Below are 117,672 nucleotides of genomic sequence, written 5' to 3' on the forward strand. Positions count from 1 at the left end.
GGCTGTGATCCTAGAATGATGCAAAAGTGCTAATGGAAGTGAGCAGGGGATGGTTTATGGGGGAATGAGGAGACGGGTGTGGGGTCAGATGTGGTAAGGAGGGTGCAGCCTGAAGAGGAGGCTGTCCATTGTGAGTCATAGGAGGAGGAGGCCCGGGACCTAGAGCAGTGACAAAAAGAGGACCTGGAAGGACCTGCGCCCTGAAGACACATAGAGACTGGGGTTTTGGTTTGTCTGTGAAGGTCCCTGAGGAGAACCACATAAAAAATCCATAGTCAGTGTCCTCTGTCCAGGGCTCACTGTCCCAGCTGTTGTTGCTCCCGGATCCTCTGGGTGTCCAGATCCTGTAGTTTTGGACCTGTTCTTCTCTCTGCCCTCAACCTAAGAGCTGATGGGGCATCCGCCTGGAAGCGCATCCATGGGCAGAGAGGGGGCCATGAGTAGCCTTGTCCTGTATGTGAGACACTGCTCAGCCTCGGTGACCGCCTGTTCATTAACGTGGGAGGAAAGGAAAACAAAATTCACTGTGAACATCTATGCATCATCAAAGAAAAAGCAATGAGAAAAAACGGGAAGTGAAGCCCAGCTCTAATAGTTTATTCCTACTTGGAAACAAATAAAACTTAATATGCCTGATGTGTTAAGTAAATACAACAAACATATTTTAAAAAGTATAAAAATTATGTAAAGGCACTTGGCTTACACTAAAAGGAACATTTAAAATAACAACACCCTTAAAATGTGATCCCAAAACACAGCATACATTTTATTTCAGTTCCATATATGGACTAGTTTTGTTTAAATGTCTGTATTAAATTTCACTATTGCATTGTTTAAATGGAGCATTTAAAATCTTATTGTATTGCAACTTATATCAACATAACCATCTTGCTGTTTTTCTGTATCCCCTTAAAATTCCCTAAACAAATATTTATTAAGAGCCCAGGGTGTATCATGCCAGGACACATGCAGTCATAGACATAACCTGTTTCATTTTTCATTTTGATCAACAGAATTGTGTTTTCTGTTAAGCTTGTTGTTTTTAGTTATTAGATTCTAGATGTCATTATAGATCAAAGACGAAAAATTTCTATCATCTTTAAGCCACCCCCACAACACTCACTACTGAATTTGAACCAGAATTTTCCCCTAGAAATCCTCGTTGGGGGCTCGATAGTAAGAGCTGCCACGTATCAGGCTCACCTGAGGACAGACGCTGGTTAAACCAAGTTGAAGTTTTAATTCTTCCCATCTTCAAAGACTGAGCATCTTTGCTCTTTTTGCTCATAAGTGAAACCCTCCAAAGTCATTTGCCAGGATCCCCTGCAGATGGGCATTCAGTGTACAGACTCCTAAGCAAGATCCCTGGTCACAGTATCCAAATGACTTTGACTGCAAATCTGGGGAAGTAGAGAGAGAGCAAAGATTTACCAGAAAATCCATCTGGGAATGTCTCCCCAGGGGACCCTAGAGGGAAGAGCTCCCTTTCTCCTCAGCGCCACAGGATCCACAGAGGAAGGAGAGCTCTGGCCACCAGGAAGGAGCCATATGAGAGGAGAGGACCAGGTGTCCCACACAGGTGGGAAGTGAGTCCATGGGGCCGGTCCCCGCTCTGGGCTTGACCCTGACATAAGAGGACTCTCTGTAGACACCACCTGAGTCCTCTACAATGTACAGCCACAGAGCCATGGACAGATTCACTCCTGAGGAGTCCAGTAGAGCGTGAAGGCTGCCGTGAGGTCACAGCTAGGAGACACAGGTGTCACCTGAGCTGGCCTGGACCTGAGAGAGGGGGCAGTGGACAGAACAGACGGGAGGCAGCGGTGTAAATGAGAGGCTCTGGTCACCTTATCGCAGAATGGTTTACCTTCGCTGGACACCAGAGGGCGCTGGGGGACCATTTCTGAGAAGACGCGAGGCGGGGCGGGGGTGGGCGGTGATGGAAGTAGAACCGGCCACCTGTTTTGCCTGGTGTCCTCTGCTCAGGGCTCACAGCTGTGTTCTCCCCACCCTCTGGGATCACAGAGCTCCACCCCTGCCACCCCCTGACATCCTCAAGCCCAGGAGCCTGACCCAGGGCTCAGGGTGGGGTCACAAACCCGGGGGGGGTGTCTGATTTGCATGGATGGACTCTCCCCCTCTCAGAGTATAAAGACAAGGAGAGATCTGGGGGCAGCTCAGCTTTAGCTGTGGGTAGAGAAGACAGGATTCAGGACAATCTCCAGCATGGCTTGGTTCCCTCTCCTCTTCACCCTCCTCACTCACTGTGCAGGTGACAGGATAGGGGAGCAAGAGAGGGGCCCTGGTTTCTCCTCTTGTCTCCTTTTGTCTCTTGTCAATCACCATGTCTGTGTCTCTCTCACTTCCAGGGTCCTGGGCCCAGTCTGTTTTGACTCAGCCACCCTCAGTGTCTGGGACCCCCGGGCAGAGGGTCACCATCTCTTGTTCTGGAAGCAGCTCCAACATCGGAAGTAATAGTGTATACTGGTACCAGCAGCTCCCAGGAACGGCCCCCAAACTCCTCATCTATGATAATAATTAGCAGCCCTCAGGGGTCCCTGACCGATTCTCTGGCTCCAAGTCTGGCACCTCAGCCTCCCTGGCCATCACTGGTCTCCGGTCGGAGGATGAGGCTGATTATTACTGCGAGGCATGGGATAACAGCCTGAGCAGTCCCACAGTGCTGCAGGCCCAGGGGGAAGTGAGACAAGAACCCCCTTCCTCCTCTGCCAGGAGGGTGAGCCCTGGCAACTGCTGCTCAGGTCTGGCCTGTGGCTTCTGCTGCTGCAGCTTCCCTCACGGGTCCAGGGGCATCCAGGGCCCTGCCTGAGAGTGGAGGCTCCTCCTCCCCTTTAGTCCTCAGAATCAGGCACAGGTAGCAGCACAGCACTGCTTTTGCTGTATCCCAGAGGTTTTGATAGGTTTTATCAAGATTTAGTACAACTGCAACCTTACTATTGGCCAACGGCTTTTGAATTCCTAAGAGTGTAACCTCATTTAATCCTGACAACAGCTTTATGATTGCTTTTCATTCAGTAGGTCGTGACTAGAGAGGGAGTGCTTGTGGCCTGGATGTAAGGTTCTCTAATCTATCAAATAAAAACACCGAAGGTCAGTTAAATTTGAATTCAGTAAAACAATGACAAAGAATTAGTATGTGTAACTCCCACACAATATTGTTCATTTGAGATACAAACTTACCTTGTAGTTCATCTGCCAACTGAACACAGAGTTCGAAGCCTGGAAGAGGCAGAGTTAGAGCTGCTCTCCTCTTCCTGATGCCAGGTCTATGAGCTGAACCTCAAAGACAGGGCTTCTCTAACACAGCTACCTTCAAGTGAGCACATCGGTTAGCACTAAATACACAGTATACGATGCCCAATCAATAATGCCTCTTCACTTTTCTAATTCTTCTTTCTATTATTCTTCAAATCTGCAGACTCAAGACCTCCCCAAACATTGCAGCAGCCAGGATTTTGAATGAGGGTCCTCATATGTCTTTCAAAACAAGATGCAAGGGTGCTCCTCGGTCCCCACACAGAGGGGCTTAAGCCAGGAGTGCATAAGTAACATGTAAGAGACAGAAGAACTCAACCTGGCTCTCCCTCTGTGCAGTGAAACACCTAATTCCCGGGTTCTTTGATTCTGAAGGTGGGTGGGCTGAGAGCAAGAGGAGCCCCACCTTGAGAGCTCCGAGTATTCAGGACAAGACTTGGCAGCCTGAATAGGGGCTATGCTCTTGAGTGTGGAAGAAGCAAGCATCTCTCGGCACAGGCCTGCTCTTCTGGTGGCTTCTCCTTCACCAAACTGGGCTCCCCGCTGTGATGTCTATCAGAGAATCTCCTTCAGTAAGACCAAGATTCCAGGATTTAACTAAAAATAGCAGCACAGACCAGAAAGATATGTCATGGTACTTGAATTCTGTGCAGAGTAATAAGTACAAATGCAGCTTAACAGGGGCCTTTGCAGTTGTATCTTTGGTGAAGGAGAAAATAGACAATGGCAGGGAGAAACTGAAGGACTCAGTAGATCTGGAACTGGGGCAGCACTGGGTGTTATAAGGTTGTCCTTGAGGGGTCTACAGATGCTGACAGCTGGGAAGTCATCCTGCATCATCTGCTGACTGATCACTGGGCTCAGCAGCTATGTCCTCACAGATAACCAGATTCAATCAACCTGGCCTTCTCCACCCAACCTGGGGAATGTATTCTGGTGACTGTTTCAGCTGAGGTTCTATGAAGGGGTTGGGAGATAAGAAGAGGGGACTGATTTGCTTGAAGAAACCATTGCACACCCTTTCCTTTCATCTAAAACCTATTAATGGAAACTCTGAGGCCACCCATAGAAGTCTAGCTGGTCTCCTAAATTTGGGAATTATGAAGGAGTCATTCCTAATCAATCTACAGGATGAGGGGCCATCAGCAGCCGGTGGTCAGAGTGAGGGAGAAACTGGCTTCCTTGAGAGACTCATCAGCACAGCCACCAACTCTGGGGAAAATGGGGCACTTACTATTACAGTCACCCCAAACTACTCACAGGAGCCTGAGCCTAGTCTCCTCACCTTATTGTTTCTGATTCTGGTCCATGCCTCTGTTTTCCCTGGACCCCTTGCCCATGTCTGAGTCCAGGGTAGCAGGGGTAGTTCCAACCCAGTCAACAGCTATACAGAAGTAACAGCTGCTATGGCTTGAAGCCGAGTCTACAATTCTACCCATGAGGGCCTCTTTTTCTCTCCGATCCCCTCACACAGGTGACCACTGCTGTGGGTCTGGTGGAGTGGCCACTGGCCACTGGCCCCAGGAGAACACAAAGTATTTATTCTTCTCTAACACCAGGCATATATTGGTGGGGGTTTGGTGGGTGTAGAGCAGAGTGGCTCTTCCAGATGCAAAGCGGTAAGACCCTGGCTACAGAAAATCATTTCACAAACCTCCACACCCTTTCATGATAAAAACACTCAATGAACTATGAATACAAAGAAACTACCATAACATAGTAAAGGCTATCTATGAAAATCCCACAGCCAACATCATACACAATCTTAAAGACCAAAGATACGCTTTTGTAATATCAGGAACATAGCAACAATGCACACTTTCACTGCTCCTATTCAAAACAGTATTGAAAGACCTAGCCACAGCAATAAGGCAAGAGAAACAAATAAACAGGGTAACAATTAGAAATAAAAAGTAAAATTATCTCTGTTTTCAATGGATTTAATGTCATATGTAGAATAACCTTAAAAGTTCCACAAAACAGCTTTTGTCAGAATGACTAAATGTATTCTGTAGTATTCAGAATACAAAATCACCATGTAAAAACATCTCATGGCTGGGCACGGTGACTCACACCTGTAATCCTGGCACTTTGAGAGGCTGAGGTGGTAGGATTACTTGGGATCAAGAGTTCAAGGACAGCCTGGGCTGCAAAGCAAGACCCTGTCTCAAGAATAAAAAAGAAAGAAAGAGAGAACGAAGGAAAGAGAGAAGGAAGGAAAGAAAGAAAGAAGAAAGAAAATCTCTTATATTTCAATACTTAGAAAATCTCTTATATTTCAATACTTAAACAAGGACAGAGAAAACAACCCGAAACAAAATTAATAAAACAAATCAAATTACAACATCATTGGAGAGAGTAAAATATGGCTGGGCACGGTAGCTCATGCCTGTAATCTCAGCACTTTGGGAGGCCGATTTGGAGGGATCATCTGTTCAAGTTCAAGACCAGCCTCGCCAATATTGTAAACCTCGTTCCTACAAGAAAAAATAAAATAAAATTGCTAGCTGTGGTGGCACATGCCTGTAATCCCAGCTACTCAGGGGTCCGAGTCACAAGAATCGCTTCAGCCTAGAAGGGAGAGTTTGCAGTGAGCCAAGATCTTGCCGCTGTGCTCCAGCCTGGGTGACAGTGAGACATTGTCCCAAAGAAACAAATAAATAAAAATGAAACGCTAAAATACTTAAGAATAAAGTTATTCAAAGAGGTGAAAGATTTGTAGATTTAAAAGTATGAAACATTGCTAAAAGAAATTAAAGAACACACAAATAAATGGAAAAAAATCCCTTGTTCATGTACTGGAAAACTCAATATTGTTATGCTAGCAAAACAAACCAGGAGGAATCGACAGATTCATTGCAATCTCTGAAAACATTCCAATAATATTTTATGCAAGAATAGAAAAAAATTAAACCTAAAATTTATATAGAGTATGAAGGGAACCTAAACAGTCAAAGTCATCTTGTAAAAGAAGAACAGTGTTGGAGGTCTCACACTTTCTGATTTCAAAACATACTACAAAGCTACACTAATCAAAACAGAGTGGTATATATGTAACATACATACTGACAAATAAAACAGAACTGAGTGCCTAGAAAAAAAACTCTTAGTTATACAGTCAAATAATTTTAAACAAGGTTGTCAAGACTTTTCAGTGGAAACAGGACAGTCTTTCACAAATATAGACGTTCTGGGAAATAATACTGAATGGCTTTTGTTGTTGTTGTTTTCCAGTGGTCTCAAATGTTCTCTCAAAGATGCTACAGAACATAGCCTATTCATTTAGCAAGTTAAAAGGCTGAGTAAGACTGTGAGAGACTCCCTGCTCATCATCATTCTTCTTCCACTTCCAGTGACTACCCTTATATTCTGTGCCATAAGCCAACAGCTACTGATCCCAGGATCTTGTAATCCTTCTGTAAAACTGGTGCCGTGCTGCATACTTTGCACCTTAGACTTTTTATCTTACTGTATTTTCTAAGGAGTGAATAATCTTGTCCCACAAACTAACATATTTAAAGACATTTCCTTCTGTGGGCACTGATTTCATGCTTTCTGTTTTCCAAGGAAGTGGTGAGCCCGTTTCTGAGAACACCTGGAATCGATGGCTGTACCTTCCAAAGCAATCTAAAAGTGATTTCCTTTTGGCATGTGTTTGGTTTTGTTATTGATTTGAAAACATACTTTTGAACACTGAGATCTCTGAAACTACTAGATCTCTACAAGCGTTAACTGTGAAAGAAGCCTCCCTGCAGCTTTAACGAAATGAGAACCTCTTTCCAAATAAAACTTGTTTTGAAGTTAAAAAAAGAATAATGTGAGACTGGCACCTGGGAGGTCCAAGGCTTCCCAAGAGCACTCTCAGTTCTGAAGCTAATTGTAAGCTCAGGGCTCCCCAACAGCCCTTTACTTCTTGTGATTCCCTGGAAGGACTCACATAACTTACTGAAAACTGTGACATTCATTAATATAATTTTTCTACAGTGGAATAATACACATTAAGATAATTCAAGGGAAGAGGCACATGAGCAGACTTTAGGAGAATTCCAAGCACAAGCATCCAGTTGTCCTCTCCCAGTGGAGTAATAGACAATGCTGCATTCTGCTGGCAGCAATGTGTGATTCTGTGTAGGAAGCATTGCCAACCAGCAAAGCTCACCCAGGCTTGGTGTCCAGAGGATTTTGAGTGGTGGGGTGGGTGAGAGTGGGATCGTTATGCAGACCCTGTTGATCATCCTCGTGGCTCACTTGAGTTTCTACTCGATTGGAATTGACAATAAAACTTCAACCTTCAACCTTTGTCATTAAAAAAAAAATTGTCTAAAGTAAATTATTTAAAAAATTCTCACTTAAACCAGCTGTTTATCCAATATAAGGCTCAACAGAAATAGTTACATAAAGTTAGTAGGTCATTAAAACAATTTAGCCATTCAAATCATTCAAATAAAAATGAACATCATGTAACACTAAAATCAAATTATAGTCAGGGGCAGGATTTCAGCAACAGCAAGAGAAAGTAGTACAAATAGGAATGAGCAAAGAATAGACAAGTAATGGGTATGAATTGGCCTGGGAAATATTGTGGCAATGTCCAAAGATAAATCAATAGTTATTTGTGAAACAAGTGAAAAACAACACATTCTCAGTCCAGGAAAGCCACCAGGGGGCGGTCTGGGTCTCTTGGATTGTAAGAAGCTCAAGAGGTTCAAACTTAATGAACCCTGCACAGTTGCTCACTGACTCATGTAAATGTTAAAGCAGCTGCTTCCTCCCACGGGGCAAATCCACAGCACCCAACCTCCCTGGGCTGGCCCCTCACAGTGTAGCTGCTCTCAGGGCTGTGGACCCGGGTGGTGATAAAGGCAGTAAGGATTTGCATAAAGCAGCACACAACACACCCCCTCCATGCGGAGAGCTCAATAGGAGATAAAGAGCCATCAGAATCCAGCCCCAGCTCTGGCGCCAGGGGTCCCTTCCAGTATCAGCACCATGGCCTGGACTCTGCTCCTCCTCCAGTTCCTGCTCACTTGCTGCCCAGGTTAAGAGAGATTTCAAATACCAGCCTTTGAAGGGATCCTTGTGTCTCCCCTTCTAATTTCTAACCTGTGTCAGTTTTTTGTCTCAGGGTCCAATTCCCAGACTGTGGTGACTCAGGAGCCCTCACTGACTGTGTCCCCAGGAGGGACAGTCACTCTCACCTGTGCTTCCAGCACTGGAGCACTCACCAGTGGTCACTATCCAAACTGGTTCCACAGAAACCTGGGCAAGCCCCCAGGGCACTGATTTATGATACGAGCAACAAACACTCCTGGACCCCTGCCCGGTTCTCAGGCTCCCTCCTTGGGGGCAAAGCTGCCCTGACACTGTCAGGTGCACAACCCGAGGACGAGGCTGAGTGTTTCTGCTCGCTCTACTATAGCGGTGCTCAGCACAGTGACAGACTCATAAGAGGTACCAAGACATAAACCTCCCTTGGCCCTCATGATGTGGAGATTGTGTGATCAGACACGCCAGCCCTCAAGGCAGCCTACATGTGGACCAGCCATAGAAAGGGGAAGGAAAGGGTCTGAATTGATTCCTGTCCCTCCTTGTGCCCTGAAGTGGAGGAAATGTGAGAGTGATTTGCAGTAATTGAATCAGACAAAGCAAAAGTTATTTGTTTTATATTAAAAAAAAAAAAACAGAAACAGCAGGATCAGACCTAAAGGCTGAGTCTAAATGCATTTCCTCCAGAAAGAAGCTTCTTCAGACAAAGGGCTTTCTGAGCTAAGAGCGAAGAGAATAAACTCTCCATTTGTGTGTTATTAAAGTTTATTTTATTGAGTTACTTTCAAAGCAATACATGCCTATTACATAAAATCAAAAAGTATTAAAAGTCACCAAGTTCTCTGCTAAGCTACCTTATCCCAAGCAATCAGAATAAGTACTTTTCTTCATTTGGATGCATTTTTTAATTTCTGTTTTTAATATTTCTACAATGGTGATTAAACCTTGTGCTCATTCCTCCGGTTTGATCCACCTTTATGCTCTTGTCATTTAAAGTTAATGTAAGTAGTGTTCCATTTATTTAAAAGGATAAAATATTTTAATAGTTGATCATTGTATTTTGAACTGAGTACCAGTGAAGCATTCTAGCTTTTAGGTAATTCCAACTGTTTGCTAGTCAATGATGTTATATAATGTTATTATTATGACACTCCTCGTCATTTCTGTGGATTTTGTGAGGTCAGAGAAAATTTCTGCGCTTTTCAATGGAAAGCCTTGAGTACATTATTCCTGACTTCCCAATGCACAAAATAGAGAAACAAAAATTTCCTGCTCATATTAGTTGGAGCATAATAGATTCAGGTATGAGGAACAATTTATACCCCAAACTACATACAATGCCTTCAGGCATGTATTAGAAGAGTACTTCTCAAACTCTCTGATACCCTTAGTTCTGAAGAAGCTCAAAGTTGGCTAACTCTTTTACATTTATCTCTCTATTTTTTAACCTCAACCAGCACCTTCTCCTGATTCCTGGGGTTTTCTGCATTTCCAGTGAATCCAGTGAACCACACAAATAGACTAACTGATTATTCCCAAGCTCCAGCACTCTCCCTTATGTGCTGATCTAGTGAGGAATCAAATAGGAAGAGAGGCCCATAGATTTCTGGCAGCCTAGGAAGTGAGTTCATGGCTGATCTCAGCTTGCAAACCAGACATTTGTCTCCTTGTTTCCCTTTACTGTTCGTTGGGCCCAGCAGCTGTATCCTTCCAGGTTTCCTGGACAGTGATGGGCCACACTCTCCCAACTTCCAACCACCCGCTCCTCACAAAGAATAACCAGACTCAGCATCTTATGTGAGGGGCACAGCCAGGGGTCAGGATAGATTCGCATTAAGTCCCCTCCTCTAAGAGAGGCCAGGGAAGAGGGGCTGTTCCCCCTAATCCATGTGGCTCAGGAAGCAGAGCTCTAGAGACATCTCTACCATGGCCTGCACCCCCTCCTCCTCACCCTCCTCAGTCGCGGCACACGTGGCTGGAGACAAGGAGTCAGGGACTGGCACTGGCAGGACCAGGGCTCTGCCTTGCTCCCCTGGCTCACTGAGCTGCCTCCCTCAGCCTGTGTCTGTCTCCTGACTCTCAGTGCCCTGGGCAATCAGGGCTCATTTGGTAGACTGAGCCATCTGTCTGTGGCTAAACCAGCCACCATCTCCTGCACTGGAATCAGCAGCAGTAAGGTTCTTGGAATTGTGTACTGGTACCAACAATGAACAGGAAGTGCCTCCAAATTGCTGATTCATAGAAGTAAATATCTGCCCGCAGGGATCCAGGATGGACGCTCCGGCTATCAATCTTTCAAAGAGGCCTTCCTAAGCATCTCTGGGCTTTAGGCCGAGGACAAGGCTGATCACTCCTGTTGGCTTCAGACAGCCCCCTGGAGGTCCAAACAGTGCTGCAGTATGGGAAAGTGAGATGGGAACACACCAGGTCTTCTAGGAGCATGACCTTCCAACAGCACCCCCCAGAACCAGGACAGCTGGTCTGTTTACCATTTGTGTGGATGTTTCTTGGTGATACCCCTAACCAGAGCCCAAGACTCAGTTCGGGGACAGTGATCTAGGGAATACAGCTTTGTTCTCTCACAGCCAGCCCTCAGAGGAAGCCCTTAGCAACAGCATTGTCAGACTGCCTCAAAAAAAAAAAAATCAGAAAGTCTCTGATTCCAGGAACAGGCTGCCCTGGGGACAGACTCAAGATGAGTCAGGGGGAGCAGGGACAGAATCCAGCTGGGTCTGCCTCAGGCAGGTGCACTAACCCAAAGGTCTGTTCATCCTTATTGTCTACTAAACACCTACTATGTGCCAGTCTCAGGAGAGTGCTCAGGATACAGAGTTTACAAGACAGACAGGGTTCCTGTTTTTGCAGGGATAATGCTTCACAGAAGAGTGAGCACCAACAAGTAAATGAGAATGAGGCATATTGTGAGGTATACAAGGGTTGACATGGCCCAGAAGACAGTGAGCAATAAGAAGCCATTAGGAGGTTGTAAGCAAGGAAGACAGAGACTCTGCTTTGAGATTCAGGAGGCAAAGTCCAGCTTCTCTAAGGAAGATGAAAAGGGAGGGGACAGAGTGAAGGCAGATGGTCCAGTTAGGACATAGTGGCTTTGTACACATGAGAGACGAGGTTTCTGGCAAGTAATGTGGCAGCTGAGCTGGGAAGACTGTGTGTGACTCACGCCATGGAGAGAAGCACTAGAGGAAAGAGGACACTAGGTTGAGGCCCTGAGCTTGTCCGTGTGATGGAAACGTGACAACAGCCGGCAGCTGTGATCGAGTGTGTCACACTCTTCTTCTCTCTGGAAAGCTCACAGGACTCAGGACTCATTGCTGTCCTTCCCTCCTATTCAATAAGATTAATGTGAACCATCACTTTTCACACCTGAAAAGAGACCTGGTTACTTTCTTTTATATATATGTGTATATATATATCTATATATATAAAATATATATGCTGTTTTTAATATTATTCTGAATTATTTTATTATACTTTACGTTCTAGGGTACATATGCACAACATGCAGGTTGGTTACATGTGTGTATACATGTGCCATGTTGATGTGCTGCATTTAGCTCAGCGGTTACTTCACATGCGATCAAATCAACTCTCTGGTTACTTTCTATTGAGCAAAAGCCCCAAGGGTCAGGGCAGAGCATTGTAGAGCTCATGGGATGATGCCCTACACATTCAAGGGGCTGCTGTTAAAGCTCACAATCAAACCTCCCAGAGCTCTGTCAGAAACCATGAGAGGGGAGGTGTCAGTGCTGAAGTAGCTGATTTGGGAGCGCACTGATTTGTGGTATGTGCAGGTGCAGGAGACTGAGGACTGAGGCCCAGCACAGGAAAACGGCTCCCAAGGTGTCATTATGGGGCAGGGCGCTTGTAGCCTCCTCAGTGATAGGTGGGGGAAAGGTCAATTAAAAAGCTGGAGAGCAGTGGAAAGGCAGGATTCTGTGTCTGGGCAAGGAAAGGAGGTCCAGCCCCCGCCCAGGCATCCTTATTCACCCTTCTTTTTACCTTCCTTCTTCCTTGCCACCTGCCCAGGGCAGGCTTCCAGGGCTGTGGTGTCTCTGCTGCTCTTCCTCTGTCACAAAGAGAGCTGTAGGGAGGTTATCTGGTGGCAAAGCTATCTCCTCACACTCAGTTGTCTAGTTACCCTGAGGAATTCCTCTGGAGGATGGGAATGTTCTGTTTTACCTCTGACCTACAGTAAGATCTCAGCCATTAATGAGGCCAAGAAGAATGACCACATTCTGTTTACACAGGATTATTTATAACACACATAGTCAAATAACACCATCAAGTTCTGAGCATGTGAATCCATTCTTCAGAATTATAGAAATGCATGTCTCTCAGCTGTCAGCAATGGGCTTCAAATCCCCAGGGTGACTAATTGGTCAGGGTGGGATCAGCCACATGAAGAGGTTTCTTTACTGTTAGTGACTCTGTTCACTGTGTTTCCCCTGCTGAGATCCAACCTCCATGAGATTCTTCACTGTAGTTGTTGCTGTTTTCTGTCTTGTCATTGCTGTACCTACAGAGCCGAAAACACTGCCTAGCACTAAGGACAGGCTCAATACATGTTTGTTAAATATGGGAGTTCGCCTACATTGGGATTCCAAAAAGAGATACAGATCTGAGGTCAAGATAATAATTTTTTTAAAAATTCTGGATATTTTGTGTTTGAGATTCCAAGTTCATTCAATAGAAGATATTAAGTAAGAACTTTTGCCTTTGGATTTGGTTAGCAGGAGAAGGATATGGATATAAAAATACATATATATCACATATACCTCCCCATGGCCCAGAGACTTGAGAGCCCAGCTGGTCTCTGCAGCTGCCAGTCGCAGCCTCTGTTCACTCATTTATGGTCTGATTCCCATGGATCCATATATGCTGGATCCCACGGGTTCATGTGGAGAAAGTGGAGAGGATGTGATGGGCTTTCCCAGTCCTGCTTAAAGAAATCACAGGAAGCGAGTAGATCATAAAGCAAATTATTGGGACAGAAGTCCCTTGGGAGCAAATAAACTGCAGAATATGGGTGAATTGGGAAAATTTCTGGTAATATTTATACAACTAAGAAACTTTACATTAGATATCCTTCAACACAATATTCATTACAGAGCTTTAAATCAGCCATATGATCAATGCAATTCAAACATTAAACTCATCCACCAGAAGTCCCATAATAGACTTTGTTGAGGAAATTCTTGAACGAAGAATGATGGGTTTGTGAGCTCTGTGTCCACAGAAGAGATATTTCTGCACTAGGAGGACTGGGTAAAGACGATAAATAATTAGAAATGTAGGTGCCCATCTGGACTATATTCTAATCCAATATGAAATGCTGTGAGTCCTGCATCTGCAAATCTTAGCATTCATTGTACTTACTTCAATTTCCCAATTATTACAATAAATTAACTTTAGACATGGATGATCAAAAAAGTCAATTAGTGTGAGAATCCTTGAAATCTGTTGCTTTAATGCGCAAAAATTAGGGAACACTTCAAATGCATATATTGGTTAATTTATATACCAATGATATGATACCTCTTCATTGGTCTATTGTAAAAATCACCTAGCCAGGGGCTAAGTTGATTGGTAAAAGGTGTTGAAAAGTTAAACAACATGAACCACATTGATGATGGTCAAAGTTGGCTGAGGGGAACAAACAATTCATTAGAAAATTATCAGTATGTTTGTGTGACTCAAAAGTTTCCATGATAACCAGTGTTGAAAGTATCCTTGTTTATGATGAGATGGTTGTGTTCTGCTTTTAACAGGTGTACAATGTGGACAAAATGCAAGCTTACACTTTGATTTCAAGTAGAAGCCCATCTTCTCCCAATGGGCAGAGGAGAAGCTGGTGTGGAGGTCATGGAAAAGACAGGAGCTCAGGGTTTCCCAGGACAGAGGCGAGTGAGTCTGGAGCCCTCAAATTAAGAGGAGAGGCTGTGAGCTGGGCTGTGGGGGTGTGCAGGGGCCACAGTGTGAAGGGCATGCTGTGGAGGCCTCAGGGCTCAGGTTTTATAAAAATGAGGAGTTACTGAAGGGGTTTAAGCCAGGGAGTGCCTTCCCTGCCTCATCTGAATGAGACAGATCTCTCCAAATGCCCTGAGGAGAGAGTGCCTGAGGAAAGTGAGTGATCCTGATTCTGGATTACTCACTAAAGCACCTTGTGAGTCTAGAAATTCAGGGGCCATTTGCACAGTTAGCACAAGAGTAGACGTGGTACTTTGAGAAGTGATGGTCTCTGCCTTTGCCTCCTCAGACATTCAACTCACTTGCAAGAGAACTTTGAGGGCAAAATACATACTGATCTTTCTAATAAACTGAAAACATCCAACCAAAAAATACATGTGGCAATATCACATTACAAAGAAATAGTATAACATCTAGGACAAATTCTTGACCAAAAAATATGACACAACTGTGCAGACAATGACAAGTTTTACTTAGGGAGATAATGGCTAACTTCATTAAATAGAGAAATACATCATTCTTCACTGATAAAGGTATGTCTACCAAATCTATTAATTATATTACTAAATTGAGTCATGTCCCTATAAAACGTATGAAACCATTGCATATATAACTTTTCCTAAATTGCTGCCTTTAACATGTCAAGAATTTTTTTATTTTTCCTGGAAAAGTCTCATTATTCACCGTCCTTTTGAATAGCCCCAAGCTGCCCTTCAACCCAGCTCCTTAGCTGATCTCTTTTCCATAATGCCCACCCTAATGGCACATGTGGGCAATTAGATTTTTCTAGAACACTCTGTGGTGGTGCTGACACCTGTAAAAGTTATATATGTACATGTCTGCACATCCCACAGACCAAGACTACTACTGGGAGTGAGAAATCACAGTAGTAATTCATAGCATAATAGAAGTGTCTAGGAATCAGATCAAGGATATGCGAATCCAGACAGTGACAGTGACTGGGGAATGGCAGAGACCAGCTGGGTTTTGAAGTCTCTGAGCCATGGGAAAGTGTGTGTCCTGGGACCAGCGTCGGATGTTGTGGGGCTGCCCTGTGGTTGCTACACAGCTGTTCAGTAAGGACCATTCACTCAAAGAAATCCAGGCCTTGGGTCTGGGCCCCGTGCTCACTGATGGGGACTCGGCAGCTGTGTCCCCTCTGGCCTGGCAGAGTTCCCTGAGCAGGGACCTGTATATGGTCTCAACAGGTGCTTCCTCCCAGGGCCTTGCAAGAAGAAAAGCAAACCTTCCTCCCGCTCAGTCTGCAGAGAGAGCTGAGCTGCATCCCCAGGTCTCAAGGAGGGGCTGGGCAGTCCCTGGGTGGAAACACATTTGCACGAGCAGCCCCTCCTCTGCAGAGGGTGGGAAGAAAAGGAGGCCTGGGGCAGCCCAGTCCCACTGCGGGGTAAGAGGCTGTGTCCACCATGGCCTGGACTCCTCTCCTCTTCCTGCTCCTCTCTCACTGCACAGGTAGGAAAAGGCCTCAGAGACCAGGGTCAGCCACACAGCCTGATTCTGACTCTTCTGGCATAGATCCCTGAAAAACTTTACCCTCCATTCTGCCTTATCACTCATAAATGCCTGTGTTTCTAGGTTCCCTCTCGCAGCCTGTGCTGACTCAGCCAAGCTCCCTCTCAGCATCTCCTGGAGCATCAGCCAGACTCACCTGCACCTTTAGCGGTGGCATCATTGTTGGTGGCTACCACATATTCTGGTACCAGCAGAAGCCAGGGAGTCCTCCCCGGTATCTCCTGAGGTACAAATCGGACTCAGATAAGCACCAGGGCTCTGGAGTCCCCAGCCGCTTCTCTGGATCCAAAGATGCTTCGGCCAATGCAGGGATTTTACTCATCTCCGGGCTCCAGTCTGAGGATGAGGCTGACTATTACTGTGTGATTTGGCACAGCAGTGGTGCTTCTCACAGTGACACACACAGATGGGGAACTGGGACGAAAACCTCGCCCTGCTCTCACTCTTGTTCTGTGACAATTTTCAAATTGTGAAAATAACTTGCCTATTTACAAAGTGTATTTGGAAGTACTCTCTTGTGGTAACAGGCTTTTCTCTCAATTTCCCATTCATAGTTTTTGAAGTCTGAGTAAAACAAAACCAAACCAAACCACCAGATGACATCACAATGTTGGCCGCTTGTCCGTATGTGCTAAAACCAGTGCCTGTGGAGCTGGGCCTTTTTCTCCTGAAAGAAGCAAAATGCGCCTTTTCTAGCTCACATTGTAGTCAGAGCCTGGGCACACTCTAGCAGGTAAACAGTCTCCTGCCTCATGGATTTGGCTTTCCCAGGGTTCAAACCAGAGACCTCCCATTTCATTTCCAGTAGTCTGTGCTCAGGGCTGTCCAAGGCTCACTGTGTCCCAGGAACAAAGCACTAAAATGTAAAATGCTTCAAGAGGACACAGGTCAGGGAGGAATTCCAGACATAAAGCTGGCCTGGCCCAGTCCCGGGTACCTGCATTTCAGTTTCAATGTCAGGAGAGCAGATGAGGTGTGGGGGTAACTGGATCTGAGGCCAGCAAATCACTCTGTAGGACATGGGAGAATAAATGGGTGGCGGAGGGGCTCCATAATGGCTTAGACAAAGCTGAGGCTGCTCCTGGGCCACTGGTATTAGGTTCCATGGATGAAACTTTCCTCCAGCTCATCCCACTCAGAATCACGGGAACTTCTGAGGGTGGTTTTCCTGAACTCTTGGGGCCTGACTGTGTTGTTTTCTCTTCTCTTACACCACTAGTGCTTTCACTGAGTCAGGGTCTAGTCAGTGCAATATCTGGGTACAGAAACTGCCCAATATTTGCTTCAAGTGACTTCTCCCCATGAAACTCTAGAGGAGGCCTACATATTGATGTCACCTTTTCCTGCATGGGGAGCAGCAGAAGCATTGGGCAGTCCCATGGAAATGGCTACTGAGGGCTCCCAGGGAGTATCCCTATATTTGTGACCCAGGACAACAGTGATGGACTTTCAGGGGTCCCAGCCTGATTCCCCTGCTCTGGCTTTGTCCACATCGCCTCCTTGACCAGCTCTGGACTGCAGGCTGAGGACAAGGCTGATTATAAGTGTCACACAGTGGCATCCAGACTCCATCTCACCAAAAGCTCCTGATCCATGGAGAAGTGAAAGAAAGATTTGTCCCCAACTCCTCCTGTCTTCCCCATCCCTCCTTTATCCTTGCCTGTGACCAACACCATTTCATGCCAAGGCTTCTGCTGTCACTTTTACTGAAAGTAGAGCATGGCTTCAGTGAAAAGAACTCCTTTGCTTACTGGCTCCCCAATGCAAACAGAATCAATTTGTTTCTAGAAGCAAAAGGAGCAGGCCACACACGGGGTGGATGAGGTGGGGATGACAAGAAAGAAGAATCCAGCCTGTGTGACCGTGTGACCGAGAGACCCAGGTACCCTCTGCCTGGCCCTATAGGTGTCATCTCCTTTTGGTGCAGGTATGCTGGCCATTTACTGAGCTCTGAGACTGCTGGGGAGACGACGAGAAAGGAGAATCCAGCCTGTGTGACCCAGAGACCCATATGTGAGAGTGGAAGTCTGACACTTAAGGAAACATGGAATCAGCATTCGGAAAGCTCTGGCTCTGTCTTGGCCTATGGCTGGTATAGAAGGGAAGGAAGAGAGACGCTCAGCCTTGGGTGGCCCAGGCACCTCTGTCCTGTCAAGAGGCAGAGCTCTCTGCAACGTGGGCTTTCTGCCTCTGTAGAAAGCCTTCTTAGGGAGGCTGCAATCTGAGGATGATGTAAAAAAAGTTATTTATAGTGAGCAGGGGATGGTTTATGGGGGAATGAGGCAAGAGGTGTGGGGTCAGATGTGGTAAGGAGGGTGCAGCCTGAAGAAGAGACCGCTTTTGGGATCCTTATGAGGAGGAGTCCCAGGGCCCAGAATGGTAACAAATAGAAGACCTGGAAGGACCTGGGCCCTGGAAACGCAGAGGCTCAGGGGCTTGGGTCTGTTCTTGAGGGTTCCTGGAGAGGATGATAAAAAAATCTATGGTCAGTGACCTCTGTTCAGTGCTCCCAGTCCCAGCTGCTGCCGCTTACAGAGCCTCTCGGTGTCCAGGTTTCTCTCCTGAAGTCGCTTTCTCAGCACCGCCCCCAGGAGCAGGTTCACCTTCTGTGCCCAGAGTGGGGCTTACACAGCTGAGTGGAAAAGACAAGATTTACAGGAATGTCCTATGTCTGCCCATTGTGTAGGGGGTGGGTGAACAGTTGTGGGCATTTGAGCTCCTCTAGGGACCTGAAAGAGCAGAGGTGCTCCCCAAGACCTGGACTCCTTACTTCACCCTCCTCCCATCACTCTCCTCACTGCAGCTATGGCCAGGTGAGGGCTCAGGGCTACTTGAGGACCTTGCACAGCCCAGGGCCTCCATCCCAGGCATTGTCTCCAAACTCTGTAAGGGCTGCCTCTGAAACTTTAGAAACGTTTATTTCTATGTCCCCAGGACAGGGTTAGAGAGCACTGACCCCATTTCTTGCAAGCTGCTCATCAGCTGTCAGGGCCCCAGTGAGGAGAAGAAAGAGTTAGAAATCAGGAATGTACCCAGGGCTCCCCTCTCTCCTCTCTCCCAGCCACCACCTGGCTTCTTCTAGCCACAGAAATAAAGAGGAGGTGGCCACAGAGGGCAAGAGAAGGGCCAGGCAATATCCAAGGCAGCAGAGCCAGACAGTCCCCCCGGATGGTGTGGGGAGGTGCTGGAGGTGTCTGGGACCAGGGAATAGTGAGGACACTCTTACTAAAATGAGGAGGGGTGGCAGAAACTTGAGGCCTAGATGGTGAACCAGATCTCCTGAACCATCTACTCATTTTTTCTTCTATTGCAGCCTGGGTAAGAATAGGACAAAAAAGTCTTTGAGGGGGTTTTTTTCCTCAGCTAAGAATCCTTAGAGGATTAACTCAGGAGTTCAGGGGAGACTGAGCCTCGCTCAGAGTTTGGGGCTTTCAAGGGAATTGGATAGAAGTGAAGTTCCCAGACTCTGGCATCTAAGACATAGGCCCCCTTAGCAAGCCCAGCACTGACGCCAAAATGGAAGATGGCTGATAGATAAGTCTAGAAAGGCCTAGATGAGATAATCCTGGGGATTAGTCCTAAATCTAGAAAGAGAAATGGGTTGTATGATATAAAGCAGAATGAGTATTAGATCTTGAATCTGAAGACTTGGGCTTGAAGTCAGACATGGTGGTGCACATCTGTAGTCCCAAGTTTTTGGAAGGCTCAGACAGAAGGATCACTTACACCCAGGAGTTTGAAGTTACAGTGAGCTGTGATGACGCCACTGCACTCCAGCCTGGGTGACAGAGTGACACTTTGTCTCTAAACAAATAAACAAACAATCATCCGGGTTTACGTCCTGGCATTTACTGGCCATGTGGCCTTGGGCAACCCAAGTTTTCTTTCTTTATTTCCTCACTTGAAAAGTGGAGATAGTGATGGAAATACCCACTTAGTAAAGGTGTTGGGAAGATAAAATGGGATTAATACAAAGTCACTCCATTGCTATTAGGAGACTGAAGCTTACAGATTGGAGGCCAGAGTGCTTGAGGGGCTTGAGGAACTGAGAACACCCAATCTGGAGGCCAGACTGGTAGAGAGATGCTTGGGACAGCCCGAAGCCATAAAGGGCCTGAATCTGGGAGAGCGCCAGGGCCAGGAGGCACCAGGGCTGCTGGGGAGGGGCAGGGGCTACAAAACAATTAATTAATTAATTGTACCTGGTGTTTACATTGTTCTAGAATTTATTCCTCAGATGGGCAAATATTTTCACTTACCTTCCTACCTATCTGTCTGTCTGCAATCTGTCAGTGAGGGCCTGAGAGGAAGGGGAAGGCACAGAGGCAGAGGCTGGGCCTGAGGGCAGGTCCCAGTCATCTGGAAGCAGGCTCTGGTTAGCCAGAGAGGGAAAAGAGGGAGTAGCTCCTGGTGTCTTAGAGGCAAGCACTGCGCTGTCCCTGCTGGTCTTCTGCTCTGCAGTCCCTAGGGGAGGCTCCTCAGGGAGGCTGAGTTCCAGGACTGTCTTGTAAACCACACAGTGAGCCGGGCAGGTGAGTCCAGGGCATGAGGGCTGTGTGGAGACCTGAGACTCAGATGCTTAGTGATATGGACACTGCCCAACTCCATCCTATATGGAGAGGATAAAGTGGATAGTGAAGAAAGCCAGATACTCAGGCCTGTGTGGGCTTCAGACAGCAGAGGGTGCTGTGGGCTGACTCTGAGGCCTGTGCTGTGGATCCCAGATGGGAACCACCTGCTAGGCCTAGGCTGGAGCCCTCTGCCTCTGCTCACGGGGACCAGCAGCTGTGTCCTTACAGGTCCTTAGGGAGCCACAGAACAGCTCCACTCAGGTCCACCCCATCCCAGGCTCAGCTTTCTAGGCAAGGGTCAGAGTCAGGGCCTAGGGTGGGGCTTGGCCAGCCCAGGAGAGGAGGCTGGTGTGCATGAAGAGACCTTCCTTCATCCTGGGTTGTGGGAGAAAATAACAGGGACTGGGGCAGCTCAAGCCCAGCCGAGCGTCATCGGGATGCAGAGCTGTGTGTGGGTCCCCACCATGGCCTGAGCTCCTCCCTTTCTCCCCCTTCTCATTCACTGCACAGGTGACTAGGGCTAGGGATCAGAGCTGCGGGTGAATGGAACGAGGACCCTGCATGCTGCCCTCTCCACTGACCCACCTCTCTCATCCTGTGTTATTCCAAGTGTCAAGGTTCTGGGCCCGGTCTGTGCTGACTCAGTGGTGTGAAGTGTTCGTGTGGGTGGGGCAAACGGCCACCATCTATCGCACTGGAAACAGAAGCAAGGCTGGGGGTGGGCCTGTGTCCTGGTACCAGCAGTGCCCCCAGACTCCTCATCTATGACAGCAGTCATCGGTCTGCACAGGTCTGAGCCCAGTTCTCGGGTCCCAGGTTGGGGATCATGGCCTCCCTGGGCGTCTCTTGGCTCCAGGCAGAGAACGAGGCTGATTCTTATGCTCATCTTGAGCCACAAGCTTCCACGATTATGCAGTGCTGCGGGCCAGTGGGGAGCTGGGAGGAAAACCTTCTGTCTCCCCAGTAATGTGTCTGCCCTGTTCAGCCTCCACCCCTTCAGCACAAGTTTCTGGGGAGGAAGGATCGAAGCCTGGGTGAGAAAAAGGGTCAAGACTGGCTTTAGGACCTGGAGCCCCCTGCTGAGGGGGCCTTTATGGGCAAGAAGGCTGGGGGAGTTCCTGTTTATTTTCACAATGGAAACAGACACCAGCTCCCCAGCCTTGTTCAAAGGCATCACAGGACCTTTTCCTCTCCAGATGGCAAGGGGGAGAATCTCCCTCTGAGATACATGAGAAGTCTCTTCCCATGACCTGTCCCGTCACCTGGATGAATTTGTATTTGGAAACCAAATGACTCCCCAGTGCCAGGCATTACATCCTCACAGAAAACCTTCCAGAATGAGCAAGATCTTCCCTCCCTGACCCACTGGCCAGGAATCCCTGACATCAGGATGGCTGGACTAGATCACTCATGCCATCTCCCCTGACACCATCATGGTTACTGGGAGGACTCTCTGATTAATTTGGGCCACAGAGTGCCTGTCCCTGGCATTGCAGTTGGGGGTGCTTACAGGCTAAGTTTATGGCTGGGTGATCTAGGGTCTAGAAAGGAGAGGAACAGAACAGAAGATCTGCCTACATGGCCCCCTGTGTGCATCACTCTGCCCTCCACCTTTATCCTAAGTTCATGATGGGTGATGTCTCGTCGAGACTGCCCAGGTGGAACCTGGCAGTTCCAGGTGTGTCCTCATCTCACAATGCTTCATCTTGGGCTCCCTGACCTTTCTGATATTCCTTTCACTGATTAATTTCAGGCCAGGACACAGCCATGCCCATACAGGAGGCAGCGATCTCAGAATCAGGCAGTCTCCGGAGAGACAGAAAACAGATAAACACCCTCCTCTTGGCCTCCTAAGCCCAGAGGAGTTAAAGAAATGAAAGGAATTCAAGAAGAAACATAAGTGGTCACTGCCCACCATCACCTGGGCACCTGTTCTCCACCTGCCCCTCTCTCAGTGAGGACCAGACTCAGAGGCCTAGAGAAACATGTCTTCATCTGTTCATACCGTGGGATGCCTCCTTCTGCGCTCATCCCAAGACTGCTGTTCCCCCAGGTTACCTGTGTTGCAGCTGAGAGTCTTCTCAGCTCTAACTGAACTCTCCCGGTTTACTTAAATCTTAGATTCTCCTTCTCAGTATCCTTCTAGGAAGTTCTGTCTCTACCCAATAATATCATGCCATTTCCTCAGGTCTAGAGCCATTTGATTTCCAAACTTCTATACTCACACTTACGTTCTCATTCTCTGTCATGGCTCATTTACTACTCAGTAGCTAATGAGGCCAACCATGTTATCTACAGCCCATTGACATGAAAAATGGGGAGGAGAGGGTTCCTTAGATAAATACAGGGTTAGCAAAGAAAAGGTTCAGTAACTCTTAGGAATCACTTCAGGATACAAGAAAATTCATTCCAGAGCTTCAAGAGTTTACAACTCAAAAACAAGAGCAGCAATGCATTAGGTGGTGAATCTTCTTGGCCTTCTCAATGAATAACCTCAGAAATGGTCAGAGCATACATTTCAAAAAGGTAAGCGTATGACTTTCACAAACATGTAGTATTCACATATGTCAACAATTTTAATTGGCTTATATATTTTGGAGAAAAACAGTATGATGGTAAATAAAAGAAATGTTAAAAAGCTTTTAAATCTCAGTGCTTATAGTCCACCAGGATAGCACCTGTGAAGGAAATTTTCGTGTTGAAGATACACCATCTTTTAGAATAATAGCAACATAGCTATGAATTTGTCTTCTCATCTCACAATCTAGAAATTGAAATCACCACATTTATATGAAATATCTAGAAAAAAACCTGTACATTTGGACATTCCCACCTACCACCACCCATCCATTCTCTCCTAAAGTGGAATCCCTCTGCCCCCATTCTGCTCCTCTCCACACATCTGCCTGCTGACATGTGGCTCCTCCCTGCCTTCCTTTCCAGATCCCCAGCAGATTGGGCCCACCAGGAGAACAAGCTCTTGGACTTGGGAAACAAAAGTGCATCTTTTTGGACCTCTGAGGACTTGCCCTGCCAGGGTCTCTTTCTGGATCACAATCCCTCTGTTCCTGGGCATCCCCTTTTTGCTGGACCCTGTTATTCATCTCTCTGTTACTCCATCTAGGTCTACTCTGTGGACTTCCCTCCATCTTCACCTGAACCCCAGGAATCTTCAAGTCATGCCAATATTCCCTCAGTTCTCCTGAAATGCCTCGTTTTCGCTTCTCCTGAGATCCCACCAAGTCATCCCTTCTCAGACCCCTGAGTGTAGCAGGGGCCTCTCTGGTCTCTTTGCTTCAATTATAAATGAGGAGAATGGGAGGTCCTCTTTACCGCTCCTACCCCAGTGTTGCCATCAGGGTCAGCTTCACGAGGCAGGGATGAGGCTGTCTAGATCAACACGGCATTGCCAACCTTGAGCTCTGTGCTCAGCGCAAGGTAGGCACTCAGTAACTATTTGAGAAAAACCTACATTTCATCACACTGGCCTCATTATACTGAACCCAGGATGGGGCTGAACTGGGAGAGCCAGCGGTAGAAATGTTCCTCTCTCTGCTTTCAGGCTAAGAACTGATGGGACGTCCATCAGAGAGAGCATCCCTTGGCAGAAAGGGGGCCATGGGCAGCCTTGTCCTCTATGAGAGACACTGCTCAGCCTGGGGGAACCTCTGTTCATGAAGGTGGGAGAAAAAGATGAACAAAATTCACTGCGAATGTCTATGCGTCATCACAGAGGAGGCAATGACAAGAAAATAGGAAGTGCAAGCCCAGTTACAATTCGTTTCTACTTCAAAGAAATAAAATTTAATATGCCTGGTGTGTTATGTAAACACAACAAACATTTTTTAAAAACTATAAAAATATTTAAAGTAACATGGCTTACAATAAATAGGAACATTTCAAATAATGACACTCTTGAAATGCAGTCCTAAAATACAGCATACATTTTATTCCAGTTACATATCTTGACTGGTTTTATTTAAATGTCTATATTAGATATCACTACTTCATTGTGGATTTTTGTTTGTTTGTTCGTTTGCTGTTTTCAAGATGGAGTCTTGCTCTGTCACCCAGGCTGGAGTGCAGTGGCACAATCTCGACTCGTTGCAACCTCCAACTCCCAGGTTCAAGCGATTCTCCTGCCTCAGCCTCCCATGCAGCTGGGACCACAGGCACACACCACCATGCCTGGCTAAATTTTGTGTTTTTAGTAGAGATGGGGTTTCTTTCTTTCTTTCTTTCTTTCTTTCTTTCTTTCTTTCTTTCTTTCTTTCTTTCTTTCTTCTTTCTTTCTTTTTTGAGACGGAGTCTCCCTCTGTGGCCAGGCTGAAGTGCAGTGGTGCAATCTCGGCTCACTGCAACCTCCGCCTCCAGGGTTCAAGTGATTGTCCTGCCTTAGCCTCCCAAGTAGCTGGGACTACAGGTGCACTCCACCATGCTCAGCTTATTTTTGTATTTTTAATTGAGACAGGGTTTCGGTTTCACCATGTTGGCCAGGATGGTCTTGATCTCTTGACCTCGTGATTCGCCCTCCCTTGGCCTCCCGAAGTGCTGGGATTACAGGCATGAGCCACTACGCCCGGCCCAAGATGGGATTTCATCATGTTGACCAGGCTGGTCTCAAACTCCTGATCTCAACCTCGGCCTCCCAAAGTGCTGGGATTACAGGCGTGAGCCACTGTGCCCGGCCTAGTCCATTGTTTAAATGGTGCATTTAAAACCTCATGGTACTACAACTGCCTGGTGACAAGTTCACCAGAGTAAAGAACATAACTATCCTGCTGTTCTTCAACCACATGGGATTCTCCAAACAAAGATTTGTGGAGTCCAAGGTGTATCATACCAGAACTCTTGCAGTCATGTATACAATCTGTTTCATTTTTCTTTTTAATAAATGGGGTTATGTTTTTTCTTCAGCTTATTGTTTTTAATGTATCATATTCTAGATGTCATTACACGTCAAAGACGAATAATTTCTGTTATCTTTAAGACATGCCCAAAACACTCATCACTGAATTTGAACCATATTACTTCCTAAACATTCTAGTTGAAATGGTTGATCCTAAAAGCTACCACATGTGAGGCTCACCTGAGTACAGACTATGGTCAAAACAAGCTAAAGTTTTAATTCTTCTCATCTTCAAATACTGAGCACATTTTGTTTTCTCTTAAGCAAAACACTGCAAAGTCATTTGCCGGGATCCCCTGCAGACTGGCATTCAGTGATGGAGAACGGACTCCTAGGTGAGATCCCTGGTCACAGGATCCCGGTGACTATGACTGCAAGTCTGGAAAGGAAGAGAGAAGACAAAGATTTACCAGAATAACCATCTGAGAATGTGCCCCGGGCGTCCTGGAGGGAAGAGCTCCCTATCAACCCAGCACTGCAGAATCCACAGAAGAAGGAGAGCTCCGGCCACCAGCGAGGAGCCACAGGAGAGGAGAGGACCCAGTGTCCCCACAGGTGAGGAAATGAGTCCACGGGGCTGGTCAGTGCTCTCGATTTTATTCTGACATAACAGGACTTTGTGTAGTCACCACCTGACTCCTATATTGTGAACAGCCAGGGAGCCACGGACAGATTCATCCCTGAGGAACCCAGTAGAACGTGAAGTCTTCCCTGGGCTCAGGAAAAAAAGACCCAGGGAGCTGCCTGGCCTTGCTCTGATGGAGAGGGCAGTGGACAGAACAACGGGGAGTGAGGGGTGCCTCTGAGATGCTCTGGTCACCTTGTCACACAAAGGTGTTGTACAATGTCGCACCATGGACACTACGGGGCGCCTGCGTACCATTCCTGAGAAGATTGGGTGTGATGAGAGCAGGAGCAGCGCCACCTGTCCTGCTTGGTGCCCTATGCTTAGGACTCACCGATGTGAAGTCTCCGCCCCCTGGGACCACACGGCCCCACCCCTGACATCCTTAGGCAGAGAAGCTTTACCCAGGGCCCAGGGTGGGATCAGGAAGCTGGAGGGTCTGATTTGCATGGATGGACCCTCCTTCTCTCAGAGTATAAAGAGGGGCAGGGAGAGACTTGGGGAAGCTCTGCTTCAGCTGTGAGCACAGAAGGCAGGACTCGGGACAATCTTCATCATGACCTGCTCCCCTCTCCTCCTCGCCCTTCTCATTCACTGCACAGGTGCCCAGACCCAGGGTCAGGGGAGGGGTCCTGGAAGCTCATGAGGCCCTGCTTTCTCCTTCTCTCTCTAGAGCAAGAATCACCATGTCTGTGTTTCTCCCACTTCCAGGGTCCTGGGCCCAGTCTGCGCTGACGCAGCCGCCCTCAGTGTCTGCGGCCCCAGGACAGAAGGTCACCATCTCCTGCTCTGGAAGCAGCTCCGATATCGGGAATTATGCAGTATCATGGTACCAGCAGCTCCCAGGAACAGCCCCCAAACTCCTCATCTATGAAAATAATAAGCGACCCTCAGGGATTTTTGACCGATTCTCTGGCTCCAAGTCTGGCACGTCAGCCTCCCTGGGCATCACTGGACTCCAGACTGGGGATGAGGCCAATTATTACTGCTTAGCCTGGGATAGCAGCCTGAGTGCTTGCACAGTGCTCCAGGCCGATGGGGAACTGAGACAAGAACCCTCTTCCTCCTCCGCCAGGAGGGTGAGCGCCGGCAGCTGCTGCTCATGCCTGACCTGTAGCTTCTGCTGCTGCAGCTTCCCCCCATGGGCCTCGGGGCAGCCAGGCCCCTGCCTAGGAGTAGAGGCTCCACCACTTTTGTCCTCAGAGTCAGGAACAGGGACCCCAGGAAACAGAATATCCTGCTCCTGCAGCTTGGGACACAAGGGTCTCTGCACTGAAATCGTGGGTTGAGGGGGCAGGTCCAACTGTGTCTTCACAGACCTTCCTGTGTCTGCCCATGGTGTGGGGAGGGCAGAGGGGGTGTGGGCTTTTGAGCATCACTAGAGGCCTGAGGGAGCAGAGGTGCTCCCCAAGACCTGGACTCCTTCCCTCGCCCTCCTCCCATCACTCTCCTCACCGCAGCTACGGCCAGGTGAGGGCTCAGGGCTACTTGAGGACCTTGCTCAGCCTGGGGCCTCCATCCCAGGCATTGTCTCCAAACTCTGTAAGGGCTGCCTCTGAATCTGTGGAAACACTTATTTCTATATGCCCAGGACTGGGTTAGAGGGCACCAACCCCACCCCTTGCAAACTGCTCCTCACCTCTCAGTTCCCCAATGAGGAGAAGAAAGAGTCAGACATCAGAAGCCTACCCAAGGCTCCCCTCTCTCCTCTCTCCTCTCTCCCAGTCTCCCCCTGGCTTCCTCCTTCCACAGAAATAAAGAGGAGGCAGCCACAGAGGGCAAGGGGAGGCCCAGGCATTATACCAGGCAGCAGAGCCAGCCAGTCCCCCTAGATGATGGAGGGAGGTGGTGAAGGTGTCTGGAACCAGAAAATAGTGAGGACCCTCTCACTAAATTGAGGAGGGGTGGCAGAAACTGAGGGTCAGATGGTGGACCAGATCTCCTAAGCCATCTTCTCATTTCTTCTTGTGTTCCAGTTTGGGTAAGAATAGGATTAAAAAAAGTCTGAAGAGGTTCCTTTCCTCAGATAAGAATTCATTGAGGATTATTGCCCACTCAGGCATTGAGGGGAGGCTGAGCCTCATTCTCGGGCCAAAAGAATTGGGGGCTTTCAAGGGAATTTGATTGTACTGAAGCTCCCAGACTCCGACATCTAAGACTTATGCCCTCGTACCAGAGCCCAGCACTGATACCAAAATAGATGAAGGCTGATAGATAATCCTAGAATATTCTAGCTGACACTGACTTGTGGAAAAGAGAATCAAGTTAAAATATTGATGTGATAAGGTGGCATCGCAGAGTGAGGAGAGGAGAGCTTGGGTGGGGGAGGGTAGAGGAGCCATTAGAGGATTGGACAAGGAGGACACAGAATCTGAGGTACGTTTGTGAGGAAAACTCCAGATGCTTCAGAGAAGATGGAAAAGGAGGTAGGCAGTGTGAAGGCCGTGGGACCAGCTCTGGTCACCGGGTGAGAGTGGTCAGATTTAGCACCAGTGTCTGGGGAGGAGGGACTGAAGCCCGGGGAAGGGGAGAGGCTCAAGGCTGGCCTTAGGACCTGAGTGGGGCACAGTGATCACAGTGTTGGGGGGTCCTTCAAGTGCAAGGAGGATGCAGGAAGGCTTGAGCTCATTGTCACAATGAAAACTTAGAGAACAGGTCCCCAGCCTTGTTCAAAAGCATCACAGGACTTTTTCCTCTCCACATGGCAATGGGGAGAGGAAAACTTATCTCTGAGATATATAAGATGTTAGTTCTCCATAACCTCTCCTGTCCCCGGCTGAATTCCTATTTGGAAACAAAATGACTCTCCAGTTTTACATATGACATCCTCACTAAAAAAAGTTCCAGAATGCGAAAGATCTGCCCTCCCTGACCCACTGGTGAGGAATCTCAGCCTTCAGGACAACCGGACTAAATCATTCATGCCGTCTCCCATGACAGCATCATGGGGAACAGGGGGCCTACCTTGTGGGTTTGGACCACACACTGCCTGTCCCTAACATTGCAGCTGGGGACACTTACATGCTGAACTCATGGCTGGGAGATCCGGGGTCCAGACATGACAGGAAAAGGAAAAAGACCAGGAGCTCTACCTCAGTAGCCCCACTGTGTGACTCACTCTACCCTCCACCCTCATCTTCAGTTCGTGATGGGTGTTGTCTTGTGAAAACTGAGAGCTGGGCTGGAACACAAGCAAGAGAGTCTCTGACTCACAAATCTCCATCGTGGGCTCTTTGGCCTTTCTGATATTCTTTTTGCAGATCTATTCTGGGCCAGGACACATCCACGCTCATCAAGGAGGCATTGATAGGAGAATGAGGTAGCCTCAAGAGAGACAAGAAGCAGATAAACACCCTCATATTGGCCTCCTAAGCTCAGAGGAGGAAAAAAAAAGGAAAAGAAGTTCAAGAAGCCACACTAGAAGCCACTGATCACCATCACCTCCACACCTGTCCTCCATCTGCCCCTCTTTCAAGTGAGGACCAGACTCAGGGGACAGCACCTGCACCTCCCCCTCTGTCCACACACTGCATAGGGAGCCTCCTTCTGCTCTCATCTCAAGGCGACTGCTCTGTCAGGTCAGCCATGTCACTGCTGAGAGTCTTCCCTTGGTCCTGGTCAGAGGGTCTGGGATCAGCAGCAACCTGGCTTTGATTCAGCTGTGACCCCGCCCCTTCAGGTCACAAAGCCAACGATTAAATCCTAACTGAACTCTCCTAGATTTCTCAAACCTTAGATTCTCCTTCTCAGTGTCCTTCTAGAAAGTGCCACCACTACCAAATAATTTCATATTATTTCCTCAGGTCTAGAGCTATTTGATTTCCAAAATTCTTTACTCACTCTTCTGTTCTCATTCCCAGTCATGGCCCATTTTCCACTCAGCAGCTAATGATGCCAACCATGTATCACAAAAAAAAAAAAAAAGAGAGAGATGGGAGGGTTCCTTAGATAAATACAGGGTTAGTAAAGAAAAGTTTCATTACCTCTTAAGAAATACTCCAAGATCTAAGAAAATTAATTCCAGAGCTTCAAGAGTTTACGCCTCAGAAACAACAGCATGAATACATTAGGTAGTGAATGTTCTTGGTCTTCTCAATGAAGAAGGTCTGAAAGGTTCGGAGTATATGTTTCAAAAAGATAAGTGTATAACTTTCACAAAAATGTAGTATTATGTCATCAATTTTAATTGATATATATATTTCTGGAAAAAAAAAGCAGTATGATGGTAAAAGAAATGTAAAAAAGCGTTTGTAAAACACAGTGCTTACCGTCCACCAGGATAGCACCTGTGAAGCAGATTTTCTTTGCTGAAGATACACTGTCTTTTAGAATAACAGCAAGATAGTTTGAATTTGTCTTCTCTCACAGCAATCTAAAAATTAACATGATCTCATTTTTATGAAATATCTAGAAATATTCCCGTACATGTGGACTTTCCCATCGCACACCCCCCATCCAGGCTTTCCTAAACTGGCATCTCCTCTTCTTCTGCCCATGTTCTCCCCTCTCCACGCCTCTCCTGCTGACACGTGACTCCTCCCTGCCTTCCTCTCCAGTAGCCCCAGCACATCAGGCCCAACCAGTGAACAAGCTCCTGGACTTGGGGAACAAAAGTGCCTCTTCTTGGATTTCTGAGGACTTGCCCTGCCAGGGTGTCTTTCCCAATCACAATCGCTCCTTCCCGGGAGTCCGCTTCTCCTAGATCCTGTTATTTATCTAATGTTACTCATCTGTATCTACTTGGTGGACTTCCCTACATCTTCCCCTGAACCCCAGGAATCTTCAGCTCATGCCCACATTCCCTTGGTTATCCTATAGTCCCTTCTTCCTTCTTCCCCTGTGATCCCACCTAGTCGAGGTCTGTTCCCAGACCCTGGAGTGCAGCAGGGACTTCTCTGGTCTCTGCCCCAGGGATTAAGGGGGTGGAAGAGAGGACTCCTGTGCCCCTCCTATGCCTGTGTTTTCATCAGGGTCAGCTGCACAAGGTAGGGATTAGGCTGTCTAGATCAACATGCCATTTCCAACACTGAGCTCTATGCCCAGCCAAAGATATGTGCTCAGTAACTATTTGACAGAGACCTAACTCTTATCACATGGGCCACATTATACTGGGCCCAGGATGGGGCTGACCTGGGAGAGGTAGCTGTGGACCTGCTCCTGTCTCTGTTCTCACTCTAAGAGCTGATGGGGCATCCACCAGGAAGAGCATTCCTGGGCAGGGAGGGGGTCATGGGCAGCCTTGTCCTGTATGTGAGACACAGCTTAGCCCAGTCACAAGATCCCGATGACTATGACTGCAATTCTGGGGAAGTAGAGAGTGAAGATTGACCAGAATGACCCTCTGGGAATGTGTCCTCGGCATCCTAGAAGGAAGAACTCTCTTTCTGCTCAGCGCTGCAGGATCCACAGAGGAAGGAGAGCTCTGGCCACCAGGGAGGAGCCACATGAGAGGACCAGGTGCCCCCACATGTGAGAAAGTGTGTCCATGAAAGTCAGTCCCTGCTCTGGGTTTGATTCTGGCCTATGAGGACATTGTGTAGTCACCACCTGAGTCCTCTGCAATAAACAGTGAGAGCGCCACGGATAGATTCACTCTTGAGGAGCCCAGTAAATTGGGAGGACTGCCCTGAGGTCACAGGGAGGAAACACAGGCACCACCTGGCCTGGCCCTGAGAGGGGGCAGTGGACAGAACAGCATGGAGGCAGCAGTGTCTCTGAGAGGCTCTGGTCACTTTGTCATACCATGGTTTGTCTTGGTCTGGACACCAGGGGGCGCTCGGGGGCCATTCTTGAGAAGACAGGTTGATCAGAGCAGAACCAGCCACCTGTCCTGCCTAGTGTCCTCTGCTCAGGACTCACAGCTGTGTCCTCCCCACCCCCTGGGACCACACAGCCCCACCACTGCCACTCTCTGACATCCTCAGGCATAGGGGCCTGACCTAGGGCCCAGGGTGGGGTTAGAAAGCTGGGGCTCTGATTTGCATGGATGGACCCTCCCACTCTCCGAGTATGAAGAGGGGCAGGGAGAGATTTGGGGAAGCTCTGCTTCAGCTGTGGGCACAGGAGGCAGCACTCAGGACAATCTCCAGCATGGCCTGCTCTCCTCTCCTCCTCGCTCTCCTCGCTCACTGCACAGGTGACTGGATACAGGGCCAGGGGAGGGGCCCTGGGAAGCCTATGGATTCTTGCTTTCTCCTGTTGTCTCTAGAAGCCGAATAATGATGCCTGTGTCTCTCCCACTTCCAGGGTCCTGGGCCCAGTCTGTGCTGACACAGCCGCCCTCAGTGTCTGGGTCCCCAGGGCAGAGGGTCACCATCTCCTGCACTGGGAGCAGCTCCAACATCGGAGAGGGTTATTATGTACACTGGTACCAGCAGCTCCCAGGAACGGCCCCCAAACTCCTCATCTATGAAAATAATAAGCGACCCTCAGGGATTTCTGACCGATTCTCTGGCTCCAAGTCTGGCACCTCAGCCTCCCTGGCCATCACTGGACTCCAGACTGGGGATGAGGCTGATTATTACTGCCAGTCCTATGACAGCAGCCTGAGTGCTGACAGTGCTCCAGGCCCAGGGGGAACTGAGACAAGAACCCACTTCCTCCGCTACCAGGAGGGTGAGTGCCGGCAGCTGCTGCTCAGGCCTGGCCTGTGGCTTCTGCGGCTGCAGCTTCCCTCATGGTCCCAGGGGCATCCAGGGCCCTGCCTGGGAGTGGAGGCTCCTCCTCCCCTTCTGTCCTCAGAATCAGGAACAGGGAATCCAGGAAGCAGAATATCCCTCTCCCTTAACTTGGGACACAGGGTCTCTACACTGAAGTCCTGGGCTCAGGTGGCAGGTCCAGTTGTGTCATCTCAGACCCACCTCTGATGGGGAACCCATGTGTTCATTATTCTCCTTTCCCCAATTCCAGGAGTTTCCAGAGTGGTGTCTTCCTCTCTCTGCTCCTCAGTGTGAGTCCCTGTGTTTCTTTTCTCCTGAGCCTATTCTTTTTTTTTAAGAAAACTCCTTTCATGAAGGAAAAATGCACACCTAATAAAACAGCTGGATTTATAGCATTAAATTAGGCCCATTTTTGCATTTTTCTGGATCTTTGAAAATATCACCACCACTGAGCTATGCAACCTCTGACTAACCCCAGCAGCCATTCATGATGCTTTGTCATCTCCTTCACTCCCCGAACACCCTTCTGGGCAGCCAGGAGTCTGCCTTTGCCACTACTGTATGGTTTCCATTTTCTGAAACTTACTCGTGTTATCAAACACTATCTTCCCATTTGTTCGAGCTTCTTTCACTCTGCACACTTCTTTTGAGATTCTCCCTGCTGTTGCTGGATTGCATCCCATTCTCCAGTGGGCTCATTACAACCTTTGAGAGTCCTAGGACATTTTTTCCTTATTCTATTTATTCACTTATTTATTTTAAAGATTGAATTCATTGTCCATCAAATCAAACTCTACAGGTGATGTTCATCTAAGGTGACAGGAGTCAGTGAGGTTTTGTCAGGATTCTTGCTTCTTCATCTCTTGCCTCTAATCCTTTCTATAATGGGAGAGTTTCTTATCTTTTTTAAGTTTTTCTATTTATTATTTTATTTTGGATTTTAAGGCTTTTAGTGTTTTTTTAAATTTTTTTATTTCAATAGGTTTTTGGGGGAACAGATGTTGTTTTGTTACATAAATAAGTTTGTTAGTGGTGATTTCTGGGATTTTGGTGCACTCATCACCCAAGCAGGGAACACTGCACCCAATGTGTAGTCTTTTATCCCTCACCCCATCCCACCCTTTCTCCTGAGTCCCCAAAGTCCGTTGTGTCATTCTTATGCCTTTGCGTCCTCATAGCTTAGCTCCCATTTACGAGTGAAAACATATGATGTTTGCTTTTTTATTCCTGAGTGAATTCACTTATAATGATAGTCTCCATTCCATCCAGGTTTCTGTTAATGCCATTATTTCATTCCTTTTTAAGGCTGAGTAGTGGTATATATATATATATATATATATATATATATATATATATATATATATATCTCACATTTGCTTCATCCACTCATTGATTGATGAGCATTTGGGTTGGTTCTATGTTTTTGCGATTGCAAATTGTGCTGCTATAAACACGAGTGTTCAAGTATCTTTTTCATATAATGACTTCTTTTCCTCTTGGTAGATACCTAGTAGTGAGATTGCTGGATCAAACGGTAGATCTACTTTTAGTTCTTTAATGAATCTCCACACTCTTTTCCATAGTGGTTGTACTAGTTTACATTCTCACAAACAGTGTAAAGGGGTTCCCTTTTCACCACATCCATGCCAGCATCAATTACTTTAATTTTTTTTTTTTATGCCATTCTTGAGGGAGTAAGGTGGTATTGCATTGTGGCTTTGATTTTTATTTCCCTAATTGTTAGTGATCTTGAGCATTTTGCCATAGGCTTGTTAGCCATCTGTATCTTCTTTTGAGAATTGTCTATTCATGTCTTTAGCCCACTTTTTGATGGGATTGTTTGTTTTTTTCTTGCTGATTAGTTTGAGTTCTTTGTAGGTTCTGGATATTAATACTTTATTAGATGTATAGATTGGGAAGATTTTCTTTCACTCTGTGGGTTGTCAGTTAACTCTGCTGATTGTTTATTTTGCTGTGCAGAGGCTATTTCATTTAATTCAGTCCCATCTATTTATCTTTGTTTTTAATGCATTTGATTTTGGATTCTTGGTTATAAAGTCTTTGCTTAAGCCAATGTCTAGAGGGGTTTTGTCAATGTTATCTTCTAGAATTTCTAAGGTTTCATGTCTTAGATTTAAGTCTTTGACCAATCTTGTGTTAGTTTTGTATAAGATGAGAGGTGAGGATCCATTTTCATTCTTCTATGTGTGACTTGCCTATTATCTCAGCACCATTTGTTGAATATTGTCTCCTTTTCCCACTTTATGTTTTTGTTTGCTTTGTCAAAGATCAGTTAGCTCTAAGTATTTGGCTTCATTTCTGCATTCTCTATTCTGTTACTTCGGTCTATGTGCCTATTTTTATGCCAGTACCATGCTGTTTTGGTCATTATGGCTTTATAGCATAGTTTGAAGTCAGGTAATGTGATGCTTCCAGATTTGTTATTTTTGTGTAAACTTGTTTTGGCTACGTGGGCTCTTTCTTGGTTCCATATGAATTTTAGTTCTATGAAGTTCTGTGAAGAATGATGGTGGTATTTTGATGGAAATTGTATTAAACTTGTAGATTGTTTTGGCAGTATGGTCATTTTCACAATATTCATTCTATACATCCGTGAGCATAAAATGCATTTCCATTTGTGTCATCTGTGATTTCTTTCAGCAGTGTTTTGCAGCTTTCCTTGTAGAGGTCTTTCACTTTCTTGGTTAGGTATATTTCTAAGTATTTTATTTTTTTGGCAGCTATTGTAAAAGGGGTTGAGTTCTTGCTTTGATTCTCACCTTGGTTCCTGTTGTTGTTGTATAGCACTGCTACTGATTTGTGTCCATTAATTTTGTATCCTAAAACTTGCTGAATTCTTTCACTAGTTCTAGAAGCATTTGGGGTGAGTCTTCAGAGTTTTCTAGGTATACAACCATATTATCAGCAAACAGTGACAGTTTGACTTCCTCCTTATCAATTTGGATATCCCTGATTTCTTTCTCTTGTCTGATTGCTCTGGCTAAGACTTCCAGTACTATGTTGAATAGAAGTGGTGAAAGTTGGCATCCTTTTGTTGTTCCATTTCTCAGGGGAAATGCTTTTAACTTTTCCCCATTGAATATAATGTTGGCTGTGGGTTTGCCACAGATGGCTTTTGTTGCCATAAGGTATGGTCCCTTCTATGCTGATTTTGCTGAGAGTTTGAATCATAAAAGATGCTGGATTTCATCAGATGCCTTTCCTGCATCTATTAAGATAATCATGTGATTTTGTGTTTTAATTCTGTTTATATGGTGTATCACATTTATCAACTTGTGGATGTTAAACCATCTCTGCATTCCTGGTATAAAAGAAATTTGATCATGGTAGATTATCTTTAAGACAGCTGTTGGATTTGGGAAGCTAGTATTTTGTTGAGGATTTTTGATCTAGGTTCATCAGAAATATTGGTCTGTAGTTTATTTTTCTGTTATGTCCTCCTTGGTTTTGTATCAGAATGATACTGGCTTCACAGAATGATTTAGAAAGGATTCCCATTTTCTCTATCCTGTTAACAGCGTCAGAAGGATTGGTACCAGCTCTTCTTTGAATATCTAATAGAATTCAGCTGTGAATCCATCTGGTCCTGGATTTTTTGTTGTTTGCAATTTTTTTTATTACCATTTCAGTCTAGCTGCTTGTTATTGGCCTGTTCAGAGTTTCTACATCTTCCTGGTTTAACTTAGCAGTGTTGTATATTTCCAGGAGTTCATCCATCTCCTTTAAGATTTCTAGTTTATGTACATAAAAGAGTTCATAGTAGCCTTTAATGATCTTTTGTATTTCTGTGGTATCAATAGTAATATCTCCCGCTTCATTTCTAATTGAGCTTACGTGGATCTTCTCTCTTCTTTTCTTGGTTAATCTCGCTAATGGTCTGCCAATTTTGTTTATCTTTTCAAAGAACCAGCTTTTTGTTTCATTTATCTTTTGTATTTTTTTTTTTTGTTTCGATTTCATTGAGTTCTGCTCTGATCTTCGTTATTTCTTTTCTTTTCCTGGGTTTGGGTTTGGGTTTGTGTGGTTTCTCCAGTTCTGTGAGGGGTGACCGTAGATTGTCTACTTGTGCTCTTTCAGACTTTTTGATGTAGGTATTTAATGCTATAAACTGTCCTGTTAGCACCACTTTTGCTGTATCCCAGAGCTTTTGATAGGTTGCATTAAGATTTAGAACAACTGCAATCTTACTATCAATCAGCAGCTTTTTAATTCCTGAGGATGTGACCTCATTTAATCCTGACAACAGCTTTATTATTGCTTTTCAGGCAGTAGGCCCTGATTGAAGTGGTAGTGCTTTGTGGCCTGGAGGTAAGGTTCTAAAGTTTATCAAATATTAAATTGGTGCACAAGTAATTGCAGGTTTTACAAATAAAAGTAATGGCAAAACCCACAAGGACTTGTACACCAACGTGATATAAACACTGGAGGTCAGTTAAATTTGAATTCAGTGAAAACAATGATAAAGAATCAGTATGTGTATCACCCACACAATATTGTTCAATTGTAATACAAAAAACTGGTGCCCTGCATTTTATCTGGAAACTCCACACAGTGTTCACAGCTTGAAAGAGGCAGAGCTGGGGCAGGCCTGCCCTTCCCGATGCCAGGTCTAGGTGCTTAACATCAAAGACAGAGCTTCTCTAAGACAGATACCCTCAAGTGAGCATGTCAGTTGGCACTAAATACATGTGATATGATCCTCAGTCAATGATCCCTACTCACTTCCCTAATTCTTTCTATTATCCTTTAAGTTTGCAGACTCAGGGCCTCCCCAGAAATTGCTGCAGCCTGAGTTCTGGACCTGGGACCTCATGTCCTGTCACAACCAGATGCAAAGGGGCTCTTTAGCCTCTACACAGAATGGCTTCAGCCAGGAAAGCATAAATAACATGTAAGATTAGAAGGGCTCAGAGGGGCTCTCCTTCTGTCCCATGACAGATGAAACTTCAGGGCTCTGATGTTTGTCAGGGAATCTCCTTCAGTGAGGCCAAGATCCTAGGACTTTACTAAAATTAGCAGAGTGGACCAGACAGGCATGTCGTGGTACAGCAATTGTGTTCAGAACAATAAGTGCAGATGCATCTTAACAAGGGCCTTCATGTTCTATCTTTGGTGAAAAAGGAAATAGACAAAGGTATGGAGAAACTGAAGGACTCGATGGGTCTGGGACTGAGGTAGTGCTGAGTGCTTTGGGCTTGTCCTGGAGCAGTCTGCAGATGATGACAGCTGGGAAGCCAGCCCCTGCTGTGACCTTGTTTCATCTGCCCACTGGATCAGTGGCTGTGTCCTCACAGGAAAGCTGGCTGCAGCCAGTCTGGCCTTCTCCATCCCACTTGGGAAATGTATTCAGGTGACTGTCTGGGGTGAGGTTCTACTAAGGGCTTGGGAGATATGAGGAGGGGGCTGATTTGCATGAAAGAACCATTTCACCCCCTTTCCTTCATCTAAAACCCATTAATAGAAACTTCAGGGCCATTCATAGAAGTCCAGCTGGTTTCCTACATTTGTGGGGCATAAAGGATCAATGCCTGATTGATGCCTGATCAGTCTAAAGGAAGGGGGGCTATCAGCAGGTAGTGGTCAGAGTGAGAAAGAAACTGCCTTTTTTGAGAGCTTCATCAACACAGCCACCAACTCTGGGACAAATGGGGTGACTCTTTGTAACTGTCACCCCAAATTACCCACAGGACACTGAGCCAGTCCCCCCATTCTATTGCTTCTGATTCTGGTCCATTCCCCTGTTGTCCCTAAACACGTTGCCCACGTCTGAGTCCAGGGTGGCAGGGATACCTCCATCCCAGTGAACATCTACAGAGAGCCTCTTCTGTTCCCCTCCCGCCTCATGCAGGTTACTACTGTTGTGGGTCTGGTGGAGTGGCCCCTGGAGAACACAAGGTATCCCTTCCTCTCAAAAGCCAGGCATGTAATAGACATGGTATGAGTTGATGTAGAGCAGAGTGGCTCATCCAGATGCAAAGCAGAAGACCTTGGCTACAGAAAATTATTTCACAAAATTCCACACCCTTTCATGACAAAAGCACTCGATGAACTATAAATAGAAGGAAACTATCTCATAGTAAAGACCATCTATGAAACTCCCATAGCTAACATCATATAAAATCTGAATAACCAAAGATATTTTCTTTTTTTTTTTTTTTTTTTTTGAGACGGAGTCTCGCTCTGTCGCCCAGGCTGGTCGCTCACTGCAAGCTCTGCCTCCTGGGTTCACGCCATTCTCCTGCCTCAGCCTCCTGAATAGCTGGGACTACAGGTGCCCGCCACCACTCCTGGCTAATTTTTTGTATTTTTAGTAGAGATGGGGTTTCACTGTGGTCTCAATCTCCTGACCTCGTGATCCGCCCGCCTGGGCCTCCCAAAGTGCTGGGATTACAAGCGTGAGCCACTGCGCCTGGCCATGCCTGGCAAATTTTTTATATTTTTAGTAGAGACGGGGTTTCACTGTGTTAGCCAGGATGGTGGCTAACGGACCTCGTGATCCGCCCGCCTCAGCCTCCCAAAGTGCTGGGATTACAGGCGTGAGCCACTGCGCCCAGCCAACCAAAGACATTTTCTGTAATATCAGGAACAAACCAAGGATGCATACTTTCACATCTTCAATTCCAAATATTATTGGAAGACCTAGGCAGAGCATTTAGCCTAGAAAAAGAAATAAACAGAATAAAAACTAGAAATAAAAGTATAAAATTATCTCTGTTTTCAGATGACATAATGTCATATGTAGAATGCCATTAAAAGACCCAGAAAATAATTCTGAAAGAATGATTAAGTGAATTTGGTAATGTTTCAGGATACAAAATCACCACTTAAGAACATCTCATGGCTAGGCGTGGTGGCTGACGCCTATAATCCCAACACTAGGGAGGCTGAGGTGGGAGAATTGCTTGGGGTCAACAGTTCAAGAACAGCATGAACGACAAAGCAAGAACCTGTCTCTACCAAAAATAAAAAAATAAAAAGGAAGGAAAGTCACTTATATTTCTATACTTAACCAAATAGGACACCACCCAAAATGAAATTAAGAAAACAATTCAAGAGGACCCACAGACCCTCCGAAGGAAGGGGACTGCACCTGCAGGACCCGGGAGACACTGCAAATACTGTGAGTGCCTCAACTGCGGAAGTGGGAAAGGGAGACCCTCCTCTCCCAAACACACACCCCTACTGGACAATGTGAAGGTCTGTTTGCAGGAGAAGTTCTCAACTTTACCTGGAACGGAGTTAGGTTAGACAGCCAAGCTCAGTGAAATACACAGGTGTAGGAGGTAGCGGGGAGGCCCTGGGAACTCGCTGAATCCCCAAGCAACCCATTCCTGCCTGGCACCACAGGGATACATCAGGAGGGAGGACAGAGGAGCAGTGGGTAAAACTCCAGGGGAGAAGGACTTCCCTAGCTGAACTTTGCAACAATTTGAATGGGGTGAGAGGCTTCCTGGCTGGAACTTGGGGTAGGGCACGAATCCAGCTTGCAGACTTCACAGGCAGGAAAAAAACTAAAGCCTTTTTCTTTCACAGCTGGGATGCAGAAAGCCTCAGGCAAGTTTTCAAGCCCGACTGCCCCTCTGCCTGGAAACACTCAGGGCTGTGGTCGGGGGCACAGTGGGAGTGAGACCGGCCCTTTGGTTTGCATGGAGCTGGGTGAGGCCTGTGACGGCCGGCTTTCCCCCACTTCCCTGATGATTTGCATGATTCAGCAGAGAAAACCATAATCCTCCTAGGTACACAACTCCAGGGACCTGGGAATCTCACCCCCATAGCTCACAGCAGCCGCAGCAAGACCCGCCCAAGGAGAGTCTGAGCTCAGACATGCCTAGCCCTGCCCCCATCCGATGGTCCTTCCCTACCCACTTTGGTAGCAGAAGACAAAGAACACAATCTTGGGAGTTCTAGGGCCCCACCCACCACCTGTCCTTCTCCACAATACTACAGCTGGTGCTTTCAAGAAAGCGCCATCTCCTGGCAGGAGGCCAACCAGCACAAAAATAGAGCATTAAACCACAAAAGCTAAGAACCGTCACAGAGTCCATTGCACCCTCCGCCACATCCACCAGAACAGGCACTAGTATCCATGGCTGAGAGGCCCATGGATAGTTCACATCACAGGACTCTGTGCAGAAACCTCCAGTACCAGCCCAGAGCCGGGTAGACTTGCTAGGTGGCTAGACCCAGAAGAGAAACAAAAATCACTGCAGTTCAGCTCACAGGAAGACATCCACAGGAAAAAGGGGAGAGTACTACATCAAGGGAACACTCCGTGAAACAAAAAAAATCTTAACAGCCTTTAGCCCTAGACCTTTCCTCTGACAGAGCCTACCAAAATGAGAAATAACTCGGGGGGAAGAGTGGGAGAGGGGCGAGGAATAAAAGACAACAAACACAGTACAGTGTATACTGCTCGGGTGATGGCTGCACTGGGATCTCACAAATCACCACTAAAGAACTTATTCATGTAACCAAACACCATCTTCCCAATAACTTACGGGAGAAAAAAAAGAATATTATAACAATGGAACATATGTAGCCTTTCAGCATTGGCTTTTTTCACGGAGCACAATTTCCTTGAGATATATCTGAGTTGCATTGTATCAATTATATAGTTTGTTTCTTTTTATTGCTGAGTAATGTGTCATGGTACGGTTGTATCAAGCTTGTTTAACCATTCACCAGTTGAGGAAACTGTGGATTATTTCCAGTTTTTTTGGCTATTAGGAATAAAACTACTATGAACATTCTTATAGATTAAAAAAAAAGAAAACAGTTCAAATTTCATCATTAGAATGAGTAAAATACGGCTGGCACGGTATCTCGTGCCCATAATCCCAGCACTTTGGGAGGCTGAGATGGGGGATCATCTGAGGTCAGGAGTTGTTAGAGACCAGCCTGGCCAATATGGTGAAACCCTGTCTCTACTAAAAAAAAAGATAAAAAAAATTAGCTGGGTGGGTGGCACACTCAGTGATTGCAGCTACTCATGAGGCTGAGGCACAATAATCACTTGAACCCAGGAGACAGAGTTTGCAGTGAGAGGAGATGGTGCCACTGCGCTATAACCTAGGTGACACAGTGAGACTCTGTCCCAAATAAATAAATAAATGTAAAATACTTAAGAATAAACTTAAGAAGGTAAAACACTTGCACATTGAAAACAATAAAACATTGCTAAAAGAAATTGAAGAATACACAAATAAATGGAAAGACGTTTTTGGTTATGTATTGGAAAACTCAATATTGTTAAGATACCAGTAGAAACCAAAATAAAACATACTATAGAGTCATTGCAATCTTTATCAAAATTCCAGTACTACTTGGTGCAAGAATAGATATAATTCTAAAATTTGTGTAGAATATCAAGATACCCAAAATAGCCAAAATAATCTTGCAAAAGAAGAACAGTGTTGGAATCCTGACACTTCCTGATTTCAAAGCATACTAAAAAGATACACTAATCAAAACAGAATGGTACATATAGACAGACATACAGACAAACAGAATAGAATTGAGTGCCTTGGAGAAAACTCTCAGTTATATGGTCAAATGATTTTCAACAAGCTTGCCAAGACCATTCAGTGGGGGAAAGAACAATCTTTTTAACAAATGCTGTTGAGAAAACTGGATATCCACATGCATTCTGGAAGTGAATCAAAGATGCAAATGGAAGAGCTACAACTAAATCTTAAAAGAAAACATTGGGAAGAAGGTCCACAACATAGGGTTTGGAAATGATTTCTTGGATATGACACAAAAAAGACAAGGAAAACATAGAAAAAGAAGAATATAGATAAATTGGATTTCATCAAATCGTAAAACTTATGTGCATCAAAGGACACTACCAACAGAGTGAAAATGCAAATAATAGAATGGGAAAGATTGTTACAAACTTTGTATCTGATAAGGCATCCAAGCTATAGAAAGAACTTCTACAACTCAACAGTAACAACAAAAATAGGAATAATCCGAATAAAACAAGGACAAAGGACTTGAGTAGATATTACTACAAAAAAAAGATCTATGAATGTCCAATAAGTACATGAAAAGATGTTCAGCATCACCAATTATTAGTACACTGCAAATCAAATCACAATAATATACAACTCTATACCCATTAGGATGGCATTAACCAAATAATAGAAAATAAAAAGTTCTAGCAAAGGTGTTTAGAAATTGCAACTGTTACAATTTGTTGGAGAGACTGCAGAATGATGCATCCACTGTGGACGCCTTATGGCTTTTCCTCATAAAATCAAATATAGAATTACTATTTTATCAGAATTTTCACTTCTGGGAATGTGCCTGAAAAAATTGAAAGCAAGATCTCAAAGAGAAAATTGTACATCCTCGTTCATAGCAGCATTGTTCACAATAGCTAAAAGGTGGAGGCAGCCCAAGTGTCAACTAATGAATCAACAAGATGTATTATACACACACAAGGGAATATTATTCAGCCTTAAAAAGAAAGTCTGACCCATGCGATGGCATGGATGAACCTTTAAGACATCATGCCAGCAGAAATAAGCTGGCTTCAAAAGGACAAAAATTGTTTGCCAGCCCTTATATGAGGTACCTAGAATAGTCAACTCCACAGTGACAAGAAGTAAAATGATGTTTCCCAGGTATGAAGTTTTGGTTTGGGAAAATAAAAAATTTGTGGAGATGAGTGGTGGTACTGCGGTTGTACAATAGAGTTAATTTATTTAATGTCACTGGAGTATACATTTGAAAATTGTTAAAATAATGTATTTTATGTTTGAATATTTTACCACAGTCAAAAAGAGGACGATTTATGTTTGGTGCAGTTTCTCTCCTTCCAAGAACAGTGGAAACATACAGGACTAGGACAGTGTACATGAGTATCCAGGACACCCTTCCTTTTATGCCAGCCCCACAGCATCCAGGACACCCTTCCTTTTATACCAAACCCACAGCATCCAGGACACCCTTCCTATTATGCCAGCCCTGCAGCATTCTAACAAGTTAAGAGAGTCAGAGGTGCCTCATTACAGGTGACTCAGAATAATATGAGAAAGTCTAGAGGTGGCCATGATGTTAGCAGTGGGTGCCCAACCCAACCCAGGAGCAGCTGCAAATGCAACAGTGGCCAAAGAAGGGGAGATGAAGCTGGTGGCAGAGGTAGCAGCCCCTCCAGCTGGAGAGGGGCATCTGCTTCTGTACAAAATGGTTCACAGTTGCTAAGTCTTGCATGGATGCCTCATCCTGTTTACCTCATGACCAACTACAGTTTTCATTGCAATGTATGTTATCATAGCAGTAATATCTATTTCCTCCAGTAGCAAGCAAACATGAATGAAATGTGTTTTACTGCTTTATCCAACATGACAAGTTAGTCCCAAACATGGGATGAATGTTTAAAGTCAATGTTCTCTAAAGATAAGGATATTATACCATTTATTGATAAATACGGGGAGGGCATGATGACCATTCAGACACTTAGAATAATTACTTGGCTAAATAACATTGTTTAAACAATGAGTAAATTTAGTTATTCTTTGCAGAGCAAAAAAGATCCAAGTTTCACCAGTCCCTTGGCAAACACTATATTTCAAGCTATGGAAGGGACACATCCTGAAATTTTGTGCTACTCTTTCTGAAGACACGGAAACAGTCAAGTCATACCTAATACTTATGAACATAAAGCTTTGATAAAGTTCAAGAATTATTTTTGTTCTCAGTATTTCCACAATGGTGATCAAGCCTTGTGCTTTTTCATCTGCTTTTACACCCCTTTATGATCTTTTCATTTGAGGTTAATGTAAGTAGTGTTCCATTTCTTAAAAGGGATAAAACATTTAAATAGTTGCTAATTTTATTTTTATTTGAATACCAATGAAATATTATCATTTTTAGATAATTCTTATTGTTTGCTACTCAAACAAAGGTATGATATTATCTTATTATTAAAACGCTCCTGGTAACTTCTGTGGAAGTTACTTGTGAGGTCAGAAAAAAAATGCCTGAAGTTTTCAATGGAAAGCCTTGAGTACATTATACCTGACTTCACAATGCAGTAAATAGAGAAACAAGAGTTTCCGATTCATGTAAGAAGGAGCATAACAGATTAAGGTATGAGGAATAATTTATATCCAAAACTACACCAGTGTCTCCATGCCTGTGTTAGAAGAGTACCTCCCAAATTCTATTGTGCATATGAATCTTCTGGGCATTTTGCAAAATGCACATTCTAATTCAGGGGCTCTGGAGTGAGGACACAGTCTCTGCATTTCTAAAAAGTTCCTACCACACAAAATCTACATACATGTTTGAACAAAAACAAGTCCAGCCAGGAGAAGAGGCTCACGTGTGTAATCCTAGCACTCTGGGAGTTTGAGGCAAAAGAATTACTTGAGGCCAGGAGTTTGAGACCAGCCAGGGTAACATCGCAAGAACTTTTCTCCACAAAACATGTTTTTAAACAATAAAAAATGAATTAGCCAGGCATAGTGTGGCATGCTTGTCATCGTAGATACCTAGGAGGCTGAGGCAGGAGGGTCGCTTCACCCCAGGAGTTCAAAGCTGCAATGAGCTATGATCATGCCACTGTACTCCAGCCTGGGTGACAAAGTGAGACCTTGCCTCTAATAACAAAAACAGCAATAATAAATTCATAAGAATAGTATAAAATAAGGAGAAACCTTGGCGGGCAATAACCTAAGAGATATCTCAGACATAGTGAACTAATGTGTTTGGATGACAGAAGAACCCCACACTTGGCTGGGTGTGGTGACTCACGCCTGTAATCCCAGCACTTTAGGAGGCCAAGGCGGGCAGATCACCTGAGGTCGGGAGTTCGAGACCAGCCCGGCCAACATGGAAAAGCCTCGTCTCTACTAAAAATGCAAAATTAGCCAGGCGTGGTGGCACAGCCTATAATCCCAGCTACTCGGGAGGTTGAGCCAGGAGAATCACTGGAACCCGGGAGGCAGAGTTTGCGGTAAGCCGAGATCGAAGAACCCACACTCCATGCAGGAAGACGATCAGGGAGGACAGCTGCAAAGCAGGGAGAGGCTCCCCTTTCTTTAAGAAACAAAACAAAAGCAAACAACTAACCTGACTTCCCCTCTGGCTCCCATCCAACATTCTTACTAGCTTCTCATCTAGTCTTTTCTGTAGTGTAACCCATCCTTACCCTCTCCCCTCCCACGCCTCTGATTCCTGAATTCCCTTCTTGGTTATCTTTCCTTTTCCTGTCAACCACTTCTCCCCTCTATCATCCTGAGTTAATTATCAAGAGCTTTATAACAGGAAACCTACTGGTATTTTTCCAGATTTTTTTTTCTTGAAATTGGACATTTATACATTTTCTCTCTTTTTTTTGGTGGGGGGTGGTGGTGAGGGTAGGGACAGGGTCTCACCCTGGTTGCCCAGGCTGTGGTCTCAACTCACTGCAACCTTCACCTCCTGACTCAAGCAATCCTCCCAGCTCAGCCTCCCAAGTAGCTGTGACTATGGGCACGCACCACCACACCCTGCTAATATCTTGTATTTTTGGTAGAGATGGGGTTTCCCCCCATGTTACCCAAGCTGGTCTTGAATTCCTGAGCTCAAGTGATCCACCCGCCTCAGCCTCCTGAAGTCCTGGAATTACAGGCATGAGCCGCTGTGCCCAGCCTATTTTTTCTCTTTTACGAGCCTCTCTGATACCCTAGTTCTGAAGTAGCCCAGAGTTGGCTGATTCTCCTATTTTGCCTCAGCTAGCACTTCCTCCTTCTCCTTTTTTTTTCTCCTTCTGATCCCTGTAGTCCTCTGCATTTCCACTGAATCCAGTGAACCACACAAGCAGGCTCATTTATTCTCCCCAAACTCCACCACTCTGCCTTATGTGCTGATCCAGTGAGAATCAAGAAGGAAGAGAGACCCCTGGATTTCTGTGCAGCCTGGAAAGTCAGTTCGTGGCTGGACTTGGCTGGGACACCAGACACCTGTCTCCGTGTCTCTGTTTAGTATTCATAGGGTCCAGCAGCTGTGTCCTCCCAGGGTGCCTGAAGAGTCACTGACCATGCTCTCCTACCCAGCCTCAAGAAGCCACCCAGTCCTCGAGAAGTATAATCAGACTCAGCATCTTATGTGAGGGGAACAACCATGGGGACAGGTTAGACTTGCACTGAGTCCCCTCCTCTAAGAGGGGCCAGAGAAAAGGGGCTGTTCCCCCTAATCTGTGTGGCTCAGGAAGCAGAGCTCTAGAGACTTCTCTACTGTGGCCTGTATCCCTCTGCTGCCCACCCTCCTCAGTCTCTGCACAGGAGGCTGGAGACAGAAAGGCAGGGACTGGCACTGGGAGGACCAGGGCTCTGCCTTGCTCTCCTGGCTCACTGAGCCGTCTCCCACACCCCGTGTCTCTCTCCCGACTCTTAGGGTCCTGGGCGGTCAGGGCTCACTTGGGGGTCTGCACAGTTTGTCTGTAACTAAACCAGCCACCCTCTCCTGCACTAGAAACAGCAGCAATAAGGTTCTTGGAATTGTGTCCCGGTACCAACAATGAACAGGAAGTGCCCTTAAACCTCTGATCCGTAGATGTAAATATCCACCTGCAGATCCAGAACTGATTCTCGACTGATCAGTCTGTCAAGGAGGGCTTCCTGAGCATATCTGGGCTCCAGGCTGAGGACAAGGCTGGTCACTAACGTTGGATTTAGACAGTTCTCTGGAGGCCCCCACGGTGCTGCAGTCTGTGGGGAAGTGAGATGGGAACATTTCAGGTCTCCTAGGAGCACGCCCCTACAGCACCACCTACAACCGGGAAAACTGGGCTGTTTACCATTTGTGTTCACGTTTGCTTGGGCTGGTGCTAACCAGGGCCCAGGTCTCAGGTCAGGGACAGTGATCTAGAGAATGCAGCTTTGGCCGGGCGCGGTGGCTCACGCTTGTAATCCCAGCACGTTGGGAGGCCGAGGCGGGCGGATCACGAGGTCAGGAGATCGAGACCACGATGAAACCCCGTCTCTACTAAAAATACAAAAAAAAAAAAAAAATTAGCCGGGCGTGGTGGCGGGCGCCTGTAGTCCCAGCTACTCGGAGAGGCTGAGGCAGGAGAATGGCGTGAACCCGGAAGGCGGAGCTTGCAGTGAGCCGAGATTGCGCCACTGCACTCCAGCCTGGGCGACAGAGCGAGACTCTGTCTCAAAAAAAAAAAAAAAAAAAAAGAGAATGCAGCTTTGTTTCCTCAGAGTCAGCCCTCAGAGAAAGCCCACAGCAACAGCATTGTCAAATTGCCTCAAAAAAAATCAGAAAGTCCTTGGTTCCTGGAACAGGCTGCCCTAGGAACAGAGCCAAAATCAGTCAGAGCAAGCAGGGACACAACTGTGCAGAAAACAACAAGTTTTACTTAGGGAGATAATGGTTGACTTTATAAAATGAGAAATATGTCACACTACTCACTGGTAAGTTTACCAATGCTATTCATTTCCCTATATCACTATATTGAGTAAAAACTCTATAAAATGTATGAAACCACTGTAGAGGTAACTTTTGTTGAATTGCTACTTTAACATGTCATGGATCATTTATTTTTCTTGCAAAATTCTCATTATTCACCATTCTTTTGAGCAGCCCCTAACTGCCCTTCAACCTAGCTCCTCAGCTGACCCCTTCTCCATGATGCCTGCCCTGATGGCACATGTAGGCAGTTAGATTTTTCTAGATTTTAAAAGTTATATATGTACATGTCTACATCTCATGGACCAAGACTCATTCTGGGAGTGAGAAATCACAATAATCATGCATAGCCTTATGGAATTAGTGTCTAGCAATCAGACCATAGAGGTGTGAATAGAGACAGTGACTAATGGGCTGCAGAGATCAGCAGGGCCATCAGGAGGTAAGTGTCCTCTAATCAGCATGGGATGCTGGGGGACTGCCCTATGGTCCCTACACAGCTGCTCAGAAAGGACCATTCACTCAAAGAAATCCAAGACTAGGGGCTAAGACCTTGTGCTTACTGATGGGGACTTAGCGTCTATGCCCTCCCATGGCATGGCAGAGTCTCCTGAGCAGGAAGGTGTGTGTGGTTTCAGCAGGTGCTTTCTTCTGGAGCCCTCTCAAGGGGAAAAGCAAAACTTCTTCCTCCTCAGTCTGCAGTGTGAGCTAAGCTTCAGCCCCAGAGCTTAGAGAGGGGCTGGGCAGTTGCTGGATGGAAACACATTTGCATGAGCCGCCCCTCCTCTGCAGAGCGTGGGAAGAAAAGGAGGCCTGGGGCAGCCCAGTCCCACTGTGCATGTCAGGCTGCATCCACCATGGCCGGGACTCCTCTCCTCCTCCTGCTCCTCTCTCACTGCATAGGTAGGGACAGGCCTCAGAGACCAGGGTCAGCACCTCAGCCTGATTCTGGCTCTTCTGGTAAAGATCCCTGAAAAACTTCACCCTGAACCCTGCCCATCAACCACGAGTGTCTGTGTTTGCAGGTTCCCTCTCGCAGCCTGTGCTGACTCAGCCACCTTCCTTCTCCGCATCTCCTGGAGAATCCGCCAGACTCACCTGCACCTTGCCCAGTGACATCAATGTTGGTAGCTGCAACATATACTGGTACCAGCTGAAGCCAAGGAGCCCTCCCAGGTATCTCCTGTACTATTACTCAGACTCAGATAAGCACCAGGGCTCTGGAGTCCCCAGCCGCTTCTCTGGATCCAAAGATGCCTCGGCCAATGCAGGGATTTTACTCATCTCCGGGCTCCAGTCTGAGGATGAGGCTGACTATTACTGTATGATTTGGCCAAGCAATGCTTCTCACAGTGACACACACAGATGGGGAAGTGGGACGAAAACCTCACCCTGCTCTAGGTCTTGTTCTGTGACAATTTTTAAATTTTGAAATAACTGGCCTGGGCACAAACTACATTTGGAAGTACTTTCTAGTTGTAAAAGGCTCTTCTCTCAATTTCCCATCCATTCTTCTGAAGTCTCAGCAAAACAAAACAAAACCAAAACATCTGATGACACCGAAGTCTTGGCTGCTTGTCCACATGTGCTAACACCACTGCCTGTGGAGCTGGACATTTTTTCTTCAAAGAAGCAAAATGAGTCTTTCCTAGCTCACATGATGGTCAGAACCTGGGGACATCGTAGCAGGTGAACAGTCCCCTGCGGCATGGACTCTGCTTTTCTAGCGTACAAGCAGAGACCTCCCTTCCATCCCCAGTAGTCTGTTCTCAGGGCTGTCTGAGACTCACTGCGTCCCAGCAACAAGGCACTCAAATATGAAATGCTGCCTGAGGACGCAGGTCAGGGAATTCCAGATATAGTGCTGACCTGGCTCAGTCCTGGGTGTGGGGAGCCAAAGCAGAGTTGTTCCCATGCACTGGCAAGACCTGCAGACAGGGGAGTAGGTGGCATGGTCAAGGACCTGACCACTGAAGATCCTGTCGTTGGGTATCTTCCTGTTCTTAGTAGATCAGTGAAGCGCTGAGAATGGCTTTTCACAGTTAGTGGTTAGTACAGGACAGACTGCGGAGGCCGCACCTATTGAAGAAGACAAAAACAATTATTGTGTGGACCTTTGACCCCTGGCATATATAAAAGCACTGAATAAAGCAGAATTTGGGTCTCTTCTCTATCAGGGGACCGTCCCTCCTAATCCTGCTTCTCTGTGTCTTTCTTTCATCATTCTTCCCACTACTTCTCGGCTTCTCGGTGCATTCCTGAATAACCCCTGTGGCCGGACCGCAAGAGGTGGTGCCCGAACAGGGACCCGAGAAATACTGTGGAAAGAACGCCCAGTTCTGGTAAGTTCTGCAGAAGTTGTGTGAGTATAAACAGTTGTGGGCGCATAGTCATACATTAGGAGTAAAAATGGGACATTCTGGCTCTAAGGAACGTGCTGTTTACATTCAAGTGTTGCAATCTATGATGCATACCCGTGGGGCTTCTATAAAAACTAAGCAGTTGGAAAAATTCTTGGAGATGGTACAAGAGGCATGTCCTTGGTTCCCTGAGGAAGGCACTATCAATGTGGACACCTGGTCAAAGGTGGGAGAAGGCCTGCGGAAGCATTATACTCTGCATGGCCCTGATGGCATTCCTGTGGTGAGTTTTGGACTCTTTAATCTGGTCCAGGAATGTCTTGTGCCTTGTCCTGAAGCCTATAAGCCTTTAGGCTCTATGCCATGTGGGGAGACTTCTGCCCCTATCATGGCTGAGGAAAAGTTGGTTGTTTGTCATCAACCGTCTCCAAGAGATGGGAAGTTGTCTTGTGAGGAGTCTGAAAAATCATCATTGTCTACTTCTCCTGCTTCACCTCTGTCTTCACCAGGGGAAGATGAAGAGGCCTTGGTATGTGCTTTCGCTGCCGCCTTTCTTAAGAAACCCCCTGGATCTAATTGTTCTTGCTCTTGTTCTCATAAGCCTGACTCTTTGCCTGCGTCTGTCACGTCACCTTTGGAGGGTGCTTTGCATCATGCTCGTTTGTCTGGAGAATCACTAGAAGGTTTTCATGCCTTCCCCGTCAGGCTTGACCCACAGACAAATCAGCAATATCATGAGCCTCTGCCTTTTAAGACTTTAAAGGACCTTAAGGCTGCTGTGGTTCAGTATGGGACTACAGCACCCTTTACTTTAGCCATGGTGGAAACTTTGGCAGAGGATGCTTTACCCCCTAATGATTGGAAAGGCATAGCAAAAGCCTGCCTAGACGGGGGTGACTACTTGTTGTGGAAAACTGAATTTTTGGAAAAGGCTGAAGAAATTTCTCACCGTAATCGCTTGGCGGGTAATCAGGTTATTTATGAAATGCTCACTGGCTTAGGTAACTTTTCAGATACTGCTAATCAAATTGGTTGGCAAAGATGGATTTATGACCAAGTATCCAATATTGCCCTCTCTGCCTGGAAGAAATTGCCATCTTCCAAACGCACAGAGGAACTTACAAAAATTCGCCAGGGACCTGACGAGCCTTATCAGAACTTTGTCTCTCGATTATTACGGGCAGTGGGCCGAGTGGTCGGTAACTCTGAGGCAGGTACTGTAATTGTAAAGCAACTCGCCTTTGAAAATGCGAATGGCGCTTGCCAAGCCGCTATTCGCCCATACAAGAAAAATGGGACTCTGGAAGATTATGTTCGCTTATGTTCTGAAATTGGCCCTGCTTTTAATCAAGGTGTGGCTTATGCTGCAGCTATGAAAGGAGTTCCTCTTTCTCAGATTTACTTGCAGGTGCAAGGAAGGGGCCAAAATAAGCGGCTACAAAACAAGGGAGGTAATCAAACCTGTTTTAATTGTGGTAAACCAGGACATTTTAAGAATCAATGCCGCCACACGCCCGCGAGTTCAGGGAAATCACCTAAGGCTCGACCTACTTCCTTGTGCCCTCGATGCCAACGTGGGTTTCATTGGATGAATGAATGTAGGTCTCGTACTGATTCTCAAGGCAACCTTCTTTCCCCTCAGGGAAACCAGAAGTGGGCCTCTCCCCGGGCCCGACAAACAATAGGGGCCCTTCAGACAGCCCCTCCAGTGACCTCCATGAGTCCCTCCAATCCCTTTCGCGAGCCACCCCAGGGTCAGCAGGATTGGACTTGTGTGCCACCTCCAGCTACGTACTAACACCTGAAATGGGTCTGCAACGCATTCCTACAGGAGTGTTTGGGCCTCTCCCTAAGGAGACTGTTGGGCTGATTATTGGAAGACGCAGTGTCCTCTTTAAGGGGTTAATTGTCTATCCTGGAATAATTGACTCTGACTACACTGGGGAACTTCAAGTTATGGCTTCCACCTCTCAAGCTGTGGTTACTGTATCTAAAGGTCAGCGTGTGGCCCAACTTCTGCTTTTACCCTATGTTTCTCAAGTAGGGCAAACAGCTTCCTCTTCTGCGCGCGGCAGCCGCAGTTTCGGTTCCCCTGATGTCTATTGGTTGCAGGCTGTTGATGCCGAGAGACCTACCCTGCAACTCCAAATAGAAGGAAAGACTTTTTCAGGTTTAATTGATACTGGAGCAGATGTTTCTGTATTTAGTTTACAATTTCGGCCTGCTTCATGGCCTCTTACTGCCTCTATAACTCATCTACAAGGTATTGGAATGTCTCAAAACCCCCAGCAAAGTGCACAAGTATTAACCTGGACTGATCAAGAAGGTGACCAAGGAAAATTTCAACCCTATGTGTTACCCCACTTACCTTGTAACTTATGGGGACGTGATGTGTTACAACAAATGGGGGTTTATCTGTTTAGTCCTAACCCCATGGTGTCCCAACAGTTGCTCCAGCAGGGACTGCTCCTCAACCAAGGATTAGGAAAACATAACACTGGCATTCTTGCTCCAGTACAAATTACACCAAAAAATGATCGACATGGTTTAGGTTTTCCCCAAGGCCACTGATCCTAGCTGCCCCCTTAACTGCAGATGCTATTCAGTGGAAATCTAATGAACCTGTTTGGGTGGATCAGTGGCCTTTAACTCAGGAAAAGTTGATGGCAGCCACTCAATTGGTTCAAGAGCAGCTCTCTGCTGGACATATTGAACCTTCTACTAGCCCTTGGAATACACCTATATTTGTTATTAAAAAGAAATCTGGAAAGTGGAGGCTATTGCAAGATTTGTGGGCTGTAAATGCTACTATGTTACCCATGGGGGCACTGCAACCTGGTCTCCTGTCCGCTACGGCTATACCAAAAAATTGGTCAGCCTTTGTCATAGATCTTAAAGATTGTTTTTTTACCATTCCTCTTCGTTCAAATGATAAGGCTCGATTTGCTTTTAGCCTTCCCTCTATTAATTTTCGACAGCCTATGGCTAGATATCAGTGGAAGGTCTTGCCTCAAGGCATGGCTAATAGCCCTACTTTATGTCAAAAGTATGTGGCCATGGCTTTACAATCTTTTAGGGCTCAGTTTCCTCACATCTATTGCTTACATTACATGGATGACATTTTAATTGCAGGAGAGGTTTTCGCAGAATTGCAACAAGCCTTATTGTTTTTACAACAGCATTTGCCTACCTTTGGTCTGCAGATAGCAGAAGAAAAAATCCAACAAACCTTTCCTCTTATTTATCTTGGTCAAAAAATTGCTGAGACTACCATTTCTTCTCAAAAAATACAATTTAACCTCTCAAAATTGCAAACACTTAATGATTTTCAAAAACTTCTTGGGGACATAAACTGGGTTCGACCTTTTTTGTCCCTTACTACTGCTGACTTGCTGCCTTTGTTTAACATTTTAAGGGGAAGTAGTGATCCTACTTCTCCTAGAACCCTCACCTCAGAAGCAAAGCAAGCTCTACAGCTTGTGGAGTCAGCAATTCAACATGCTCATGTATCTCGAATAGATTATACTCAGCCCCTACTTTTGCTGATTCTTACCCCACACCTATAGCCTACAGCAGTGTTTTGGCAACAATCCCCTTTAGAGTGGCTACATTTACCCTCTACACGTTATAAAACTATTCAACCTTATGTCGAATTGGTTAGCCAACTTATTATGGCTGGCCACAAAAGGTCTCGCTAAATATATGGAAAAGACCCTGATATCTTCACTGTTCCTTTTACTCAACAGCAAATCGTTTCTCTTTATCAATTCAACCTTTCTTGGCAAATAGCACTTAGCAATTTTACTGGTCAATTGTCAGTTCATTACCCTAAACATAAATTGTTAACCTTTTTTCAGCGTACCTCATTTGTTCTTCCTCTTCATCATTCTCATCAGCCATTGGCCCATGCTCACGTTTTGTTCACTGATGGTTCGAAAACAGGTGTTGCAGCCGTCATCGCTGACAACCGTCCTTTTCGGTTTCCCACTACTTATTCTTCTCCACAGCGAGTTGAACTTTTTGCCGTGTGCCAAGCCTTACAAATGTTCCCCTCTGAGCCCACTAACATCTATACTGACAGTGAGTGGGTTTTTCCTCCTCTTGGTGCAGGTGTGCTGACCATTTCCTGAGCTGGGAAACTGTGGGAGAGATGACAAGAATGAAGAATCCAGCCTGCGTGACCCAGAGACCCAAATGTGACACAGGAAGTCTGATGTTTAAGAAAACATGGGCTCAGCATTCTGAAAGGTCTAGATATGCCTTGGCCTGGAGCTGGTGTAGAAAAGAAGCAAGAGAGATGCTCAGCCTTAGGTGGCCCAGGCACAGCGGTCCTGTCAAGGGGCTGAGCTCTCTGCAACATGGATATCCTGCAGAGACATCCTTGGGGAGGCTGTGATCCCAGAATGATGCAAAAGTGCTAATGGAAGTGAGCAGGGGATGGTTTATGGGGGAATGAGGAGACGGGTGTGGGGTCAGATGTGGTAAGGAGGGTGCAGCCTGAGGAGGAGGCTGTCCATTGTGAGTCACAGGAGGAGGAGGCCCGGGACCTAGAGCAGTGATTAAAAGAGGACCTGGAAGGACCTACGCCCTGAAGACACACAGGGACTGGGGTTTTGGTTTGTCTGTGAGGGTCCCTGAGGAGGATCACATAAAAAATCCATAGTCAGTGTCCTCTGTCCAGGGCTCACTGTCCCAGCTGTTGTTGCTCCCGGAGCCTCTGGGTGACCTGGTTCCTTAGCTGTGGACCTGCTCCTCTCTCTGTCCTCAGCCTAAGAGCTGATGGGGCATCCGCCAGGAAGCACATCCATGGGCTGGGAGGGGGCCGTGTGCAGGCTTGTCCTGTATGTGAGACACTGCTCAGCCTTGGTGACCCCCTGTTCATTAAAGTGGGAGGAAAGGAAAACAAAATTCACTGTGAACATCTATGCATCATCAAAGAAAAAGCAATGAGAAAAAACAGGAAGTGAAGCCCAGCTCTAATAGTTTATTACTACTTGGAAAGAAATAAAACTTAATATGCTTGATGTGTTATGTAAATGCGATAAACATTTTTTGAAAACTATAAAAATTATGTCAAGGAACATGGCTTACACTAAAAGGCACATTTAAAATAATGACACCCATGAAATGCAATCCCAAAACACAGCATACATTTTATTTCAGTTCCATATGTGGACTGGTTTTATTTAAATGTCTATATTAAATCTCACTATTCCATTTTTAAATGGAGCACTTAAAATCTCATTATACTGCAACTGCCTGGTGATACATTCACCAGTGGAAATATCAACATAACCATCCAGCTGTTTCCCTCCATCCCCATAAAATTCCCCAAACTAGTAATTATTAAGAGCCCAGGATGTATCATGCCAGAACTCATGCAGTCATAGACATAACCTGTTTCATTTTTCATTTTGATCAACAGAATTACATGTTTTCTTAAGTTTGTTGTTTTTAGCTTATTAGATTCTAGATGTCATTACAGATCAAAGATAAATAATTTTCTATCATCTTTAAGCCACCCCCACAACACTCACTACTGAATTTAAACCATAATTTTCCCCTAAAAATCCTAGTTGGGGTGCTCGATGCTAAGAGCTACCACGTATCAGGCTCACCTGAGGACAGACTCTGGTCAAACCAAGTTGAAGTTTTAATTCTTCCCATCTTCAAAGACTGAGCATCTTTGCTCTTTTTGCTCATAAGTGAAACACTCCAAAGTCATTTGCCAGGATCCCCTGCAGATGGGCATTCAGTGCTTGGAGGACAGACTCCTTGGCAAGATCCCTGGTCACAGTATCCAGATGACTACGACTGCAAATCTTGGGAAGTAGAGGGGGAGCAAAGATTTACCAGGAAAACCCTCTGGAAAGAGCTCCCTTTCTCCTCAGTGCTGCAGGATCCACAGAGGAAGGAGAGCTCTGGCCACCAGGAAGGAACCACATGAGAGGAGAGGACCCGGTGTCCAACACAGGTGGGGAGGTGAGTCCATGGGGCTGGTCCCTGCTCTGGGCTTGATCCTGACATAGGACTTTATGTAGATACCACCTGAGTTCTCTACAATGTACAGCCACAGAGCCATGGAAAGATTCACTCCTGAGGAGTCTGAAGACTCCTCAGTAGAGCGTGACGACAGCCCTGTAGTCACAGGGAGGAGACACAGACACCACTTGGCCTGGCTTGGACCTGAGAGAGGGGGCAGTGGACAGAATGGGGAGAGGAAGCCGTGTATCTGAGAGGCTCTGGTCACCTTATCATAGAATGGTTTACCTTGATCCGGACACTAGAGGGCGCATGGGGATCATTCCTGAGAAGACGGCGGTGATCAGAGCAGAACCAGCCACCTGCCCTGTCTGGTGTCCTCCGCTCAGGGCTCACAGCTGTGTTCTCCCCACCCCCTGGGACCACAAAGCTCCACCTCTGCCACCCCCTGACATCCTCAAGCCAAGGAGCCTGACCCAGGGCTCAGGGTGGGGTCACAAACCGAGGGTGTCTGATTTGCACGGATGGACTCTCCCCCTCTCAGAGTATGAAGAGAGGGAGAGATTTGGGGCAGCTCAGCTTCAGCTGTGGGTAGAGAAGACAGGACTCAGGACAACCTCCAGCATGGCCTGGTTCCCTCTCCTCCTCACCCTCCTCACTCACTGTGCAGGTGACAGGATTCAGGGCCAGGAGAGGGGCCCTGGGAAGCCCATGGGGCCCTGCTTTCTCCTCTTGTCTCCTTTTGTCTCTTGTCAATCACCATGTCTGTGTCTCTCTCACTTCCAGGGTCCTGGGCCCAGTCTGTTTTGACTCAGCCACCCTCAGCGTCTGGAACCCCCGGGCAGAGGGTCACCATCTCTTGTTCTGGAAGCAGCTCCAACATCGGAAGTAATGGTGTACACTGGTACCAGCAGCTCCCAGGAACGGCCCCCAAACTCCTCATCTATGATAATAATTAGCAGCCCTCAGGGGTCCCTGACCGATTCTCTGGCTCCAAGTCTGGCACCTCAGCCTCCCTGGCCATCACTGGTCTCCGGTCCGAGGATGAGGCTGATTATTACTGCGAAGCATGGGATAACAGCCTGAGTGGTCCCACAGTGCTGCAGGCCCAGGGGGAAGTGAGACAAGAACCCCCTTCCTTTTCTGCCAGGAGGGTGAGCCCTGGCTGCTGCTGCTCAGGTCTGGCCTGTGGCTTCTGCTGCTGCAGCTTCCCTCACGGGTCCAGGGGCATCCAGGGCCCTGCCTGAGAGTGGAGGCTCCTCCTCCCCTCAGTCCTCAGAGTCAGGAACAGGGCATCAAGGAAACAGAACATCCTGCTCCCTGCAGCTTAGGACACAGAGTCTCTGCACTGAAGTCCTGGGCTGAGGTGGCAGGTACAGCTGTGTCATCACAGACCCACCTCTGATGGGAAACCTGTGTCTCTGTCATCCTCCTGTTCCCATTTCCAGGAGTTTCCAGAGTGGTGTCTTCCTCCCCCTGCTCCTCAGTGTGAATCCCTGTGCTTCCTTTCTCTCCAGCCTATTCTTCTTTAATAAAACTCCTTTCATGTAGGAATCGTGCACATCTAATAAACCACCCAGATTTATAATAGGAAATTAGACAAATTTTGGCATTTCTCTAGATCCTTGAAAACATCACCCCCACAGGGAGCTATACAACATACAACCTGTGACCAATCCCAACAGCTCCTCATGACCCTTGTCACCTCACTCCCTCCCCCAACACCCTCCTTGGAAGCTGCAGATCTGCTTCTGTCACTATTATTTGGTTTCCGTTCTCTGGAACATATCAGTGTTATCAAACATTATCCTCCCATATGCTCAGGCTTATTTCACTCTGCACACTTCTTTTGAGATTCTTGCTGTTGTTGCCGCATTGTACCCATCCCGTAGAGGGCTCATTACTATCTTTGAAGGTCCTTAGGCCACTTTTTTTCTGATTTTATTTATGTGTTTATTTTAAGGTTTGAATTTATTGTGCATCCAAATCAAACTTTAGGGGCGATGTTCACCTAAGGTGACAGGACAGTCTGTCATGGCTTGTCAGGATTCTTGCTTCTTCATCTCTTGCCTCTGATTCTCTCTATAGTGGAAGAGGTTCTCATCTCATTTATTTATATATTTATTTATTTACTGATTTATTTAGGTTTTTAAGGGTTTTAGTGATTTTTCTCTTTTTGATTATTTTTCAATTTTTTTTATTTTAATAGGTTTTTGGGGGACAAGTGTTGCTTTGTTACATAAATAAGTTCTTTAGTGGTGATTTCTGAGATTTTGGTGCACTCATCACCCAAGCAGTGTACACTGTACCCAGTGAGTAGTCTTTTATTCCCCACCCCGCTCCTACCCTTTCCCATGAGTCCCCAAAGTCCACCGTATCATTGTTACGCCTTTGTGTTCATATAGCTTATCTCCTGCTGATGAGTGAGAACTTACAATGCTTGTTTTCCATTCCTGAGTTACTGCACTTAGAATAACAGCATCCAGTTCCATCCAGGTTGCTGTGAATGCCATTATTTTGTTCCTTTTATGGCTGGGTAATATTCCATGGTATGTGTATGTATACATCACATTTGCTTTATCCACCTGTTGATTTATGGGCAGTTGGGCTGGTTCCATGCTTTTACAATTGTGCTGCTATAAACATGGGTGTCCAAGTATATTTTTTGTATAATGGCTTCTTTTTCTCTGGGTAGATACTTAGTCGTGAGATTGCTGGATCAAAGGGTACATCTATTTTTATTCCCTTGAGGAATCTCCACACTGTTTTCCATAGTGACTGTACTAGTTTACCTTCCCACCACCAGTGTAAAAGTGTTTTGTTTTCACCACATCCATGCCAACATCTTTTATTATTTTTATTTTTTGATTGTGGCCATTTTTGTGGTAGTAAGGTGGTATCACATTGTGGTTTTGATTTGCATTTCCCTTATCATTAGTGATGCTTAACATTTTTCTATATGTCTGTTGTCCATCCGTGTACCTTCTTTTAAAAATTTTTTATTCATGTCTTTAGTCCATCTTTTGATGGTACTGTTTATTTTTTTCATAATTTGTTTGAGTTACTTGTAGACTACAGATATTAGTCATTTGTTGGATGTATGGATTGTGAAGATTTGCTTCCACTCGGTGTGTTGTCTGTTAGCTCTGCTGATTCTTTTGCCGTGCAGAAGTTTTTAGTTTAATTAAGTCCCATCTATTTATCTTTGTTCTTGTTGCATTTGCTTTTGGGTTCTTGGCCATGAAGTATTTGTCTAAAGTAATGTCTAGAAGGGTTTTTTTGATGTTATCTTGTAGAATTTTTACAGCTTCTGGCCCTACATTTAAGTCTGACTCATCTTGGGTTGATTTTTGTACCAGGTGAGAGATGAGGATCCTGTTTTATTCCTCTACATTTGGCTTGCCAGTTATCCCAGCACCATCTGTTCAACGGGATGTCCTTTTTCCACTTGATGTTTTTGTTTGCTTTGTCAAAGGTCAGTTATTTGGCTTCATTTCTGGATTCTCTATTCTGTTCCATTGGTCCATGTGCCCACTTTTGTACCAGTACCTTGCAGTTTTGGTGACTATAGAGTCAAACTATACTATAGTTTGAAGTTGGGTGATGTGATGCCTCCAGATTTGTTCCTTTTGCTTAGTCTTGCTTTGGCTATGCAGGTCTTTTTCGGTTTCATATGAATTTTAGGATTGTTTTTTCCAGTTCCGTAATGAATGATGGTGATATTTTGATGGGAACTGCATTGAATTTGTGGATTGCTTTTGGCAGCATGATCATTTTCAACATATTGATTCTACCCATTCATGAGCAGGGGATGTGTCACATATGATTTTTTCAGCAGTGTTTTGTAGTTTTCCTTGTAGAGGTCTTTCACCTCCTTGGTTAGGTATATTCCTAGGTATATTTTTTTGCAGCTATTTGTAAAAGGGATTGAGTTTTTGATTTGATTCTCATCTTGTTCACTGTTACTGTATAACAGAGCTACTGATTTGTGTGCCTTACTTCTGTATCCTGAAACTTTGCTGTATTTATTTACCAGTTTTTTTTTTGTTGTTGAGATGGAGTCTCGCTCTGTCGCCCAGGCTAGAGTGCAGTGGTGCAATCTCAGCTCACTGCAAGCTCCGCCTCCTGGGTTCACGCCATTCTCCCGCCTCAGCCTCCCGAGTAGCTGGGACTACAGGCGCCTGCCACCATGCCCGGCTAATTTTTTTGTATTTTTAGTAGAGACGGGGTTTCACCATTCACAGGATGGTCTCGATCTCCTGACCTTGTGATCTGCCCGCCTCGGCCGCTCAAAGTGCTGGGATTACAGGCGTGAGCCACTGTGCCCGGCCATTTATTTACCAGTTCTAGGAGCTTTTTGGATGAGTCTTTAAGGTTTTCTAGGTATATGATCACATTACCTGCCAACAGCAACAGTTTCACTTCCTCTTTACCAGTTTGGATGTCCTCGATTTGTTTCTCTTGTCTGATTGCTCTGGCTTAGACTTCCAGTACTATGTTGAATAGAAGCGGTGAAAGTGGGCATTCTTGTCTTGTTCCAGTTCTCAGGGGAATTGTTTCCAACTTTTTTCCTTTCAGTATAATGTTGACTATGGGTTTGAAATAGTGGACTTTTCTTACCATAAGGTATGTCTCTTCTATGTCAATTTTGCAAAGGGTTTTAACCATGAAGTGATGCTGGATTTTGCCAAGTGCTTTTTCTGCGTGCATTGAGATAATCATGTGATTTTTGTTTTTGATTCTCTTTATGTGGTATATCACATTTGTCAACTTGCATATGTTAAACCATCCCTGCATCCCTGGTATGAAACCCACTTGAACATGGTGGACTATGTTTTTGGTAGCTGTTGGATTTGGTTAGCTAGTATTTTGTTTAGGATTTTCACATCTATGTTCATCAGGGATGTTGCTCTGTAGTTTTCTTGTTTTGTTGTGTCCTTCCCTCATTTTGGTATGAGGGTGACACTGGCTACCAAGAATAATTTAAGAAGAATTTCCTCTTTCTCCTTCCTGTGAATTAGTACATTAGTCAGGGTTTTCTAGATGGACAGAACTAATGGAATGTGTATATATATATAGCATGATCACAATGTCCCACAATAGGCTGTCTGCAGGCTGAGGAGCAAGGAGAGCCAGTCCAAGTTCCAAAACTGAAGAACTTGGAGTTCCATGTTCGAGGGCAGGAAGCATCAAGCATGGGAGAAAGTTGTAGGCTGGGAGCCTAGGCCCATCTCTCTTTTCATATTTTTCTGCCTGCTTATTTTCTAGCCATGCTGTCAGCTGATTAGATTCTTCCCACCCAGATTAAGGGTGGGCGTGGCTTTCCCACCCACTGACTCAAATGTTAATCTCCTTTGGCAACACCCTCACAGACACACCCAGGATCAATCCTTTTTATCCTTCAATCCAGTCAAGTTGACACTCAGTATTACTCATCACAAGTCCACTCCTTGTCAACTTCAACCCATATATATCTTCTGAGATCATACATAATCTTCAAATAAAGACAATAATAAGGTCATAATTACACCTAACATAATACAACTATCGTTCATATAAACAGAAACACATCAATCCCCAACGCAAATACTGTTACGTAAAGTTAACAATACTTAAACGCTGATGTGAAGTCAATAAATCTTATGTCACATGATAAAAGAGAAAGGAAATAAAATGAAGATATTTTCTTAGGACAAGGGTATATATGCACAAACATGCTTTTAACAAAAGAAGGAGGAAATACTCATGACAATTACACTCCTCATTTCTGCAGCTGGCCATATTGATGATTACTTTCTTCTACTACCCATTCTGTATTCTGTATTCCCTTTGCCTTCAGCAAGCACCTCAGCAGGTCGTGGATATTTTTCCAGGTGAAGTGATCCAAATCTTCATTCCTGAAGCATCTGGTTCATTTGTAGTCCTGCCTGGATTGGGCTGTTGTAGTTTTCCATGGACCTTAATCACAGGGCATGATAATACTAAGAAATGCCCTAATGGATCTCCTGTATTCCATGCATACTCTTCCTTACCTCCGTTGTGGAGCAGTAAACTGATTGCACCTTGATAGTCTGTCCCAAACACCCCAGCCCACACTGTAACTCCCTTCTTAGCCTGTTGACTTAAAGGTAGGAGGAGCCCAAAGTGTCCAGGTGGCAATCTTAACTTCCCCAGTTTAATGGAATCATTGATGTGTCTCCAAGTGGCAGTGTTCCTTCCTCTGGAACTAAATCCTCTAAGCCAGCAGAACGTAATGTCACGGGAACAGGAAGCAAAAATTTTGCTAGTGGATCACTAGGGGTGATGGTGAGTGCTGCCACTTCCACTTCCACCCCTTGATTCCTAGACTCATGAATCCTGGCTATGGGAGAAACAGTACCATATATTGGATGCTGACTCAGAGCATACATGCCTTCTGGGGAACTTAGCCCCAGCACTGACAATACTGCAAAGTATTGTCACCTAGTTGACATTGTAATTGTGACTTCAAAAGGCCATTCCACTGTTCTATCAATCCAGCTGCTTCAGGATGATGGGAAACATGGTAAGACCAGTGAATTTTATGAGCATGAGCCCACTGCTGCACTTCTTTAGTAATAAAGTGAGTGCCCTGGTGAGAACAATGCTGTGTGGTATACCATGACGGTGAATAAGGCATTCCATGAGTCCACAGATGGTAGTCTTACAAGCAAACCCATATCTGGAATAAGTGTCTATATCAGTGAGGACAAACCTATGCCCTTCTCATAATGGAATATTTCCAATATAATCAACCTTCTACCAGATAGCTGGCTGATCACCCCAAGGAATGGTGCCATATCAAGGGCTCAGTGCTGGTCTCCGCTGCTGGCAAATTGGGCACTCAGCATTGGCCATAGCTAGGTCACGCTTGGTGAGTGGAGACCCAGTTCGAGTTCCAAAACTGAAGAACTTGGAGTATGATGTTCAAGGGCAGGAAGCATCCAGCACAGGGTAAAGATACAGGTTGGGAGGGTAGGCCAGTCTCTCTTTTCACATTTTTCTGTCTGCTTATACTCTAGCCATGCTGGCAGCTGATTCGATTGTGCCCATGAAGATTAAGGGTGGGTCTGCTTTTCTCAGCCCACTTACTCAAATGTTAATCTCTTTCAGCAACACCCTGAAAGACACACCCAGGATCAATACTTTGTATCTTTTCATCCAATCAAGTTGACACTCGGTATTAACCATCACAATTAGTGTCATAGGATTAGTACTAATTCTTCTTTGAATGTCTGATAGAATTCAACTGTGAATCTGTCTGGTCCTGGCTTTATTTTGTTGATATTTTTTAAATTATCATTTCAATCTTGCTGCTTGTCATTGGCCTGTTCAGAGTTTCTATATCTTCCTCATTTAATCTAGGAGGGTTGTATACATTCAGAAATTGATCCATCTCCTCTGGGTTTTCTAGTTTATGTGCATAGAGGTAATCAGAGTAGCCTTGAATAATCTTTTGTATTTCTGTGGTATCAGTATTAATATCTCCCATTTCATTTCTATTTGAGCTTATGTAGATCTTCTCTCTTTTCTTGGTTAATCTTGCTAATGATCTATTAATTTTATTTATCTTTTCAAAGAACCGGTTTTTTGTTTCATTTATTTTTTGCATTGCTTTTTGTTTCAATTTTATTTAGTTCTGGTCTAATCTTCGTTATTTCTTTTCTTCTGCTGGGTTTGGGTTTGCATTGTTCTTGAGTCTCCATTTCCATGAGGTGTAACCTTAGACTGTCTATTTGTGCTCTTTCAGACTTTGTGATGTACGTATTTAATGCTAAACATTCCTCATAGCACTGCTTTTGCTATATCCCAGAGGTTTTGATATGTTGTATTAAGATTTACTACAACTGCAACCTTACTATTGACCAATAGCTTTTTAATTCCTGAGAGTGTGACCTCATTTATGCCCGACAACAGCTTTATGATTGCTTTTCATGCAGGAGGCCATGATTAGAGAGGGAGCGCTTGTGGCCTGGAGGTAGGATTCTGCAATTTATCAAATAAAAACATTGGAGTTAAGTTAAATTTGAATTCAGTAAAACAATGACAAAGAATTAGTATGTGTATCTCCCACATGATATTGTTAAATTGAAATACAAACTTACCTGGGTGCCCTGTAGTTTATCTGCCAACTCCTCACAGGATTCGAGGCTTGGAAGAGGCAGTGTTGGGGCTGGTCTCCTCTTACTGATGCCAGGTCTATGAGCTGAACCTCAAAGACAGAGTCTCTCTAACACAGCTACCCTCAAGTGAACATGTTAGTTAGCACTAAATACACCATATACGATTTCCAATGAATAATGCCTACTCATTTCCCTAATTCTTCTTTCTATTATTCTTCAAGTCTGCAGACTCAGGACCTCCCCAGGGGTTGCTGCAGCCAGAGCTCTGGATGAAGGCCCTCATATGTCTTTCAAAACCAGATGCAAGGATGCTCCTCGGTCCCCACACAGTGAGGTTTAAGCCAGGGGTACATAAGCAACATGTAAGAGACAGAAGAGCTCAGTATGGCTCTTATGGGTCTCCTTCTGTCCAGTGAGAAAACTCCAGGGTCCTTTTGATGCTGAAGGTGGGTGGGCTGAGAGTAGGAGGAGACCCACCCTGACAGCCCAGATATTCCAGGACAAGACTTGGCAGCCTGAAAAGGGACCACACTCTTGAGTGTGGAAGAAGGAGGCAACTCTGCTCACAGGCGTGCATTTCTGGTGGCTTCCCCTTCACCAAACTGGACTCCCTACTCTGATGTCTATCAGAGAATCTCCCTCAGTGAGACCAAGATCCCAGGACTTCGCTAAAAATAGCAGCATGGACCAGACAGGTATGTCATGGTACAGGAATTCTGTGCAGAGCAATAAATACAACTGCAGCTTAGGAGGGGCCCTCATAGTCATAACTTTGGTGAAGAAGAAAATAGACAAAGGCAGGGAGAAACTGAAGGGCTCAGTAGGTCTGAGTCTGGGGCAGCACTGGGTGCTATAGGCTTGTCCTTGAGGGGCTGCAGATAATGACGGCTGGGAAGCCATCATCTGCTCACTGCTCACTGGGCTCAGCAGCTGTGTCCTCACAGGGAACCAGATTCAGCCAACCTGGCCTTCTCCACCCCACCTGGGAAATGTATTCTGGTGATTGTCCGGACTGAGGTTCTATGAAGGGGCTAGGAGACAAGAAGAGGGAGACATGCTGGTTTGCATAAAGAAACCATTGCACACCCTTCCCTTTCATCTAAAACTCATTAATGGAAACTCCGGGGCCATCTATAGAAGTCTAGCTGGTCTCCTAAATTTGGGAGTTATGAAGGATTCATTCCTGATCAATCTACAGGAAGGGCCATCAGCAGGAGGTGGTCAGAGTGAGGGAGAAACTGGCTTCCTTGAGAGACTCTTCAACACAACCACCAACTCTGGGGCAAATGGGGTGACTTTCTATAACAGTCACCCCAAACTACTCACAGGAACCTGAGCCTAGTCCCCTTACCTTATTGATTCTGATTCTGGTCCATGCCTCTATTTTCCCTGGATCCCTTGCCCATGTCTGAGTCCAGGGTGGCAGGGATAGCTCCATTCCAGTCAACATCTACAAAGAAGTCTACATCTACAGCTACTATGACTTGAAGCAGAGTCCACAGTTGTACCCATGAGGGCCTCTTCAGCTCCCCCACCCCTTCACACAGGTGACCTCTACTGTGGGTCTAGTTGAGTGGCCCCTGGACCCTGGCAAACACAGGTATTTATTCCTCTCGAACACCAGGTATATAGTGGAGCAGGTATGGGTCGGTATAGAGAAGAGTGGCTCTTCCAGGTGTAATGCAGTAAGACCCTGGCTACAGAAAATCATTTCACAAAACTCCACGCCCTTTCATGGTAAAATCACCTAATGAACTATGAATAGAATGAAACTGCCTCAACATAGTAAGGACCATCTATGAAAATCCCACAGCTAACATCATATGCAATCCAAAAGACCAAAGAGGTTTTTGTAATATCAGGAACAAAGCAATAATGCACACTTTCACCACTTCTATTAAAAACAGTATTGGAAGACCTAGCAAGAGTAATTAGGCAAGAAAAAGAAATAAACAGAATAAAAATTAGAAATAAAAAATATAATCTCTGCTTTCAGACGACATAATGTCATATGTAAAATGCCCTTAAAAGTCCCACAAAAAATTATTAGAATGATTAAACGTATTCAGTAATGTTTTATAATACATAATCACCTTGTAAAAACATCTCATGGCTAGGCATGGTGACTCATGCCTGTAATTCCAGCACTTTGAGAGGTTGAGATGGGAGGATTTCTTGGGTTCAAGAGTTCAAAAACAGCCTGGGAAAGAAAGCAAGACCCTGTCTCTAAGAAAGCGGTGCAGGGTGGCGGGGAGACAGAGACAGAGAGAGAGAGAGAAGAAAGAAAGAAGAGAGAAGAAAGAAAGAAAGAAAGAAAGAAAGAAAGAAAGAAAGAAAGAAAGAGAGAGAGAGAGAGAGAGAAAGAAAGAAAGAAAGAAAGAAAGAAAGAAAGAAAGAAAGGAAAAAAGAAAGGAAGAAAGAAAGAAAGAAAGAAAGAAAATCTCTTGTATTTCTATACTTAAACAAGCAAACAGGAAACAACTCAAAATGAAATTAAGAAAACAAATCAAATTACAACATCATTCAAAAGAGTAAAATACGGTTGGGCATGGTGGCTCATGCCTGTAATCCCAGCATTTTGGGAGGTTGATTTGGGGGTATCACCTGAGATTAGAAGTTCAAGAGTAGCCTGACCAATACGGTGAAACTCTGTCTCTTCTAAAATAAATAAATAAATAAATAAAATTTAAAATTAGCTAGGTGTGGTGGCACATGTCTGTAATCCCACCTGCTCGAGGGTGAGGCACAAGAATCACTCGAGTATGGTAGGCAGAGGTTGCAACGAGCCAAGATCCTGCCACTGTACTCCAGCCTGGGTAACAGAGTGAGACAATGTCTCAAGTAAACAAATAAATAAAGATAAAAGAGTAAAATACTTAAGAATAATATTAATCAAAATGGTGAGAGACTTGTACATTGAAAACTATAAAACATTGCAAAAAGAAATTAATACACAAATAAATGGAAAGAAATCCTTTGTTCATTTATTGGAAAACTCAATATTGTTAAGCTAGCTATACAAATCAAAACAAATCTACAGACTCATTGCACTCTCTATCAAAATTCCAAGTTAGTATGGAGATCATTAAAAAGTCAGGAAACAAAAGATGCTGGAGAAGATGTGGAGAAATAGGAACACTTTTACACTGTTGGTGGGAGTGTAAATTAGTTCAACCATTGTGGAAGATGGTGTGATGATTCCTCAAGAATCTAGAACCAGATATACCATTTGACCCAGCAATCCCATTACTGGGTATATACCCAAAGGATTATAAATCATTCTACTATAAAGACACATGCACACGTATGTTTGTTGCAGCACTAGTTACAGTAGAAAAGACTTGGAACCAACTCAAATGCCCATCAATGATAGACTGGATAAAGAAAATGGGGCACATGTACACCATGGAATACTATGCAGCCATAAAAAGGGACGAGTTCATGTCCTTTGCAGGGACATGGATGAAGCTGGAAACCATCATTCTCAGCAAACTAACACAGGAACAGAAAACCAAACACTGCATGTTCTCACTTATAAGTGGGAGTTGAACAACGAGAACACATGGACACAGGGAGGGGAACATCACACACCGGGGCCATATACAATGGGGATGGGAGCTAGGGGAGGGATAGCATTAGGAGAAATACCTAATGTAGATGATGGGTTGACGGGTACAGCAAACAACCATGGCACGTGTATACCTATGTAACAAACCTGCACGGTCTGCACATATATCCCAGAACTTAAAGTATATATATTTTTAAAAGTGCAAGTCAAACAAACAAAAAGAATAGAAAAAAATTAATCCTAAAATTTATATATAATATCGAGAGAATCTAAATAGTCAAAATCATCTTGTAAAAGAAGAACAGTGTTGGAGGTCTCACACTTACCAATTTCAAAACATACTACAAAGCTACACTAATCAAAGCAGACTGGTACATATAGACAGACATACTGTCAAATAAAACAGAACTGAGTGCCTAGAAAAAAACTCTTAGTTATACAGTCAAATAATTTTAAACAAAGTTGTCAAGACCATTTAGTGGAAAAGGACAGTCTTTTTCACAAATACTGTTGAGAAAACTGGATATTCACTAGCAATCTGGAAATGGATGAAAGACCCAAACGGAAGAGCCAAAACTGTCAAAATCTTAAAAGAAAACATTAGGGAGAAGGTTCACAATATAGGGTTTGGAAATGACTTCTTAAATATGACACCAAAAGCACAGAAAAAAATAGAAAAAGGAGAATGTAGATAAATTGGATTTTATCGAATTGTAAAACTTATGGGCATCAAAGGACACTATCAACCGAGCAAACATTTGAATCACAGAATAGGAAAGATTGTCACAAATTTTGCATCTGATAAGCGATGCAGACTGTAGAAAGAACTCCTACGACTTGAGAGTAACTACAAAAATGAAAACAATCCGAATTATATGGGCAAAAAACTTGAGTTCGTATTGAGTAGACTCCAAAGAAGATCTACAAATGGGCAATAAGCACATGGAAAGATATTCAGTATCACTAATCATTAGGCCAGTGAAAATCAAACCACAATAATATACAACTCCACACCCATTAGGATGGCATTACCAAAATAATAGAAAATAACAAGATCTAGCAAAGACGTATAGAAATTATAACTGTTATGCATTGCTGGAGGGACTATAAAATGATGCACCCATTGTGGAGGTCTAAAGGCATTTCCCCCAAAAAATTAAACATAGAATTGCCATTTTATCGGAATTTTCAGTTCTGGGTGTGTGCCTCAAATAATCGAAAGCAGGATCTCAAAGAGAAAATTGTACACCCTTGTTCATAGCAGCATCATCCACAATAGCTAAAAGGTGGAGGCCGCCCAAATGTCATCTAATGGACAAACGGGATATAGTATACACAAACAAGGGAATATTATTCAGCCTTAAAAAGAAAGTTCTGACTCATGTGATGGCATTGATGAACCTTAAAGACATCATGCCAGCAGAAATAAGCTGGCTTCAAAAGGACAAAAGTTGTTAGCTTGCCCTTATATGAGGTATCTAGTGTAGTCAAATCCATAGAGACAAAAAGTAGAATGATGTTTTCCAGGTATTAAGTTTTGGTTTGGGAAGATGGAAAAGTTCTGGAGATGAATGTTGGTGCTGTAGTTGTACAACAGTGTTAATTTACTTAATGACACTGAAGTATACACTTGAAAATGTTTAAAATAATGAATTTTGTGTTTGAATAATTTACCACTGTCAAAAAGAGGAAGATTTATATTCAGTGTGGTTTCTCTTCTAAGAACAATCAAAACATACAGGATTGGGAGAGTGTGCCTGAGTATTTAGGACACCCTTCCTTTTATGCCAGCCTGCAGCATCCTAAGAGACCAATAGAGTTGGAAGCACCTCATTACAGGTGACTCGGAATAATGTGAGAAAGTCTGGGAGTGACTTTCTCAATGATGTAAGTGGTGGGTGTCTGACCCAGACCAGGAGCAGCCGCAAATGCAGCAGCTGCCAAAAAGGGGGAGATGAAACTGATGGCAGCAGTAACAGACCCTCCAGCTGGACTGGGGCATCTGCTTTTGTACAAAATGGTTCACAGTTGATACACTTAGCACAGAATCTCATCCTGTCTACCTGTCGTGATCAACTACAATTTTTATTGCAAACTATGCCATCAGAGTGGCATATTTTATCCAGCAGCAAGCAAACATGAAGGAAATTTCCCTTAGTGCTTCGGTCAACCTGGCATGGCAGTCCTGAACACTGAATGAATATCCAAAGACAAGGTTCTCCAAAGATAAAGATATTATACTATTTATTGATAAATACTGGGAGTGCATGATGACCATTCAGACACCTGGGAAAATGACTTGGCTGAATAACATTGTTAAAACAATGAGTAAAAAAAGAGATGTGCTCTTGGTAAAGGAACACCTGGATCCAGGGTGTAAAGACCGGAAAGAACACTACCCCAGTTTTGGACTTTTGGATCAGGACTTGGTAACATTGACCCTGCTTATGACAACCAAAAACAAAGCAGTGCTGTGTCTACAGTGGGAATCTGAGTCAGGAAACTGGAGCAGGAAGCAGCAGAAAAAAGGAAGAGGAGCTCAGTGCAGACAGCAGGATGGGGAGACCACAGGGACCACCAAGAAGGCCCAGAGTGACTTTTTGTTTTCCGCTCAGTGCTGTCCTCCTCACAACGCTTGGATCACACATTTAATGAAGATGGCTACTGGTATATTCTGACTTAACCTGATCCTCACACAGTTGGTCCTCAGAAGCTTGAAATTAACTGCTGGGCAGGAAAATTTATTCCTGGAGACCTCTACAGAGGCTGCTTCTATGAACAGGTTTTGTTAGGCCAACACGATTAAGCTCCCCAGTTAGAGATCTCCAGTGACTGGCTGGCTGACTGTGGCTGGAAAGAAGGTCTACTTTGTCTCTCATGGGATACGGACAGGGTCCTGGTACTTTGAAATCACCATGAATGAGATGCCACCAGACACCACTGCCAGACTGGGTTGATCTCAGCCCTACGGTAACTATGAAGCTCCCTTAGGTTATGATAAATTTAGTTACTCTTGGCAGAGCAAAAGGGAATCAAATTCCACCAGTCCACTGGCGAACACTACTGTTTTAGCTATGGACAGGGAGACATCCTAGGATTTTATATTAATCTTCCTGAAAACCCAAGAGACAGCCAAGTTATTACCTGACACTTACCAAGACAAGGCTTTGATAAAGTTCATCAATTATTTTTTTATTTTGTGGAAAAAGACTTTGTGGCTAAAGCAGGGAAGAGTCTAAAACAGACTCCACATAATAAAATAATATTTTATAAAAATGGTGTCAATCAAGATGTGGCTTAAAAAGATATTTTTAGGGGGTTACTTTCAGCCATCTCACTGGACAAGAGCTTCATAGTTTCCGTGAACTTTGGACTGTGCTCCAAGTATCCTCCAAAGAATCTCACTTACTGCCCTGTGAGTGACATGGGCTGGGATGCTGTGGTAGAGCACACTCTGGCTGATGTCTTGTATTTTCTGGAGACAAAAGAGGATGGGGGGCACAGTCATCCATGGGAACCCTGAGCAGGTCCTTCTTTCTTTTCAGATATGGACTTTCTGGGGAATAATATTGGGTGGCTTTTGTTGTTGTTATTGTTTTTGAACTGTCTTAAATGTTCTCCCAAAGGTGCTACAGAACATAGCCTATCCATTTACCAAGTTAAAAGGCTGAGTAGGACTGTGAGAGATGCCCTGCTGCTCATCATCATTCTTCTTCCACTTCCAGTGACTGCTCTTATATTCTGTTCCATAAGCCAACAACTGCTCATCCCAAGATCTCGTGATCCCTCTGTAAAACTGATGCTGTACTGCATACCTTGCCAGCTGGGACTTGTAATCTTACTGTATTTTCTAAGGAGTGAATAATCTCGTCCAAGTAACTAACATACTTAAAGACATTTTCTTCTGTGGGCACTGACTCCATGCCAGCTGTTTTCCAAAGAAGTGGTGAAGCTGTTTCTCAGAACACCTAAAATCAATGGTTGTACATTCCAAACCAATCTAAAAGTGATTTCCTTTTCCTGTGGGTTTGGTTCTATTATTGATTTGGAAATATACCTTTGAACACTGAGATCTCTGAAACTACTAGACTTCTAGAAGTGTAATTGTATAAGAAGTCTGTTTGCAGCTTTGACAAAATGAGAAACTCTTCCCAAATTAAAGCTTTCTTTGAAGTTAAAAAAAAAAAAAAGAATAACGTGAGATTGGAACCTGTGAGGTCAGGATTCCCAAGAGCACTCTCAATTCTGACGCTAATTATAAGCTAAGGACTCCCCAACAGACCTTCATTTTTTATGATTCCCTAGAAAAACTCACATAACTCCCTGAAACCTGTGACATTTGTTAATACAAATTTTTACAGAAAAGAATACAGATTAAGATAATTCAAGGGAAGAGGCAAACGGGCAGAGTTCAGGAGAATTCCAAGCACAAGCACGCAGTTGTCCCCTCCCAGTGGAGAAATAGACAATGCTTCATTCTGCTCACAGCAATGTGTGATTCTATGTATGAAACACCCATTTCCTGGGTGAGCCAACCAGGAAAGCTCACCCAAGCTTGGTGTCCAGAGGGCTTTTAAGGGGTGGTCTGGGTGAGAGTGAGGTTGTTATGTAGACCTTGTTGATCATCCTCAAGGCTCACTTGAGTTTCCATTGAATTAATAATAACACTTGAACCTTCAATCTTTGGTTATTTTCTTACTCTGAAGTAAATTATTATTAAAATTCTCACTTTATTAAAAAGCCAGCTGTTTATCCAATATGAGGCTCAACATAAACAGTTTCAAAAAGTCAGTAGGTCATTAAAACAATTTCTTTAGTCATTCAAACCATTCAGATAAAAATTAACACCATGTAATACAAAAATTGAATTACAGTCACAGGGACAGGATTTCAGCAATGGCAAGAAAAAGTAGTGCAAATAGGAATGAGCAAAGAATAGACAAGTAATGGGTGTGAACTGGCCTGGGAAATACCGTGGTAATGTCAAAAAGATAAATCAGTTGTTATTTGTTAAATAAGTGAAAGACCAGGCATTCTCAGTCCAGGAAAGCCATCGCAGGGCAGTCTGAGTCTTCTGCATCTTAAGAAGCTCAAGAGGTTCAAACTTAATAAACCCTGCACAGTTGCTCACTGGCTCATGTAAAATGCTAGAGCAGTTGCTTCCTCCCACTCGGCAAATCCACAGCACACAGTCACCCTGGTCTGGCCCTTCACAGTGTAGTTGCCCTCAGGGCTAAGAACCTGAGTGGTTCTAAAAGTAGTAAAGATTTGCATAAAGTACCACACAACACACCCTCTCCACATAAGGAGCTCAGTAGGACATAAAGAGCCATCAGAATCCAGCCCCAGTTCTGGAGCCAGGAGTCCCTTCTAATATCAGCACCATGGCCTGGACTCCTCTCCTTCTCCTTCTCCCCCTGTACCTCCTCACTTGCTGCCCAGGTTAATAGAGATTTCAAATACCAGCCTTTGGAGGGATTCCTGTGTCTCCCTTTCTAATTCCTAACATGTGTCTGTTTTTTGTTTCAGGGTCGAATTCTCAGGCTGTGGTGACTCAGGAACCCTCATTGACTGTGTCCCCAGGAGGGACAGTCACTCTCACCTGTGGCTCCAGCACTGGAGCAGTCACTGGGGGTCATTATCCCTACTGGTTCCAGCAGAAGCCTGACCAAGCCCCCAGGACACTGATTTATCATGCAAGCAACAAACACTCCTGGACTCCTGCCCGGTTCTCAGGCTCATTCCTTGGGAGCAAAGCTGCTCAGACACTCTCGGGTGTGCAGCCCGAGAGGTGAAGCTGAGTACTACTACTTACTGCACCATAGTGGTGCTTGGCACAGTGACAGACTCACAAGAGGAACCAAGACATAAACCTCCCGGCCGGGCGCGGTGGCCAACGCTTGTAATCCCAGCACTTTGGGAGGCCGAGGCGGGCGGATCACGAGGTCAGGAGATCGAGACCACGGTGAAACCCCGCCTCTACTGAAAAATACAAAAAATTAGCCGGGCGTGGTGGCGGGCGCCTGTAGTCCCAGCTACTCGGAGAGGCTGAGGCAGGAGAATGGCGTGACCCCGGGAGGCGGAGCTTGCAGTGAGCCGAGATTGCGCCACTGCACTCCAGCCTGGGCGACAGAGCGAGACTCCGTCTCAAAAAAAAAAAAAAAAACCTCCCTAGGCCCTTGTGATATGAAGATCGTATAATAACGCACACCAGCTCTCAAGGCAGCCTACATGTGGACCAGCCACAGAAAGGGGAAGGAAAGGGTCTGAATTGATTCCTGTCCCTGCCTAAGCCCTGAAGTGAGGAAATGTGAGAATGATCTGGGAAGAACTGGATCAAAAAAAAATCAGAAGTTTATTGCTTTGTATTCTAAAAGGAGCACTAACAGCTGGATCAGATCTAAAGGCTGAGGCTAAATGCATTTCCTCCAGAAAGAAGCATCTTCAAAGTATGGGCTTTCTGAGCTAAGAGTAAAGAGAAGAAACTCTACTTTTGTATATTTCTAAAGTTTGTTTTATTGAGTTACTTTCAAAGCAATACATGCCTATTATGTGAAATCGGAAAGTATTAAAAATCACCAAGTTCTCTGCAAAGCTACCTTATCCCAGATAATCAATAGAAGTACATTTCTTCATTTGGATGCATTCTCTCATTTTTGTTGTCAATATTTTCACAATGGTTATCAAACTTTGTGCTCATTCCTCTGGTTTTATACATCTTTTTGCTCTGTCATTTAATGTTAATGTAAGTAGTTTTCCATTTATTTGAAAGGGTAAAATATTTGAGTAGTTGCTAATTTTATTTTTATTTGAATACCAATGAAAAATTATAATTTGGGGTAATTCAAATTATTTGCTTGTCAGACAAAGATGTGATATTGGGCTATTATTAAAATGCTTCTGGTCATCTCTGGGGATTTAGTGAAGTCAAACAAAATGCCTGCAATTTTCTGTGGAAAGCCTTGAGTACATTATGCCTGACTTCACAATGCAGAAAATAGAGAAACAAGAATTTCCCGCTCATGTTTGCTGGAGCATAATAGATTCAGGTACAAGGAACAACTTATATTGAAAACTACATCAATGTCTTCATGCATGTGTTAGAACAGTACTTCCCAAACTCTATTGTGCATACAAATTATCTGGGGATTTTATAAAATGCAGATTCTGATTCAGTGGGTCTGGAGTGAGGACACAATCTCTGCATTTCTCACACGTGCCTGCCACACAAAATCCACATATATGTTTGAATAATAACAAGTCCAGCCAGGAGTGGAGGCTCATATGTGTAATCCTAGCACTTTGGGAAGCCGAGGCAAAAAGATTACTCGAAGCCAGGAGTTTGAAACCAGCCAAGAGCAACATAGCAAGATATTTTCTCTATCTTTTTTTTAAATAATAAAAAATGAATTAGCCAGGCATAGTGCTGTATGCCTGTAGCCCTAAGTACTAAGGAGGCCGAGGCAGGAGGAGAGCTTCAGCCCAGGAGTTCAAACCTGCAGTGAGCTATGGTCATGCCACTGCACTCGGGCCTGGGTAGCAGAGTGAGACCTTGTCTCTACTAATAAAAACAACAACATACAAATAAGACTAGTATAAAATAGGGAGAATCCTTGGCAGGCAAGAACCTAGGAGAAATCTCTGACATAGGGAACTTACCAGCTTGGATGATAGAAGAACCCCACACTCCATGGAGGGAGATGACCAGAGAAGACAGCTGCAAAGCTCGGAAAGGCTCCCCTTTCTTTGAGAGCAAAAGAAAAGCAAACAAAACAACAAACCTGACCTTCCCTCTGGCTCCTGTCCAACACTCTTACTGGCTCCTCCTTCAGCCTTTCCTATAATGTGGCCCATCCTTACCCTCTCCCTTTCCACATCTCTGATTCCTGAATCCCCTTCTTGGTTCTCTCTCCCTTTGCCACCACCCACTTCTCCCCTCTAATCTCTGGAGTTAATTATCAAGGGCTTTATAACAGGAAACTCATTGGCATTTTTTCTGCATCTGTCCTTGAAGTTGACACTCATACTTTTATCTCTTTCTTGAACCTCTCAGATACGCTTAGAACTGAAGAAGCCTGAAGTTGATTGATGCTGTTTTTTCACCTCAGCCAGCACCTTCTTCTTCTCCTTTCCAGGGTTCTCTGTATTTCCAGTGAATCTGTCAGACACAGTAAGTACCTCTTCAAAGGTTTAATTTCTGACTTCATGGTTCTTTGTTCTCGAGATGAACTTCCTTGTCCCTTCTCCTAAGCTACCTGCTCTGTAAACAACTTCTCCCACCAGTCCCAATCTGTAACTCACATCTCCTCCTTATTTAGAAAGAGTCCTCTTTTACTCCTTGCTACCCATTCTGTAAACTGCCCCTCCCATGAAACTACCCTTCTTCCCGCCTTTGCCATGCCCTGACATGCCCAAACATGCCTTGTACCATAATGGACAGCCTCTCCCTTCCCACCTAATTAGCCATATTCAATTTTAAACAGTAGCCAATCGGGTCAGTGTAGATTGTGTGGTCCAACTCCAGCCAATGGGGACAGGACACAGAAGCAGGGACTAACCACGTTAGGGATGAAAACCCCTTCCCTCCTTTGTTCAGTGTGCTCTTGCAGTGGTCAGAAGTGCAAGCAGCACCCTTCTCCAGAAATAAGTTCGCCTTGCTGAGAAATCTTTTGTCTGAGTGCTCATTTTCCTTGTGACTCCAAGCTCTTGTTTCTAACAAAATAGGGGTTCGTCTGGGATTCCCATTCTCCTCTGGGGAAGGGCCTCCGATCACGTCTTAGGAGGAGATGCATCCCACTGCTTCACTGCAGTGGCCTCAGGGGTAAGGAATCAGGACCCATCCAGCATGATAAATGAACCCAGGCTCTCAGCAACACAGGAAGAAAAGGCCTACAGTTACCACAGCGACCATGTAACTGTGCACAGACAAAGGTAGGAAAAACCACTAGGGCAGTGAAGTACTTCCTTGGTGGTTGGGACATTCTGCAGGTTGAAAATGTGTGAATGAGATGCACAATTAAGTGAAAAGTGAGTGCGGAGTAAAGTAAAGGGTGCAAGAAATCTCTAGTAGGAGAGGTTGAGCCCCAGGGGAAGGGTGCAAGAAATCTCTAGTAGGAGAAGTTGAGTGCCACACACTCAGCAAGGAAAGGAGAGCGAGAAACCTCCAGTAGCGGGGGATGAGCCTCCAGGGAAAAGGAAGAAATAAAGAAATAAAGAAATCTCTAATATGAGAGATTGAGGCCCCATTAACTTCCAGGATATGAAATACCCTAGTAAAACAAGAACTACAAAGGGCAAAGAGATAATACAATTCCTTCTGATAGCCTTCTAGGTCTCATGTTAAAATATTGGAGGGATAATGAAAGGACTAAACACAAGAAAAAGCAACAAATGATCAAATACGGGAATTGTTTTATTTGGACCAAAGAACTTATTCTCAAACCTTCAGTTTTCTGGCCAAGGTTTGGATCAAATGAGAGTTGGATTTGTCAACTTTTAATAGAGTATGTAAATGACAAAAGTCCTGCTTCCCAAGAGGAAACAGACTCTGCTGTGTCTTGGTGGCAGGGGCCGGTCCTCCTCTACACCCTTAAAACTAGTAAGGATAAGCCAGAAACTAATTCCCCTATAGAAACTAAGGCCCCACCCCTAAGCAATCCATGTGGGATCCCTTAGACCATCTGCCTCCACCGGATACCCCTAACTTCTCTCAAGCAGCCACCCAGACCCTTCCCCTGCTCACATTGTGCGCTCCCCACTTATAATCCTGACTCCTGGGGCTGTCCCCAACCTGAATGCCCTCCCCCAAGAAGGCTTCAATGTGAGATAGAACAATGTAAAAAGGATATTCAAAATTTCCTTTTCCCCTCCTCCTCAAAAGAGTCTGCCCCAACCCTTTTTCCCTTAAGGGAAGTGCTTCTAGGAGGAGGGGAAGTTGGCTTTGTAAATGCCCCCTTAACTAGTTCAGAGGTCAGAAACCTGAGGGAAGAACTTAAACCACTAATAGATTATCCTTTTGGGGTCGCAGATCAAATTGGCCGATTTGTAGGACCACAAGTACACACTTAGGTTGAGCTAATGTCCATCTTAAGTACTGTCTTTCTGGGGGAGGAAAGAACCATGATCCTCAGGGATGCTATGATAGTCTGGGAGTGCAAATATCCTCCTGGTCAAAATACTCCTACAGCGGAACAACATTTCCGGCCCCAAACCCCCAATGGGATAATAACAATGCAGCCCACAGAGAAAACATCAAAGACCTTAGGGAAAGGATAGCTAAAGGGATTCAGGAATCAGTGCCTCAAACCCAAAACATTTCCTGAGCATTTAATATACAGCAGGGAAAAGATGAGGGGGCCATGCAGTTTTTAAACAGACTCAAGGAACAGATGAGAAAATACGCAGGCTTAAACATAAAGGATCCCCTTAGGCAGGGGATGTTAAAACTCCATTTTGTTACTAGTAGTTGGACAGATATCACGAAGAAATTACAGAAAATAGAGACCTGGAAAGATCGGCCTATAGAGGGAGCAAGAGGGCAGGGAGAGGAGAGAGAAAGACTGACAGAGGGAACAGAGGGAGCCAGGTAGAGAGGTGGGGAGAGATGGAGAGGCAGAGAGAGAGAGAGAGAGAGGGAGGAAAAGTCAGAGAGCCAGACAGAGAGGGAGAGAAAGAGAAGCAGAGGGAGAGAAAGGACGAAACAAATGTTTCAAATGTGAAAAAATAGGTCACTTCCAAAGAGAATGTCCTGAATGAGAAAAAGAAACAAAAGTCATATATAAAAGCAGATCAGCTAATATTAAATTTCTGTTAATTCCAGAGGCAGGAACATATCTATTAGGGAGAGATTTAATGCTAAAATTTGGCTTAGGGCTTTATATTAATCAGGGAAAATTTCTCGTCTCCTTAAACCTACTCACCACCACAGATGAAGGGCGTATCCATCCTGACACATGGTTAAAAGAAGAAAATTGGGGGAAATTACAGTTCTTCCAATCAAGCCCAAATTAAAAACTCCTGGGGAGGTAGTAAAAAGAAAACAAAATCTTTCTTTTGTAAGCCGAGGGAATAACTTTACAGACCAAATAGCCAAACAAGCTGCCATTTCCTCCGAAACACCCATGTTTCATCTCACCCCTTACCTTTCTCCCCCAACGGCCATTCCCATCTTCTCCCCTGCTGAAAAGGAGAAATTAATAAGAACAGGAACGAAGGAAAACTCAGAAGGGAAATGGGTGTTACCAGATCAAAGAGAAATGCTATCCAAACCTCTCATGAGGAAGGTTTTATCTCAGCTGCATCAAGGAACCCACTGGAGACCTCAAGCTATGTGTGATGCAGTTCTTAGGGACTATGGATGTATAGGAATTTATACTCTAGCAAAACAAGCCACAGATAGTTGTTTAATATGCAAAAAAACGAACAAGCAAACCCTAAGAAAACCACCCCTTGGAGGAAGAAACCCAGGATTAAGGCCATTTCAAAGCATCCAGATAGATTACACCAAAATGGCCTCAATAGATCACCTAAAGTATCTACTAGTAATAGTGGATCACCTTACTCACTGGGCAGAAGCTATTCCCTTTTCAAGTGCAGCCACCAGTAATGTAGTTAAGGCATTAATCAAAAATATTATACCTAGGTTTGGATTAATAGAAAATATTGATTCAGATAATGGAACCTATTTCACTGCACATGTCATTAAAAAGCTAGCCCAAGTATTAGAAATAAGATGGGAATACCATAACCCTGGCACCACCTTTATCAGAAAGAGTAGAAAGAATGAACCAAACCCTTAAAAGCCACCCAACCAAATTAGTTTTAGACTCGACTACCATGGACCAAATGCCTTCCTATTGCCTAACTGAGGGTCCGAACTGCCCCTCGGAAAGATACTGGCTTATCTCCTTATAAAATGCTGTATGGGTTGCCTTATTTACACTCCACTGCTGACATTCCTACATTTGAAACTAAAGATCAATTTCTCAAGAACTATATAATTGGTCTGTCTTCCACTTTCTTTTCCCTCAGAACTAAAGGCTTTTTAGCACAGACACCACCCTTGGAGCTCCCAGCACATCAGCATCAGCCTGGGGATCACATTCTCGTCAAAAGCTGGAAAGAAGGGAAACTCGAACTGGCTTGGGAAGGACCCTATTTAGTGCTTCTAACTACAGAAATCGCTGTCCGCACAGCTGAAAGAGGATGGACACCCCACACACAAGTGAAAGGAGTTATTTTCACAGCGAGAGAAAAATGGGCTGTCACCCCAGGGCCCACCCTCACCAAATTAACTCTAAAAAGGGCTGAATAATCATTTGTTTACTTTCCCTTTTCTTTCCAACAGAAAGTCACCTCGTCATCAGTGTGACTCAAACTAATCGTCCCTTAACCCTCTAGTTAGACGCTTGTTCAGTCATCTCATGTAGAGATGAACAAGCTCAAAGGCAGCTGTCAAATGTAGATAAGTATCTGTGTCCATACCGTAGTGAGTCAACCAAGTATAAGTATAGAGCCTTAAAAAGTCCCTGTGGTGACTGGACGGATGTTTGGTGGACCACCCAATATGGAGGGTGGACAGCCAGGCCCTCTTTTTCAAACAATTCTGAGGACTGAAACAGAAACTCCAACTTATTCGTGGTACCACCCCACCAAATCGTAAGTCATTGCAATGTAACCCCTTATTGCTAATTATAGATAATCCCCAAACAATGACCCAAGAACCCTCCATATTCAAATGGTATGGGTTAGCAGCAGATGTTACAGGACAGGACCGCATAGGAATCTTCTCTCTGAGGTTGGCTAGACCATCAGTTAAAAACAATAAAGAAATCCAGACCCAGAGTCCAGGGAACCTATGGGAGCCAACACTCTCCCCAAACATGTCAGGCTCAGCATTCTCTTCCCATCTCCAGAATGACCCAACTAAGGTAATGGTTGTGGAGGTAAAAGATTTAAAGTAGACTACAGCTCCAGAGACAGGGTACAAAGATGCAAATGCCTGGCTGGAATGGATTAAATATCCTGTCTACACTCTAAACAAAAGCAATTGTTACACTTGTGCACATGGCAGGCCAGAGGCCCTGATTGTCCCCTTTCCACTCGGAAGTTCCTCCAGCTGACCAGGCATGAACTGTATGGTGGCTGTCTTCCAACACCCCACAGCCTGGGGTAATGAATTATGCTGAGCTCTCTCTCTGCTGTTTCCTGAAGTCCAGCACCCTGTGGGTCAGCCCCCGAGGGCCATCCAGGTTCTGTCTCCCCATGCAAGTTTTACCTCGCGTCTCTCACGACAAGGGGAAAACTTAGCATTTCTTGGAGACCTAAAGGGATGCAGTGAGCTTAAGCCACTCCAAGAGCTGATCAATCAGTCTTCCCTGATCCATCCCTGAGCAGATGTATGGTGGTATTGTTGTGGACCATTACTAGACACTTCCAAGTAACTGGAGCGGCACTTGCACTCTGACGTAATTGGCCATCCCTTTCACTCTGGCATTTTGTCAACCAAAGAGGATAAACACAAAGCAGCATAAAACAAAAGATGCTCCTCATGGGTCCTTTGACTCTCATGCTTATATAGATGCTACTGGAGTCCAGAGAGGAGTGCCAGATGAATCTAAGGCCCAAAATCAGATAGTTGCAGGGTTTGAGTCCATACTATTCTGGTGGTTGACTGTAAATAAAAATGTAGATTGGATAAATTACATCTATTACAACCAGCAAGGATTTGTTAACTATACTAGAGATGCTATTAAAATGATAGCTAAACAGTTAGGACCCACCAGCCAAATGGTTTGGGAAAATAGAATAGCATTAGACATGATACCAGCAGAGAAAAGTGGAGTCTGTGTTATGATTGGAACTCAATGTTGTACTTTTATACCTAATAATACTTCCCCTGATGGAACCATAACAAAAGCATTACAAGGTCTTACTGCTTTATCCAATGAACTAGCTAAAAATTCAGGAATAAACGATCCCTTCACTAATTTAATGGAGAAATGGTTCAGCAAATGGAAAAGACTTATGTCCTCAATCTTTACTTCTCTTGACATTGTAATAGGTTTGCTTATTCTTGTAGAATGTTGTATCATACCCTGCACCTGAGGCCTACTACAAAGGCTTATTGAAACAACTCTCACTAAAACCTTTTTCAAATCCATACGCCCCACCACCTTATTCAGATAAGCTCCTACTTTTAGAAAACCAAGCAGAACAGCAGAGTCAAGTCATGTTAAAAAGGTTTGAAGAGGAAGAATTATAAAAATCAAAAGGGGGAAATTGTCAGATACAGTAAGTTCCTCTTCAAAGGCTTAATTTCTGACTTCCTTGTTCTTTCTTCATGAGATCAACTTCCTTGTCCCTTCTCCTAAGCTACCTGCTCTGTAAACAACTTCTCCCACCAGTCCCAATCTGTAACTCACATGTCTTCCTTATTTGGAAAGAGTCCTCTTTTACACTTTGCTACCTGCTCTGTAAACAACTTCTCCCACCAGTCCCAATCTGTAACTCACATGTCTTCCTTATTTGGAAAGAGTCCTCTTTTACACTTTGCTACCCATTCTGTAAACTAACCCTCCCGTGAAACTACCCTTCCCGCCTTTGCCACACCCTGACTTGCCCAAACATGCCTTGTACCATAACAGACAGCCTCTCCCTTCCCACCTAATTAGCTATATTCAATTTTAAACAGTAGCCAATCGGGTCAGTTTAGATTGTGCGGCACAACTCCAGCCAGTGGGGACAGGACCCAGAAGCAGGGACTAACCATGTTAGGGATGAAAACCCCTTCCCTCCTTTATTTGGTGTGCTCTCGCAGCAGCCAGAAGTGTGAGTGGCACCCGTCTGCAGAAGTAAATTTGCCTTGCTGAGAAATCCTTTGTTTGAGTGCTCATTTTCCTTGTGACTCTGAGCTCTTGTTTCTAACAAATCCAGTGAACCACACAAATATACTAGTCAATTTTCCCCAATCCCCACCATTCTGCCTTATGTGCTGATCTAGTGAGGAGTCAAATAGGAAGAGAGACCCATGGATTTCTGTGCAGCCTAGGAAGTGAGTTCATGGAAGGACTCAGTTGGAACACCAGACACCTGTCTGCTGTTTGCTGTTTAGCATTCACAGGGCCCAGCAGCTGTGTCCTCCCAGGGTGCCTGGAGCATCACTGACCACACCCTCCTACCTCTCACCCACCTACTCCTCAAAAAAGAAAAACCAGACTCAGCATCTTATGTGAGGGGCACAGCCAGGGGTCAGGATAGATTTCCATTGAGTCCCCTCCCCTAAGAGACACCAGGGAAGAGGGGTTGTTCCCCCTAATCTATGTGGCTCAGGAAGCAGAGCACTAGATACATCTCTACCATGGCCTGGACCCTCTCTTCCTCACTCTCCTGAGTCTCTGCAAAGGTGGCTGTGACATGGCTCTGATGACTGGACAAACACCAGGGTCATTTGTCTCACACTGAGAAAATTAGTGACATGGACACACATGGAGTACTTTTAAGGAACAGAGAGTTTAATAGGCAAGAAAGAAGCAAACAGCTCCCCCATACAGAGGAAGGAGGGCTCCTAGTGGAAAATCCCACATACAGTGGAAAGCAGCTGATTATATTGGGAGGCTGGAGGAGGCAGTGTCTGATTTGCAAACGGCCCAGGGGATTGGTTTGACCAGGTGTGTCACTCATGCAGCCTATAAAAAAACCGGCCCTCCCACCCTAGCCTTTTAATATGCAAATGATGTCAACATGATGTCCTGAACTTGTGGCTTTTATCTGGAGGCTGCCATGACACCTGGCACATGTGGTGACAAAAAGAGGAGGGCGAAAGCCACCATATTGGGTGGACCTGGCTTCTAGCCACCAGCATTTGTGTATCAATGCTTTCCAGTCTGGTTTTTCAAGCTGCTTTCTGTTAGCAAAGAAATGGTTTGGGGGTTGCTTTTTATTAAAGGAAAATTCCACCAAGAACTTACACCATTTCTAGCTGCCTAAAAATTATTTCTTAATGACTCCTGTATTATTTCCCCCCTCAGAAGAGGTAAACCTAACTGTTGTTAGGGGATGTTGGACAACGATTCTTTCTGGCTACTTCCTGCTGGAAAGGGGTGTCATGTAAGGGGACAGCAGTTGGGCCTCCTCCTGAGGTTGATCTAAGGGTTCCCCGAAGAATGGTGTGTCCATGTGCGGCTCTGTCTGCAGCATTATTTGGAGTTTGATTGCTTCTAGGTGAAAAGAGATAAATATTACAAGAAGGTTTAAAGTGTAGGGTTAGAATATGAGTATTAAGATTACCACTGTTAGTGTGGGTACTATAGACCATAACTATGACAGCAGAGTTTGTTACTTGCTAGTTACACCAATGGATTGTAATACTGGGTTGTCTCCACTAGATGTCACTGAATATTACCAGAAAGATTAGTACAAAAGTGACATTTTTCCTTGAGAAAACCATACATTTCCCCCTTTATTTGCCATTAGTGAATAGTTTTAGGCTTAGACCATTTTTATAACTTGCAATATGATTAGGAGAAATACATTATTGGGTGTCTAAATTAACTTTAGTGTTAATCTTGACAATTCCTTAATTATTAAATTCTCTCATCACTTTCACAGACCCTCTGAGAACATACTCAAACTTTCTGACTTGTCCTAAACATCCTTCCTTTAAATAACCAGTCATTTCCTTTTAGGACAAGAATTTGCCACACAAGATCTTTTCTTATATAAAGTTCCTTCTTTTATAACCTTCTTTCTATAGCTTAGAGTGCACCATACAACCAGTCTTCAATAAAAAGTCCTATCAAACTTAATGATAGTAAAACTTTCGTGCTATATCCATAACTATTACTCCTGCTATAAGCAAAACAGCCTTGACTAAATCTTTCCTGCAATTGTTAATCCTGTTATAAGGATGATAATCAGGCAAGATGTTACAGCAATTAGAATTTTACAACCAGAATTCCACGTTGTGAGTGCCACAGTATATAGTTCTACTGCAAATAGTAGTGTGACTGTAACAATTCCCACAAGACTGGCATAGTAAATAATTTCCATTGAAAACGTTACTTGCCAAGATATAACATTTCCCTTTGGGAATCTACAAAGTTACAAATGCAATTCTATGAATAATCAAAATCTCCCTGCAAATATGCATTAAAAAGAAGTTCTAATATTTGGTGGCAAAGTTTTAGAAGAAGGGATAGAAATAATAAAAAGTGGCCAGGCGTGGTGGCTCACACCTGTAATCCCAGTGCCTTGGGAGGCTGAGGTGGGCAGATCACGAGGTCAAGAGACTGAGACCATCCTGGCCAACATGGTGAAACCCCAACCCTACTAAAAATACAAAAAAAATTTGGGAGGCTGAGACAGGTGGATCACGAGGTCAGGAGATCAGGACCACCTGTAGTCCCAGCTGCTCAGGAGGCTGAGGCAGGAGAATGGCGTGAACCCGGGAAGTGGAGCTTGCAGTGAGCCGAGATTACGCCACTGCACTCCAGCCTGGGCGACGGAGCAAGACTTTGTCTCAAAAAAAAAAAAAAAAAAAAAAAAATTAGCTGGGTGTGGTGGTGCACGCCTGTAGTCCCAGCTACTCCGGAGGCTGAGGCAGAAGAATCGCTTGAACCCAGGAGGCAGAGGTTGCAGTGAGCTGAGATCATGCCATTGCACTCCAGCCTGGTGACAGAGCAAGACTCTGTCTCAAAAATAATAAATAAATAAAAAGCATCTGGTGAGGTAGGAGTGGGACTGAGTAGGATGAGTAGCCCTCACTCAGTTACTTATCTTTTATGATTTTCAGCTTAAGATCTTCTATTTCTCCACTTTGATATTCAGGACGTTCCTCTGGGCTGTCAGGGATTGCTCCCTCAGGCATTCAGGCTTTGACTTCAGTGTGATGTATTCAGAAGTTGATACCTATAACTTTTGCTGCGAAGGGGGTTGAAAGAGAACAGTGTAGGGCCCTTCGCAGCTTGGCTTAGGGAAGGAGAGAGAGGTGAGAGTTTTCACTAGTACCAAATCTGTGTTAAATAAAGGTGGTTCTATTTCCTGGGGTTGGGCTTCTGCCAGTTGTGTCAATTTCTGTTGGAAGTGAGGTAGAGAGGTTACATGCTTAACCGGTTTATAGGTTTTCTGCCTGAAAACAGTCTCTGAGCACATTGACAAATTTTATCCTTTCCTAAGTGAAAAGCTTGGTGAAGGATTTTAAGAACTTTCCATTGGCTGGAGGCTGGCAAATGGAGTTTGCCATCCTCTGGCTGTAGCCATCCTGAGAGATAAAAAGCATACCCTTGAGAAGTGGCCTATTCTGTTTCTGCAGGAAAATACTGAGGTTTAATTTCTGTTATGGAGCATTCCTAGATTAGAAGGGGCTTGAAGTGTGTTAATGCCTTGAGGCTTCCTTGCCTTTTACTTAGCTGCCTGATTAATCTATTTCCTTTGGCTACTTTGTTGCCTTTTGGTGTTCCTATAATGCATCCCTGCTATTTCTCATGGAATAAAAAGTGAGGATAATAGCCTGCTAATTTTCTGGTGATATTTTACAGGAAATCCACTAGTGGTAAGACGATGTCTTTCCTTTTAAATGGCAGCATGAGTATGGAGAGCTAAGAAAGCATACTTGGAGTCCGTGTAAATGTTGGCTACCTTTCCGTTGCTTAATTGAAGTGTTTTTGTAAGAGCTATTAGTTCAGCTAATTAAGTGCTTGTGTCTGGGGAGAGATGTTATTTAGAGTGACTACTGCTTATCCTGCCTTATGTATTTCTTGCTTTACCGGCTGTTAGTTAAAAGCGCCCCCTGAAGGACAGTAATCCTGCCACATTATGTGGGGTGTAAACAGTTCAGTTCTCTCCCAGGATTAATTTGGAGGCTTTTCTAACTAGTAAAGCTATTATGACAATGGCTTGGAAGCATGTGTAAATAGGTCTTCCTAAATGCAACTAAGGTTGAGAAAAATATTGTACTAGAGTTTTTCCTGAGATGCTCCTTATGGTAATGCTATGAGAAGAGGGGAGGCCTGGATTAGAGAGGAGAAAAGAGAGATACTGGCTTTACTATTTAGAAGGACGTCTACTTTCCTTCCTTTAATTTCCAGAATCACCCAGGTCCTGGCACCCTGTTAAATGTGCCACCCATGGTTGCAAGCGTGACCTTCCAAGCCATGGCACCAGAGGAACTAAGCTTTTGGGCCTAGTCGCGCTACCCCAAGCAGCTCTAGTCCTCTGCCTATGATTTCCCTTTGACTTCCTGGACTTGTGTGATCTGTGTGTCTCCCCACTCCCCCCACCCAAAAAAAAGATCTTGGCAAAAACTATAGAAGGAAAGCCTCCTTTAATGGAGGGAATGTGCTAGATTGCCTGCCATTATAGCCTGTGCTAAAGCATTTACACTTAGAAAAATGGTTCTAGTTAACTTCCAGACTTAAAATCTCCTTACTAATTAAGTACTGTTTTAATCGGAGAGAGAATGTGTGTCTTAAAGGAACACGAGGACCTAATGGCGATTTTCCTGCTGATGGGACAGTATCAGGGCACAAATTTGGCTGCAGAGGAATTTTACTCCTAATAGTTGAAAGCAGAATTTTCCCGTTCACAGGAGCAGCATAAATCCTGGTTTCCAGTAGAAAGGTGCAACAAGAAAAAATTGGGAAGCTGTGGTGTACCGCGGAGAACCAGCAGCGTGTCTCATGAAAAGGATTTTTATTTCCACTAGGTGGCGCTGTTGGCTTAGAAATACCATGTGCTCGCAGCGGACCCCTTTTTTTTTTTTTTTTTTTTTTTTTTTTTTTTTTTTTTTGAGACGGAGTCTCGCTCTGTCACCCAGGCTGGAGGAGTGCAGTGGCGCGATCTCGGCTCACTGCAAGCTCCGCCTCCCGGGTTCACGCCATTCTCCTGCCTCAGCCTCTCCGAGTAGCTGGGACTACAGGCGCCCGCCACCACGCCCGGCTAATTTTTTGTATTTTTAGTAGAGACGGGGTTATCACCGTGGTCTCGATCTCCTGACCTCGTGATCCGCCCGCCTCGGCCTCCCAAAGTGCTGGGATTACAAGCGTGAGCCACCGCGCCCGGCCAGCAGCGGACTGTTAAGGAGCAACCTCACTGTGGGGGAAAGGGAGACTTCTGTTCCTAGAAGATTGCAGTGGCATTTCCCTGAGCTATCTCCCCGGTTACTACAGCATTTTCTGATCTTACCTACCAGGATTACTTTCCTACGCTGTAAAAACTCCCGCACATTTGACACACAGAGAGAGTAAGAGACATACATAACGACCACGGATAAAAAGGAAGAAAGTTTTGCGTCAGGATAGCTAGGGATGCTTTACCAACATCCAGAGCAGGCTGTTGGAAGCTGGGTCCAGTCCAGAAACCTTTGAATAACACCAGGGTGTGCCCTGGCCAGAAATTCTCAGTTGCTTCAGAACTTTTCCCAGCCTCACGCGATGGCTAAGTGTAGCTGGGACTGCAGGTGCATGCCACCACACTCAGCTAAAAAAAAAAAGCATTTTAAAAGCACAAGAAGAAAGGACATTTAAAGCAAACCTTTCTGTGTTGGAGATAAGATGGTTGATATCCTTCAGGTTAATATCGCCAGAAACACTGTTTATCTTCTCCTCTGACAGAAATATACAAATTAACAAGATTCTGTTTACATGAAATTTCCAAAGGACATGTAGATTTCGGAAGCTCTCCATGTTACACCTCCCATCTAGTCTTTCCTGAAGGGGGATCTATTTTCCCTCTTTCATTTTCTCAGGCATTGTTCACTCCACACCCTGTAACACAGGGCTTCAGCCCACCCTCCCTGCCAGCCCCAGCAGATCACAACCCACCAGTCAGCAAACTCCTTGACAGGACAAATGTCATCTTCCTGGATTACTAAAGCACTGGTCCTGCCAAACTCCTTCTCTTTTCCAAATTCTAATTCCTGGGCTCCTGGTAGCCCCTTCACCTGGGTCTTATCATTCATCTCTGTGTTGCTCCATCTATACCCACTTCATGAACTTCTCATCTTCACTTGAACCCAATAATTATTCCTTCAACTCTGTTTGTTGTTTGTTTTCTGAATCCCTCCTCCACTAGTGGCCCCACTTGTCTCTCTGCCTCCAATGGTGAAGGTGAGGAACGGAGGCCTTCTCTATGACTCAAACCCTGTGTTTCCTCATCAGGATCAGCTCTCTGAGGCAGAGACCAGACTATCTGGCTCAGCCTGGTATATCCACTGCTGAACAAAACACCCAATTCAAGATAGGTGCTTAATAATTATTTACCAAATACACACCTGTCTCTCACCACACTAGTCATGTGGTACTGGGCCCAGGATGGGGCTAGGCTGGGAGAGTCAACTGTGGACCTGCTCCTCTCTGTGCACTCAGCCCGAGAGGTGAGAGGGAGAGCACTCATGAGTCGGGAGGGGACATGGGTAGCCGCATCCTGTGTGAGAGACACTGCTGAGCCTGTATAAATCCCTCTTTATGAAAGTGAGAGAAAAAGGAAAACATAATTCACTCTGAAAACCACTGCATCATCAAAGAGGAAGCAGTACTAAGAAAACACAGATTGTAGGCCAGGTGCAGTGGCTCATGCCCAAAATCCCAGCACTTTAGGAGGCCAAGGCAGGCAGATCATGAAGTCAGGAGACTGAGACCATCCTGGCTAACACAATGAAACCCCGTCTCTACTAAAAATACAAAAAATTAGCCTGGCGTGGTGGCAGGCGCCTGTAGTCCCAGCTACTTGGGAGGCTGAGGCAGGAAAATGGCATGAATCCAGGAGGAGGAGCTTGCAGTGAGCCGAGATCATGCCACTTCACTCCAGCCTGGGCGACAGAGCAAGACTCCATCTCAAAAAAAAAAAAAAAAACAGATTGTAAGCACATGTTTGTATTACATGTTTGTATTGAAGCAGAGGATATAAAAAGAAGAACAAGTTTTGTTCCTTGTTCTGTTCTCCTAATTACTTTTGCAAGTTTTGTAAGTCCCTGTTTTTCCCTTCTGTGCAGCGACAAGGTCACAAGATACATTTAAGTTGCAAAACCTGTCACTGTTTGACAAACTGCCTTTGTTCTGCTTCTGTAAGCTTGCTTTCCTGCCCTACAGGTTTTGTGCTGTCAAACTGGCCAATCCCCTTTTGGATGCATGTATAAAATCAAGTCCTGTCTTTGTTCGGGGCTCAGCCTTTGGATGTTAATCTGCTGAGCCGATGCACACCTCATAAATCCTCCTGTCCCACCCATTGGTCTCTCCTGTCCCTTGATTCCCAAAACACTACATGGTCATGAATAAAATTTCATAAAATACCACCTGTGTGCTTCAAACAGTCAAATTTTAAAACTGCCTGTTAAAAAATAAGCATGATTTAAAAATAATATTACAGATCAGGTTATGCTTACAAATGCAAAATTAAAACGTGTCAGATTTCCTTTTAGATAAATATTTAGACCTATTTTTTAGGTGACTACTTTAGATATTCACTAATTTTTTTAAAAAATATAAAAACAGTGAATTTAAAATCTCACAGTACTAGGACTGCATTGTGACACACTCATCAATAGAGATGTCAAACTGAAAATCTAGCTGTTCTTCTCTAAGTCATGTGACTTCTCAAAACAAAATAGGTTATACACTTCTACAACTTTTCTAGTCATACCTTTGTTTCTTCTTGTGGTTTTGGTAAATGGATTTATCTTTTTGCAGAAGCTTGAATTTTTTGATAAAATAGTACCTACTATATTTTGAGGGTGGTCAGAGATTAATTTTTTCTCATTTTTAAACAGATTGACAGCACTGATTCTTGAATATGAACCTTTTTTTTTTCCTTAACCCTCTGTTTGGAGTGGTTGAACCTAACAGTTCTTACAAATCAGGTTCATCTAGGACCAGGCACTGGTACAACTAATTTAAACTTTTAACTCATTACATCGTCAAACCTTCTGTGTTTACCACCCTTACTGGTCCTAAGTAAAATACTGAAAATAATGCCATTTCACATGACTCTCTGCAAACTGTGTTTTGTTTCGTGTTTGGAATAGATTACTAAGAATCAATCACTGGTCACAGTACAAAGATGACCATTGTGTTCAAGTACGTGGAAATAGAAACAGTAATGATGTCCATACCGTAACTCTCTAGGAATGCACACTTGGCTTCTCCCCCATAACCTCACCATCCATAGGCAGAAAAGCTCTTTCTCTTCAGTGCTGCAGGGGATCCACCAAAGAAGGAAACCTCTGGCCACCAGAGAGGAATCACATGAAAGGAAAGAACCTGGCTTCAAGTGCAGCCATGGAAGTGTCTCCATGAAAGCCTCTGTCCTCCAGAACTGACCTTGATCTAGGAAGATTTTGTATACGAAACACCACTTCATTCATAATCCAATGAACAGCCAAGACAGCCATGGACACATTTACCTGTGAGCAATCCAGTAGAGCATGAACTGCCCTGAGGTAATGGGGAGGTCACATAAGGGGCCTCCTAGCCTGATTCTGAGGCAGAGTGCAGTGGACAGAGTAGTGGGGTGGCAGGGCTGGTGCTGGGGGGCTCTGGCCACCATGTCAGAGAATGGTATTTCTGGGTCTGGACATCATGGGTTACTCAGAACCCATTCCTAAGGGTCTGAGAGTGATCAGAGAAGGTAGCAGCCACCTACCCTGTCTGGTACCCTCTGCTCAGGGCTCACAGCTGTGATCTGCCCATCCCTGGGACCACACAGCCCCATCCCTGACACCCCTGCTAACATCCTCAAGCAGAGGAGCGTGACCCAGGGCTTAGGATGGGATCAGAAAGCCGAAAGGGTCTGATTTGTATGGGTGGACCCTCCTCTCAGGGTATAAAGAGGAGAAAAGGAAGATTTGGGGGCAGCTCTGCTTCAGCTTTGAGTACAGAAGGCAGGACTGGGGACAATCTCCAGCATGCCCTGGTCTCCTCACCCTCCTGGCTCACTGCACAGGTGATTAGATATAGGGCTATAGTTAAAGTGTGTAATTAGTTATAATTAGATATATTTTGATATTTTATACATCTTAGAAAACATCAACACAATCAATATAATGAATCTACCTGCCACCTTAAAGGCCTCCTTATGCCCATTTGTAACTCCTCCCTCCTATTCTTTCGCTAAAGCCCACTGATCTGCTTTCCGTCGCCATGGTTTGTGCCGGGTCTGACCCACAGACACTGACCAAGCGACGGATGAAAAGATGAACTCAGACACAGGAATCCAGTGAAAGAGTGGGCTAGGGGTATTGGCTGCTCACAGAAAGAGTTGTAGCAGCCACAGCCCTGACAAGCCAGTGCTGCAGGCATTTATTCAGTACAGATTTAATGACAAAGGCCTTGAGTCAACACACTTGTAGGTAATTAACGTGGTTGCCCCCACCTCCTGACAGCAGTCCTGAGTGCAGATGATTAAAGGCCAGATTCCAAGGCCTAAGTAAACTAACTAGTCTAGATCAATTTCTTTACATCCCCTTGTTATCTAACCTAAGTTTTCAGGCACCGGATAAGAGAATCTGGCTGCCTTCAGCCAAATCCTTTTCCAATGCTTTTGTAAAACCTCCCAGCCTTCCAAGAAGGTTTGCATCTTTCTACAATTTTTCCCACCAACCTGACAGATCTCCTACATCTCTCCCTTTTCTGTTTTTAGCATCAGGTTTTGTTGATTGAAGAGTACAAATGTGTGCAGCAACAGGTTTTTCAGGTGTGGCAGTCATTGCTCGTATTCCAGCTTTGCATCCTAGAATTAGTAAGTAACACAAGACAAACATGGGTATAATTAGCAACATTCATTTCCAATCAAGAAGTGTCCCCCCCCCCCAGGGTGGTGTTCTATCCAGGAGAGATGTTCTCGCACACCCTTCCATATGGCTATTTGTTGGGCATGTAGATCTATGGCATTTAGGAATTCTAGAATATTAGTTTTAAGTTGCTTTACATCTGGTGTTAAATTGTCATGAAAGGTTCCCCAGAGGTGTTGTTTCATCTCATCCCAACTATGTATTGATTGATTCCATGGTAGAGAGGTGACACAGATGTGCTTATGCTCCCGGTCAAGGTTTAATTGCTGTCAGAATGCCAGTGCATCTTGTCACTCCCCCAAATGTTCCAAGGCAGCCTCGAGGGCTTGCAGACCTGCAAGAATCTTTTGATCTATACCCTGCTGTAAAAGAAGTTCATTAGACACGTTTCTGGCCAAATTATCTACAAAAGTAGTTGTTTGTACTGATTCAGTAATAGATGCTACAGCAATGCTAGCAGTTGCTAGAATGACTGTGGCTGAGACTATAAAGGCTATCAGTGTAACTATGAATCTTTTATGTCTGACCTGGGACAGGGCATGTTCTAAGGTGGCAAGGGCAGGGGAACCTTGCCAATTGCGTGTTAAATTGACTGGTAGGAAAGCCTCAGATTGTCTCCTCAATACCATGACACTAGTAATATTTAAATTAGATATAATTAGTGATAGAAGAGGCGAACCAAGCCTGTCCCTGCACTCGGGTAACAAACGTGGAATTTTGGGGTGTCATGGAAATATTGGTTCCCATAAGGAAAACCTATGGATGAGTAGTGCAAATCAGGCACTGATCAGTGTGATTATGCAAGAAGGTCATATTGTGACTGGAATTATGATATGTCCCATGCCAGGTGTTAAAGGGGGTGCTAAGATGTCCCAGGTACCATAAAGTGTCTTGGGGTGGCATGGACTCTACTTGTGGTCTGGGTTATCCCACACCTCTATTGGCCCAAATTATATGGGAACAAGATGTGGCTATGAAACTGTCATTGATGCCACAATAGGCACGAACCATTAGTATGATCGCCCTGCAAATGGCTGTGGGGGGCTCCAGTCTAAGATGTTGTAACTGCCTAACTGGAAGCTACGAGCCTGTTCCCTATGACAGACCTCCCAGCTAACGTGTAATCCATTACTTTCCCAGCTTTGTTCTTTAGCACAGGGAGGAATGTTTGGGAAAGTGGCATTGATTGCATTGCCCGGTTTGAGGCTACCTGGAACTAAGACTGTTAAGGCATTTCCTTTGCCACGATGTAGCCATAATTGTGTTTGGGCAGGTATACAGTAAGGGTTAGAACTTTTATAACTTACACACAGTGGGAGGATAGTGGAGTGATATGTAGTGTTACCTGGCACCTTAGCCCAATGTGTGCGGACCCCACTGGGGGTAAATCTAGCCCTCCTAGACAAGCACTTACGTTATTAGAGGCTGGGAAGAGGGTGTCTGCCCAGGTGATGGGGTGAAAGAAAGGTGGATCTAAGATATTAGCCCAACTGAGTGTAGCAGGTACAGGTTGCAGACAAAGCAAGAGCATAAAAAGGATCAATACCCTATGTGAGTTGCAATGTACAACAGAGAGCGTAGCAAGGAACAAATTATCTGGAGTGAATGGTGTCTGTGTCCAGAGCAGGATTCGCTCAGCCTCCTGGTAATGTCCAGGGCTTGTATTGTCCAAGAAAGCCGCATCATCTGGGGCTGTGGATCCTGTAGGGTAATTTTCTAGCCATGCCATGGTATGGTTTGATGCGTCGTGCTGGAATCCAAAGAGCACCTGAGGGGGTGTGAACACTAGCATATCCTCTTCCCCAAGTTAACAATTCATTTGGACCACATCACACATTACTGTTTACATCTTTCCATAAAACTGTGGGTTTTATGTCTTGAGAGGTTTTAGCAAAGTGCTTTTCTACAGCTGATTGAAATTTATCATCTAAATTTTAAAAATTAAGGGTAAATAAGGCTTGTGCTAGTAGTGTTGCAGGGTCCTTACACATATTGCCCCTTTTTTGTTTTTTGAGCATAGTTTTAAGGGTGGAGTGGGTATGTTCTACTATGGCCTGTCCTTGGGGGTTATACGGCATGCCTGTGGAATGTTGGATCTTCGATGTGTGACAAAATTGTTGAAATTGTGAGCTGGCATAAGCTGGACCATTATCAGTTTCAACTTTTATGGACTGCCCCATAAATGCAAAAGTTAAAAGAAGATGTTTAATGAAATATTGGGTGGACTCTCCAGGAAAGGCATGAGCGCTAATTAAGTGAGAACTGGTATCAACAGATATATGTACACATCTAAGTTTTCCAAATTCAGGGACGTGTGTAACATCTGTTTGCCATAACTAATTACGTTCTAGTCCTCCAGGGTTAACACCTGTTGAAGGAGGGGACGTGCCTGTGAGCTGTCCAGATTATTTGTTCTAGACAACAATTGTATTATTAGGAGTCCAAATTAAGATCCCATGTGAAACAATTGCAAGAATCTCTAAGTAGTATGAAAGAAAACTTCAAAAAAGGAGAAAGATAAAGAAATTAAATATCAAGAAGTCAAATCAAGTAGACAAATGGGGAATTTATTTTTTGAATTATATTTATCAGGGTAGGATAAGAATGAAGAAGAAGAGGGTCTAGGAATAAGGAGATCTAGGAACAGGAGGACCTAGGAATAGGAAGATAGGAAATCTCTGTACATTGAGTATAAGGTGACTAGGTAAGTGACATTGATTGTAGTTTTGTCCTTAGAGCTTTCCTGGGAGATGCTATCTTGAATTTAACATTATAAATGGGTATGCATCTAACAACAGAGCTTTAAACCCAATACAGCTATTAAACACTATTCTCTCAATAACTAGTAGAACAAATTGAAAGAAAATCAGTCAGGCTTAATGAAGTTGCCTGAACAATACAACCAACACACTAAACTTAATTTACTTTATAGAACATTCCACTGAACAACAGCTTAATACACAATCTCCTACTGTACCTGGAACATTCACCTAAAAGGCCTCACTAAATTTAATAGAAAGCAAAAGGTAATATTGTGAATGATAACAGAATTACACTCGACATAAATAACAGAAAGATATCTGGAAACAAATTTGGAATTGAAACAACACACTTATAAATTGCCAGTGAAGTCAAAGAAGATAAATAAAGAGAACAAAATTTATTTTTAACTGAATGAGTATTAAAATGCAAAAAATTAATATTTGTGGAATTCAGTTGAAGTAGCACTTAGAAGGAAATTAATAGCATTACATGCTTATATTCAGAAAAAATAAAAACATAAAATTATCAACCTAAGCTTCCACCTTGAGAAACTAGAGAAAGTGCAGAGTAAGCCTAAAGTAACCACAAAAGAAAAAAAAATTGAACTCAATTAAACTTAAAACAGATAAACAATAGAGAAAAATCAATAGAACCAAAAATTGGTCCTTTGAAAAGATCAATTAATAAACCTCTGACCAGGCTGACTGAGGAAACAGAGAAGTCATAAATTTATCTATGTCAGGAATTAAAGTGGGGATATTACTACTTATTCCCCAGATATTAAAAGGGAATAAGAGAAATACTAAACACAACTCCATGGACATAAATTTGCGAACTGATTTGTAGTGGATGAATTCCTTGGAAGGTGCAAACTACAAAAAGAGAACTTTGCTGAAATTTTGATCACCATTGAATATAAAGATTAAATTGGTGATAATTGGCATTTTAATAATACTGAGTCTTTCACTACATGAACATTTTCTCTCTCTCCACTCACTCAGCTCTTCCTGGATTTCCTTCATCTGTGTTCTGTAGATTTCAGTGTATGGTTTTGTAGATTTCAGTGTATGGTTTTGTAGATTTCAGTGTATGGTTCTTGAACATATTTTGTTAGATTTATGTCTAAGTACTTTATTTGTGGCTGTATTATAAATGGTAGATTTTTACTTTAAATTTCAATTGTTCATTACCATTATATAGGCTTTGTGTTTATCAAGATAACAATTGACTTACATTTTGACCTTGTACACTGCGATCTCTCTAAAGTTGCCTATAAATTCTAAGGGTTTTTTTCTCTAGATTCTTAAGGTTTTTCTTCAAGAGTACTTCTTCCTTTCCAATATAGGATTTCTTTTTAGTGCTTTATTACACTGGCCAGAATTCCCAGTACAGTGCTGAGTAGGAGAGGTGAGAGAGGACATCCATGCATCTTATTCTTCATTGAAGGAAAAACATTCAGCATAACACCATTAAGTATGGTATTAGCTGTAGGTTTTAAAAAGATATAATTTGCTATGTTAAGAAAGCTCCCTTCTATTTCTCATTTGCCGTGAGATTTTTTGTCATAAATGAACGTTAAATTTTGTTGATTTTTAAAAATTTGTTAAGATGATCATATGATTTTTAAGTTTAATCTGTTAATGTAGTGAATTATATTAACTTATTTTTGAATGTTGAACCAGCCTTATATTTCTGAATAAACATCACTTTTTTGATGTATTACTCTTTTTATATGTGGCTGGATTTCGCTTGGGAATGTTGTGTTGAGAATTTTTGTGTCTGTGTTCACAAGGGATATTGGTCCATAGTGTTCTTTACAAATAATGCATTTGGTATTGGTATCATTAAGAAAAAACCATGAGATCTGTGGAGAAAAAAAAATGAAGTATTTTATTTGCTTTTTTTTTTTTTTAAATCAGCAGATTAGGGAGGCACAGCCTTCAGTACAAGCAAACGTGCTCTCCAAAGAACAAGAATAAAGGAAGGGTTTGGCTTAAGTAAGGAAAGTTCCCACCCTGGTTCTCAATCAGGCGGACTTATGCAAATGAAGGATTCAAATATGTTCAGTTCTGATTGGTCAAAATAGTCAAGCCCTGATTGGGTGGCTTCTCAAGCCCCAAACCAAAAGTGTCTGTCAGATGCTTTCTTTTAAAATGAGCAGTGAGGGGGTTTCTGGCTGCAGTTTTTCTTGGCAGCAATCACAAGAACTTTTCTGGCTCAAGGGCATAAAGCAGGATGTTTGCCAGGAGCTGCCTTTTCCAAAAACAAAGGGCACATGACTGCTTTTCTCTCACCCTGCTATGGCTTCACAGTTCTGTTATCCAAAATTGGGTGTCTCTATTAGCCACAGGGAGTCCGTCTTGTCTGGAGAGCTTGGGGTCTTATTTGCAGTTTCATTTTATAGTATTAGAGTTAAAAAATGAGATAGAAAGTATTCCTATCTCTTCCATTTTCTGGAAGGGATTTTTATACAATGTTTATTATTCTCTTTTTCAGTGTTAGGTGGAATTTACCAATAAAACTATCTGAGCATGGAGTTTCCTTTCCTGAAAGGTTTTTGGCTACAAATTGAGTTTCCTTAGTAGGACTATTCAGATTATTATTTTTTACAGTTAGATTTAATATTAGGGAAAACTGGATGAAGGATATATATGCAATATTTATGTATATTTAAAATTATTCTAAAATAAAATTGGCAGGGCACAGTGGCTTATGCCTGTAATCCCAGAACTTTGGGAGTCAGAGGCAGGAGGATTGCTTGAGGCCAGGAGTTAGAGACCAGCCTGGGCAACATAGTGAGACTCTGTCTCTACAAAAAATAAAAATTAAAAAAATAAGTTAGCCGGGCATGATGGACCATGCCTGTAGTTCTGGCTACTTGGGAGACTGAGGTGGGAGGATTGCTTGAGCCTAGGAGGTCAAGGCTGCAGTGAGCCATGATAGTGCCACTGGTCTCCAGCCTGGCCAGGAAAGCCTGTCTCTAAAAAGTAAATAAATAATATAAAACTATCCCATTCCCTTTTCCTGAATGTAACCACTAACATCTGTACTGGACTGAATCCTAGGCCTGGCTATAAAACTCCACATTTGATCTTGCATGTACGTCTGTTTTCCAGGTAATATTCTCCAGAGAAAAAAATAAAAATAATTCCCACACTATGCCAATTTTTCATTCATTCAGCTTGAAGTTCAAAATAATTACCTTCAACCAAGGTTTGTTGTCAGGATTACAACATTTTTCATCATTCAAAATAAACAAATGAAAATAGATTTAATGAATTTGAAAAACAGGCATTAGAGTGTGTTTTTGAAAAGAACTAGAAAAAGAAGTGAACTAGAAATAGGAGTGGGCAAATGACAAACTACCTTTGATATTGGACTGGCCTGAAACATACAGCAGAAAATGTCAGAAAGATTGAACATTTATTTGTAGAAAGAAAGGGATACAATTCACCTGCTTATTTTCTGTCACTACTCACATTCTCCAGAAGATGCCACCAGGGGGTGCTGTGGGTCTTCTTGAAGACAAATTGCGCCTGAAGCAAATTCATGGTCTTCAAGGATTCCCAGCCAGGGACGCTTAGTCGTTGATTAAGACTGTGAGAACTTACAGCAGCTGCTTCCTCTCTTGGGGCAAACTTGACAGCCATCTAAGGCAATGAAGCTTCTTTTACAGCTGAAAACTTAGAATTGGGTATGGATATGAGGGCAGGTAAAGAAATGAGATTTGCCTACAGATCCTTACCAACAAACACCACCCACAGGCAGGTAACTCAGAAGAAGATAAAAGAGCCAGTAGAGAGTTCAGTACCAGCTGTGTGGCCAGGAGGTCTTTGGGAACATCTGCATCATGACCTAGACTCCTCTTCTTTTCTTTCTCCTCATTCACTGGCCAGCTTCATGGAGATTTCAGAGACTGACATTTCGAGGGACCCTCTGCTTCCTTTCTTATTGCTAACATGTGTCTGTTTTTTGTTTTAGAGTCCAGTTCTCAGGGTGTGGTGACTCAGGAGCCCTCACTGACAGTGTTCTCAGGAGGGACAGTGACTCTCACCTGTGGCTCAAGCACTAGAGCACCTGCCAGTGGTCACTCTCCATATTGGTTCCAGCAGAAGCCTGGCCAAGTCTCCAGGACATTGATTTATAACACAAACAACACACACGTATGGACGTCTGCCTGGTTCTCAGGCTGTCTCCTTGGGGGCAAAGCTGCCCTGACTCGAGGCCCAGACAGAGGATGATGCTGAGTACAACTGCTGGCTGGTATACGGTGATGTACCACACAGTGGCAGATTCAAATCAGAGACTAGAACAAACTCAGCCTGAGTCTATGAATGAATTCATGAATGAAGGGTCAAATGATCAGTTGCCTAAGCTCTCTGGGCAGTCTAAATGAGACAAAGCTGAGGAAAGACACTCGAATAATTCTTACCCCACTTTGAGCACAAAATATGAGACATCACAGTGACTGATTTGGGAGGAGCTTTTCCAGAGAAACCAGAGCCCAGTTATTTTACAATCCACAAGGAATAGTAAAGTCTGGGTCAGCTGAAGGGACTGGTGTCAAACATTTTTCTTCCATTAAGAAGTTTCCAGTTGGGTGTGGTGGCTCATACCTGTAATCTTAGCACTTTGGGAGGCTCAGGCAGGAGGATCACTTGAGCCCAGGAGTTCAAGAGAAGCCTGGGCAGCATAGCAAGATCCCATCTCTACAAAAAATAAAAAATAAAATAGCCAGGAGTGGTGATACATGCCTGTAGTTCCAGCTACTCAGGAGGCTGAGGTTCGAGGATCACATGAGCCCAGGAGTTCAAAGCTACAGTGAGCTATGATCAAAACACCACACTCCAGCCTGGAGGAAAAAGAAAGACTGTATATCAAAAAAAAAAAAAAAGGTGAAATAAAGATATTACCAAGTAAACAAAATATGAGTGGGGCCAGGTGTGGTGATTTATGCCTATAATCGTAGCACCCTTGAAGACGGAGGCAGGAGGACTGCTTGAGGCCAGGAGTTCAAAGCCAGACTGGGTGACATACCAAGACCTTTTCTCTACAAAAAGTTTTAAAAATTAGCTGAGCATAGTGGCAGGCAGGAAAACTGAGGCAGGAGGATTGCTTGAGCCCAGGAGTTCAAGGCTGCAGTGAGCTATGATCATGCCACTGCACTCCAGCCTGAGTGACAGAGCAAGACCCTGTTTCTTAAAGAGAAAACAAAAAAGGATGAGTGAGTTCATTTCTACTAGATTTGCCTTATAATAAATGCTAGAAGGAGTAGCTTCGAGTTAAAATGAAAGGACGTGGACAATATCTATTAGAAATAATTTTCCAGTGAATGTAAATACATGAATAAATATAAAAACCAGTATTGTAAGTTTGGTTTAAAACTCTACTTTTTAAATTTTTATAAGATTCAAAAGGCAATGAATAAATATAATTATAGATCTATGTTAATGGGTATACAATTCATAATTATGGAATTTGTGACATGTATGACATGTATAACATAAGTGGAGGTGAGCTGTAAAGGAGTAGAGTTTTGGGTGTGATTGAAGTTAACTTTATTTATTTATGTGTTTATTTTTATTGGAGACAAAGTCTTGCTCTGTTGCCCAGGCTGGAGCGTAGTGGCACAATCTGGGCTCACTGCAGCCTCTGACTCCTGGGTTCAAGTGACTCTCCTGTCTCAGCCTCCAGAGTAGCTGAGACTACAGGTGTGAGCCACCACATTGGCTAATTTTTTGTGTGTTTTTAGTAGAGACAGGGTTTCACCATGCTGGTCAGGCTGGTCTCAAACTCCTGACCTCAAGTGATCAGCCTGCCTCGGCCTCCCAAAGTGCTGGGATTACAGGCGTGAGCCACAGTGCCCAAGCTGAAATAGATAATCATACTTTAGGATATTATATGTAATCTGCATGGTGTACTGAGAAAACATCTATAGAAAATACATAATAGAAAAATGAGAAGAAAATATAAATAAATAAAACAGAAAAGGCTGGGGGGGGTGGCTCACGCCTGTAATCCCAGCAGTTTGGGAGGCTGAGGCGGGCGGATCACAAGGTCAGGAGTTTGAGACCAGCCTGGCCAACATGGAGAAACCCTATCTCTACTAAAAATACAAAAATTAGCTGGACGTGGTGGTGGGCACCTGTAATCCCAGCTACTCGGGAGGCTGAGGCAGGAGAATTGCTTGAATCCGGGAGGCAGAGGCTGCAGTGAGTCAAGATAATATAAAAAAAGGACTTTTTGTGCCGTACTAAAATTTTCCGGGCCGGGCGCGGTGGCTCACGCTTGTAATCCCAGCACTTTGGGAGGCCGAGGCGGGCGGATCACGAGGTCAGGAGATCGAGACCACGGTGAAACCCCGTCTCTACTAAAAAAAAATACAAAAAAAGTTAGCCGGGCGTGGTGGCGGGCGCCTGTAGTCCCAGCTACTCGGAGAGGCTGAGGCAGGAGAATGGCATGAACCCGGGAGGCGGAGCTTGCAGTGAGCCGAGATTGCGCCACTGCACTCCAGCCTGGGCAACAGAGCGAGACTCCGTCTCAAAAAAAAAAAATAAAATAAAAATAAAAAATAAAATAAAATAAAATTTTCCTATAGTCTCTTGTTTTTTTATCTAGTTACAGTCTGTTGCCACCAGCAATTCTGACACTGCCCCACTTCTTCCAGATGCTATATTGTTCCTTCTACCACTGGCCTCAGGGTCCCCTGAGATGTGGTGCTGTTTTCTCTGTCTACTCCGGATTCACTTTACAAACTGGGAGCTCCTTGAGCAGTGGTCATTCTGAGCATGGTGGAAGGTGCAGGAGCAAATGACCTGCTAGCAGGCTTTCAGTGCCCTATGAGCCCAGGCAGAAACCTCTGGACTCCTCTGCTACAAATACAGGAGCTCAAAAAGCTTCAAGGATGTGGAGGGCTCAGCCCTGCCTCTGGTGGTTCCTCCCATTCCATGGGGACAAGATGACCTACCAGTCTAGCATGAACTTTCCTCTTGAAGAGGAGAGAGGTCCATAGATATATACACAAAACTTTTCCAGGAGCCTCCAATTTGTAATATCATTGTTTTATGTATCACCCTATCCCAAGCTCTCCTCCTACTGAAAAAGAAAAGAGCCCTACCTATCCTTTTCCTCCAAGAACGAAGTGAATTGACATGTTAATATGACACCCTGTTCTCTTCTTCAAGACCAAGACTCTCCTTCCTCCAGCTATCAGGAATGTTGACTAGTCATGGCTCTCTTGGACTTCCCCGAGGATTAAATGAACTGACCTGCTCAAAATTACACCCTTTACCCAGGGGCAGCCACATGAAAGGATTGCTTGTTGCAAGAGTGTAACAGACACTCCTGCCACAACTTGTAGTAAGTCTGAAGGACCCTCCCAGCTCCATAAATTCACATGGGGCCAGCATAGATCTCTATTGCAACTCCATTGAAGATCAACTTCGACCCTCTTTGCCATCCTCTTCCCTCCCTCCTTATAGGTCATTCCCAATAAAACCCCTGCAGGAAAATAACTCAGAGACTATTTCCTGAGGAACTCAAAGTAGGAGAGTTATATTACATACAGCCATTGATCTGGTGAAGGCACACTTTCCCATTCCTATCAAGAAAGAATATCAAAAGTAATCCATACACATGGAATGAACAAAAGTATACTTTCAAGGTTTTGTCCCAGGGACATGTTAACTCTTCCACTCTGTCTACATACCTGAACCATCTGGACATTCCATAGAACATCACGCCAATCCACTATATTGGAGAAATCATATTAATCAAACCAGATGGGCAAGCAAGAGGTGGCAGTGCAGTAAAGACCTTGTGCTCCAGATGGGAGACAAACACTATGAAGTTTCAGGGGCCCATGACATTAGTGAGTTTTCCAGGGGACCATAAGTCTGTGGTATGACAGGGTATTCCCTCCAGAGTAAGACAGATTCTTGTATCTCAAAATTCCCACCCTTAAGAGAGAAGCACACACTTAGTAGGCCTCTTCAGTTTCTGGAAGCCTGTATTCCACTGATTGGAATACAGCTCCACCAAATTACCAGGTGACACAGAGGCTACTAGGTTTGAGGAGGCCCAGAGAAGACAAGTGCTTTGCAGCTGATACATGCAGCCCTGACATTTGAACCATACGACCCGACACACACACACACACAGACACACACACACACACACACACACGAAGTATTCGGCAAGCCCTATGAGAAAAACCACAATATAGTCCTCTAGTTTTCTGGAGCATCAGCGAACTAAACATCATTCACAGATATAAACTGTAAAATGCTCCTGGGCCCTGGTAGAAACCGAGCATCTGACCATGGGACAACCAACTGCCTCTGTGTCTAGATATGCACATTATGGTTGGGTTCCTGGAAAACCCACCTAAGCTAAGACACAGGAAAACCTAAAATCTAAACTCCTTTACTCAACTAAGATGTTGATGTGTATAAATTGGAGTAATGAAGAGAGGCAGAGATTCATTTAAGCCTCTCCTTCCTAAAATTCTTCCATCCAGTTTCTTGCCTGGCCATTCACAGGCACTGAATTTGACCTACCAAGAAAACTAAAAACTCCAGACCTAAGGGAAGAGGGGGTGTGAATATGGAAAGACCTGCAGGAGGGCATCCTTCCATCAGCGGTATTTCCACCATGGACACTAGATGGGGCTGTGGGCTGGGCATCGGAAAAGCAAGTCAGCTGTGAAATCATTCTCTAAACTCTGGGGTCCATTAACACGTTGTCACCGATGTTACTCCTGAGATTTGGTAGCTTTCTCTTGGATTATTTGCCCTGGGGCTGGGGGAGGGGGTGTAAGTACTGTGTCCTGGGGCAACCCAGTGGAGAAGCACAAATGGTGAAGAACCAAAACCTGCCAATAGCCATGTGAGTGGGCTCAGAAGTGGATCTCCCCACCCCAGCCAAACCTTCAGATATATGCAGCCCCTGCTGACAGCTTGCCTGCAACTAAATGAGATATCTTGAGCCAGAATCACCCAGCTAGGCAGCCCCTTTATTCCTAATTCACAGAAACTGTGAGGTAATAAATGTTTTAAGTCACTACGTTTTGGGATGCTTTGTTACACAACATAGATAATAAAGAGATTGACTAAGATATACAAGGTTACTTTAATCATGGAGAAGGAGACTGAGACCCTGCCTGTGCATATGGACCACCTCCACCTCCACCTCCACAGGGACATGCTGGGGCCTCTGCTAGGGTGTGTTGAAGAATGGTTGTGACAACAAGGACTTCCCTGCCAGTCTCAGACATCTCTTTCGGCAGGTAAATATGTGTGGCAGTGACATGGGGAATACGCCTTCAATGAGGCATGGACAGAAGATGAAGTTTTCCTGGCTGTTTCAGTTCAAAAGAAAGAAAGGTATTTACATTTTTTATACAGGACAATGGCTTTGAGGAACAACTCAGTCTATTGGATGTGTGGCTTTCAATTGTTGCAAAGGTATTAAAATGCGGAGACCGGTGAAAGATTCTAAGCTCCTCAGGCCCCAGCCTAAACAAGGGGGGACTCTAAACCCTTGATGGGAATGTAGAATATTCAGTGAAAACAGATATATAGTCTGCACTTTGAATTCTCACAGTCACCAGCTCCCTAACCCACACGTACATGCACCTAATTTCCTGATCTGGGTTCCAAGATTGGGCTGAGAACCTCCCTTTTCCCATAGTGTTGTCTTTTCTTTTGCTTTTTGATTGGTACAGGTTCTAGTATTTGAGTCATGCTGACTTCAAACAATTCATTGAGAAACTTTCCATCTTTTTCTTTCCACTAGACATTCTTACTTTGAGTGATTTCTTCTATTCATTTGTATATGCACCTGTGTGTGTTGGGGGGTGGGTCCGATTATGTATGTACGTCTTGGTATGGACTTGCGCTCATAATAGAAATACATGTTGGTATCTTGCCTTATTTGTTTATTAGTACACAGAGACTGTTTTACATTTTCACTAAATACTCTTTGAACATAGAGTTTTCAAAACTACGTCAAATGGATACACCCCAATGTATTAAAATATTCCCTTCATGGTGAATATGTAGATAATTTTCCATTTTACTCTAACATAAAAAATAAAAGCCTCTAAAAACCTTTGAGAACTAAAGATGTTTATCATCCTCGTCGAGTTATTCACTTGAAAAATATTTATTGAGGACATAACTAATAATTATGCCAGGAAAATTGTGCTAAACAAGAGTGTCCTGGCTAAGTGGGAAATACTCAACGCATATGTTTTTTAATTAATTTAATTTTTAAATTTTAGGTTTATTGAAATGCATTTTACATACAATAAAATATATTTTTTTATGTGATCAGATCAGCGAATTTTAACAAATGTACTTAATTATACAGCCACCACCACAATCAAGATATACAACATTCTCTCTCTCTAAGATGTGCCCCCATGCCTCTTTGCAGCAAACCACCTTCCCTAAGCCCTAGCAACCATTAATTGGTTTTCTGTTGCTATAGCTTTGCCTGTTCTAGAATGTCATGTAAATAGACTCACCGAATATTCAGTCTGTTATCTCTGGCTTCTTAACATAATGCTTTCGATATTCTTCCATCTTGTCGTGCATGTATCAATATGTTTTTTCCTGAACATAATTACATTCTATAAATGTATTACCATATGTTTATTCATTCACTTTGATAACCATGTGGGTTGTTTCCTGTTTGGGGCTAGTATGTGTAAAACTGCTAGGAAAAAACACTATATGTCTTTTTGTAAACATATGTTTTTATTACTCTAAGGTAAATACCTCAGAGTGGGATTGCTGGGCCATTTTTGCATTTCTACCAACAACGTGATGAGAGGTCTAGTTGCCCCTAGTCCTTGATACAGTAAATATTTCACATTTTAGCCCTTCTAGTGGTGTTTACTGGCATCTCATTCTGGTTTTAATTTGCAAGTTATATTTATCAATATCTTCATCTTCCCTGAGGTAAAGCAAGCACTTTGGCAAGCTCTTAATTGTTTTTTATTCCATTCCCAACCCCAAAGCATCCTCACTCCATAGGTATCTTCTGTTATTTTAGGTCTGGATTGATATAAACATATTTTCCATTTTCTTCTTCCTTTCTTTCCTCCCTCTCTCTTCCCCTTTCTACTTTCCTTCCCTTTTTACTTTTTGCTCTTACTTCTTTAAGTAATACATTTGGAAGTGAATTTGTTATCCTTAATTCCCATATTTCTTGTACCATCTTTATTTATTGATTCCATTCAAGCATTTTTTCAATACCCACTAAGAACTGACAACATTCTAGGTGCTGAGAATACAGTCAAATACAGACAAATGCCCTCAAGGAGAATATAGTCTTAGTAGGAAGAAAAAGATAAGAAAGATAATGTATGCAATATGTAAGAAGTTGGCAAGTGCTAGGGATAAAAATAAAGCAGAATATGGGAATAAGCAATAGCATGAGTATACAATTTTATTTTATTTATTTATTTATTTATTTATTTATTTATTTATTTGAGGCGGAGTCTCGCTCTTGTTGCCCAGGCTGGAGTGCAAAGGCACAATCTCAGCTCACTGCAACCTCCGCTCCTGGGTTCAAGCGATTCTCCTTCCTCAGCCTCCCGAGTAGCTGGGATTCCAGGTGCGTGCCACCATGCCCAGCTAATTTTTTGTATCTTTAGTAGAGACAGGGTTTCACCATGTTGGTCAGGCTGGTCTCTAACTCCTGACCTCATGATCCGCCCACCTCGGCCTCCCAAAGTGCTAGGATTACAGGCATGAGCCACCACGCCCGGCCAAGTATAAAATTTTAAATAATCTGGTCAGTATTAGGCCACATGAAGACGGTATTTCAGCAAAGATTTGAAGAGGCGGGGGAGAAAGCTATGCAGGGCGCTGAGGATCACTGTAAGTCTTTTGGTTCAACAAATTCTTAATAGTTTATTACCATTATTCCTCCTTACATATTTGAGAATTATATATATTTTGCACTTCAGCCTGGATGACAGAGCCAGATCCTGTCTCAAAATATATCACCCAGGTTGGAGTGCAGTGGCGTGATCTAGGCATACTGCAAGCCCCACCCTGGGCTCAAGCCATCCTCCCACCTCTGCCACGGAGTAGTTGGGACCACAGGCGAGTGCCACCACACCCAGCTAAGCTTTGTATTTTTTGTAGAGATGAGGTTATGCCATGTTGCCCAGGCTGGTCTCGAAGTCCTGGGCTCAAAACAATCTGCCCGCCTGGACCTCTCAAAGTGCTGGGATTACAGATGTGAGCCACCTCGCCTGGCCTATTTTTACATATTTTTAAATCTTGATATTCTACTTCATTAATTCTGATTCATGGTAAAAAATGTTCAGTTGATGCCACTCTTTCTGTAGTCTGTGCATTTCTATAGGGGTCTGTTTACCTTTGTGGCCAATCCATAGGATGTCAGTTTATTCCGATTAGAAAGGTTTAAGCTTAAGGAGGCACTAAAACCCAAGCCTTAGTCTGTGTTAGTCCTGGTGAATTTAAGTAGTGGGAGGTGATCTGCCCAGGAAGAGAGGTTTTATGGTGCAGTGAAGTAAGTCCTCGCTCTTCTGTTCCTTTGCAGTATCTGGATGACTATAGGCCCCCCACTCCGTCTTCCTTAATATCCTCCTGAGATTGATTTCTACAGCTTTTTTTTTTCCTGTAAAGTTAGGACCTAGAGAGATATGAGGAGAGAATGAAATACAGAAACACTGCCTGCTAAGCCATTGATCCCTGCTGCCCTATTGTTACACTGCAAACTCGATTTGGCCTGAGCTGCCTTTTTTTTTTTTTTTTTTTTTCCAATTTCTGGCAGCCATCCAGCCAAGCAGTGAGGGAGAGAGAAAAGAGCCAAACTCAAAGCTCTTTTGCTAGCTATTGTCCTCAGAAGGAAGCCTGGTTTTCCAGTCCTGTGCCCCATGATACGGCTTTCCAAATGTAAACAAAGTCTCTAACACTCTGACTCCCACCTTGTCCCCTCCTTCGTTTTTGTACTTTCTTTTTACATTATTGCCACAAACCGATACCATGCTAGTTTGCTATTGTACCCAGGGCTCTCCCATTCACTCTTCAGACCTCTGCCAAAGGACTTCCCCTTTCATTAGCTCCTGAAACGTTCTGGTTAGTATCAGGAAGGAGATTCTAATTGACGACTTCACAGGTGCATTTTATTTTTCATCTTACTTGTCTCCTCACCAGCAGTTGAAAGTACCGGAATCTTTGTTGTGGAAAGTGTCTTCTCCATGAGAAGACTCTCTTCCACCTTTCTCTCTGGCCTATCACCTTTACTCTCCTTTTCCTTTTTCCTATCCAGGCCCCTACAATCTGTATTTCATATCATATTGAGAATGTTTTCCTAAACTACAAATATGCTCCTGACTCTTTTTCTTTGAAAAGTCACATACATCAAGAATCTAAAACATCAAGTCCAAACTCCTAAATTGAAGCATTTTCTTCTGAGTACTACTCCATGGTTCAGCCAAGTTACTTTTAGTTATTCAGATAACTTGTTTTCTCTAATCCTTTATGTAGGATGATCTCTCATCCAGAATGCACCACCCAACTGACCAAAGTCCCCAGCACTCCCGCTACATCTACCTACATGCTAGTCTTTCTCAAATATCAGATTTCATTCAGATTTCACCTCCTCTAGAAAGCTTTCCTTGACCTCATGGATCACCTGAGGTCAGGAATTCGAGACCAGCCTGGTCAACATAGCAAAACCCAGTCTCTACTAAAAATACAGAAATTAGCCAAGCGTGGTGGCACATGCCTGTAATCCCAGCTACTCAGGAGGCTGAGGCAGGAGGATCACTTGAACCCAGAAGGCCGAGGTTACAGTGAGCTGAGATCATGCCATTGCACTCCAGCCTGGGCAACAAGAGTGAAACTCCATCTCAAAAAAAAAAAAAAAAAAAAAGAAAGAAAGAGAGAAAGAGAGGAAAGAAAGAAAGAAAGAAAAGAAAAGAAAGAGAAAGAAAGAGAGAGAGAGAGAAAGAAAGAAAGAAAGAAAGAAAGCAAGCAAGCAAGCAAGCAAGCAGGCAAGCTTTCCTTGACCTCTCCAGGCAGATTTACCCCCACTTACTCATGTGTCACAATAACATCTTTTCTGACATATATTTTTATACTCTCTATCTAACTCTAAATTTTTTCCAGTCTCTTTTCTCAAATAGACTCTAAATTCTAAGGGTAGAACTTGTTTCCAATTCATCTTGTATTTAACAAGTAGTAATAATTTTATAAAGTTTAGTGAGTGAGTGAATGAATGAATGGATAGGTCCTTTAGGTTCCTAAGGTTCTATTGTTGTATCATCTCCATGACTGGTATTCTATACCCCAGGAAAATCCAAGCAATCATAACCTCTCATTTCAGAGATTGTCTAATGGCAGTTGTGCTTCTAGACTGTGCTTCTAAACCCCTTCATGAGAGGAACTGCTACCATTCTGCTCTCTGATATATTCTTTTTTTATTTTTTTGAGACAAAATCTCTCCCTGTTGCCCAAGTTGGAGTGCAGTGGCATGATCTCAGCTCACTGCAACCTCCACCTCCCGGGTTCAAGCGATTCTCCTGCCTCAGCCTCTGGAATAGCTAGGATTACAGATGCCCATGCCCGGCTATTTTTTGTATTTTTAGTTGAGACAGGGTTTTGCCATGTTGGCCAGGCTGGTTTCAAACTCCTGACCTCAGGTGATCCACCCACCTCGGCCTCCCAAAGTGCTGGGATTAGAGGTGGTGAGCCACCACGCCTGGCCCTTGCTCTCTGATATATTCTTCTGGTCCCTCAAAGAACACCTCTAGTATAGAAGCCAATGAGTTTTAATTGAATTAGTGAACTCATACATTAATGTTTGCTTGAATGGCAGATTCTGCTCTCAGGGTGCACCCATGGATTGCTCCGTTTTAGTGGATGACTCTCCCCACAAGGGTGAATAAAGAGTCCAGAACTAGGTATGCGAATCCTGGGCCTCTGGAAGAATATTTATTTCTTTTGTGCCATCCTAAAAATATGATGATTAAGTCTTTTTTTTTTATTTTGTTTTGTTTTGAGATAGAGTCTCGCTGGGTCACCCAGGCTGCAGTGTAGTAGCATGATCTTGGCAATAAGCCTGTGTTTAATTCATGATAAATCTATCCTCTCACAGAAAGTGTCAGCTTAGGCTGTCATGGTTTAATGACTTATTGTTACATAAAAAGTAACATACACGTTACTGAAAGCTTCCTTCATAAAAAGCCATTAAAATGTACCAAGAAGATCTGCAAAATATTTTTATGTAAGAGACAAATTTCATCTAATATTCCTCATCGAGGTGAATCCTGAACTAAATCAGATATTTAATTTTGGTTCAAGTAAAGGACATAAAAATTGGAAAGGAAAAAGTAAAACTATCTCAATATTTGAAATATATTAAATATCTCCAAGTTAATATATAGACACAAACCGGTCCTGATCAAAATTCCAATAGGTTGGCAGAAATTAAGTGATTTTAAACTTTTACGGAAATGCCAAGAAACTAGTAATATGCGAACTTTCAATAAAGCTACACTAATTAGGACCATATGGGATTGGTAAAAGGACACAAATTGATCAGGGGAATATAATAAACAGTTCAGACATAAACCAACACATATACAGTCACCTGATTTTCAACAAAGGTGCCAATAAAATTTAGTGGGGAAAAAGTATTTTCAGTAAATGGTACTAGAGCCACTGGATATCTGTATGGAGCCGAGGTCGAGGGGCAGGAAGGAGCCTTGACATCCTACCTCATATCATACACAAAATTCAAGATGGATTATAGACCAAAATGTGAAAGCCAAAACAACAAAGCTACGAGAAAAAAAACAAAAACCGAAGAGAATTATCTTTCATGGCCTTGGCCTAGATAAGGGACAAAGATACCAAGGGTATAAGAAAAATTTGCTAAATTGAACTTCATAAAATGCAAACGCTTCTGTTCGTCAGTCGATACCAGTAAGAAAGTAAAATGGAAGGCACAAGTTGCTGCAAAACAATCAAACGCATTAAAACAATATTTACTTTATTCGTTGAATAAAAGAACGGGCAACCCATCACCATTCACGTTCTCTTGAAGAAGCCACCAGGGGGTGCTCTGCACCCCCTCAGAGGTAAGCATAGTCTGTAACTAATGGCTTCAAAATCTCAGGCACTTTGAACTCACTGACCAGTGTGAAAGGTTTCTTCATCGGGTAAACTCAGAGGTCACAATCTATCAACTTGTCTCCTGGCAATGGATCTGTTTTCTGAGCTGAGGACACAGTTGCAAGGAGTGGCAAAGCTAACAGATTTACATCACACACATACCCCTCATCCAGGGCATTCAGGAGAGAATGCAAGAACCAGCAGAGAGCTCAGCATCAACTCTGGGGCCACTGAACCCTTGGTACTTTGTACCATGGCCTGGACTCCTTTCCTCCTCCTCCTACTTCTTACTCACTGCCCGGGTTCATGGGGATTTCACAGACTGGGCTTTGGAGTGATTCTTCTGCCCTGGTTTCTCATTTCCTAAAATATCTGTTTTCTTTTCTTTTCTTTTCTTTTCTTTTCTTTTTTTTTTTTTGAGACGGAGTTTTGCTCTTGTTGCTCAGGCTGAAGTGCAACGGCGCAATCTTGGCTCACTGCAACCTCTGCCTCCCAGGTTCAGGTGATTCCCCTGCCTCAGCCTCCCGAGTTGGAATTACAGGGGCCCGCCACCATGCCCAGCTAATTTTTGTATTTTTAGTAGAGACGGGGTTTCACCATGTTGGCCAGGCTGGTCGTGAACCCCTGACTTCAGATGATCCACCCACGTCGGCCTCCCAAAGTGCTGGGATCTCAGGCGTGAGCCACCGTGCCCGGCTGTTTTCATTTCAGAGTACAATTCAGAGGCTATGATGACATAGGAAGCCTAACTGACCACCAACCATGTCGTTAGGAGGGACCGTTACTCTCACCTGTGGCTTCACACTGGAGCAGTCAACAGTGGTAACTATCCATACTGGTTCCAGCAGAAGCCTGAACAAGTCCCAGTACACTGACTTATGAGACATACAGGAAATACTCATAGACCCCCTCCTGGTTCTCAGGCTCCCTCCATGGGGACAAAGCTGTCCTCACCCTCTTGGGAAATCAGTCTGAGGTTGCTGAATATTACTGCTAGCTATACAAGTTACTGGCAGTAGCAGTTAGTAGGTTTGTTATACAAGCAGTATGAGTTAGCAATTATGAATCTATGTAATGTGCTCTCTAGAACTGAGCAAATAAGAAAATATAGTGTGGTTAATGGGAGCTAGTTTTCTCATTTTCTCACTAAAAGACAATATATAATATGGAAAAGCAGAAGGCCAGAATGAATCCAGGAGTGTTGGGATTAAATAGGGGATATCAGTATAACCTCTTTCAATAGATACTTACGGAAATACTATACACACATACACACAGCATACATGAGAACCCAATGACAGGGTTCTTCTACAAGGCCAAGTACAGAATATAAAAATTTGCATATAAAGATTATGTTATTACCACCAGGAAGTGAATGCAGACACTAGAACCTAGAAGGGAAGTTTCCTGGCTTCTCTTGAGCATTTTGGTTCTTCCAAACCAAAGAAGTTCTACGTATAGTTATATCCTGAGACCAGAACACCAAGTCCTGACTCGGGCTTCCAGGGAGCATATTATGCACATGTCATGCTGTACTTACCCTATTGTAGCAGCTATCACGGTTCATTTAAATTGCCAATTTACCGATGTAGACATGGCTATATGCTCCAAGAATGGCATACTGGCTGGTTTAGTAGATTGAATTATTAGCTGCAAACATTACTCCTACCTGTGTCCGTGTATCTTTGTCATGTGACTTATCCCCCTTGACTTTGTGCTTGGCCCTGTACTCACTTTGAGTAATGGAACATTTGTGGACCTTATGCAAGATGGAGTTTAAATGTCCTTGCACCATTTGGTTTGCCCTCTTTTGTAACTCTCATTACTAAGATCTTGTCCTGTATCCAGGACTATCGTTTTTGGCCCTTCATGCTGGGTTTCCAAATAAACACGTGTGAGTAATAAATGCTGATACTTGTAATTGTTACATAGCAATATATGAATTATACATCTAACATAAAGCAGACACTGGATGTTGGTGTGGTGAGTGAACACTTGCAGGCTTGTATGTATGTAGATCCCTCTCCCGCAGAGGGCAGTCATCAATATTATCAACTCAACTAAGAGGAAGATTCTTATTTGGTGCAGTTTCTCTAATTCCAAGAGCAGTGGAGAAGTCTAATACCAGGGCAGTGAGCATGAGCATCTGAACAACCCTTCCTTTTATGCTGGCCCTGACGCATCCTAACAGGCCAAGAAACTTGGAAGTGCCTCCCTGGAGGCAGCTGGGAGAGTGATGACAGATCGGGCTACGTGGGTGATTTATTTATACTCTTCTATTGTCTATGATGGATATGTTTATTTAAAATTGGAAATAACTGCTATTATTAAAGCATTGAATAAAACTAAAATTAAGAATTAAAAATTTATATATTCTTCAACATCCTGTCAGTCAAAGAAAATTACAGGTGGGTATTAAATTGTCAGATAAAAGAAAAACTTTCAGAGCAAAGGAAAGAAATGAATATTTATAATCTCCAAGCATTGCGTGTATATTTTCTCTAATTCTACCATTTGGCTACTTTTTAAAGTGCCCTAAAATTTGCTTTTTTGAAATTTTTTTTTTGCTTTCCAATTCTATCTCATTATCGCCCATGAAGTCCCATATTTAATTTTTTTAACAACAAAATATTAGGAGAAAATTGATCATCATTTAATCTATTTATTTTTATTTATTTATTTTTGAGATGGGGTCTTGCTCTGTCATCCAGGCTGGAGTGCAATGGCACAGTCACGGCTCACTGCAGCCTCTACCTCTGGAGCTCAAGTGATCCTCCCTCCTCAGCCTTCCACACCTGGCTGAGTTTTTAAAATTTGTATAGAGATGGGGTCTCACTGTGTTGCTGAGGCTGGTCTCAAACTCCTAGGCTCAAGCAATCCTCCCACCTCAGCCTCCCAACGTGCTGGGATTATAGGTGGGAGCAATAATCATTTAACCTAAAATTCTCTCAGATAAGTAGGTATGGGAACATTTTTTAAAAATAATATTAAAATAATAATATAATCTAAAACCTTCTTTTCACAAATATATCTCAGGCCCAGATTTTCATCCATCCATCCATACATTCATCAATTCGTTCACTCAACTATCACACATTTATTTATTTATTTATTTATTTTGAGACAGAATCTCACTCTGTCACCCAGGCTGGAGTGCATTGGCTCAGTCTCCACTCACTGCAGCCTCTGCCTCCCAGGTTCAAGCGATTCTCCTGCCTCAGCCTCCCAAGTAACTGAGACTACAGGTGTAAGCTACCACACTTGGCTAATTTTTTGTATTTGTAGTAGAGACAGGGTTTCACCATGTTAGCCAGGATGGTCTTGATCTCCTGACCTCGTGATCCGCCCACCTCTGCCTCCCAAAGTGCTGGGATTACAGCATGAGCCACCACATCCAGCCCATCAAACATTTATTAACAGCCCATTCTGGGTAACATATTATGTTAGGTTGGACTGTGAGGGTATAAATACAGGACAAATGAGAAGGGTTCCTTTTGTCAAGGAGAACACACTCGAAGATACTAGAAATAAAATAGAAACTTCTATGCTAATTACTATTACAGAGAATTACCAGATTTTTGAAAGCTCAACTAATAAGGCAACTACCCTTTTCTGGATATATCGGGAAAGTGTCTGCCTTGGATATGGGATCTTAGAAAAAGAAGAGTAAGTATGGAGAAATGAGGTCATCTCCAACAGAGGGACCATGTGATAGTATGGACTGCATATTTCTGTCTCCCCCAAAATTCTTAGATTGAAACCCTAACCCCCCATGTGATAGTATTTGGAGGTAGAGCCTTTGTGAAATAATTAGGTTTAGAAGAGGACATGAGAGTGGAGCCCTCATAATAGGATTAGTGTACTTATAGGAAGAAAAAGAGACTAGAGCTTTCTGCCATGCCAGGCTACAGAGAAAGGTGCCATCTACAAACCAGAAAGTGGACCCTCACCAAGAACCAAATCTGCAGGCACCTTGATCTTAGACTTCCCAGCCTCCAGAGCTATGAGAAATAAAGGTTTGTTGTTTAAGCCATCCAGTCGTTGCTATTTTTCTTATAGCAGCCTGAACTAAGACAGCCTGGCAAACACAGGAAAGGAAGCTATAAAAGGGCACAATGAGCTGGGTGCAGTGGCTCACGCCTGTAATCTCAGCACTTTAGGAGGCCGAGGCAGGTAGATCACTTGAGGTCAAGGAGTTCGAAACCAGCCTGGCCAACGTGGTAAAACTCCGTCTCTACAGAAAATACAAATATTAGCCAGGTGTGGTGGTGGAAGCCTGTAATCCCAGCTACTCAGGAGACTGAGGCAGGAGAATCGCTTCAGCCCAGGAGGTGGAGGTTGCAGTGAGCCGAGATTGCTCCACCGCACGCCAGCCTGGGCTACAGATTGAGACTCCGTCTCCAAAAAAAGAGGCACCAATGCCTGTGTGCTGAGTGACTAATTGTGTTGAGCCATAGAGGAAAGATGTAGGCACCAGTGACTTGTCCAGGATCAGGGATGACACACTTCTTTTTCTTGATAGCTTTTCTGTCCTCTCCCAGACATGTTTTTTTTTTTTTTTTTTTTTTTTTTTTTTTTTTTTTAACACTGCTGTCACCCAGGCAGGAGTGCAGTAGTGCAGATGTGGCTCATTGCAGCCTGAACCACCTGGGCTCAAATCTCCCACCTTAGGCTCCGAAAGAGCTGGGACCACAGGCATGTGCCACTATGCCTGGCTATTTTTTTTTTTTTTTTTTTATGTTTCATATAGGTAGGGTCTCCCTATGTTACCCAGGCCAGTCCTGAACTCCTGGCCTGAAATGATCTTCCTGCCTTGGCCTCCTAAAGTGCTGGGATTACAGGCATGAGCCGCCTCACCTGCTCCCTCTCCCAAACTTTCTTTTGAGGTTAAATAATGTAAAAAGGAAGAGTGTGTAGAAAAGTAATAGCCAATGTAAAAAAAAAGTTTAAAACAAAAATTATCCATATCTCACTACTTAGAGGTAACCATTACATATATTTTGACAACAAATACCCTTCCAGATTTCTGCATTTGCTATGTGAGATGTTAGTTGAGGTGGGACAGAGGAAGGGGTTAAGGGAGGAGGCAAGGAAAGAAGGGTCAGACTGCAATTTATCTTGCAATCCGTTTTCCCATTTAGTAATACATAATCAACATCTCTGCATGTTTTCAAGTATATAAAGCTACTTAGATCACTACTTATTCATGTATTACAGGGATTCTATATTTTCTCTATTACAAACTACATGTTGTTGAACTTCTTTCAAACTACATCTATCCATACAGCAATCACTTACTTTGTAAAAATTCCTAAACTTAAATATCTGGTTCAAAACAAGTATGCAAAATTTTGTACAGATTTTATTTACCATAGAACTATGGCTACAAATTAAATGAAAATAATAGTAATAAATTATAATAATATAGGAGTCACCTCACAGATGTTTCCAGTCACAAAGTAAGGCTTTTCCTGCTTTGTACTTAAGTTGAAATCCCCCCAAAGTGCATAAAGGCGGATACATCCTTTCTAGGGTCCCCTTTTCACTCTGTAGATGAACCCTGACGTGGCCAACTGATCTCCCGACAGTAGTACAATCTAGATGTCTTTTATTAAAATAATAGATAATAGAGTAATCCACAAACTAGGACCTTACACACATACACACAGAGCAAAAGCTCCTGAGGTGCAGAGCCTACAGGAAACCTCAGCAAAAGCTCTGATGGCTCCTGTCGATGAGCACCTTTAGGAGGGGCTGCTATTGTCTTAAGTCAGAACAGATAGTTTGTGCCTCTCCGTTTTGAAGTGCTCCAGATTTCCCTTCCCTGTCTTGGTCTCTCAGAACCTAATGTCCGTGCTGGACTAGTATAGTCAGTCTTTGGTTATGTGTC

The 117,672-nt window shown here is 44.0% G+C and overlaps 3 long non-coding RNA genes, 3 pseudogenes and 3 gene segments (V, D, J or C); 7 read left to right on the top strand and 2 right to left on the bottom strand.

The window, feature by feature from the left end:
- The first annotated feature begins 2,168 nt into the window (after window positions 1-2,168).
- Window positions 2,169-3,121, top strand: LOC134733550 (immunoglobulin lambda variable 1-47-like; annotated as a pseudogene).
- Window positions 3,122-7,583: 4,462 nt separating this feature from the next.
- Window positions 7,584-28,493, top strand: LOC134733554 (immunoglobulin lambda variable 1-51-like). The segment is given in 3 exon segments: window positions 7,584-8,314; window positions 26,654-26,953; window positions 28,417-28,493. Coding segments are annotated over 3 exon segments (426 nt in total).
- Window positions 15,681-16,430, top strand: LOC134733551 (immunoglobulin lambda variable 5-45-like). The segment is given in 2 exon segments: window positions 15,681-15,777; window positions 15,901-16,430. Coding segments are annotated over 2 exon segments (456 nt in total).
- A 3,442-nt stretch (window positions 28,494-31,935) lies between the features above and the next one.
- Window positions 31,936-36,925, top strand: LOC134733546 (immunoglobulin lambda variable 1-40-like). The segment is given in 3 exon segments: window positions 31,936-32,078; window positions 32,189-32,557; window positions 36,888-36,925. Coding segments are annotated over 3 exon segments (510 nt in total).
- Window positions 36,926-43,695: 6,770 nt separating this feature from the next.
- Window positions 43,696-71,601, top strand: LOC134733544 (set1/Ash2 histone methyltransferase complex subunit ASH2-like; annotated as a pseudogene).
- LOC134733563 (uncharacterized) lies at window positions 44,027-47,547 on the bottom strand. The gene is made up of 2 exons (XR_010117139.1): window positions 47,411-47,547; window positions 44,027-47,321 (listed from the first exon to the last, which is right to left on the bottom strand). It is a non-coding gene; the product is annotated as an uncharacterized lncRNA (long non-coding RNA).
- Window positions 47,954-76,418, bottom strand: LOC134733560 (uncharacterized). 3 transcript variants are annotated; one of them, XR_010117135.1, is made up of 6 exons: window positions 75,738-76,418; window positions 64,493-65,541; window positions 56,006-56,209; window positions 54,250-55,261; window positions 52,414-52,529; window positions 47,954-50,106 (listed from the first exon to the last, which is right to left on the bottom strand). It is a non-coding gene; the product is annotated as an uncharacterized lncRNA (long non-coding RNA). The 3 variants fall into 3 exon arrangements; XR_010117134.1 differs by having other exon boundaries at window positions 52,414-52,523; window positions 75,738-76,340; XR_010117136.1 differs by lacking the exon at window positions 56,006-56,209 and having other exon boundaries at window positions 75,738-76,340.
- LOC134733556 (uncharacterized) lies at window positions 50,082-55,424 on the top strand. The gene is made up of 2 exons (XR_010117130.1): window positions 50,082-50,369; window positions 54,498-55,424. It is a non-coding gene; the product is annotated as an uncharacterized lncRNA (long non-coding RNA).
- LOC134733545 (uncharacterized) lies at window positions 56,387-57,925 on the top strand (annotated as a pseudogene).
- Window positions 76,419-117,672: the final 41,254 nt, after the last annotated feature.

Source organism: Symphalangus syndactylus, chromosome 18, assembly GCF_028878055.3.
Source record: "Symphalangus syndactylus isolate Jambi chromosome 18, NHGRI_mSymSyn1-v2.1_pri, whole genome shotgun sequence".
Taxonomy (NCBI): Eukaryota; Metazoa; Chordata; class Mammalia; order Primates; family Hylobatidae; genus Symphalangus; species Symphalangus syndactylus.